The following is a 127,380-nucleotide window of genomic DNA, read 5'->3' on the forward strand; positions in this document are numbered from 1 at the left end:
TATTGATATTGCACAGAGGCTGCATAAGAAAACTTTTCAGGAAATACTTAAAGAACTGATCGGATCCAGCAATTTTAAAAAAATAAATGGATTTCTAGAACATGGGGGCGCACTTTGAAATTGGAAGGAGCAAGACTGAAAGGTAAGATAAAGAAGTTTTTTTACAGAAAAGGGGACAGATCCATGGAATAATCTCCCAGCAGCTGTGGTCTGGACTCATACTGTAAAATTGAAGAACGCATGGGACAAACTTTTTGCCATTTTTAAGATTTATATAGAAAGCAATAATTAAAAAAATGACACCCACCCTCAAAAATTTCACACCTAAAAGAGCAGACTAAATGATATCAATTTTTTTGATTCTATGTTCTTCCATTTAGGTGTCCCCAGTGACGTGAGTGTGCACATTTGAACTCTTGCTCGATATATCACTCAACCTTTATTTAAACCTGCTCAGCCTCTTAACTGGTGCCTGGGAATCAGGTTTTCTAAGTTCTACTGCTAAAACTAGTAGTTGCTTAGTGTGATTGCCTGTGTATCGAACTAGTCTGTTCTAACCTTGTTGCTTACTTCTAACCCTGACCTCGGCATGTCATCCTTGAATGCAAGCTGCTTGACCCAACTTCAGGGTGGAGCAGTGATCTGTGGATCCCCCTTAACAAAGACCATAATTTTCATGTCAGGTAAAAAAATAAATTGTTTTCCCATCAGACTCTGTGCCTCAGGTTAGCCAGCACAAACCTCTGGCAACATGGCAGGTCCACATATGGGAAATTCAGCATAGTTATCTATACATGGATAGTTAACTATTGAATCTCTTCGTTCTTGATTCATGCCCTACATCATGCCCCTTCTTTCTCTTATGTCTGTGGTTTATGATAGGTAGCAAAGATCAGGCCAATCTGCTTTCCTATCTAGATCTATGTTTTATATGACAGCTGGTTTGCAGATTGAAGAGCAAGATAAGATAACACGACATAAACTCAAAGTCAGCTCCTTACAATGATCAAATAGAGCATAGTATATAAATCATAGAGGTCCATCAAGCACAATACAGAACATTGAAGACACATAAGTACAATAAAGTCAAGAAGTTAAGCACAATACATAAGACGTAAGAGGCAAAGTATAGAACAAACATAATACATAGTGCAAAACATGCAAGAGGCACAACATAATGATTCTAGGGGAACAAGTTGGGAGGAATCAAGAAGATTACAGGAGAGAGGGCCCTGGTTATGGGGGCTTACAATCTAATGGGTGGGTTCAGGCTGAGGCCAGAGGGAATGACACAGAGTGATAAGGGAGCAGAGCCAGGCTAAGGACGGAGCCTTGTGGGATCCGAAAGGGTCAGGAAGGAAGGCAGGAGCTGGATGTAGAATTGGTGCATGGAGACATAGAAAGTGAGTAAAGACAGAACAGAACCAGACACATTTTAAGAATTTTAAGTACACCAACCATGGTTAAGTATTGTGCATTTGGGAGACTATTTGTCAAGTATCATGAAGGTGCTTGTACCTCCACAATACCTGTTTTGTTCTCATATTCAGATCACATTACAATATTACTGTAATGTTTAGCACAGACAGGAAAGCAACATCGTTTTCTTACATTTCTGCCCATGTACTTTAATACTGGTCAAAACACACAACACCCTACAGATTATCTAATCCTATACTCAACTGCGGTTTCCTGACATTATGTCCTTTGATTGTCTGGAGGACCACTAACAATCTAAACAAGGACAATATTAAAAAGATCCACCAAAGCTGGAGATATCCTTTAAAACCAGAGGCGATAGGCCCCATTCTCACTATAGATTTCAATATAAATCATGTTTCAAATACAGATATACAAAAGAGAAAAAATTTCCACAAACGCTTTAGCTGATTGTTTTACAACTGTTTGAACCTGATTCTTACCTACAGGTCAATAACACTGATTTATCAGATTGCACAATGATGTAAGAAGATAACTTTGAAGACGATGAGTCATAAAGTCTTGGGTATAAAACGAGGAACCTCCAGGCATTCTGCACTCACTACTGAGACCATTCTAAGACTCTTAAAGGTCCTGCAGCAGCAACGTCGACCATGTCCTTCACCGGAAAATATGAGGTGGAATCCCAGGAGAACTTCGATGCTTTCATGAAACTCATTGGTGAGTAATAAACTCATCTGAAATTTGATTTAACAATTTCATTATCAACTGTATGTTGGTGGAAAACGCTATACGGGTATCTGTGCAAAATAGATGCTGCAACCAGCAGAGTTTAGAAAATAACCATCTCATGTACCCTTACTATAGCTTAAATCTTCCTTTTATGCAGTTTTGTTCACCAGCTTTTAAAAATGTCCCCTAATGTAGGCACCAAAAAAATCACCATGCACCACCTTCATAAAATGTATATTTTATGTGCAATCATTATTCCACATCATAAGACTCATAATCATCACCACAGCATGGTGGCTCAGTGGTTAGCATTATTGGGGTCATAGATTCACTTTTGCTCCGGCCACTATCTGCATGGATTTTGCATGCTCTCCCCATGATTGCATGGGTGTGCTCCAGTACCTTCTTAATACCCAATAATATGCCTGTATGTTAATTGATTGGAGCGTATGTGTGCGTGTGGTAGGTACTTTAAACTGTAAGCTACAATGGGGAAGATACAGATGTGACTTATTACATATTCTCTATACAGCCTTGCGAAATATGGTGGTACACTATAAATAAATTAAGTAAAAATATAATTAAGGGATTTCATTAAAAATAATTTAGCATGTTTTCAGCCACCCAATATTACAGTTTAGGCTGAAACTATAAAGATGTCTAAGCTTGCGGTCAGGGCATTCTCACCTATTTGTCTGTTTCACCCGGTTTGTTTATTATTATGTTTGTCCCTAATTGTAAAGCGCTACGGAATTTGCTGGCGCCATATTAATAAATGTTGATGATGATTGAAACTTTCCTGGGCTAGGCATTCCTGATGACAAAATTGAGAAAGGAAGAGATTTCAAGTACACAGCAGAAGTGGTCCAAAGCGGCAATGACTTCACTTGGTCTCAGATCTATCCAGGATTCACCCTCACCAATAAGTTCACCGTTGGTCAAGAGTCCGATCTAGAGACGATGGCTGGCAAGAAGTTTAAGGTAAGTAATTATCCTAGCATCATTCTATCAGAGAGTGCAGACCCAGCTATCATTCCATCATGAAATTAATCTATCAGGTATCAGGATCAACATTAAACAGAATGAGGATTCGCAGGAAATGGACAGTTAAACAGCAAGTAGATGGAAACTGATAGTTACACAGATCTCAACATTTGACATGACTAAAATGGGAAACGGCCACTTCTCCTCCAAAATGGATGTGTGACCGTGTCATGCTAGTCGTGTCCACTTCACAATGGGCTTGGCCATAAATCTTGAGTAGTGTCTACAGATTATGAAGTGTTACGCCACCTTCAACCCCACTCCCTTACTAAACTCCCTTGAATTGCCCATATCTGCCAACTGTAGACATGCGCAATCTGGACAAAATAAGGCCCATCTCCCGATCTGTAAAAACCATGCCCCAATCTGGCCAGAAATCCCTACTTTCCGGCAAAACTTTGTCCATTTTTATTTAAGCCCTTTCAAGGTCTTAGAATTGGGACTTCCCAACCACATTGTGGGTGTTGGGAGGTTTTGTAACAGGCACCAGAGACTCTTCCGTAGCGTGGTCATACCTACTAAGTTCCCGTGAGTCAGACAATACTAACAACCTGCGGAACTGTCCTGCTGAGATGGGGAGGAGGTATGCAGTTAGGTAGACTTGTTTTGCAGAAATGCACTATGTGGATTGGATGATTCATACACAGGTGCACGGCAGTCATTGTAATTTAAATGCCCCCGGATTCAGCTTTTTGGTCAGTAATCTATCCCATTAGGACACTGTCTGCAGATGAGCGAAGTGCTTCAAATGTGTGAAATGCGTGTGGTGTTAATACCCCAGTGCAGTGGAAATTGAAGTTCACGCTGTATTTTGTATTTTACCTTAATGGTTCATATCTGAAAATTTCAGTTTTGTCCTATATTTATGATTTCGGATTCGAGACAGAGTGCCTCAGGGGATAGCCACGTCACATTGGCTGTCCCCAGGACCCTTCTTCTGCCCTAAAAACACCCCTTCAATGCCGTGCGCACCTGTTGCTTAGTGCAACATATCTCCCAAATGTCCCGAATCGGGACAAAATTCCATGTATGCGGGAGGGTGGGATTGTCGCCTAAATGGGGAAAGATGGTAGGAATGGCTTAAGTTATTAACACTTTCATAAGGCAATCAATTAAATCAGAGCAGTTTATCTCAGGAGATGAGTGCCTTGATCCTTGGTCTTGTTCCATTAACATAAAGAAAAGTTTTAAAAAATAGCTAAAAATTATTTTAAAAAAAATAAAAAAATATTTTAAAAACTTTACATTTGAAAAAATGCATTGTGTAATCTTAATACTACACATACAACATTGATACAGCTATTTTCTCTTGAGATCTGCTCTGTGAACCTAAAGCAAATTTTTAATTGCAGGCAACTGTCAAACTGGAAGGTGGAAAACTTGTAGTGGATTTCCCTAAATACCATCACACATCAGAGATCGTGGGAGGGAAGCTGGTGGAGGTAAGATGTTAGATCAAGTTTATTAGTATCATAGGCAAACCGAGGGGGGGTTTCCTAGTGCCTGGAACCCACCCCCCAAAGCCTGGGGCACTGTATAATAGAGGTGGCTGGACCCTGCCCCCGCTTCACACGGCTCTGCTTGAAAAGGGAGAGGTGCATGCACCTAACAGTAGTGCACGCAGCATTGCCCATGTATATTATGGGGATAGAAAGAGTTGGAGAGCAGCCAAGCACTCTCTAAAATTATAGCCACGCCCCCATGCATGCTGGTCACTCCCACTCGCCCCATCTACAAACCCTGCGTTTGCCCCTGAGTATGTATGCTGCCAATCCTAAAACAACACATGTAGTATATTCTGTTCCTTTCTATCAATAAGGGATGACAAAACATATACTTAAACACATTTATCAATAATATACCTGGACACAATTATTAATTTTTATCAAAGTCCAAAATATATTGATGCAGCAAAACACAGTGTTGTACAGTATTACACGTATATTATTTTTTACATTGCTCCATGTATAGAGGATAGATTGGCTTGATTTATCCATTTTGCCTTTTACAAGCCTGGTTTATTGCATTAGCCTCAATCTGATCTTTGGTTCCTAGTATAATCTTTGGTATTACTAAAGTGATTACCAGCTAGGTAATTACATGTGATTTTTTTATCCACCTTTTTATGGGTATTGTAATTATTAACCATTTAACTGCTTATAATATAGCCAATATAATCACATTACTGGCTCTGCAGCAAAAGTGTTGAAAGCAGCATAGATATATATTTTCCATGTATCTTTAATTACAGGAAACTAACCACTTTGGTCATTTTTAATAATTTACTCCCCGCTCAATGTTAGGAGTTTCATTACCTAAAATTTTTATTCCCCTACCACAGTAGCCATTGGGCAGCACGGTGGCTCAGTGGTTAGCACTTCAGTCTCACAGCGCTGAGGTCATGAATTTGATTCCCGACCATGGCCTTATCTGTGCGGAGTTTGTATGTTCTCCCTGTGTTTGCGTGGGTTTCCTCCGGGTGCTCCAGTTTCCTCCCACACTCCAAAAACATACTAGTAGGTTAATTGCCTGCTATCAAATAGACCTTATTGTGTCTCTCTCTATGTCTGGTTGTGTGTGTGTGTCTGTGTGTTAGGGAATTAGACTGTAAGCCCCAATGGGGCAGGGACTGATGTGAGTGAGTTCTCTGTACAGCGCTGCGGAATTAGTGGTGCTATATAAATAAATGATGATGATGATCTGTTTGATGCCTGACTCCATTCTTTATCTTTTTGTACTTTCAGACATCAGTAGCTGATGGAGTTACATTTAAACGGATTAGCAAGAAGGTGGCATAAAGTTGCAAACTCAGAGTAAATTCATTCTTTAGAAACAAATAAACTCTGTTTTCATAACCATTGGTGCTTGTATTTCTTTAGACACAATATATGAGATCACTAGACCCCGAAATGTGTTCTGTTTTATACACATGTTGAGCACTGTTATTAAGATAGTTTTACCAATTGGTTTTTAATCAAGAATTATGAAATTACTGAAAGAAACAACCTTTCCCCCACACTGGTTGGTTCTTCTCACAAACATGCTCTGCCTTTGTATGTCTATCAGCTTTGTTTGCAGGTCTCTTGAGATAAGTGTCGGCATCCGTTTTGTGGGCTGAACCAGTTTGTAAAATACCAATTTGCTCGGAACCTGTGACATCTTTGAAGCATTAGCTCATTAATATTCATGAGTGCTGACGTATTGGTTCCTAGTAAATTAGTAACTTCTTAATATTTTTATTAAAAAGACCAATTAGGGTGATGTTTTATTATAATTCCAAGAGAAGAGCTGGTAGGCCTACAGGGGGGTTAGATCATTTGACACAATTATATTCTGCTTTCTGGTTTATTCTTGAATAGCTACAAATGTCTATGAATTATGCATTATTCACAGTTTAGACTTTAGAATTAATTCAATGTCGCACCTTCAACCGTGATCAATGCAACACTTGAAATGCCCAAAAGTTCATAGTAACATATAGATAGTATACCAGCCACAGAGGCCCAAGACTTAATGAGACAATATAATTTTCTTTCTGATTTTATAAATGAATTGCACTATGAGGACCGCACGTCCTATTACGGACATATTACATGCAATGACACCAATAAAGATGGCTCTGCCCCAATGAGCTTACAATCTAGCAGGTGGGGAGAACACCTGATTAATGGATTAACAATTGTAGCAGCTGGATGGCGAAGTGCGTGCGGTTATTACAGGCTAGCAGCATTATCAGCTGCCGATAGTAAAAGTAAATATAGCAATAAATGCAATTTTTCATTCAAACAAGCCTGCAGACAGAGGGAATCAATAGATAGTGATGTGTTAAACACTAAAAAGTATGTTTTTTATTTGCTTTAGTGTCTGTATTTACTATTCAGTTATAAAATCCATCTGTATAAAGATCTACTCATATGGATAGAGCATAGTCCACGATGTATAACAGAGATTACTACAGATAGTAAAAGCAAAGCTTTGTGTGGCTCACGCTGGGGCGGTATTGTACTGACCACAGTCTGGCGATGGACATCACTGTATCAGTGCATAGGGGGTGCTCGTAATGAATAGGCCCAGGTCGGAGCGAAGCCATAGAGCCACATTCCTTATATTTTTAAGATGCATTTGTTACTGATCTGTGCTCTTTACTGTGTTCAGTCTTCTTCTCCTGCTCCTCTGGGGTGTCTTTCGCTTTGATGTGGGTGGAGACAGAGCAACCAGTAACCAATCAGATCTTCAGAATGGTCAGAGTACTTCACATTCAGTGTGCTTATATTGTACCAGACAGTGGTTGAGTAAAAGCAGAGCTACATGAGACAAGGGCGTTGTCATGACGTATTATAATGGACGGGGATGGGCTGGGCCAGTCGGTAGGAAGGCAATGCTCACTGTGTTACACACTGGAGAACTTTCTGAATATCTGTTATCTACAACTATTGTACCTACGACTGACGCTCCGAACGGTCAGGCGGTTCATGCATACACACTTGACACGATCTGCCTTCAGATCTGTGCACTTCATCTGGTCCTCTAGTTGTTTAGAGAATGACAGCACAATATTCATTCATACATTTCTGTCACACTGATTTACCGCCTTGTTATAGCTATCCACATGTCATAGCGAATTTCGTTAGCTTCTGTGACTCTGAAATTAAATATTCAATCTCAGAACGAACAAACGAACAAATTATTCCATCTACAGCACTCTCTACATTTATTCATGTTCATTGTCAGCATGAGCTGAAAAGACCATGGGGGTATATTTACTAAACTGCGGGTTTGAAAAAGTGGAGATGTTGCCTATAGCAACCAATCAGATTCTAGCTGTCATTTTGTAGAGTGCACTAAATAAATGATAACTAGAAACTGATTGGTTGCTATAGGCAACATCTCCACTTTTTCAAACCCGCAGTTTAGTAAATATACCCCCATGACTCTGTAAACTCTATGGAGATCGTGAATCTAAGTGCATACACACTGCATGATCGTAAGATGATTGGAAATAAATTATCAAACAGTGCGACCAACCAAATGAAACAACAATCGGGACGACTGTCATTCATCATCGTGTATACACACTAACACGATATGTGACCAAACGGTCGTATATCGGCTGACTGGCCCGATGATTGGCTGAAAAACCTCCAGTGTGTACCCAGCCTTAGTCCTGTATTCGCCTTATGTCAGGGCTGTTTGGGAGGAAATAGGCATTATGTATTACGTAACAATGCTGTTCATTTAATATAAACCACAGTCAAGGTCATAACAAAAATAATGTGATTGTGTAGAAACAAAACTGATAATTTACAAATAAAATATTTATATGTTATTTATTATATATTTATATATTAAATATAAATGAATAAAATAGTGGTTTATATATTTATATTAATCTCTCTTAGCAGTTCGGGTACATTTGTGTAGCACAGACCATCATAGTGTTATTTGCTAATTATTTAATGCTGGGGCTGGTTGGGAGGAAATAGGCCTATTTATTAACTATGAATGCTATTTAATGTCAGGAGAGATGGACCTTGTGTGTTCACTTGTTGCTCGGCTGTCCTGGAAGTAAATAACACCCTTCCCCTTTTCCAGACATGGCCCCAACATTCCAGGACCTAGACTACCAGCAGGTAGACAAAGCTACAGAAACAGGTAAGAGAGAGCAGCACTGTCTGACAGCTATGCCAATTCTGTTGGTACAGTCCAAGTATGTGCCATTACATGCAGTTCTCCTTGGGGAAGATAAGGAGTGTGCACGTAACAGTGATTATTCAATGAAACAAATGTAAAATGTGCGGACAGATTTAGAGTTGAAAGGGGTCAGGACAAATCTACACTGCAGTGTAGATAAGCTGCCAGTATTTATGCGTTGCATGCAAGAGCAGCCACTATTTTTCCTGTGTGCGGAAAAACATAGTTGCATTTGCATCCATTGCATTGTAACATGGTATATCCAGGTACATATATCTGCTCCCTTTATTTGCTTTGCTTCTAATTCTAAATGACGCTAATATCTATTGCCTCCACTCGTTAGTATTGATTGTATTTCCAATACCATGAACTGCAATAGATCTGCATTGTCCCAATCACCATCATCATCATAGAATTATTTAAGGATTTTTTCATTTTTTTTCCCCCTTGTATTAATATTAATATCCATAATGGTCTTATTATTTCACCTACAGTATATAGATACACTTACATGAACAGAGCAATTTGTTCACCACAAAGGTGAAACTACAATTGATAAAATAATAATAATAATTGCACTGGTAATCAGAGATACTATACCTCCCAACTGTCCCGATATCAGCGGAACAGTCCTGGGGGTAAATGTATCAAGCTGAGAGTTTTCCGGCGGGTTTGAAAAACCTATCAGATTCTAGCTATCATTTATTTAGTACATTCTACAAAATGATAGCTGGAATCTAATTGGTTGCTATAGGCAACATCTCCACTTTTCAAACCCGCCGGAAAACTCTCAACTTGATACTTTTACCCCCAGACCTGTTATCCCGCCCGGGGACATGTTTGTCCCGCGGGTGGGCATGTTGGGGAAAGGGAGGTATGTAATGGACAGCCTGTGCTATACACTAGGCTGGCCATTGCTATACACTAGCTACCCCGCCAAGGTGTGGTCACGCCCCCATTGTGCAGTTGCCACGCCCCCTGTCCAGCAGTCGGGGACAGACATGTTGGGAGGTATGGTGATACCATTAAATAATAAGAACACGTCAGCATACATGATAAATTGTATATAAACTAGTTTGTCTTTAATGGATGGGCAGCTACAAAAGATGGCTGCAATAATCTAGACAACAGAGGGTCACTTATAATGATAGCATTTACCAATACTTTTCTATTAATTTGACGTATATCTGAATACGCTACACAGTGAGGTTGAAAAAAAAGAGACATTTTTCAGCTTTTTCTAGCTGTGTTGATCCAGAAGAAGATGAGGTAAAATCTTCCTTCTTCCTTCTTGACCTCCTACATAACAGTCATCTGAATTGCCTGTCTCATCGCTTCAACATTATTATCAACTAATAATATCTTCAGACAAACAGCACAGTGGTCAGTATTGCACACCAGTGGGGCTCTGGGTTTGATCCTAACCAGGGAGTGGGGCTTGTATGTTCTTCATGTGTCTGTGTGAGTTGCTTTCTGCAGTCTAAAGCAAACTGGTAAGTTAACTGGCCCCTGACTAAACTGGTTTAGTGTGTGTGTGTCTGTGGTTTTTTTGTAGTTTAGATTGTAAGCTCCACTGGTGCAACGACTGATGTGGATGACTAAACATACAGTGGATGTACTATACAAATAATGCATAATAGTAAAAGCAATTTCTAGAAGGAAATGCATCTAATTTAGTTCGTGTATAGGCCACCACTCCCCAAAATAAAGACACCACGTAGTCTGACCACCCTCGCAGAGTAGATGTCATTAAAACGCTGAATGGCTGATATCTCTAACTCCCCTTAAACCTCTTAAAAACTTATTTAACATCTTTAAATAATTGACACGAGACATAATTGTGCCAATAATACAATATGGTGGAGAAAAGCGCTATCAGTACGACACACGCCAGGCAACCAGGATGTCCCAACAATTTATAATGGAATAGGCTGGCCTTAAGTAGATAAATGCTAATAAATAAATTAATATAGCGTGTGCACAATGGGACTGAAAGCTATAAAAGATAAACGTATGATAAACGATACACATGTATTTGGCACCCACATTAAGAGCAAATTAGCTGATTAAATATCTTGTAACAATTGAATAAAATAATCAAGTGTAGAAACAAAGAAAAGTGTATTTTCCCATATGTTGGCTGCTGTTACAATTATAATATACAATATTTACTGCAATATACCAACAAAAGAAAGCTGTTTGCCCCAAAAAACGAGTTTGATTGCATTATGAAAATTGTTCTGGTAACAACAGATTACTTGTGTGGAAAACCTTTGATTATGAAGGAATGGCCACCTAAAATCAAATTAAAAATGTTTTCAGAAGAAAATGGACATTCATGCTTAATTTATATAAAACTACCCTTAAAAATGGTTCTGCGTGCCAAAGATATTTTGCAGTTAACAAAGCTCTTATGATTTAAATGTCATAATAAGACTCAAGTAGATAGAATTTGTGGCAGTTGTACAGATAAAAGTTGAGGAGTTGACCCTCTGACCCTCCCATAAGAAGCCTTTACTGGAAAAGATCTCTGCTATTCCCAAACACGAGCATTAAAATCTGCCCGCAGCTTAATGAACGTTGGCACGCTGCTTTCGGTGTGACTGTCGTTATGTACTGTAGGAAGCTTTAATATTGATGACCCTATAATATAGTCATTAACGTGCCATCATTTTGTCAACTGCAATTTCGCTAACAAAAAGAGCAGTCTCAGCACACTAAGGGCTAGATTTACTAAACTGCGGGTTTGAAAAAGTGGAGGTGTTGCCTATAGCAACCAATCAGATTCTAGCTGTCATTTATTTAGTACATTCTACAAGATGACAGCTAGAATCTGATTGGTTGCTATAGGCAACATCTCCACTTTTTCAAACCCGCAGTTTAGTAAATCTAGCCCTAAGGGTGAATATAATTGGGGTAAGAACAAAGACTGCAATGCCTCAATGGGTTGTAAAAGACATGAATTATCTTCAAACAGGCCAGTTCTTTCCTTTCTAGGCATGATTTTAGATTGTAAGCTCCATGGCGTGAGGGACATATAGGGACTTATTTCAAGTAGTGCCCCAGCACTCATAGCTTGGGCTGATTGCGGCAATTGCAGGGGGGGACAAACAAAGTGGGGTCCTCCCCCGACAAAGCTGCAACCAACACTAGGCTATGGTAGGCTGGACTGGTCACATTATAACAGGGAAAACCTGCAGCATTCAATCCCCATTATAATGTGACACAGAAATGCGGGCGATCCCCTAGGAAAAACATAGTCCTGTGCTAAAAACATTAGGACTCCTCCCAGCACCCGTGATTGGACGAGCCTCCTTACCCGTCGTTGGCGTCGAGGCTCCGCAAACGGCACTCCTGATGTGTCAATGTGTTATGTTTTGTTTTTATTCCCTATAGATTAAAAAAAAATGGAAAAATGAAGAGTATTCATTTGGAATTAGGTGTAATTATAAATTGATGATGGAGGGATTGTGAGAGTATGTATTTAAATAAAATATGTTTCCACGGTGAGTGTGGTTTCTTTATTATGTGGCACTGGATGCCAGGGCATGCTGGTGCTTGTAGTTCTACCGGTGCCAGCATGTTCTGACAGTCATGGGTATGCTAGTACTTGTAGTTCTACAACCAGCAGCATACCCTAGCAGTCTGTGGCTGCCAGGGATTGCTGGGACCAGCAGTGCCACATTCTTTTTTTGCACTAACTTTAACACATTATTACCTCAGCACCCACGGCACAGGGGTGTTGGGAGGACCGTCAGTGTTATGGAATGTTTTTCTGCTAGCGCTGAACAGGCTGTGGCCCTGTCCCACTATGACATGGGGACTCCCTGTTTCAGTATGACAGCCCAGCCTCCCTACTCCCTGGTGTAGATTGCTCTCTAGCACTCATTCTTTGTGAGTTATTCTAGGGCAGTTCCGGCCAACCTGTGGCTCTCCAGGTCACGTGAAACTACAAGTCCCATCATGCCCTGCCAGCTATCAGCCGGCTATCTACTGGCAAAGCATTATGGGGCTTGTAGTTTCACAACACCTGAAGAGACACATGTTGGCCAGACTTGTTCTAGGGGAACATGCCTATGCATGCTACTGTCTGTGATTGTGACTGTGACATGAGCTGGGACTTATCGGCTCTGGCCATTCTTATCTTCATCTTCAGTTCTGTTCCATTCATACTTCTTCCATTTTTCTTACAATCTATATTTCTCTGCTATAAAGGAAATTACCCAGCGTTGTACTATGCTGAATATCAAATGTGGATGATGTTGGTGCTGCCTCTGGGGAAAGGATAGTATCCCTATCCCCAGAACGAACTAGAGTACAACGCTGCCCCTTTGGCGCTCCACTTATCATCTATATCAGGGCCGTCTCTTCCATTGGGCACGATGGGCAGGTGCCCGGGTCACATCAGCGGTGATCCGGCTCCCTCCCTGGTCCCCTCTTCCGTGCTGTGCTCGCAGTGAATGCTGGGCGTGATGTCACACCCAGCATTCACTGCAACCACAGCACGGAAGAGGGCAGAAGAGACTCAGCGGCGCGGAAAAAAGAAGAGGATCGGACTTAAGGTAAGTTAAGGGGGCCCCTATATATATATATATATATATATATATATATATATATATGTGTAAAAAAAGAAAGTGATTATTAATATAATTTTTTTTTACATACATATATATTTTTTTTACACACACACACTATTTATATATGTATATATATATATATATATATATATATTTATATATATATATATTTATTTATTTATTTTTTAGGGGCCCGGTACACTGCATTGCCCGGGGGCCCATAAAGTTGTTAAGGTGGCCCTGATCTATATAAGTTATGAAAATAAATAAGGGTTTTAGAAATTTATTTAGCAATGCTACAATAAGCAAGTGTTGTTGCGGCCGGAACGCAAGTGTCAATAATCAAAAAAATTGCATGCAATAAATATAGGTGTATACCGTATAAAATTCAATAAAGAAGTCATTTCAGATACTAGCACCATTTCAATAGCGTATCTGCAACTCGTGAACTTTATCATATCGTTATTGGACTTTATTGGTTCGTGGAAGAGGTACGTTATCCAGAACCACAGACTTCTTTATTGAATTTTATATGGCATACACCTATATTTATTGCATGCAATTTTGTCTTATTGATACTTGCATTCCGTCCGGAACAACACTTGCTTATTGTAGCATTGCTAAATAAATTTATAAAAATCTTATTTATTTTCATAACTTATATAGATGATAAGTGGAGCGCCAAAATGGTAACATTGTACTATATTTCTCTACTGTACATATTGCCCATATGTTCCCATCCCTTTTTTATATCATAAATTACGGTACTTTGATAAATCCAAAACCAATTGTTGCAGTACTTGTTGTAACCCATACATGTGTTCAAATACACATGTGATGCATTGATTGCTATTTCAACTCGTGTATTTTTTTCCAATGCACTGACCAGCATAACAAAATAGTTTTCCTCCACTTATCATTAGCGCAATTGGCTATCTAAGTATACCAATACCTTGCAACACACTGTAAAAACAAAATATTTTTCTGCATTGCCATTTGCTATTTAAGTGGACAAATAATCAGGCAGTATATTACTTGCTATCGCAACCGGTGTATTGTTTTACAACCGACTGCACTTGTCACTATCACTAGTCAGCCTGTCCATCTCCTGTAATTGAAGTCCTTAATGTGTCGGAAAGCCCCAATATCAAGTGCATTGTACTGACTGTCAGTTACTTTATAGAAAATGCCGGTTTGAGTGAAGAAAAGCCCTTTGCAAAATAATGTGGTGGGTTTATAGATTACAACTAAGTGCCAGTGACTCTTCACAGCACTTTGAAGATAAGCAGGATAAGTCAGTTGTGCTGCGATGTGATCCTCAGAGGGATGGACGTAAAACATTTATTATTGTCCAAAGTTCGAAGGTGTTTAGAGGAGGATGAAAATGTAGCACCAATCTGGCATGAGTAGGAATCGGCAAATGTGCGCAGACAACCTTCCATTGCTAAGTACATTGTGCAAGAAATGAAGCAATGCTAGTGCCAGTGGTAATGAAGAAAAGAAATGATGATGCATTCTCATCCAACTTGTCAGTTGTGCGCAATGCACAGCAATATGTGTTTGCAGAATCTGGTGCCATACCTTGACAAAATTAAATTACAGACAACCTATTTTCAGAAAGTGCTTGCGAAGATGCTACTAAGTGAAGCTGCCATTAGGCAGGCACATAAAAAGTGTAACCTAACCTCTAAAACATTACATTGTGAAGAAAAGCTTAATTTATCAAAAGAGAGAGAATGGGGGCAATAAATATTTATTGATTGAGTTGGCAAAATTAACGGGGGGAAATGTAATTTTTTATTAAGTTATAAATAAAAAAAATATTATGTGATATTATAATTATGTTGCGCCTTTATATAATGAAAATTAAATTTAGCCCCATAAGTTAATTAGAAATTAAATTAATTTTATAAATTAATCTTGCCTCCTTAATAATAATTATTGACTCCATGATTCATAAGTCAAAGGTGCCACTTATGTTCAGAATGGGAAGAGACTTAGGACTAGATTTACTAAGCTGCGGGTTTGAAAAAGTGGGGATGTTGCCTATAGCAACCAATCAGATTCTAGCTGTCATTTTGTAGAAGGTACTAAATAAATGACAGCTAGAATCTGATTGGATGCTATAGGCAACATCTCCACTTTTTCAAACCCGCACCTTAGTAAATCTAGCCCTTAAACAGCATGCAGTTTGAGCTATCAAGACTTTCAGAAGCAGGTCCCAAAAAAAAACCCCTGCCTTTATTGTGACGGTTTTTCCAGAAGTTTTGATCAAACCACCAACTGTTTTGACTAAATCTGTGTTGGTTTAAGTGTTGTCAACCCCCCAAACATGGTGGCAGTTTGACATTTGAGCCTCAAACAGCCCTATAGTAAATGTGGTGGTCTGGAGCACTAAAATAATGTAATAAGAAATAAAAAATACTGGTGATAAGAGTGATGATTATCTACATATGTTGATCACTCTGGGACTGAAGCTGTACCTGAAGACAATTGTGAAATGCAAACTGTAAGTTCTGATATATCATCACTTAATGTTTGAAATAATTCCACAGGAAAATTCCAAAATAGCCACAATAACGGCTGCAAACTATCATTGCTGGAACTAGTGAACAGAGAGGAAAAGTAGGGCACATCTATACTCCCAAACACACTCTTAGCAAAAATGACAATTTTACAAATTATGCCTTTCAAATTTGTTGAATCTGCATTATTTCAAGAACCGATGACTTTTGCAGTGTCAAGTTAAAAGTCGCTATCAAACATAGCTGTAGGTGCTTCATATGCCCACACTAAATAAATGTAACTCTAAGCACCCTCTTAAACGTTAACTTGCTCTGCTGAGTAGCCTGATGATCCCACAAAGACTGTAAAAGGCTGATTTGACCTGGGTGAGGCAAACTGAATTTTAGCTTGCAAGCAGAACAAAAATAATTTCTGGGTCTTCGCACAATCCTACTAACAATGGGTCTGATTTATTAGAGTTTAAAGTTAGTAGCAGTGGCGCATGCAGGGGGGGTTTCTGGGTCTCCAGAAACCCCTCCCCTCCGCTAACGATATGCCCCACATAGCGGCACTGTACTATACAGCAGCCGCGGCGCTGTCAAAGAAGCGTCCGCGGCGGTGCTGTATTGTATACAGCCCCACCGCAGACGCTTCTTTGACAGCGCCGCGGCTGCTGTATAGTACAGTGCCGTCTGCCGAAACCGAGTTGCTGCGCATGCGTGGGCTCTCTCGTTTTTTTTTTGTTCGTTTTTTTTCCGGAGGGGGAACCCCCCCCCCCCCCCCCTAACAATCCTGCGTGCGTCCCTGAGTAGTAAATCCAGCTATACGATTGTGCACTTTAGTAAAACCTATGGGGAGGATACAATTAAATTGTACAGATAGATTTTAAGTGGACATTCAAAAGCAAGCAGTATTTACCTGGCATGCAAAAATAAAATTGCATTTGCACCCCAACATGGCTTGTACATGTGCAAATGTTGGACCCTTTGGATTCGTTCCAGTGGCGGATCCAGAGGTGGTTGATAGTTATCCCCTCCCGCTTGGTGGACTGCTTGCAGCCGCATACTATGCACATGTACCTGGTGTCCGAGAGGCAGGCAGAGAATACATCCCAGCCGTTCCCACTGCGTTTTAAACACAATCGGAACGGCTGGGCATTCTCTGCCTGCGTACAGCCGCCAGACACATGTACATGGTGTGCGACCACAGGTGGATCTGCTAGGAGTTAAGAAGGAGGCGGGGCTCTCCAATCACAGTGACGGCACCTCCCCTAAAAAGAGTCTAGTGGGTAAATGTACTACCTGACGATTTTTTCAACTCGCCACTACTCAGCGAGTTTGCAGAGAAAATTTAAAGCGGTAATGGCTTTACAGGCATTGTTTTGCCTTTAAAGGCATTGCCGCTTTAAGCTTTCACTGCAAACTCGCCGAATAGCGGTGAGTTGAAAAAATCGCCATGTAATACATTTACCCCTATATCCATCGCCGATTTGCTCCTAACTGTAAATAAAGTCCAATGTATGCAAATATACATACTGTAGAAACAAACCTTTATACTTGACACTAATAGGAAACATCTAAACAAACATCCATATAAATCAGATCCACTTTTCACTGCATTCAGATTTGTTTTGATAATGTACGTGTAAAGAAAACATACAATCGATGATCTTTTTACGTCATTTTACTGACAATTTGTTTTTCTTTATGGATACAGTAATAGAACTTTTTTTTTACAATTTAGTAACAAGGCTTCAACTTCAATAGCCTATAAAATATTATACAAAGAACTCTTTACATTGAAGCAAACCCAGTTCCTTCATAAATCCTGAATTCTATTTCCGTAATTAAATCACATACAATAATTAGATATAAAGATGCACTTGTGCATATAAAGTAATCAATTTCTTGGCAGTTTTAAAGTTCCATATTATTGTTATTAGTATTATTGTTTTGGTTTTGTTTTGTTTTTTTTGCAATACATAATTACACCGTTATTTCCTAGGAGTTCAAATACTGCTTTGGGAGGCCGTTGATTATATAACTGCCACAAATCTACTGCATAATTAAAGAATGATAATGAAATTTCTATGAAAAAAAAACCATTTGCCCAATAAAATCCAGAGGTTAAACAAAACGGAAACGCTGTGATAGAGATTAAAAGAAAATCATCAAAAAATAGAGGATTCCTTTTCTTGGCAGTATTTTGTGTTATTTTGTTAGTGTTTGAAAATAATGATTCCTTGATGCGGTACAGTCCACGCCGACAGCTTGTACTTCCGCTTGAGTGATGGACTCATGAAAGAGAGTGTACAAAGGCACACCAAGGAGAAAGGGCGAGTCGATATTAGAAGATCGTGGTTTCGTACTTGGTGCTAATTCCCCTTTTCGTTTCCTGCCCTGGCTCGACGATCCAAGGCAGATTGGCAAGTGTCTTTTGATCGGGCTGATCTATCTGTAGGAGAGAAGAGTAGCTCTTATGTAGATGATAGTTAAGCACTATTATAATGCTAACATCGTTATCTAGGTTGGAAATCTGCCCTCCAGGTGCAACCTTTCAAAATTTACAGACTTCAAAATATGAACTGCTGTTACTGTGAAGAACCCTTACCGGTAGATGTAAAGGTTCTGTATTTTGTGTTAAGTACAAAACCAAAACAAAAAATACTGGATTAGTGTCCTTTTAGGTCAGATTTGACAATCTGTGGCTCTCCAGCTTTATTGAAACTACAAGTCCCAGCATGCCCGGTCAAGCTGGGACTCCGCTAGAGAACCATATAAACTGGGTAAGTCATAATAGGTCTCCATACATTTTTTTATTCATTTGGAACCTAAACTGAAGTGGGTATTATTAGGTTCTCCTGTCAGAATGGGGGCACTAGAGAGGGCAGTCCGAAATCGCTAGAGGGATACGAGTTGTCCCCGCCTATCTAGCATGATGACTTCAGCAAACGCATGTTAAAGTTTGTTCCTACGGCATCTACATTGAACCTTGTCAATGCGCTGCTGGCCCCTGTCTAGGGGGTAAATTTATCAAGCTGAGAGTTTTCTGGCAGGTTTGAAAAGTGGAGATGTTGCCTATAGCAACCAATCAGATTCTAGATAGCATTTTGTAGAATGTAGTAAAGAAATGATAGCTAGAATCTGATTGGCCTTTCAAACCCGCCGGAAAACTCTCAGCTTGATACATTTACCCCTAGATATTTGATGGCCATCTGTGGCCTCGGACACTCACCGTTGGCTTTCGAATGCTGACTCGTGGTTTTGGGATAGGTTTGGTGGGCTTGCTGTCAAAGCTCTCTGGAAGCGTTGAGGAATGTCCTCCTTTCCTGGCCTGTAGCGCCAGCTGATATGCAACTTCAAACGCCTGCCCTAATGTCAAGATGATCTCGTACGCTAAATTCTGTAGCGGGGGAAAAAATACAAATAACATTATCATATATACAGTGATTCCAAAATCACCATTAGTTACAGGCCTTTCTCATGGTACAGCCACATTCCAGTATAACCCTCAAAGTCAGCAGGTGGCACGTTTTGGTCCACGGCAGGGCAAGCACAAATAATTATCCCAGTATACAGCAGCATACGAAATGCTTACACAACAAATTCAAAAGTAGCAACCTAGAGTGACATGGCAGGGTACACACGGCAATGTCTACTCCCTTTCCTGGTAAGTAAGAACAAGAAGCAGACTTGGGGGAAGACTGTTTCCTGCTTCCCTTATGTCTGTGGAAGGGGTGTGTGATATGCAGGAGGGGAGGAGCTTACAGAATACCCAGCATCAACAGCCAATCCAATTAGCTATACCCCTGACAATCGTTTATTCTGAAATGTTAGCAAGAAAATGCAATATTATTATTATTATCATTTATTTATATAGCAGGAATCATATAGCACAGCACAGTACAGAGCCCAATCTATATTCACCTTGATATCATTTACGAATGAAAATGTTTAACTTGCATGTAACAGAACCAAAAATTGGTTTGATCAATTACTTATGGACTTACTATAACTGTAAGCTATAAATGATAAAATATATAACATTTAAATAACCTTTATGCCAGGAATATATGTGAATATGAACAGTGAAGTAAACTGTTGTTTATTTTAAATGATGGTGCAGAAAGTTTAATTTAGGGTCCTAACATACGGACACCTCTTGTGTGGTTGTTACTGTACTGAGTGTAACCAGCTGTAATAACACAGAACACGGTGGTAGATAACATTTTTAACCTAGCGATGTGCAAATATGGGCATTTACAACCTTGAAGCCCTGGACATAATGCCCGATAATGGTCTTATTGAATAGAATAGGATACATTTTGTTGGAAGCTGACTGTAATTGTACAACCGCAGTACCAGGCTGCGATGGAGACGTTCCGGATGCTGATTGCTGGTGTATTGACAGACTGCGTTCCCTTGAACATTGCTTTAGGATAGAAAAATGGCCGCCTCCACTGTGTAAAGATTTAAAATTATTGAACAAGGACTTACCACATCAAAAGCTGTGAAAACATGACAATAATGGAGATTAGATTTCAAGTCTTTTGTGATATATGCAAAGGTAGAGAGATCTTCAGGATCCTGTGCAGCACATGATATATTACGGATTTCGTGTTCTGCGATGATTCCCTGTGGGAAAAAAGAGACACAAAACTTAAGGTTTTCAAATTAAAGTGTAGAAGTGATTTTGAATACATATGCATAGATTTATCAAACCGTCTAAAAAGCAAAAATGGAGGTGTTGCCCATGGCAACCAATCAGATTCTAGCTATCATTTTTTAGAATGTACTAGGTAAATAATAGCTAGAATCTGATTGGTTGCTATGGGCAACATCTTCACTTTTCCTTTTTTTTGAAGGTTTGATAAATTTACCCTATAATTTTTGATTTAATGGTACATGAAAAGCTGTGAGACGAAACTTGTTTATTAAAATAATAGTAATAATAATAAAGCATTTTTTTAATAATAAGCATTTTTCCATTCCTGACCACCGGCTATCGCCATTCTGAGAGGTCAATACCAATGGGAGGGCAGCAGCAGTACTTGTACCTCCATTGTCCTTGTTAAATAGGCTTCCCTATTAGCCGCCCCGTGAAGGCTTTGATAAATAAGGAGAACCCCTAAATCTGGTGAAGACTAATGCTTGTGTTGGATACAGGGTTGATCTCCTTTTGAGAAACAAGTAGAGATCATTCTACTAATTGCATCATCGCCTTCAATAATCACAACTTTTTCTCAGAAAATAATCAACCCCCATTTATAAATCAAGTTAATCATGAGAGTGAAGGGACTTTGTCACTGTCTTTATAACTGGTCAGTATCATACATTTCAATGTTTTTGATTTATTTGTAAAATCATTTTTCTGTACCAAGTACGTCTGGTGGGTGCAGATGAGGCCCAATGGAGAGTACAGAGCAAGACCCTATCACCTCTACCACTTGGTAGATGTATAAATAAGGCTGTGAGGCACCACCTTCGTGATTGTGATTCTTCCACTCCTCGAAGCTAAGTTGAATATCTCATTGCACAAAAATAATTCACACTGAACAAGGAATATACCCTGATTTGCCCCTACCTTCACTTTCTGCACATGCAACGCCTAAGATACACATTGGGCAAGTCACACTTTGGGCAAGCCTGTATGATCCCGGGGAGAGTCTTGAGGGGTTGATGATAAAGGTGTAGCACTGTATGCCCTAGGTATGGATTTATTTTGCATTTTCCCCAGACCTCTTTAAAAATTTAAGATTTGTTTAAAAAAAACAAACTGATGTGACATTCGAGAAATAGATAAGTGCAAAATGGCACCCAATCTACTGTACCTTTTACATGGAATCCCCCGACAAGATCCTCTAGTCCAAACCAAGTAAAGGTTACCTGAACATACCTCCCAACTGTCCTGATTTCAGCGACACAGTCCCGATTCTACGCCGCTGTCTCACTGTCCTGCCCATGTTTGTTCTGCGGGTGAGAATGTTGAGGGAAGGGAGGTATGTAATGGGTAGCCTAACGCTTTACAGCGCCAGGATGCCCTCTGCCCAGTCGTGCCATGTCCATGTCCCCTGTTCCACTGTCCTGCCCATGTTTGTTCTGCGGGCGAGAATGTTGAGGGAAGGGAGGTATGTAATGGGTAGCCTAACGCTTTACAGAGCCAGGCTGTCCTCTGCCCAGTCGTGCCGTGTCCATGCCCCCTGTTCCACTGTCCTGCCCATGTTTGTTCTGCGGGTGAGAATGTTGAGGGAAGGGAGGTATGTAATGGGTAGTCTAATGCTTTACAGCGCCAGACTGCCCTCTGCCCATTCGCGTTTTGGCCACGCCCCCGCCCCACTGCCGGGGACAGACATTTTGGGAGGCATGCCTGAAGACAATGATGAATTAAAAAAAATCCATTTACAGGGACCCACTGTAGGTTACACAAACACATTATATACCATAACTACACAATGAGGTCATATTTGTTTGATGAGTGTGTGAAATCGGAGAGCAATAAAGATAATATTCCCATAGTTTCACTGTATCGCACATTCCATAGGGACCCATTTAGTCTTGGAAAACATTTGCAGATCCTTCAGAAATGTGAACAGCCTGTTCAACCTGGTGCTATGCAAGTGAGAATACACTGTTAATGTACAGTAATGACTGTGGGAGAAAAGCTTATCTTGCTAAGCCTGGATCAAGAAAAAAATCAGCATCAGCAAAGCGAGTCAGGAAACAGCTAACTATTGCTTGGTTTCTGACTCTGCATTGTGATGCTAACCCAGTTTTCCTCACATTTTGGGGATATACCTAAACTCCAGTGCACAGAAAAAAGGTGCGTTCAACCATAACAAGTAATCACATATTTTTATTTACTTTTCTGTATACCATTACTGCAAAATTGTGTTAAGAGCTGCAACAGTAGTGGAGCAATAACTAATCTATTGCTGTGCAATAATTTCTTTTGTTCTATCAGACGTCCTCTAACCTTCTTAAGTGTTAGACGACAATCTAGGTTAGGGACAATCTAGATGCTGTTATCTGCTTGTTTCCCCTTCTCTCCACACAGCATGAATTTTACATATTCACTTCTGTACGACAATAAGCATATTTTGCTTGGATCTTGACACTTCATTGTGAAGCTAACATAGTTTACCTAACATTTGGAGACATTTATGAAGCCCGATGCACAGGAAAAAGGTGCTTTAAAACATAGCTGCCAATCACATATCTTTCTTTCACTGTCTATACTATACTAGAATAATGACAATTATATACCTGCCAATTTACATTTGTTTTTGTTCGCTTTGATTTCTGAGATCACAAGAAGAATGCCATGCAAATAATGGGCTAAAGTAGCGAAACGCGCAGCCTTTAGGGCAAGAATTGTTGTGTATTGGGGATGATGGAGACCTGTCCTTTGCAAATCAAAGAGCTTTGGCAAGTGGTTAGGCTGATATATGGAAACAAGAGAGGAAACACATCAAGCCTAATAGCGAATTTGTTTTTCACTATCAAAAACAAATGTTAACAAACTCTTCTTGTGCTTATGACCTGGTCGTATGTATGCATAAGAGGGTGTATGTCGATCTGAGGTAAACCTGGTGTATAACGCTGCAGGTATTGTGACATGGAAGGTAATAATATTTATCCCTCTAATGCATTGAATAACACAGGTGAATCCAGACACTCAGCAGCTCAGCCCATATTGGACAAGTTACAGCCTTTCGGAGTTTGGCCCGATCACTTACAGGGTTACTGGGATCAGCTGAAGTAGATAACTGCATACTGCCCATCTTAAGAACTTAACAGCATGACCAGTAATAACTAGTATTGATTCTGACAGGATCATTAACAAGTATTTGGTCATTGTGGGGGCTCATCCGTTGGAATATTGAGCCAAATAGCCCAATATCACCTGCAATATTGCAGCGTTTCTCACCAGCTCAATTCACTTCTCTCCTATCATCAAAAACACGTAAACCTTACATCGCCTGAACCTATTTCGCTCTTGTGGAGGGACGATCATTATAGCAGAGGGCTAAACAGCGATCGTCCTTGTTTTATCACACAGGGAATATGAAAAATATATTTAAACATCTAAAATGTGCTTATTTTTCATACACAGAAAAAAAAACAATCGTTACATTTACTAAAGTTCTGTTTTATGTGTTATGTTCATTTAATCTTCCTGCAATGCTGTTGTAACACAAAAAAATCCCATTTGATGCAGTAATTCTGCGTCTCGAGAGAATGTTTCTGCTGCTCACGAGCTGGATTACAGCATATAAGGCAGTTTTCATACTCTCTGTTGTGCACAAGCATTTGTATGCGGCCTGCGACTGACTCCTGGTGACGCTCCCTCACCTTGAGTGGCTTAGTGAAGCATTTACGCAATGACAAATTATTTCCTATTCCCTGTGTGCAACAGGCGCCTCTGCAGTGTTTTGATGTTTAATGAAGCATATTGGAGATCTGTGGATGTTATGTTAATGCTGTTACCTCATTGTGAATTATAATATTGCTGCAGCACAAGCTTAGAAGAAGATCCTGAACTATATTCAGTCTACTCTATATAAAACGAATATAATGAAATAGTCGTCAACGTTATTACATTTGAATATATATTTAAATAGAAGTTTGGATTATAAACAATTGTGATCGTAGTGTCACAAACTTAATGACATCTAAGGGTATATTTACTAAACTGCATGTTTGAAAAAGTGTAGATGTTGCTTATAGCAACCAATCAGATTCTAGCTGTCATTTTGTAGAATGCACTAAATAAATAAAAGCTAGAATCTGATTGGTTGCTATAGGCAACATCTCCACTTTTTCAAACCCGCAGTTTTAGTAAATCTTCATCACCATTTATTTATATAGCGCCACTGATTCCGCAGAACTGTACAGAGAACTAAGTCACATCAGTCCCTGCCCAACACAGTCTTCCTTAAATGTGAGCAAAGTGAATATGACCTTGCAATTTTAAGGCAAGGCTAATGTAGATTGTGGGTGTGGCCTAGTTTGCTACAAATTTTCAGAAATGTTAAGAGCTATGGTATTTATATTTACCAGCCCCCTTCTCCTAATTAGCAGAACCGTGTGGAACCTTCTATAGCTCCGGAATGTTCACTATCAGTTCTAACGTCTTAGTCTATTAACAACATAGGTAACAGGAAGTGTTAACCTCCCAACATTCTAACAGTCGGGACAAAGGTACTGACTGTCGGGAGACAAACCCCTCAAACTGGGACTGTCCCACCTAAATCGGGACAGCTGGGAGGTATGGTTTAGTGGTCAGTAAATCTATATGGCAAATAGCAAAAAATTGTTTGCAGTGCAACAGTTTAAACAGGTAAATAAAATGTATTTTATACATTTTTTTCCTCTCTGTATTTGATGGTAAGTACACATTTGTGTTTGTAGCCGGGGTTTTTAATGCATATTAACCATATTATCGACCATTTTAAATCCTTAACTCCTAAAAAATCTGCACTTTCTGCAGGAGTAAGGCAAATTTAATTATGGGGGTAATTTATGGAAGATATCACAGATCTCCGTTGTTCACTAATTTAACAATCAATAGTGCCGTCCCAATAGATCTGATGATGGTGTTATGCAGGGCTTACCTAAGTAAACCCTGCTGGAGACAACAGTCCGACAGGCTAAATGCTCCTCCCTTCCTTCCTGACCCACTAGTGTTGGCAGGCACATTGGAGACAGAACCATTACAGGGACCTTGGTTAAATTGCCTCGTCTGTCACATATCCTAGAGCAATCTTATTACTCTGCAGCTGTAATTAAAGGACAACTCTCCAGAGGTTCCGTCAGGTCAAAGATCTGTGCGTCTGTCTTATCAGGGACTTAGGAAGATCCTATATACAATATACATTGAACAGTGCACTGGGACAAGGCTTTCCATATAATACAGCCCACGTCACTCACAGACAAATAGCTCATAGCATCACTTAAGGGAAAATAGAATAAAGATGTACGTTCTTTAATCTTCAAATCTGCCTAAAATAAATAATTTATAACTCTGCATTTTACTCTATCCTGGAACATCTACTGAAATTATGTATTATAAGTCCACATTAACACATACAAGTCACAATTACATAAATAACATAATATAAACAATTCCGCAGTCCTGTTTAGTCTGTACATTAATAAATATTGTGGGATCCCAAATATACAGCGTCAGGGGTGAACAAGGTAAGCAAGTCGTTCACTGCTGCTTAAAGCAAAAAATGTGAAACCAGTGGCGGATCCAGGGGGGGGGCGATCGCCCCCCCTAGCAGGGGCTTGCTGCCGACAGCTACACACTGTGCAGGTCCGTTCAGCAGTGACAGTGTGCTGCCCGGCTGCTCTGATTGTGTTTTAAACACAATCAGAGCAGCAGGACAGCACACTGTCACTGCTGAACGGACCTGCACATACTGTGCAGCCGCCGGCAGCCTTAGAAGTCGGAAAGGGGGGCAGGGCCTAAATCCCCCCCCCTACATCGCCAGGGGTATAGTAATTTCCTAGATCCGCCCCTGTGTGAAACATTATAAATAAACCACAAGTAAAAATGCAGATAAACCACATTGGTTCATGTACACGTTTGATATGCGATTACAAGTGCGTTCAATCTGTGTTCTTAAACATGTGACAAGAAGTAGTCATCTTCAAGATAAGCGCAAGTAATTCTACTGTCATGAATGTAAGTTTCCACTGGGTTGACACTTATGAGATACACTGAAATGGAACAAGACGCAATAAAAAAATGCTGCGCAATGCAGGATCAATGCATGGAAAAAACGCAATTATGTGTCTCATTTGGTACAATGATTTTTATTTTCACAGTCATTTACATGCGCTTAACTTACATTACAAACGCATGGTAATCACAGAACTTTAACCCCAGTTTGTACATAGTCCACAGGCCAGACATTCTTATATTTACTAAACTGCAGGACTGAAAAAGTGGAGATGTTGCCTATAGCAACCAATCAGATTCTAGCTGTCATTTTGTAGACTGTACTAAATAAATGATAACTAGAATGTGATTGGTTGCTATAGGCAACATCTCCGCTTTTTCAAACCCGCAGTTTAGTAAATCTAGCCCTTAGAGTGCTTACTTATACTTTACATACATTCACATACCTTACAAATATGAAGATCCTTGAATCAGGAACTATGGCAGAGGGAGGCGTGGACATGTCTCAGTCGGGTGTGACCATACCCCGGGGGCTTGCTTAGCATTTATGAAGGTCACCCCTTATCTCCCTCCAAACACCCATTCACGGCGGGGCACGCAACAGTGGCAGGAGCGAGCGGCACCCTTTCCCCCACTAAACTGCTACGCAGAGCAGTAATGAACTGGCTATACCTCTCAATATTCCGATCCGTGGGGCAAGGAGGTGGGAATTGGGATTGTCTCACCTAAATTGGGACAGTTGTGAGATATGCAATCACATTTGTTTTTTTTATCATCACCTTATATTTCTTGAACATTAAGAAACTCAAGTTACAACAATTAGAAAATAAGTGGGAAAAGAAGAAAAATAAAATTATACTGTGAAAACAAGGTGGCAGATATATTTGTTTCTGGAAAAAGGTGGAAATCTCACCTTATTTGCTGCATCCATAAACTTCACTCCTTTGTAAGAAACCGACAGAATAATTGTGGGAACTTTCTTCATTTGCTCTGTTGATTTCTGAGAAAATAAAAACGGAGATCGTATTTTATATAAAACACCTTTTTTTCTCTCCATATTCACAAAATGTCAGGATTTTAGCTGATTGCCGCTCACTCTGCGATGAATGGAACTTTAATGAATCTTCAAATGAATAACATTGATCACTCTGCTAAACGGAAGAACGCTTAAGATACAGGACATGGTCAGGGGAAAATCATTTATGTACTTGCGTCTCCTTGAACAGCTGCTCAGCTTGGGCCTAAACTTTTAATTAGACAAGCAGGCTCACCTCCCAAATGTCCCTATAATTTATCTTGCTTTGTTTTAAACCTCTAAAGTTTAAAATATTCCGGATAATGTAGACATCATCCACATTTCTGACATTATCTAACATGACATTTATATATACACCATTTTAGACAATAACCAACAGGCAGTTTGACCCCTGGACAGAATGTATAAAATGTGGAAGTTTTCTAAAAGTTTCCAACCAGAGATCTTAGTTTCAAAAGCCAATGTTACATCTGATATGATTATATAAGGTATTTATCATAAATTGTGTACTGTGGATGCCCCTCTTCCCCTTCACAAAACACCTTCAACAACTTAAACTAGCTTATCTAAAATAAAGACTCTGAGACATTGTAAAGTGGCTAAATAGGTCACAGTTTATTAAATAAATTTGGTGGCGTAGAAAGAGCATTGCGGGAGAGCTGACCAGACAGATGACCCAAACCAAGCGTGGAAATGGCGAGACCGCCGTGCATCCACTTACCACAGTGAACTAATCCCTAACTGCTTGGCTGGCGCTAAACCTGGTATCACAGTGACTGTGCCCCCTCTAAACTCACAATGCCAACTCTCACTGAGCCGGACAAGGGATCCTCCTCACTGTAGGACCAAGAGTTACCTTTGCCACAAAGGGGGCAGTGACCTGCGGCCAATAAGCGATAGCGCGGTATGTATCAGCCGCTGATCCGGTGGTAGTCAGTTTTCCGGCTGTGGAAAACCAGACAGTACTTACCCCAGCAGGAGGACACCGAAAAGCTGCTCGCCGACTGACTTAAATGACTGACAGCTTCCAAGGTAGACTTTTGTCAATTGCACCCCCTGAAGAAGCCGGCAGCGGTGGCTGACGTCACATTGAAGAGACTCAGTGTGATCTGACTTGTTCAGGTGATAATTTAATACTATACCATGTACCTTGTACAGGCGTTGCCTCCTTAAATTATTAGCTGAACAAGTCAGATCACATTGAGTCTCTTCAATGTGACGTCAGCCACCGCTGCAGGCTTCTTCAGGGCCCGCTATGGACAAAAGTCTACCCGTCAGTCATTTAAGTGAGTCGGTGAGCAGCTCTTCAGTTTCCTCCTGCCGAGGTAAGTACTTTCAGGTTTCCCACAGCCGGAAAATGGTACCAAACCCTGCTGATCTCAGTGCCTTCCTCGCAACTGTGCCTGCTCTGTGACGATGCAAAAACGTGGCTTAAAAACTCGAACTACAAAACCGCCACAAAGCTGCGCGTGGGGCGGGGTCTTGTAAAGAAGAATGAGACAACCAGAAAGTGAGAGGACATATATAGAAATCCAGGACACTCTCGAGACATTCATTGGTTGGCCTGGAGCTGTATGTCTCCCATGCAGGTAAGTGTGAAATTACAGAGGCACACACTTTCGTTATTTAAGTGCTTTCGTCTATAGGGACTCTCTTGTCATAGACGTATAAAGCTATGGGGGCGAAATGCGTCCCTGGAGCTTCATGAGAAACTTACTCTATCATTTCACTATTTACTGTTAAAAATAATCTAATGTTCGTAATTAAGAATTTGACGGGCTGTTAAAAAAAAAAATCTAAAAACAACTCCAAAAGCGTTTGTTTTCTAGAAATTAACAACATCCGCCATTTAAAAATATTCTCAGTCCACTTTAAATGCAACTTCAGGGCCAATAGTGGATTATTTAAAAGTAAATGAAAAAAAATCTGATGGAAAAATGATTTAAATAAAGAAAAAAAAACCCTCAGTTCTTCGCAAGGGGACGAAGACAATGTCTATTCTAAGCGTGGCTCCATCTTTAATGCACAAGGACTAATCAAGATCATTTGTCTGAATTAATCTTTTGAAAAGAAAAACAGAACTCTCTGGGGGTTTACATTATGGGATGAGATGTAGAGTCACCTGCTAAACCTCACGTTGGCTGACAACGAATCTTGTTTCTATTCAATCTCTGGCTTTAATAAACCCACCGGATGCTCTTCCTCAAAGGACAGAGAAATGAAAGTAATAGCACTGTACAGCACTGTAATGAAAATCAATGCGTTTATAGTGCTTTGAAAGACACAGGGAGAAGAGGGCCCTGTGCTTGAACTCCACTTGGGAATTGTCATGAGATACATTGATTTTTTTGTCGCTGGGGCGGCAGATTGTCTTCATTTCTCAAAGTCACCGAAGTACTAAGCATGACCTGCAGTTCAGTCTATCCATAATACTGGCAGGTGGCTGTGCATTTATTGTACAGGGGAAAGATCATCATCATCATCATCACCATTTATTTATATAGCGCCACTTATTCCGCAGCGCTGTACAGAGAACTCATTCACATCAGTCCCTGCCCCATTGGAGCTTACAGTCTAAATTCCCTAACATGTACACACACACTTTCTGGTTCGGCTTTTACATGTGCACTGTCGAGAGGACAGTAGGGGGCACTTCTGAAAACTGGTGTTCGGGAAACTGTGAGAATGTGTTGTTACCAGAAGAAATAGGGCCTGGGCCAGTGCTACCATTAGGCTCATAAAGTGTAATTCATACTTTCCAACTCTCCCGGAATGTCTGGGAGATTCCTGAATTCTGGGTAGGTCTCCCAGGAGAGTAAGGCATCCTCCCGCATCTGCCCACTCCCTAATGAATGAGACAGGATTAGATCCTCAGGGGTGTGTGGTCGGAGGGGGCGTGGCTTCATGAATCGCTGCATTATGACCCCACCCCCGAGGTAAAATGATGCAGTCGTGTATTTAAGTCACTGGGGCGGAGGAAAAAGGCAGCGATTCACCAAGCCACACCCCCTCCAACCACACACCCCACCTTCCCTCCGGGATCTCCCGGAGGGGGAACATCAGAAAGTTGGCAGGAATGGTGTAATTATTTTCCCCACAACGTCCCCCACACGGAGAGCCAGCTGCTGAGCTTGTTACCTGTGGCGCTGCCGGCTTTGCTCCTCCATGTCAGTGGTGGGCTGGGAGTGTGGTGCTGAACTATGATGTCACAACCTAGCGACACACTGTCAGTCTGAGGAGCAGAAGATCCCGCTGCCCCTACCTCCCTCCAGCCTGGTAAGGTAAGAAGCACTGAAAAGAGGGGAGGTCAGCAGAGATGCGCAGCCCTGAATAGGGATCCCATGATCCGCAAATGTAAAACACGAATACTTATGTTACCTAAAGTTTGGTTAGGCCATAGAATGCATTCCAGATTTCCTTTAGGAAATAAAGTAAAACAATTTTAGTAGCCTATTCCAACTTATCCTGTTCATTTGAGTGACTCAGTAGTGTGAATAATAAACAATGGTGAGTTAAAGATTTTGGTGGAAAAGGAGGATTGTCCCGGTAAAACCATGGACACATGGGAGTCCTTCATAGCAACCGATTCTGTCATTTTTCCACTACTTTGGAAAATGCGAGTATCTGATTGGTTCTTATGGGCTACATCCCATTTGTGTTTATTAGCACCATATTGTTAAATAAATAATTAAATATAGTCAAGAAGCCCCTATAGTCTACCATAATAATGCATGTTATTCCACCATGACAGAAACACCATATGAGGTAGGCTTTTATGACAGTAATGAGTAACCTGATATAGCCTCACCAGACATGTAACCATGTACATTCCTAAACACAACTTCTAAAGCTTGTGGAGAAGCTGAGTGGGAAATGATTTCAATCCAGTGTGCCAGAGACCGGGGGAACGGAATCTAGCTGCTTTCTTTAATTGTTGCACACATTGAAACCCTGCACGCGCCATTCCTGAGCCTTCGCTCAACGTTCGTCAGTTAGGGTTCATTTTAGATCCCTCTCCGAACTAGCTATGCATGTCCTAAGGTGGTTTTTGAGGTTGAGATGGGTAGATAAATAAGGTGATACGGTGTGTCCTAGGAGAAGAATGTTAATGGCACCCCTAAATATGTACGGGTGGGAATAGTGGTGAAACTACCTCGTTGCAAAGGCTACAGTGGCTATGGGCTCGGAGATGAATGGGAATCCTCAGTGGAGGACTGGCCAATTTACACAAGATCGTTTGACAATGATTTTATCGCATATTTGGATTCTATCCATTGGGACCATATTTTATAATACATCTGTTGTGGCATTTCTAGAATTAATCTTTAATGGCCTATCGTATTAAGGTAATACAGTTATGAAAGATGGAAAAGGCACTTGGCATCCATGTTCCGGCAATATTGACTTCGGCTAGAGTAAACATATTGATGACATATTGGTTTGTATTTTAATTTAACAGAAGGTCTAACGTTAATCCGAATATACATATTTTAGGAAATAATAGAGGGCTATTGATACCCGTATCTTGTATACCTCATACTATAGTAATTTAAAAGCTCTGAACTCCAGGACATTCCCACAGGAGATGCAAAAAGGAAGTAGAACTGGAGCCATACTTAGGACATCTGGAGTTATTCTGCTACTTATTAAAGAAAGTTTTTTTGCGCAAGATATAAGCCAAGCATGTTTAGCAATCTTTCCGGAGAAAAGGGAACATATAAACACAGGTAAGTTGGGAAACGAAAAAGGGCATAAAAAAAGGATAAAAGGAGGTACAAAATTATTTGGGTTAAGGTCAACGGCATCAATTTAACTGTCAATTTTCTAACTGAATGGAGATAATGAAGTCAATGAGTAGTTGCAATGGGCAACACCAACATTTTCCTATTGTATCAGTTTTACTACAGTAAATGTCCCCAAGCGATTAGAGGTGGTAAAAACATAAGTGAAATTACAATCCAAGCTTTGTTCCTATTGGATACAAATTAGAAAGCAATTAAACAATGAATTTCCTGGTACCTTAAGGAGTTAATCTGCGGATTTCAATCCGACGGCAACTTGTACCGCCTGACTGCTCTGACACACAACACGGGCAGCACTTAGTTGGCAATTTATCTGAAACTGGCATGAGATGTGAGGATGTAATCGCTGCCGTGATCTTCACTGGTTCTTCATTAATTATGTATTCTGTTTAGAAAATAATTTATGTCCCTGGGTACTTTGCTGTGCTGGCACTTCTGAAAACCTCTTTATCTCTTTTTTCAGCAATGTATTGATATCAGTCACGGTGAATGGTGTCGCTGTTAAAGCATATTGGCTGCAGAAATGGCAGCGGGGGAGATAATGGTATTACAGTATTTATGGTAAATCACAATGACAATATTTATTTCCCAATTTAACTCTTTCACTGTGGTCATTTTTTGCATTATATATATTTCTTTTCTTACAAGTACATTACTATTATCATGGCCGCGAGATAGACAGATAGATTAAATTGATAGATAGACAGATAGGGGAATATTCAATTGGCTGCGTTATCTGTCAAAAGTAACACGGCTTGCGCACTATTACCGTTATTACGGTACATTTAACGCCGGCTTCCTGCTCGCAGCTCAGGGAGCTGAAATCCAGGTTAGAATTACCGCAATAACGGTAATACATTTAACGCTGCGTTACTTTTGTGAGTAACGTGGCTAACTGAATATATATATAGATAGATAGATAGATAGATAGATAGATAGATAGATAGAATAGGTAGATTAGATAATCATATATATAGATTAGATAGATAGATAGATATGTGATAGATAGATAGATAGATAGATAGATAGATAGATAGATAGATAGATAGATAGATAGATATGAGATAGATAGATAGATAGATAGATAGATAGATAGATAGATAGATAGATAGATAGATATGAGATAGATAAATAGAATCCCCCACATTCCTTCATAGTCCTCAAAGACAAGAAACATAAAACTACATCTAGGATATACTAGTCACAATCTAGTTATGGCTGCACCATGTATGTTTATATTTTGAGTTTATAATGTTTTCTTCCTGGTAATCACTTTTACTCTTGGCCATGAGCAAAGTCAGTTATTTAATTACAATGATAATTTTAGGAAATAAGATGTTTGTACTGAATGCTAATTAGTACATTAATTGGGAGCACACAATATAATTGTAAAATGGATAAGAAAGTCATGAGGACATACCTAAATTAGCAACGGGACTGAAGTTTTGAAGCCATAGAACTCCTGGTCTAGGGCAGAGTGGCCAACTATTCCCAGTAAGGTATCTTGAAGAAGTGAAATCTTCTGCTGGTTCCAATTGTCTCATGGGTACAGGCCATACTGTACCTTTCAACACTATCACAATTAATGCAACATAAGGCCCAACCACAAACTGTACAAACCCCGCCCCCGATAATCCAACCACGCCCACTTTATGCCAAAGGCATGTCCTTCTTCAATAGGCCAAGTCCCTTTTAGGGTCCAATAATCTGGAGTATTGGGTTCTATGGGCCAGAAATATAAGGTTTTACACTTGAAAGTGGTCAGAATGACCTATTATATGACTTGCTTAATAAGTACAGTAAGTAGAAGCCTTCTGCCCAGACCTAATACTATTATTTCTCAAGCACTGAAAGTTTGGAATAGAACAAAAATAACCCTACTTCCTGACGAATGGGATTCTTAAACACCCCTGCGACAAATAATTGTGTGTGTGACAATAACCAATACAGATGCAAAATACAGCAATCCAAATCTTCGGTAGAAAATATATCCAAAAGTAATCACCTTGTGGAAAATTAAGTGGATGTATTGTAATGTTGTGATTATAGTCCAGTGATCCTACAACTATGCTACACTGTGCATGTACTGCCTGCACAGTCACGTTTTTTTAGCAAATTATCTGATTAAAAATGCTTGATGTGCTAACAAAAGTCATACATGTGTCCAGCTTTGGAACTACAGTGATGGTGGCTCAGTGGTTAGTACTTCTGCCTCACAGCATTGAGGTCATGAGTTTGATTCCTCACTATGGCCTTATCTGTGTGGAGTTTATATGTTCTCCCCGTGTTTGCGTGGATTTCCTCTGGATGCTCCGGTTTCCTCCCACACTCCAAAAACATACTAGAACGTTAATGTCTGCTATCAAATTGACCTTAGTCTCTCTCTGTCTGTGTGTGTTAGGGAATTTAAATTAAGCTCCAATGGGACAGGGACTGATGTGAGTGAGCTCTCTGTACAGTGCTGCGGAATTAGTGGCGCTATATAAATAGCTGCTGCTGATACAATTACATTATAATTAACTTAAAAGTGTAATTGTTGCTTACACACAGAGGAGGCAGCCATCAAGTGCCTCGCGCCTCAAAGGTGTCACTAGCTGCCACACAACTGATAGGTCACATTCTTATGAATTTTGGCTTCTATGTGTAGTAAATGATTTTTTTTCAACTATTATACGTATTTGGGCACGTCATTTTAAACGTATCTCTGGCGGAATTTGGCCTTACTGGTTCCCCCTATCATTTTTTTTCCGACTGAGATTCCAATACTACCACACAGCAAAATTAATTGGCTGTGGGAAGCCAAAGATTGTATAGCCAAAATTCACACCTCTGAGAAACTGTGTTCAGACACGAAATTGGTTTTGTGCAAAAATTCACTACAATTTCACTCATCTCTACCCAAAGCCCCGCCTACTATTAGGTGATGGTAACTGTGTAGAAAATGTGGTGTTGCCCATATCAACCAATCAGATCCTAACTGTAATATTTTTCAGTACAGTACAACTTCAGGGGTCTTTCCCACTGAGCCATAGATCAGGGCTCTTGTTCCGATGACAACTGGGAGGCTTGCCCGCTGATGGAAGCCTCTTCAATACCATCTGTATCAATGGCGGGTCCGTGCTGAATTGAAGGGGTGTTTTTGGGGAGGGGTTTTGTGAGGGGCCCAGTGCTTCCAAATCGCTGGGCACACCCCAGGGGGACACTGCACACTCCCAACTTGACCACACCCCTGTGTGACAAGACTTCCTTCTTTATGTAAAAAAGTTGTTTTTTAGATTCATATCTGGTCATATAGGTATCAGGTGGAGATGGAGGGTTAATTGGCATACACAGATATATGGTGAGGGAGATTAAAGGTGAGAGGCTGGGGTCTCTGGGAGGGACGAAGATGAGTTCTGTTTTGGACATATTGAGCTTTAGGTAGTACTGGGACATCCATGTGGAGATGGTAGTGAGACAACAGAACACACAGGAGAGACCTCAACTGCGGATAGGTATATTTACTTGTCATTGGCATATAGTAGATAATGGAGGTCAAAGGAGCTGAACTAGACCGCCAATACAATTTTTAATCGCAAAATATAATTTTTAATATAAACTCACAATTGGCAGGTCCTCTTTAAATGCAGTAGAGTATACTCCCCAACTCTTGTGCCCACCTGGACACCGTTTAAAAGTCATTGTCAAAACCTACCCTCATCTTTGAACAGGCATCTTGTGTTGACTCCGTCCCTCTCAATTCCTTTATCAGCATCGATCCTAAATACTAAAATAGAAACATGTTTAGTTTTATGATCAAAACACACAAAAGCACACACAACGGACTTGTGCGAGTAAGACAAATCGTTAGTACATTTACATATTTTTAAATATATACAACATCAAATGGAATGATGAAATCACTGGAGAAAAGTCACTGATCAATTGACAACAAGAACACTTAAAAGAACAACATTCTACAACACACTGTAGTTACAAAATATAATTTGACCCTGCCATATAGCAAGTCAACTACAGTGCATACCAAAACTAAGAATAGTTTCTTTGCTCCACAGAAAATATTGTGCAGGGAAACACATGTATAGTGTAGTCTACTGAACTCTGTGGATAAATAATTTCAGTGAAGAGGAAAGACCAGTCACTAAACTAGTATGTCAACAAACGCTAATGATTGTGGCTAAAATACCCACATACAGAAATATTATAAGAGGCAATTTTCATTAGTGTATAAATTGCCACAAATAGTTGTCCCCTGTGTTTAACAAATAATAATAAAGTAGCTGCATAATTCAAGTGGTCTATTTTGAAATCATATGGTACAGCGATGGGGTCTAAGTTCGCCCCTATTTTTATTTTGTTATGGTGATCTTGACGAAGAGGTCTATGTATGTGTAACAGATAATAATATATAAACAGGGCAATTATTTTTGACAAAGGTGCTGTATCTGAGGTCAAATTTTAACAAGACATCTTCAGATTTTTCTGTTTTACCTAACACGTAACAAAGTGAAGTAAATATAAGTGCACTATATACCTTTATCATCTCAGACCAGGAACACTGGGGGTGAGGAACGGGTTTTAATATGGGTCCATACTTTCCCCCAAATGGCATGCTCTAAACAAAGAAAAACATACTAGACATTTTCTGAAACTAGACACACAAAGGAATCCTTTTTTTTTTTTTTTGATGGATCAAACAAAATTTGTGTAGAAAATTAACAGTTTCCCTAGAGAAAAGGCCTTAAAGCACCATGCCCCTGTCCATGACTGGCATGCATTTCCAATGTATGCAATCTCTATTTCATGCCGTGTAACATGACAATCCCATTGGTTGCCAAATTAGGGATTACAAAATGGCTGCACTTTGGTTCATTTGGGATTCATTGTGCATTGTTAGCAAACAGTGAAATGATTATATCTGTGTGTGGCGTCTGGGATAATGGGAACTATGGAAGGGGCAGTGCTTTAAAGAATACCATTTTTTTTAAAGTTAAGTGCAAAACAATGACAAAGGAAACTTTATTTTATTTCTCTGGACTTTTTCGGTAGTTTATAATTATTTTTGCCCCAATGGAATTAACGGTTATTGTTGATATAAATTTGACGACACAATTTCATCTATTTTTGAATATTCCAGAGAAATAAGTTTAGTAGTTAGGTTGACCTTTCGCTGCTGAGAAGCCGAGCAGATAAAGGTGTCGAAGGCAAGAACTTCACCCTGTTTTTGTTTTATCAAAAAGACTTTTGTCTTTTCTACACCCAAATGGGCGTTGTATGGTGAAAATGGTGATCTTCAGTGCGTAATATAAATGTGACGAGGGTTTAGATGCTTCCAAAGATTGAAGTCACATTGCTTCCTCTCATTGCCAGATAAAGTTTGCATTCAAATAAAATTGATATTAGGAGATGGTCAAAGGGGGAACCTTAGTGAGTCAAAAGGCTGTAGTGTTATGGGCCAGTGAATGACTATAATTCACACTAAATGCGTTAGCTATAACACACAAAATAAACTCAGTTTACTTAAATTGACTGTGTTATTTGATTGCACAGATTATTAAATATAATCGCCCTCTCGCTTTCACCAAACCAAAAGGACAAAGGCAATGATTTAAAACAATGTGGTCATCAATTCTTATGATGAAGCTCCTTAAGGGAAATTAATGAAAACTAGTACCTGAAAATAATGAGCTATAACGCATTGCAACCAATCAGATTCTAGCTGTCATTTTTCTAATATAGTTCAGAAACTGATAGCAAACATCTGATTGGTTGTTGAGAGTTACAGCACATTTTCCCAAAGTGCCACTTTTCATAAAATCCCCCCCCCCCCGATGTGTTTATGAATACCCAGCAGCCTGTGTTTCATTTCACGTGTGTAAATAATGCTTAGGCTCTAAGTTCAAGCAGGGATGCATTGGCACAACTGGTGCCTTCCCAGAATGAACGCAATGAGTATGACCCCTGAGGGTGAAGATCCGAAGGAGGAGATACGGAATAAACAAGGGATGGGAATGAGGGATCTGCGAGAGCAAAGGGTACAAAAGGAGAGGAGAGTAAGGTTGGGTATAGGGCACACCAGAGTCCTGGGCAGGAGAAGTCTAAAGATAAAGTGCCTGACATCATATGTAATATACAGCATAAGAGGAGATACATTCGGGCAGTCTAAAAAGAAATAAAGTCAATAAATTAATATACAGCATTAATACACAGGGAACCTATAGATGTATACTGTAGATCCATATTATGAAAGCGTTTAAACAACTTCTTGCTAGCATACATAAGACAGCTGAACCCTCATAATGGAAAAGGCTGTTTAAAGTGTACGTGTCACCAATACACAATGGAGGCATCCATTTTGTAGGATGGGTCAATCATTATGGGAATGCAGGTATCAACACATGGCCAGTACCTCATAATTATTTGTTCTCTAAGTCTGAGGTGTATGCCTTGTGATATTATGAAGACTGACCTCTTAAAATTGGATAAACAGTTGTCAAAAGCTTGTATTTGGACCAATGTTTGGATCTTGGTGAAAATGAATCATTCAAGAAGCAACATGAAACCAAGTTTCCCTGTATAATTTCAGCACCTTGGAGTACTATGACAGACAGTGGTATATTTGTTAATTAACCGCCTAGCAATGAATAGATTTACATTGTCTAAAGCTAGGTACACACTACACGGTTTTCGTCCAATAATCGGCTCAATCAGCCGACATACGACCGCTCGTTCAAAAGTCAGGTCAGTGTGTACAGTGACACGAAGGTCGAAAGTCGGCCCAAATGGACAATTGTCGCCTCATTTGGTTGGTCGTACCGTTTAATATTTTCGTTCCAATCTCGTTCCGTTGTGTAGTGTGTATAAACTTCCGACCGATGTGTACGAAATTGCAATTATTGCTCACGACAACATGGCTGTAAAAAGCCGCTAAAGGGAAGTCCGCTCTTCCCTTTATCTTCTAAAACAAGGCTAGTGTGTATGCAGTCCATGGACCGAGCGATCGGACCATCGATCGCATGTAAAATCGATCGGCATAAAAAGTTGGTGGAAAGTTCTGTAGTGTGTACCCAGCTTTACTCTGAATAATCCTAGAATCTAGAAATTTTACTCTGAACACATCTAGATGTAGCACCACACCTGAGTAGTTGTCTGAAATCCTGAACCTCATATACATTAATAGCTTTCCCAAACCGTAGTGCTTCTGCAGCCATTTTGTCTACTGGCAAGGCTAAAATATAAGCTGAATAATGTAAAAGGAATAAATTGTAACAGTTCTTGTTGTCATTCATTTATATATTACTGGTAAACAGGTAAAACAATCACTAACTAATTAGTAAAAACATGCTAGCAAAACTCGAGGGAGTTTATGTATCCCACCACTGGCAATTATAATTAGGCAAAATACAGTGTTTATAGAAAATATAATGCATACCCCTTTAACACAATTACAGGCCCAAACAAATAAAGATCACTCAAACAACATCAATCACGCCACCAGTCCCCTCTTCTCAATTTTTGCCAAGTTGCCTTTTCACGTTATAATAGTACACAAGATACCTAATATATTTCAAAGGTGGCTATAGATAGGTACTTTTATTACCAAAAATAATGTATATATTTATTAGAAAAGAGCAGGATGCAAAGGCTTTCGTCAGGTTGTATATTTTGACTGAAATTATTGTTGGTACTGGATTTTGCAACATTCGTTCTTTTATGGAAGAAACCCTATTTTGGAATACTTGTGAGACTGGTCCTGGTCACTTCACTGCTAAATGGAATTTTGGTGTTTTATATAGGGTAATTTTCCACACCTCTCCTGCATAGGGACAGGTAAGGTCCGGGGGTGTCTGCGCGTGCAGGTTGCAGACAGGGTTATGTTCTTACAGACTAAGACTCCTAGGTTGAATGTGCACAAGTGGAGGACATAGTCTAATGAAGTAATTAGACTCAAGGGAAGGGTTTATTGTATTTAAACCTGTATTGTTCATTTGTGAAGTGTGACCGATGCTAGCTCGTTGGCTGGCGACTAGGCAGGAGGATTGTGTCTAGCCAGAGTTAGGGTCGCCTGCTGTCATCCTGACAAAAGAATGCTGTGATATTTGTGATATGAACAATAAAAACACAGTTATCCAAGTAGGAAGTTGTTGTGTTTGTCATTGCTGGGTGTCAACTTCACACTATCTATCTATGTATCTATCTATCTATCTGTTACAAAGAAGCACACACACATACATAATGTGGAAAATGTATACAGGTGGTGGATTAGCATTAAATATAAAATTATTAAAAAAACACACCATATAGAGTGCACTGTTCCAATTGCCAAGATGGGTTGGGTCAGAAACTGATTTTCACACGGAAGCACTAACGCAAAGAGATTGAATTCCCGATTGCAAATGAACATTCATGTCCCCCTTTTCTTTTTTTTTAAGTGCATCATTTACATTTAAGAAAGCGCGGCATTCATTGGGTCTGAAAGGCCATTTATGTGTAGGGAAGGCATCTGCAGCTGCACAAGGAATAGTCTTTAAGTAACTAGGTCAGTTCTTTATGAAAACATGCTGTTTCATGCAAAGACACCGAGTTCAAGGGATTCTCACTTCCACTGACAATATGTGAGATGTACAATGCAGAATCAAGTAAGACTCTCATTTAGAAAACGAGACATTCACAACTTCCCAGCAAGCTTTCATAAAGCGCAAACGAAGAGTAAGAAGAATGGTGCATTTCTTGTCTTGATTTATTAAAGCAGGCTTAGGCAACCTGTCTTTCTCTGCCGGTTGTGGAACTAAAATTCCCAGCATACCTGGGTGGGGAGTCTCTGGATTATAGGACCCACTGGGAGACTAGAACAGCCTGAGAGTGAAAAGTCCTCACCTCTGCATTAAAGAGCATGATGTCTATATGGGCTGTATAACACAGGTAATAAATGTAAATAATATGGTGCTTTACAAGTCCAAATCCTCCTTTTATTTTATGCCTAAATTGTTGAAAGCGGTAGGCAGAACCCAGTATAATGATGCGCCATTAAGTCCTGCCTGAACCAGACTTGATGGGGCTACCCTCCACCTCTCCTCAGGGGCAGTAGGAAAAGTGGCAAATATGGCTTACTAGAAAAAGGTTCTTACTGCAGTTCATTTGTTTTATGAAGCTTTTCACATTGAACCCTATTTAGGGTATTTTTTGTACTGCACTTATGGGAGGAAATCCCCTTCTCTACAATACTGCTGTATTAAGGAGAGTTGGAGTAACTAGTATTTTTGCAACCTGCAAATGTCACTTTTGCTACACTTGTCCAGCTCTGCAAAGTATGAAAAATTCCAAAGAGTAGGAAAATCAGAGCAAAGCATTAAAGGCGACTTTACACGTATGTGATTGTGGGTGATTTAGAGTTGCACATATTTTGCAAACCTGAATGCGTGGAATTCTGGATTCTGTGTTCATATTTTAAATATGTTTAGGTGCATCTCAATTCCACATACTGATGTAATCAATGCCCAAGTTAGTACTTGCATGGCAAGCGTAAACTTACAGCTATTTTGTATAGATGCAAAGAAGACTACAAGACACACGTCAGAAGTAACTCTAAATGCTAAATTTGTGCTCAGCTCAAGGAGGCCTCATTGACTTGCCTCTCCATGATGCTACTGTACTGCAGGAAGTAGTAACCTTTCCCTATACCTCCAGTACTTTCACTGTCACTCACTGCAATCTTCACATAGCGTTTCAGGAATGCAGGAGTAAGCACAAGGTGACACATATCACGTCTTCTGCAGATGCTATGTGTGCAGTGTGGGTACTGACAGCGGGACAAAAGGAGGTACAGGAGAAGAAGAGGAAGTAACCTTCCCTATACCTCTTGTACTTCCACTGTCAGTCAATGCAGTCTTCACACAGCGACACAGGAGTGCAGGAGTAAGCATAAGGTGACACACCTCACTATGTCTTCTGCAAATGCTATGTGTACAGTGTGGGGACTGACAGCGGGACAAAAGGAGGTACAGGAGAGGAAGAAGTAATGACCTTCCCCCCACCTCCTGTACTTCCCTTGTTAGTCTATGCAGTCTTCACATAGCGACTCAGGAGTGCAGGAGTAAGCATAAGGTGACACATATCACTATGTCTTCTGTAGATGCTATGTGTATAGTGTGGGGACTGACAGGGGGACAAAAGGAGGTACAGGAGAAGAAGAGGAAGTAACCTTCCCTATACCTCCTGTACTTCCACTGTCAGTCGCTGAAGTGTTCACATAGCGACTCAGGAGTGCAGGAGTAAGCATAAGGTGACACATATCACTATGTCTTCTGTAGATGCTATGTGTACAGTGTGGGGACTGACAGCGAGACAAAAGGAGGTACAGGAGAGGAAGAAGTAATGACCTTCCCCCCACCTCCTGTACTTCCCTTGTTAGTCTATGCAGTCTTCACATAGCGACTCAGGAGTGCAGGAGTAAGCACAAGGTGACACATATCACTACGCCTTCTGCAGATGCTATGTGTACAGTGTAGGTACTGACAGCGGGACAAAAGGAGGTACAGGAGAAGAAGAGGAAGTAACCTTCCCTATACCTCCCGTACTTCCACTGTCAGTCAATGCAGTCTTCACACAGCAACTCAGGAGTGCAGGAGTAAGCATAAGATGACACACCTCACTATGTCTTCTGCAGAAGCTATGTGTACAGTGTGGGGACTGACAGCGGGACAAAAGGAGGTACAGGAGAGGAAGAAGTAATAACCTTCCCCCCACCTCCTGTACTTCCACTGTCAGTCAACGCAGTCTTCACATAGCGACTCAGGAGTGCAGGAGTAAGCACAAGGAGGAAGCATACTTCTGCACTCACTATTAGAAGGAAAGTGGTGTGTCACTCACTGGACTGTGAGTGCTACTTCTCGTGTGTTTAGGAACCGTGGTCGTCCACCATCCTGAGGGTCTGCGCATGTGCAGCCCTTTCAAACCTTCAGTTCATGTTCCTTTTAGTTAATTGGCTGATCAGGCAACACTCCCTATTTAAAGCACCTGAGGTCAATACCTCGTGGCCTGATCTTGGAGTCTCATTCCCCATGAGCCTCTGAAGGTGTTCCTGTGTTTCCTCATGTATTCAGCTCCTGCTGATTCCTGTTGTTCGTTTGTGGTTTCCAGACCACTTCATCTCCCCTGTGTTTCATCGTGACTGCACCAGCTGATTCCTATCCGCTGCCTCTGTGCTACTTCAGTTTGCAGTCCACTTCAACTCTCCCGTGTCTCATCGTGACTGCACCAGCTGATTCCTATCCGCTGCCTCCGTGTATCTACAGTATCCTGCTCACTTCAACTCTCCCGTGTTTCATTGTGACTGCACCAGCTGATTCCTATCCGCTGCCTCCGTGTATCTACAGTATCCTGCTCACCTCAACTCTCCCGTGTTTCATCGTGACTGCTCCAGCTAATTCCTATCCGCTGCCTCCGGGTATCTGCAGTTCCCTGCTCATCGCAACCCTCCAGTACTCCTCGTGTCTGCAGCCAGCTGATCCGCTCTCCGTGCTTCTACAGTGTCTCCGCTTGTGTCAACTCGCCTGTCTGCATTGGATCAACGCTCCGCTGCTTTCATCTCGTCTAGACCATCTCTACTCTTCAGTGTTCTCCAGGTGTCCAGTTCTATATACTACTGCTTCCTGAGTATTTGTTTCCATCCCTGCTGGTCTACCTACCTGTGCGCTGCACCTACTTGACTACCGCTTCCACCCTTCTGGGACTTCGTATCCTGCCGGCCTCCAGCCGTTCAGGTATCTCTGCACTTCTGTCTGACAGCCTGCTCTCCTGAACTACGGTATGCATACTTCTCATTGACTGTGCTGGTGTATTGCATATCTTGCTGGACTGAGTTGTTCTCCTCTGGAGTTTACTATCCGCTGAGACTATTGCCATCTTTTGACTGTTACCTTTTAGCTTGGATAGTTCTTGTGACTTTGTATTATTTGTGCAGTGCTGCTTAGTTATTATACTCTGTGCATATCATCGTGGGATCAAGTTCAGTGTGCCCGTGTATATTCTGCATTACATTTATCTCCCCGTGCTCCTCCTCACATATATATTTCAGTGGTACAACTTGCTAGAGGCAGACCACTGATTCCTGTTCCCTGTGTCACCTGTTTCCAGTATCCTTCCACATAGCAGTGGTACAACTTGCTAACGCAGACCACTGACTTCCCGGATACCTCCACCTGGATTCCGTTCCCTCACCTAGACAGCGGTACAACTTGCTAACGCAGACCGCTGACTCTCATCACCTCCTCGTTGCTTCTGGACATTCCTCCTCACTATAGCAGTGGTACAACTTGCTATCCGCAGACCACTGACTATCCTCACGTTTCCTTTGTCCATTCAGTTCCTCGTGTACTATTACCTATATATTACCAGTGCTGCTAGTCATAGACTTTCCTCGAGCATCTCTATCATCTGCTGTCTCCTGTTCCGTGATCACCCCGCTACCAGAGTACCATATTACCACCTATATTGCTCTGGTAAGTCCATCACCTGGTGATCCCTGGGTAAAGACTCCTAGTGCCCGTGACATGGTGATTGATGGCAATGGAGGACAACAGAGATCCTCAGAAAGTATTATAAGGTACAATGACAGTTGCTTTATAAATAAATGATAGTAACTTATAGGGAGCAGCAAGGTAGCTACTTGTGGTGCTCTAATTGATATTAAAGTAACCAGCCAGCATGAAGCACAACAGGATTGGTCAAAACCTGATCACATAAACATGAGAAAATTCCCAGTAGGGCTAATCTGTTTTATTTTATATTCCACATAAGACACTCGCTGCTTTGTCTAATAGCATGTCAGGGTGAGCAACAACTAGTCCGCAAAGAGTTGTCATTATATATTCCCTCCAGTGCCCTAGTTATAACCAATACGCTTCTACACAGATAAATGCTCCTGCTTTACATATGAATGGACTTGGCTGATTGCCTTAAAAGCATAAGCTGGCTCATCGTATTAAGAGTAGCTTCAGAGCAACTAAGTTAAAGAAAATCACAAATGCATAGGTAACACTGTAAAGTCACAGAAAGCAGTAAGCTATACCTGATACCCGATAGGCAACCCACCAAATGTTCCCATATGTTTTATCAAATAGAGGTTTTCTGTAAGTCTGTGCCAGTGACAACAGTTATACAACCTCCATTATTCTGTCTAGATAACCCTTTCTCCTCCTCTATGTGCCATTATCTGCCCCACCGCTTTTCTCTACTGCAGGAAGAGCGACTTTATTTTCTTATCTGTCATCTGCTTAGAGAAGCGGAGGATGGGAGTGGGGAAGGAAACAAAAGGGAACCACCGCGGACCGTTCACAGCTACCAGCTGTGTGTAATAACATCCTAAAGGTCAAAGTGCAAAAATGAGGAGGCAAAATGCCTTTTATCATGTGTACATACGCCACCGACATAGGCGCACACCAAGATTCCGTTGTTGAGAACTGTCCCAGTAAGCCCAGCCTTTGGCTATTTCTGTGGGATTACTGGTGGTCCTGCAAATGCACATGGTAGAAAAAGTTAAAATGTCACTTCAAAGTCTTCAAGGGGTTTAATTTACTAAACTGCGGGTTTGAAACATTGGAGATGTTGTCTATAGCAACCAATCAGATTCTAGCTGTCATTTTGTAGAATGCATTAAATAAATGACAGCTAAAATCTGATTGGTTGCTATAGGCACAGTTTAGTAAAACTAGCCCTTGGTGACTATCACTTTAGGACCACCTCAATGAATTTAAACTTTTAGATTTTTTTCCCCTATAATACTGCTCATTTCAGAAGTGTCATAAAGAGTCATTTTGTGATGTATACTTTTATCCTATGGATATTTCTGCCATTATAAATGCATACAAAGGGCCAGGTTCAGTGGTAGAAGTGGGGCTGTATACGGCGGTATGCCACACCGCTACTTCTCCTACTGCTTTGACTGTAAAACTATCAAATTTCATTTGCTTACATTCCCATTACATTTTTCATACCTCCACTTCTAAAAGTCCATACTGCCACTTCTAAATATCCACTACGACCACTGATCAGGATGATAAAATAAATCATCCTGTTGAAAGTATAGGATGTCTCCTAGGGGTATGTTTACTAAACTGCGGGTTTGAAAAAGAGAAGATGTTGCCTATAGCAACCAATCAGATTCTAGCTGTCATTCTGTAGAATGTACTAAATAAATGATAACTAGAATCTGATTGGTTGCTATAGGCAACATCTCCACTTTTTCAAACCCGCAGTTAAGTAAATATACCCCCTGGCATCTTCTAAACACCCATCAAAAAGACATATTTTTGAAAGGAGGATGAGGTTCACTAAACAGGGAAAACTAAGTAAGAGCCCCAAACCTCCCAGCTTCAACAATCAAAAAAACAGTTTTGCAGCCACAGGGATGCATTAATCTCACCGATCCTTGCAGAATACAATTGAATATAACAAGGTGCTCAGACACTAGTGAAACACACCTTATAAATTGACAGTATTCTCACATTTCCTTTCCTTACAATACAAAAAATGGCCTTTAATCAGAGCATTGGGGCAGTATTGAGATGAGTGAATGTAAGGATAACACGTGTTATTAGTCGATTTTAAAAACAGATTGTGACTAATTTTTAATTGTCTTTATGAAAACAGTGGCCAAGTACCATCCCAGCTATTCATCATGACAGCGGAATCATAAATAAATCCTTTTTTAGCACTTTATTTTAATGAGTTGCTACAGGCCTACATATTTATGTCAACAAAACACTGTACATATTTTCTTTCTCAGTTCCTCTGCGGAGATTTAAAAATATTTTGAAACACAGTAAGCATAAAGTACTGCATATAATATATGTGTCCGCATACAAACAAAACACTGGTGTAAATATCACCAGTGGGGGATCTATGGATCCTGGCGCTGTCCTGCATACGCATTTCACACATACAGTAATGGAACAATCTACATGGAAGTAACCACAAGAAAATAATGCAGACGTTATTTTCATTGTCATTTCTGTGTTGCGTATTTCATTGCTGTCCATGTGGCACCGATACGGAACGTGACGCGAGTATTCCGTGTGTGTGGACAAGGCCCACACACTGCTGTATATCAGCATATGATCGGCAAACCTTCTAGAAAATGATCCTATTGAAATTAATTGGGCAGCACGGTGGCTCAGTGGTTAGCACTTCTGCCTCACAGCACTTAGGTCATGAGTTCGATTCCCGACCATGGCCTTTTCTGTGTGGAGTTTGTATGTTCTCCCCGTGTTTGTGTGGGTTTCCTTCCACACTCCAAAAACATACTGGTAGGTAATTGGCTGCTATTAGATCAATCTTGGTCTGCGTATGTTAGGGAACTTAGACTGTAAGCTCCAATGGGGCAGGGACTGATGTGAGTGAGCTCTCTGTACAGCGCTGCTGAATTAGTGGCGCTATATAAATAGACGATGATCATTATCAGATATGTCCGTAAATGCATCCAGAAAATGAGCCCCCCTATCGCTCATCTCTGGACCACATTAACAGGTCCCAATGAAGTTCAAAGTGATTGAACTACCTATGTGGTGAAATTGGATATCAATCCCGCCAGTCAGAGACCTTTTAAGCACCCGAGGTCTGTGCATCATATCTTGCCCAAGCTTGATTTATTTCACCCACTAGAACACATCAGAAACATAAACATCTCTTCTATAATAAACACAGCAAACATTATCTTTATACACCTAGGCGTATATTTAATAAACTGCGGGTTTGAAATGTGGAGATATTGCCTATAGCAACCAATCAGATTCTAGCTATGATAACTAGAATCTGATTGGTTGCTATAGGCAACATCTGCACTTTTTCAGTTACAGTTTAGTAAATATACCACTAAACCTTTCTCAACAACTAGTGAGAAGCAGGAAGCCCTTATTACATAAGTATTTGTTCAGATTTCTTTTCATGGTTTTGGAGCTTTCTACACCCTGTTTTACAATAATGGAACCTTCCTGCTTTTAGAGCAGTCACATGGATCAGTCTGCTTTCAGGCCTTGCACCCTTGGATCTGAATAATAACATGGTCAGCTGACTTTAAAAATGGGAGCAATGGGCAAAGCATTAGGGTAGACAGCAGCAAAATTTCATAATGGGGTAAGATCAAAAGCAGCGCACAATGTTGTGATCCGCATTAAGCAAATAGCTAGGTTAGAGATGGCATATTAGCCATACATGCCAACTCTCCCGGAATGTCTGGGAGACTCCCGAATCCCGGGAGAGCTGGCATTTCTCCCGCATCAGAGCCGGCTTGGAGTTGCGTATGGGCAGAGGGGGCGGGGCTTCGTGTATCTCACCATTTTAGCCCTGCCCCCAGCGACGTAATGACTGCTTTCGGTCTTTTTACCAGTGTAAAAAGACCCAAAACATGCATTATGTCACTGGGGGCGGGGCCAAAATGAAGCGATTCACGAAGCCCCACCCCCTTCTGGCCTCCCCCTACACCCCTCTTCAGTGATCTCCTGGAGGGAGCCACCCAAAAGTAGGCAAGTATGATATTAGCATATAATTAGTAGGATGGGTTAGATAGAGTTAGTTGGGGTGGGGTCACTTAATAAAGTAATGCAACTAATTACACATCCATTTACAAGTATTAAATCCAAATATCATTGTATTTATCATATATTACACATCCATATACACAATCACACGCTCACGTCATAAAACTGTCACTAACACAGACTTTGAATATAATTCCTTTGGCCCAGTAAGTGACTTACATCAAGGTTACACCTGGCAGTGGTAAGACCTGTGCAGAAAATATTCACTATAATTATATTGAAATACAGGTATGAGTTTTGCACATGAGCAATGGATAAGGTCAACTTGGTAGTTATAAATATGTAGATTTTGCTGTGCTTATAATCGGCGAGCTCTGATGTCATCACTTGTGTTCATTAGGAAAACTTGGTTATTATAATAAATAATGCACACCTACTGTAAATTATAAACATATATCAGGAGTCACCTTGGATTATTAGTGTGATTTGTCTAAAAACACTTTAGTCTTTGGTCACAAATCTCCTTGGGGACTGCTAATATCCAGTAAACTATAATTTGCGTTCTGTATGCCCTAATATATGTGTGTGTATATATATATATATATATATATATATATATATATGTGTGTGTATATATATATATATATATATATATATAAATATATATATACAAAATGACGAATAAAAAATAATAATAAACAGTAATATATATGACATAATGACTTAATACTCAGAGGAATGTTGACAGATTAAATGAATCTTTGTAGACAGTGTCACAAAAAATAATATACCACCATAATAACACCACATTCTATTCTATTATCTGTAGATAAGGGTATAAGGGTACCAATGAAATTAAAGCAAAGACCATCTATCTACACCTAACCTTACCTAGATTACCTGGGGCTTCAAAATAAATCAATGTTATTGACTACTAAATAAAAAGACCGATGTGAAAGCTTTAGGAAGTGAGTGAATCTGGTAACATTTCTCGCTGCCACAAGAGGCTGCGTCGTTTATTTCACTATCAAACACAAGCGCATCTAATACCGAGCACTGAATAGAAGGAACAGAAGATACCGCTGAAATACTTACATATGCTTTGTAATCACACGCCTGAAAGATGAGCTTTTCTGGATGGTGCTGCCAGTACTGAAAGGGTATAGAGCCAGTAGTTTCGTTGGGCGCTCGCAGGCTTATAGACGGTTCTCCCCAATCTCCTGTCTGAAAATCATATTTACTCTAAAAGTAACAAGAGTCAGTTTAGTAGATTTTAAGACAAATGCTCATTATAAAAGGAACACTATATATTATATACAATACAGAACACAGGTGGGCTGCCTGTGTATCTCCAGCTATTGTGGGACTAAAAGGCTACAGCTGTTATGGCATCATGAGACTTGTAGTTACACAGAACTGGAGAGCTAGGGGTCACTGAAGCCAACTTTGGGATTTTACACGAACTTGGTTGGAATGTAATGGAAACAGAACACCAATTATATAGACCCCTGTCCACTTTGGTCCTAATTACATTGACTATGACTTTATACATTTGTGACTAATATACCTAATTTCACATTTTCTTACAATAATATAAAATATTTGATAGATATTAAACAAACATATTGAGCATGACTAATAAACCATCAAAAATACTTAAAGTAGTGATATTTCAGAGATTTTTCCTTATCGAAATTTTAAGGCTCAAATTCTAGTTTGTTTAAATGTCATTCATTTGCCCTTGTCACTGACTTTTGCTACAATGAATCAATCAAAAAATGGAATAACCAATGCTTTGTGGTCCCCAAAGTCTGGCTGCAAATTATTTTACTATGGCAGCAATCTGACCTGTGTCCCATTGCTTGAGATTGAATTATTAAGGATCAATGATCACTAAAACAGCAGTATTTTCTCCAGTTTACAGGTTTGTCTGTGGTGAGAACATTTCAGAACAGCATGAACTAGAGAGGGGTAGGCAGCTGGCAGCCCCAAAAGTGTCAAATATGGCTCCTGTCCAAGTTCTCTTTGATCCTCTATCTAACAATTCAGATATAATAGAATGAGCACAGTGCAGTCACACAGTCTATGTAGCAGGTTAGTGTGTGATTGGATGGTAATGTCACAGACTAGGCGCAGTGCAGTTACACAGTCTATGTAGCAGGTTAGTGTGTGATTGGATGGTGATGTGACAGACTGAGCGCAGTGCAGTCACACAGTCTATGTAGCAGGTTAGTGTGTGATTGGATGGTGATGTCACACAGTGAGCACAGTGCAGTCACACAGTCTATGTTGCAGGTTAGTGTGTGATTGGATGGTGATGTCACACAGTGAGCACAGTGCAGTCACACAGTCTATGTAGCAGGTTAGTGTGTGATTGGATGGTGATGTCACAGACTGAGCGCAGTGCAGTCACACAGTCTATGTAGCAGGTTAGTGTGTGATTAGATGGTGATGTCACACAGTGAGCACAGTGCAGTCACACAGTCTATGTAGCAGGTTAGTGTGTGATTGGATGGTGATGTCACACAGTGAGCACAGTGCAGTCACACAGTCTATGTAGCAGGTTAGTGTGTGATTGGATAATGATGTCACAGACTGAGCACAGAGCAGTCACACAGTCTATGTAGTAGGTTAGTGTGTGATTGGATGGTGATGTCACAGAGTGAGCGCAGTGCAGTCACACAGTCTATGTAGCAGGTTAGTGTGTGATTGGATGGTGATGTCACAGAGTGAGCGCAGTGCAGTCACACAGTCTATGTAGCAGGTTAGTGTGTGATTGGATGGTGATGTCACAGAGTGAGCGCAGTGCAGTCACACAGTCTATGTAGCAGGTTAGTGTGTGATTGGATGGTGATGTCAGAGTGAACACAGTGCAGTCACACAGTCTATGTAGCAGGTTAGTGTGTGATTGGATGGTGATGTCACAGACTGAGCGCAGTGCAGTCACACAGTCTATGTAGCAGGTTAGTGTGTGATTGAATGGTGATGTCACACAGTAAGCACAGTGCAGTCACACAGTCTATGTAGCAGGTTAGTGTGTGATTGGATGGTGATGTCACAGAGTGAGCGCAGTGCAGTCACACAGTCTATGTAGCAGGTTAGTGTGTGATTGGATGGTGATGATGTCACAGAGAGAGCACAGTGCTGTCACACAGTCTATGTAGCAGGTTAGTGTGTGATTGGATGGTGATGTCACAGACTGAGCACAGTGCAGTCACACAGTCTATGTAGCAGGTTAGTGTGTGATTGGATGGTGATGTCACAGACTGAGCACAGAGCAGTCACACAGTCTATGTAGCAGGTTAGTGTGTGATTGGATGGTGATGTCACACAGTGAGCACAGTGCAGTCACACAGTCTATGTAGCAGGTTAGTGTGTGATTGGATGGTGATGTCACAGTAAGCACAGAGCAGTCACACAGTCTATGTAGTAGGTTAGTGTGTGATTGGATGGTGATGTCACAGTGAGCACAGTGCAGTCACACAGTCTATGTAGCAGGTTAGTGTGTGATTGGATGGTGATGTCACAGAGTGAGCGCAGTGCAGTCACACAGTTTATGTAGTAGGTTAGTGTGTGATTGGATGGTGATGTCACAGACTGAGCACAGTGCAGTCACACAGTCTATGTAGCAGGTTAGTGTGTGATTGGATGGTGATGTCACAGTGAGCACAGTACAGTCACACAGTCTATGTAGCAGGTTAGTGTGTGATTGGATGGTGATGTCACAGTGAGCACAGTACAGTCACACAGTCTATGTAGCAGGTTAGTGTGTGATTGGATGGTGATGTCACAGAGTGAGCGCAGTGCAGTCACACAGTTTATGTAGTAGGTTAGTGTGTGATTGGATGGTGATGTCACAGACTGAGCACAGTGCAGTCACACAGTCTATGTAGCAGGTTAGTGTGTGATTGGATGGTGATGTCACAGACTGAGCACAGTGCAGTCACACAGTCTATGTAGCAGGTTAGTGTGTGATTGGATGGTGATGTCACACAGTGAGCACAGTGCAGTCACACAGTCTATGTAGCAGGTTAGTGTGTGATTGGATGGTGATGTCACAGAGTGAGCGCAGTGCAGTCACACAGTCTATGTAGCAGGTTAGTGTGTGATTGGATGGTGATGTCACACAGTGAGCACAGTGCAGTCACACAGTCTATGTTGCAGGTTAGTGTGTGATTGGATGGTGATGTCACACAGTGAGCACAGTGCAGTCACACAGTCTATGTAGCAGGTTAGTGTGTGATTGGATGGTGATGTCACACAGTGAGCACAGTGCAGTCACACAGTCTATGTAGCAGGTTAGTGTGTGATTGGATAATGATGTCACAGACTGAGCACAGAGCAGTCACACAGTCTATGTAGTAGGTTAGTGTGTGATTGGATGGTGATGTCACAGAGTGAGCGCAGTGCAGTCACACAGTCTATGTAGCAGGTTAGTGTGTGATTGGATGGTGATGTCACAGAGTGAGCGCAGTGCAGTCAGACATTCTATGTAGCAGGTTAGTGTGTGATTGGATGGTGATGTCACAGAGTGAGCGCAGTGCAGTCACACAGTCTATGTAGCAGGTTAGTGTGTGATTGGATGGTGATGTCAGAGTGAACACAGTGCAGTCACACAGTCTATGTAGCAGGTTAGTGTGTGATTGGATGGTGATGTCACAGACTGAGCGCAGTGCAGTCACACAGTCTATGTAGCAGGTTAGTGTGTGATTGGATGGTGATGTCACACAGTAAGCACAGTGCAGTCACACAGTCTATGTAGCAGGTTAGTGTGTGATTGGATGGTGATGTCACAGAGTGAGCGCAGTGCAGTCACACAGTCTATGTAGCAGGTTAGTGTGTGATTGGATGGTGATGATGTCACAGAGAGAGCACAGTGCTGTCACACAGTCTATGTAGCAGGTTAGTGTGTGATTGGATGGTGATGTCACAGACTGAGCACAGTGCAGTCACACAGTCTATGTAGCAGGTTAGTGTGTGATTGGATGGTGATGTCACAGACTGAGCACAGAGCAGTCACACAGTCTATGTAGCAGGTTAGTGTGTGATTGGATGGTGATGTCACACAGTGAGCACAGTGCAGTCACACAGTCTATGTAGCAGGTTAGTGTGTGATTGGATGGTGATGTCACACAGTGAGCACAGTGCAGTCACACAGTCTATGTAGCAGGTTAGTGTGTGATTGGATGGTGATGATGTCACAGAGAGAGCACAGTGCTGTCACACAGTCTATGTAGCAGGTTAGTGTGTGATTGGATGGTGATGTCACAGACTGAGCACAGTGCAGTCACACAGTCTATGTAGCAGGTTAGTGTGTGATTGGATGGTGATGTCACAGAGTGAGCGCAGTGCAGTCACACAGTCTATGTAGCAGGTTAGTGTGTGATTGGATGATGATGTCACAGACTAGGCGCAGTGCAGTCACACAGTCTATGTAGCAGGTTAGTGTGTGATTGGATGGTGATGTCACAGACTGAGCGCAGTGCAGTCACACAGTCTATGTAGCAGGTTAGTGTGTGATTGGATGGTGATGTCACACAGTGAGCGCAGTGCAGTCACACAGTCTATGTAGCAGGTTAGTGTGTGATTGGATGGTGATGTCACAGTAAGCACAGAGCAGTCACACAGTCTATGTAGTAGGTTAGTGTGTTATTGGATGGTGATGTCACAGTGAGCGCAGTACAGTCACACAGTCTATGTAGCAGGTTAGTGTGTGATTGGATGGTGATGTCACAGAGTGAGCGCAGTGCAGTCACACAGTTTATGTAGTAGGTTAGTGTGTGATTGGATGGTGATGTCACAGAGTGAGCGCAGTGCAGTCACACAGTCTATGTAGCAGGTTAGTGTGTGATTGGATGGTGATGTCACACAGTGAGCACAGTGCAGTCACACAGTCTATGTTGCAGGTTAGTGTGTGATTGGATGGTGATGTCACACAGTGAGCACAGTGCAGTCACACAGTCTATGTAGCAGGTTAGTGTGTGATTGGATGGTGATGTCACACAGTGAGCACAGTGCAGTCACACAGTCTATGTAGCAGGTTAGTGTGTGATTGGATAATGATGTCACAGACTGAGCACAGAGCAGTCACACAGTCTATGTAGTAGGTTAGTGTGTGATTGGATGGTGATGTCACAGAGTGAGCGCAGTGCAGTCACACAGTCTATGTAGCAGGTTAGTGTGTGATTGGATGGTGATGTCACAGAGTGAGCGCAGTGCAGTCACACAGTCTATGTAGCAGGTTAGTGTGTGATTGGATGGTGATGTCACAGAGTGAGCGCAGTGCAGTCACACAGTCTATGTAGCAGGTTAGTGTGTGATTGGATGGTGATGTCAGAGTGAACACAGTGCAGTCACACAGTCTATGTAGCAGGTTAGTGTGTGATTGGATGGTGATGTCACAGACTGAGCGCAGTGCAGTCACACAGTCTATGTAGCAGGTTAGTGTGTGATTGGATGGTGATGTCACACAGTAAGCACAGTGCAGTCACACAGTCTATGTAGCAGGTTAGTGTGTGATTGGATGGTGATGTCACAGAGTGAGCGCAGTGCAGTCACACAGTCTATGTAGCAGGTTAGTGTGTGATTGGATGGTGATGATGTCACAGAGAGAGCACAGTGCTGTCACACAGTCTATGTAGCAGGTTAGTGTGTGATTGGATGGTGATGTCACAGACTGAGCACACTGCAGTCACACAGTCTATGTAGCAGGTTATTGTGTGATTGGATGGTGATGTCACAGACTGAGCACAGAGCAATCACACAGTCTATGTAGCAGGTTAGTGTGTGATTGGATGGTGATGTCACACAGTGAGCACAGTGCAGTCACACAGTCTATGTAGCAGGCTAGTGTGTGATTGGATGGTGATGTCACACAGTGAGCACAGTGCAGTCACACAGTCTATGTAGCAGGTTAGTGTGTGATTGGATGGTGATGATGTCACAGAGAGAGCACAGTGCTGTCACACAGTCTATGTAGCAGGTTAGTGTGTGATTGGATGGTGATGTCACAGACTGAGCACAGTGCAGTCACACAGTCTATGTAGCAGGTTAGTGTGTGATTGGATGGTGATGTCACAGAGTGAGCGCAGTGCAGTCACACAGTCTATGTAGCAGGTTAGTGTGTGATTGGATGGTGATGTCACAGACTGAGCACAGAGCAGTCACACAGTCTATGTAGCAGGTTAGTGTGTGATTGGATGGTGATGTCACACAGTGAGCACAGTGCAGTCACACAGTCTATGTAGCAGGTTAGTGTGTGATTGGATGGTGATGTCACACAGTGAGCACAGTGCAGTCACACAGTCTATGTAGCAGGTTAGTGTGTGATTGGATGGTGATGTCACACAGTGAGCACAGTGCAGTCACACAGTCTATGTAGCAGGTTAGTGTGTGATTGGATGGTGATGTCAGAGTGAACACAGAGCAGTCACACAGTCTATGTAGCAGGTTAGTGTGTGATTGGATGGTGATGTCACAGACTGAGCGCAGTGCAGTCACACAGTCTATGTAGCAGGTTAGTGTGTGATTGGATGGTGATGTCACAGACTGAGCGCAGTGCAGTCACACAGTCTATGTAGCAGGTTAGTGTGTGATTGGATGGTGATGTCACAGTGAGCGCAGTGCAGTCACACAGTCTATGTAGCAGGTTAGTGTGTGATTGGATGGTGATGTCACAGACTGAGCACAGTGCAGTCACACAGTCTATGTAGCAGGTTAGTGTGTGATTGGATGGTGATGTCACAGACTGAGCACAGTGCAGTCACACAGTCTATGTAGCAGGTTAGTGTGTGATTGGATGGTGATGTCACAGACTGAGCGCAGTGCAGTCACACAGTCTATGTAGCAGGTTAGTGTGTGATTGGATGGTGATGTCACAGTGAGCGCAGTGCAGTCACACAGTCTATGTAGCAGGTTAGTGTGTGATTGGATGGTGATGTCACAGACTGAGCACAGTGCAGTCACACAGTCTATGTAGCAGGTTAGTGTGTGATTGGATGGTGATGTCACACAGTGAGCGCAGTCACACAGTCTATGTAGCAGGTTAGTGTGTGATTGGATGGTGATGTCACAGCGAGCGGAGTACAGTCACACAGTCTATGTAGCAGGTTAGTGTGTGATTGGATGGTGATGTCACAGACTGAGCACAGTGCAGTCACACAGACTATGTAGCAGGTTAGTGTGTGGTTGGATGGTGATGTCACAGACTGAGCACAGTGCAGTCACACAGTCTATGCGGCAGGTTAGTGTGTGATTGGATGGTGATGTCACAGTGAGCGCAGTGCAGTCACACAGTCTATGTAGCAGATTAGTGTGTGATTGGATGGTGATGTCACAGTGAGCGCAGTGCAGTCACACAGTCTATGTAGCAGGTTAGTGTGTGATTGGATGGTGATGTCACAGTGAGCGCAGTACAGTCACACAGTCTATGTAGCAGGTTAGTGTGTGATTGGATGGTGATGTCACAGTGAGCGCAGTGCAGTCACACAGTCTATGTAGCAGATTAGTGTGTGATTGGATGGTGATGTCACAGTGAGCGCAGTACAGTCACACAGTCTATGTAGCAGGTTAGTGTGTGATTGGATGGTGATGTCACAGGGTGAGCACAGTGCAGTCACACAGTCTATGTAGCAGATTAGTGTGTGATTGGATGGTGATATCACAGTGAGCACAGTGCAGTCACACAGTCTATGTAGCAGATTAGTGTGTGATTGGATGGTGATGTCACAGTGAGCGCAGTGCAGTCACACAGTCTATGTAGCAGGTTAGTGTGTGATTGGATGGTGATGTCACAGTGAGCGCAGTACAGTCACACAGTCTATGTAGCAGGTTAGTGTGTGATTGGATGGTGATGTCACAGGGTGAGCACAGTGCAGTCACACAGTCTATGTAGCAGGTTAGTGTGTGATTGGATGGTGATGTCACAGACTGAGCGCAGTGCAGTCACACAGTCTATGTAGCAGATTAGTGTGTGATTGGATGGTGATGTCACAGTGAGCACAGTGCAGTCACACAGTCTATGTAGCAGGTTAGTGTGTGATTGGATGGTGATGTCACAGACTGAGCGCAGTGCAGTCACACAGTCTATGTAGCAGATTAGTGTGTGATTGGATGGTGATGTCACATAGTGAGCACAGTGCAGTCACACAGTCTATGTAGCAGGTTAGTGTGTGATTGGATGATGATGTCACAGTGAGCGCAGTACAGACACACAGTCTATGTAGCAGGCTAGTGTGTGATTGGATGGTGATGTCACAGAAAGAGCACAGTGCAGTCACACAGTCTATGTAGCAGGTTAGTGTGTGATTGGATGATGATGTCACAGACTGAGCGCAGTGCAGTCACACAGTCTATGTAGCAGGTTAGTGTGTGAATGGATGGTGATGTCACATAGTGAGCACAGTGCAGTCACACAGTCTATGTAGCAGGTTAGTGTGTGATTGGATGGTGATGTCACAGACTGAGCACAGAGCAGTCACACAGTCTATGTAGCAGGTTAGTGTGTGATTGGATGATGATGTCACAGAGTGAGCGCAGTACAGTCACACAGTCTATGTAGCAGGTTAGTGTGTGATTGGATGGTGATGTCACAGAGTGAGCGCAGTGCAGTCACACAGTTTATGTAGTAGGTTAGTGTGTGATTGGATGGTGATGTCACAGAGTGAGCGCAGTGCAGTCACACAGTCTATGTTGCAGGTTAGTGTGTGATTGGATGGTGATGTCACACAGTGAGCACAGTGCAGTCACACAGTCTATGTAGCAGGTTAGTGTGTGATTGGATGGTGATGTCACACAGTGAGCACAGTGCAGTCACACAGTCTATGTAGCAGGTTAGTGTGTGATTGGATGGTGATGTCACACAGTGAGCACAGTGCAGTCACACAGTCTATGTAGCAGGTTAGTGTGTGATTGGATGGTGATGTCAGAGTGAACACAGAGCAGTCACACAGTCTATGTAGCAGGTTAGTGTGTGATTGGATGGTGATGTCACAGACTGAGCGCAGTGCAGTCACACAGTCTATGTAGCAGGTTAGTGTGTGATTGGATGGTGATGTCACAGACTGAGCGCAGTGCAGTCACACAGTCTATGTAGCAGGTTAGTGTGTGATTGGATGGTGATGTCACAGTGAGCGCAGTGCAGTCACACAGTCTATGTAGCAGGTTAGTGTGTGATTGGATGGTGATGTCACAGACTGAGCACAGTGCAGTCACACAGTCTATGTAGCAGGTTAGTGTGTGATTGGATGGTGATGTCACAGACTGAGCACAGTGCAGTCACACAGTCTATGTAGCAGGTTAGTGTGTGATTGGATGGTGATGTCACAGACTGAGCGCAGTGCAGTCACACAGTCTAGGTAGCAGGCTAGTGTGTGATTGGATGGTGATGTCACAGTGAGCGCAGTGCAGTCACACAGTCTATGTAGCAGGTTAGTGTGTGATTGGATGGTGATGTCACAGACTGAGCACAGTGCAGTCACACAGTCTATGTAGCAGGTTAGTGTGTGATTGGATGGTGATGTCACACAGTGAGCGCAGTCACACAGTCTATGTAGCAGGTTAGTGTGTGATTGGATGGTGATGTCACAGCGAGCGGAGTACAGTCACACAGTCTATGTAGCAGGTTAGTGTGTGATTGGATGGTGATGTCACAGACTGAGCACAGTGCAGTCACACAGACTATGTAGCAGGTTAGTGTGTGGTTGGATGGTGATGTCACAGACTGAGCACAGTGCAGTCACACAGTCTATGTAGCAGGTTAGTGTGTGATTGGATGGTGATGTCACAGTGAGCGCAGTGCAGTCACACAGTCTATGTAGCAGATTAGTGTGTGATTGGATGGTGATGTCACAGTGAGCGCAGTGCAGTCACACAGTCTATGTAGCAGGTTAGTGTGTGATTGGATGGTGATGTCACAGTGAGCGCAGTACAGTCACACAGTCTATGTAGCAGGTTAGTGTGTGATTGGATGGTGATGTCACAGTGAGCGCAGTGCAGTCACACAGTCTATGTAGCAGATTAGTGTGTGATTGGATGGTGATGTCACAGTGAGCGCAGTACAGTCACACAGTCTATGTAGCAGGTTAGTGTGTGATTGGATGGTGATGTCACAGGGTGAGCACAGTGCAGTCACACAGTCTATGTAGCAGATTAGTGTGTGATTGGATGGTGATATCACAGTGAGCACAGTGCAGTCACACAGTCTATGTAGCAGATTAGTGTGTGATTGGATGGTGATGTCACAGTGAGCGCAGTGCAGTCACACAGTCTATGTAGCAGGTTAGTGTGTGATTGGATGGTGATGTCACAGTGAGCGCAGTACAGTCACACAGTCTATGTAGCAGGTTAGTGTGTGATTGGATGGTGATGTCACAGGGTGAGCACAGTGCAGTCACACAGTCTATGTAGCAGGTTAGTGTGTGATTGGATGGTGATGTCACAGACTGAGCGCAGTGCAGTCACACAGTCTATGTAGCAGATTAGTGTGTGATTGGATGGTGATGTCACAGTGAGCACAGTGCAGTCACACAGTCTATGTAGCAGGTTAGTGTGTGATTGGATGGTGATGTCACAGACTGAGCGCAGTGCAGTCACACAGTCTATGTAGCAGATTAGTGTGTGATTGGATGGTGATGTCACATAGTGAGCACAGTGCAGTCACACAGTCTATGTAGCAGGTTAGTGTGTGATTGGATGGTGATGTCACACAGTGAGCACAGTGCAGTCACACAGACTATGTAGCAGGTTAGTATGTGATTGGATGGTGATGTCACAGGGTGAGCACAGTGCAGTCACACAGTCTATGTAGCAGGTTAGTGTGTGATTGGATGGTGATGTCACAGTAAGCACAGTGCAGTCAAACAGACTATGTAGCAGGTTAGTGTGTGATTGGATGGTGATGTCACAGAGTGAGCGCAGTGCAGTCACACAGTCTATGTAGCAGGTTAGTGTGTGATTGGATGGTGATGTCACAGTGAGCGCAGTACAGTCACACAGTCTATGTAGCAGGTTAGTGTGTGATTGGATGATGATGTCACAGTGAGCGCAGTACAGACACACAGTCTATGTAGCAGGCTAGTGTGTGATTGGATGGTGATGTCACAGAAAGAGCACAGTGCAGTCACACAGTCTATGTAGCAGGTTAGTGTGTGATTGGATGATGATGTCACAGACTGAGCGCAGTGCAGTCACACAGTCTATGTAGCAGGTTAGTGTGTGAATGGATGGTGATGTCACATAGTGAGCACAGTGCAGTCACACAGTCTATGTAGCAGGTTAGTGTGTGATTGGATGGTGATGTCACAGACTGAGCACAGAGCAGTCACACAGTCTATGTAGCAGGTTAGTGTGTGATTGGATGATGATGTCACAGAGTGAGCGCAGTACAGTCACACAGTCTATGTAGCAGGTTAGTGTGTGATTGGATGGTGATGTCACAGAGTGAGCGCAGTGCAGTCACACAGTTTATGTAGTAGGTTAGTGTGTGATTGGATGGTGATGTCACAGAGTGAGCGCAGTGCAGTCACACAGTCTATGTTGCAGGTTAGTGTGTGATTGGATGGTGATGTCACACAGTGAGCACAGTGCAGTCACACAGTCTATGTAGCAGGTTAGTGTGTGATTGGATGGTGATGTCACACAGTGAGCACAGTGCAGTCACACAGTCTATGTAGCAGGTTAGTGTGTGATTGGATGGTGATGTCACAGACTGAGTGCAGTGCAGTCACACAGTCTATGTAGCAGGTTAGTGTGTGATTGGATGGTGATGTCATCTGACCAACTTCACTAACCAGCCATAGTTTACCTTATTACTTGTGAAGCATGAATACTTTATACTGGTGATCTGATGCTTTTCTACAAAGCTAATTTACAGCTCCCCTGTGGGTTGGAGGGGCCTATTGAGGCCCCTGAAGAATATCATGCTGCCCACTATTGCCCTATACACCTTTCAGACATGCACATTACACATACTTACAGGCATGTCAGCACATCTTTATTGTTGGAATTCATAAAACGTTTGCAATGAAGCAGAAAATAGGGGCTTGCTTAGTAAGCATTCTCTATAGGCATACACTTATACCTTCCTAGACATTAGCATTCAACAGGAAATGATCAGGCACCAAAAGTAAAGAGCATTTCACTGTGTGGAATATAATTACACGGTAGTATGATCAGGGCTGGAGAAGTTTATCTCATTTACACATAAACAAAATGACAACTGAACCAGCTAATTATACATCTGCAGTCTCTGCAACGCATGAAAAAATATTTTAAATATATTAAATAATTAGGGGAGAAATATCTTAGAAAGCTATAGATACAAAGGCATATTCAGTTATCATCGTCTATTCTTGCAAAAAAAGATAGAAAAATATTATAAGGCTACACTTAATTTAATATTTCTAGATGCAGTATAATTTAAAGAACTCTACTCAACGTTGTCCTGTAGCCCCCCTGCTGCCTCCCTCCTCACCCATCTAGTAGGACCGCGGAGGTCTCTGGTATGCCCAAGCTGTCCAATCAGCTGAAAATTGAAACACCAGTGTCAGCAAGCCTGAAGTTCAAAATTATCCTGACAGCAACCACTAGAGAATAGACTGTTAGAACAGACAGGGGCTTTAACATGGAAAGTTAGGGTTGTTGGACAATATAAACGTCAATGTAATATTGAATTAATTATAGTGTGAAAAACTGAGTTTTTAGGAAAAATGCACTGTAGAAGGTTGTACTGAACAGGAGATTAACCACGCAGGTCTTCAAAGTGTAATTATCTTTATATTCCTTTTTTAACTCTCTCATTAACAGGTCATTCAGTAAAGAGGGGGAATTGGTATTATTTATTAAATAACGAGAAGATGAAATTGACAGAAAATTGATGAGAGGAAAATGAAACCCTATATTTGCAAAATGAAAGGGATTTTCCAGAGAGTGAGACCAGTCAGTTATTCAGAATAAGGCTAAAGCAATAAACTCTTCAGCCCTAGACGTAAATTATTTTATTCCAAACTGCCCTTGAATGATGAATCAAACTGATGACTCTACCAATCTATCAATCATTTTATATTACTTTGCCTGAACTATTTTTACAGGAGCCCGGAGGCTACATATATGTGTCTAATACTGTATAGATATACATTAACTTCTCATTTCATTATCATTTACAAGAGACCATTAAAAATATCCTTGGGAAAGAAATGTTTAACTTAAGATGTGAGGCTATTAGTGGCTTGTAATCACTAATGTAATGGCCATCAGAGTATATTATACAATATTTCCCCAGATCATTATAAGTTCATACATTGTAAAAAATATAGTCTTATATTAAAGGTCGGATTGTAATAATGTGTTTCTACCTCCATAATAATACTGCAGTCGCAACCATTTTATTATTATTTTTACAGTGTTTTTAAGTAATCAATGACTATTTTCTATTTATGGGGTACATAAAGTTTAACGCTGCAAGAACACATTTAATAAACAATAAGGTAGAGTTATGAATGTGCAAAAATGTGCCAAACAGTGCCCATGCTGTTCTGTGACGTTAAATGCCTAGTTTTATACAAATGTACCTATTGTTACCAGGAGAGCATGGATCGTCTGATCAGGATGATGGTGTCAGTGGTGGGATGCATATTCTGATGGGGGTAGCTAGACCAATCAGGATCATTCCTGGCTTAATTATGATTGGCTTAATTCAGACTGGTCGTACTCATCGAATTGAAAAGATTTACGGAATCAGAAAGTGAAATTAGATTCTGAAGGTGTGGAGAGGGGGCGAATTAAAAATATGTATGGGTGCTCAGGAGATGCCAATAATCAAGAGGCATTGTATACTTTCAATGGGCACCTTTTATTTTTACCATCCAGGCGCATTTGACGTGGGTAAACTCATTTATATGTGTACAAATACCCAGACAATAAATATATTCAAAGGATTAAAAGTGACATATAACAAAGACAACAAAAATGTCAAAAATAAGGATGGACTAATTTACAAAAATTCACACCTGCAATCTTGCAAAACTATGGAATGTAGAATGATTTTACAAGGCCAGTTCCCAAAAGCAACACATGTGCATTTATCAGTGATGAGGAATAACAACCATACATTGCGTGTCTGCATTTCTGGAATTTTACCCCATACATAAATTAGCATTATGTATGGGGTTTTATTCTACACACAGAGTGCTAACTAGAAACATATCCTGGATAAAACACAGTCGATAAACGACAAACGTTATTTCAGCTCCCCATAAATATTGACATGTTTTATTCTTTTCCACTGCCTTTTGAATGAAATACGGTATGTGTGAAGGCTGTTTTTAAAACCTCTGAAGCAGAATGCAACTGACCTCTATCAAATGAATAAGCTAAAAAAACTAGTCGAGGTTTTCACAGCCTCCATCCCAGCATATATTATAACAAACAGCGGCTGGCAACCCTAATTCCTGAGCGCTAACCCAAGTACTTTACACTCTAGAGCACAGTTGACTCTAAATCGTGCAGAAAATTGGATACATGTAAATGCTGTATTTCAACCTTATGTCTGCAGGAAATAATAGGAACAATTTGAGGGATTTAAATTTAAAAAGGAAAATATTAGTGACAATGTCTTGTAAACCTTGTTTTGGCATCAAGAGACTTTTAAGTAAGAACTTGCTGTTTTGCTTATTAAAGCAAAGAACAAGGTTATGTGACTAACCAATGTTTTCTATTAATCACTTTAAATTTAGCTTGGCTGTGAGATATTTTGAGAACCTAACAACGGACCTGAGTGACAGAATTGGGTGACTGCGAAGGTGCTTCTTGTGTTTGCAAAAAAGCACACTGGAAAAAAATAATCTAATACTATTCAGTAAATGGCTTCAGTAACATGCTCTCATGTAGAATTAGGTGTCTGGAACTATTGTTACCTGAGCCATTTGTCTTTCAAGCTTCGATCTCGGTATATCATCAAAATAATTCTCGTTTCTTCTCCGCCGTCCATCCCCTTGCATCATAATGTGGGAAAAATCCAGCGATCCACCAGTCGGATACAGCTTTGCGGATTCAGTGACTGAAAATCAGAAAAATCTATATTAATAACATGAAACTAGCGAAAGACTGGTATAAGATTTTCCTAGGTGCTGCCAATGAGAGAAGATTTCTGCGCTGGCATTTATTTTAGCCTAATAAACACTTGTTTGCAGTCCTGTACATAGCAGGCAGCGTAAGCATTCCTGTCAAACAAACGCAGCACTGATGCACGCTACAGACGCTGCAGGCGATGTTTGTAGCACATAGCTGTGACACTGCCATGTGCAGGAATTATAGCATAGAAGTGCCAAGTTCATTACACTAAAACACACGGGCAGTGCTCCCAGCTTCTACTTGAAGATCTTTAATTGGAGTAATGGAAGTTAAATAGTCAGAGGAAATATTTTACAACAGACAGGCACAGGCGTGGCGCAGTGCGCTTGCTAGAAGTTATGTCACCTAAGCTGATGTATATACATGTGGAGTTTCCATTTTTGTGGAGAAATACCGTTTTATGCTGTGCAGTAGTATACTGTAGGCGAACTAGCATTGTGCTTGTACTGTGCATTCACCACTTCAAAGGTACAACAAAGAAATGGTGGATGTGTGACTGACATTTAAAGGAGTGTTACGGCTCACGACCTCCAAGATGAGCTTTTAGAACGGAGAGCGTTGAGGTCTTGACCTTCAGCAGCCGCCTTTCTCTTAGAGCTCTATGTGCTCACAGGTACTTGAATGCCCCAAGGTTTTAGGCTCAGTGTAGTAAAAGCTCATTTATGATAGCTGTAGTGCAGATGGAACCGGAGGCGCTAGCTCAGACTGGAGCGGGTGGTCAGCGGCAGGCCGAGGTCAGGGGTCTGTACCAAAAAGGCAAAATTGGTATGCAATAATAAATCCGTAAATATACGGATATACTAGGAGAGAGACACAGACAATGGCTCTCTAGGCAAGCTAAATACTGCAAGAGACTTAGTAAGACCTTTATAGAAGCTAGAAAAATCCCTGCAACATGAATTCTATTATTAATTAATTGTCTAATATTTACATTACACACAACAAAGGCAAAATTAACAAAAACACGATTAGTGTGCCTTAAATAAATTCTGCTTTAAAATATTTCTTGAATACACTTCTGCTACAGCATTAATAAAAAACAGAATCAAAACTAGTTTTCTGTTTATAGACTGTATACCAATGCATATAATATGTATAGCAGCAATGTGCTCTAGTTATCATTTTAAGAGAAGCCCTATCTTCACCCTATCTATCAAAGGCTATGTCTGAGATCCAACATCTGCTCCAGCGAAAGCTTCCCCATTCAAAGCATGGGGAAGCCTATTTAACAAGGACTGAGACATACATATACTGCACAATCATCCTTTTGCTATCTCCATCTCAGGATGACATGACGATAGTAGGAAATAACATTTTTTATATATATATATATATATATATATATATAAATAATATATATACATATATAGGGTTTGGGCTAGGCCCGAACCATTATCCCTCTTCCACCAAACTTCCCAGTTGGCATAATGCAGTCAGGCAGGTGAAGTTCTCCTGGCAACTGCTAAACCCTCCACAGTCCAGTGTCGGTGTGCTTTACACCACTCCATCCAATGCTTGCCATAGGCCTTGGTGATGTGAGGTTTGAATGCAGCTGCTCAGCCATGGAAACCCATTTCATTAAGCTCCCGCTGCACAGTTTTTGTGCTTACATGAATGCCAGTGGAAGTTCGGAACTTAACTCTTCAGCTATGGAATCAGCAGTGTTGGTGACTTTTGCGCACCATGCTCCTTAGCAGTCGTTGACCCCGCTCTGTGATTTAACGTGGTCTTCTACTTCGTGTCTGATTTGCAGTTGTTCCTAAACGCTTCTACTTTCTAATAATATCACTTACAGTTGACTGTGGAATATCCAGCAGGGCTGAAATTCCACAAACTGTCTTATTGCAAAAGTGGCATCCTATCACAGTACAACACCTGAAGTCACTGAGCTCTTCAGAATGACCCATTTTGTATCACAAATGTTTACAAATGGAGACTGCATGACTAGGTGCTTGATTTTATACACCTATAGCAACGGGTCTGATTGAAACACCTCAATTCAATAATTAACAGGTGTGGCCAAAAACCCTTGTCCATATAGTGTGTGTGTGTGTGTGTATAACTGGTAAGCAGCGGCGGACTGGCCCACCGGGATACCGGAAAACCCACTGGTGGGCCCCGCTGTCTTACGGCCACACCCCCTTTTAAAAGTGGGCGGAGCTGCTCCCGGGGACCCATTGTCCGCACCAGGGAGCCCGTTGTCCTCCCCGGCATCCCCGCTGATTCAAATGCGATCCCAGCAGCGATCGCATTTGAAAGATGACTGGCTGTCACTGATAAATGCGATCGCAGCTGCGATCATGTGACCCGCCCCCTCCCCCTGTCAACTAAAGAAACCAGCAGCCACAGGTGGTGAAAGTGACCACAACAGGTAGTACAGTCTGTCAAATGTTCTGAGTCTAGTGCAGGCTTGGCTAACCTGTGGCACTTCAGGTGTTGTGAAACTACAAGTCCCAGCATACCCTTCCAGCAATAAGCTGCTATATATTGGCAAAGCATGCTGGGACTTGTACTTTCACAACACCTGGAGAGCCACAGGTTAGTCAAGCCTGGTCTAGTGGGACAATCCCGATTTTTGGTGACTGTTCTGCCCAATCTAAGGGGCAGGTCAACACTGTGTACTCTTTGAATACACACTACATTCTTTATATACTACACTATGGTGCTAGATGTCCTTCGTGGACTGATCACCCCCCCTCTAGTGTCTGGTCTCGCCTCTATGATGGCTGGCCACACCCCCTCTGGTGGGCCCCTAGGGTTGCAGTCCCCCGGTGGGCCCTTCATGCCCCTGTCCGACACTGCTGGTAAGACTACACTCACTGCTGCCGACCAGTATCACCGGGCAGATAATTTTAGTAATTAATTGCAGCAGATTTTCTATTGCTGCAATAAGATATAATTCTTCTTAATCAAAGCACATTAATAACTAGGTGCCGATATGTTATTTTTTTCTTTAAATGTTGTAGAATTCTCTATGGATGGATAGGAGAGCATAACCAAACTGATGTTACTTTTCTTTTTTTTACATTTGTTTTTTTCCTCCTACAATAGTCAGTGGATAATTAAACAAGCATGCAGTAATTATGCAAACAGCGTAACATAGAGATCTAATTTAGCAGAGTGCGGATGATCTTGTATCATTCTTATTAGATTTAATGTGACCACTTCATAAATCATGACATTCACCTAGGAGGCAGAAGACTAACAGAATGCATCTGTGTTGTGATCAGATCAGACAGATACAATGAAGAACAATTTAACAATGGCTGAGTAACTGCATTTTTGTAAAATACCCCTCTGGAAAATACATCTACATCTGGAAAATATCAATCTACAAACAGCAGATGAATGTTGAACCACTGTTGACAAAATTTAAAGAGCAAGTAAACTGCTCGGAAATCATGGGAAAGTTGTGTATTCCTGAGCACAAGGACAGCACAGTTACCAGGGATAGTTTGCACTCCGTAGGTGCATCTTAGCCGTCACTTGCTGTCTTAGGGATCTATGTATCACTAAGATGCGGTGCACCTAAATATGCATCGTTGCACATCGCAGTGATTTACTTGAATGCATTATGTCGGGGCTACTCTGGGAGCCTCATTAAAGTGACCCCTCTCCTGCGATCTAATTTTCCTAAAAAAAGGCTTATGTCTGATATCTTAACCTGTTACCACTTCTTCCTTTTATTCAACTATTACCTTAAAGTAATGACACGAGACTTGAGGGTGGCAAAAATTAAATGATTTATTTACTATGGTGGAGGAGAATAAGGCAGTCAGTCCGACGCGTGCCAGGCAAAACCCAACTGTCCTAGCATATCCATAGGACTTTCCATCCAGGGCGCCAACAACCCCTGGGTTCAAATGGGGAACAAACCAAAACAACCCCGGGCGCACATATCTACCTGGGCGGGGCATCATGTCCTGATTTGAACTAACCCGCCCAACCTCTGGGCTATACGGAAAGCAACCACAGGGCAACCCACAGGGGCGGTACCTAAAACCGAGACTAATAGCCGTTTCACTCGAAGAAAGGCGGGTTCACCATGCCCAATAACGTAAATGTGCGCCCACACAACCACTGGCCGCCGACTGACTGCGTTTTCCGGCCAAAACTCCCTCCATCTTCGCGGACAGCCATATCTGCCGCCATAGACTGATACCCATCCTGAACAATATCCAGTCGACTCCAAATGTTCTCAGGAACCAAACGAATCAGGGAGGGTGGGTGGGCAACGTCCAGATCTGCAAGGCTGAATAATACTCCGCCCATCTAACTTATAACCTCTGAAACCACCCCCCTATGACACCGGATGAGCGTACCACCAATAGTTAACCCTTGCCTCCAGAGAATAACTCAGTTAAGAATACAGCACAGCTTTTATTAGCCTTCGCTCCTATGCAGATCTCAGTTCTTATTACCGGCAGCGCTAGGATGAAGTGCTGTGAAGAGACTTCAGCAGAATCCCGCAGGAAATGACAGGTAACGCCATCCTGAGATGGTGCTATCTATCTGCACAATGCAAAGCTTGAGGCACTGCAGAACATGGTAGTCCCCATAATAATATATGGGGACTGTGATGCTGCACGATATTTGCCTAAACGGATGAGATTTCTGTAAAATCTTCTCCGCTAGGTAGTTAATGCATAGCAAACATACTTAAGAGTGTCAAATAAGCTTGATGCATATATCCCTAGGAGAAGTCTGCATCACAATATGTTTGCTGAACTTAATCTAATGTTACATTTGGCGTATTACATCCTCAATAAACATCAACTTACAAAATACCACGAATAAGAACAGATAGTGAGAACGCATCTAATATACAGAATAAGGAATTGCAATGTACCGTTGGCCAATAATGAACACTAATGACATTTCCAGGTACAGAACATGGGGTTCTTAGGGACAGTTGTAAGACTTCCAGAATTTTGAAAGAAAAAAAACCCAGGACATTTACATACCATGATGTTTGCTCAGGTCATAAAATCCACCCTAATCCACCCTATACTTCCATTTACGTAATAAAAATAATGTAACAGCGTTATATAGCGAACCAAACAGTGACAGAACACAATTATAGGAAAGTATTGCAAATTATCTATTTAATTTCTGCTCTTCAGCAGTTTAAATAATGGGGAAATATTGTGGAAGTAATAATGTGAGTTAAATATTTTGGAGGAAGTTGCACTGTCCTAAGATAACCAGGACCCATGGAAGCCTCTGGGCAGATGGCAACTCTGCATTAGATCTGAAAAAAACTAAAGTATTTTGAACTAAATTACTCTAACCAGCATGTCATTTCCTCGGTTTATGTAGGTTATGATGATCAGGCCTGGGTTTACATTTGTAAACTTTTTGCACCCTCCCCCCCTCTAGGCCCATTGTGTTGTGCCACCTCAGCCAGGGCCATCTTTTCCATTGGGCACGATGGGCAGCTGCCCGGGGGGCCCCACGGGCAAGGGGGCCCCATAGGCACGGCTCTTAATGAGAATAAATAATCCTGCAAAAGAAAAAAACCTGCAAAAAAAACCTACAAGGGTCACTGAGCAAGTACATCTATCTATCTCTATATATCTATATCTGTATCTGTATACATCTATATATCTATATCAATGGGCCCCGGTGCACTGCTTTGCCCGGGGGCCCATAATGTTGTTAAGATGGCCCTGACCTCAGCCCCACTACCCTATGACTCCATCATTACCAGACTACAGCTATGCCTTATCAGCACCCATGATACACAGCTATTTTGGTAACAGAGGATTGAACCCCAATGAGTAGGTATGTGGGGAGTGGGCTGTATCTAAATAGGAGACGTGGCAAAGGTGAGCCCAAGGTGACCTGTCTGGCTGTCTGTGTATTCTCTTTTTGGGTAGACAGCTGGGCCCCAGCTGGCATTGCTCCTGCGCCAGCCTTCTCTGCTTCTTCCCTCCCCCTCTCCCAGACACATAACAGACCAGAATTTTTTAGCAGGAAATTGAAAAAAACCCCAGATATACCACTCAGTTTTACTGTCCTAGGATTATGGCAACGCACACTAGACAGTTTCAGAAACACATTGAGCATGCTCCAAGGGTCTCAGGACCCACTTCACTTAGCACAGACACCAGATCGACACAACACAGATTAGACTATGACTCAAGAACTCGCATAGTAGTGTGATAGCTGGGTTAGATCAGATCAGCAGAATGCTCCACAGTATCCACTGAATGATTGACAGCTGCATGTTTCTAAACCATAGTAAAAACATTCATATTCTAGTTTCCATATTCAGAGGATTTCGGCATTGTCGTCTGTAGCTTCAATACCATAGCACTGGTATTTACGAAATAGACACTAATTCGGATGAAACCCAAAGGCAACTCATTATTTAATTTATCCCTTTTTTAACAAAACCCAATAATAAGAAATTAGGTGTAGTCAAGTAAATGGGAAACAAAACCAACTGTACAAATATAAATAAATAAGCATTGATTGAAAATAAATGTATTGGTAATTAGTGGACCATTAGTGTTGCATGGAGAATCTACAAACTTAGATAGCAATTTGGTTGAATAATAGGGCAATAGGTCTTTCAGGATCAACGGTTTATTTCCTGCTAATTTCCTTTCCTTTCCCAGACTCTCTTGAGCCTGAGTTTCATCAACATTCAAGCTTAGCATTAACTCTCCAAACCCTGTACCTGTATGTTGTATGTATTTAAGTGACATCCAATTCAGTCTGTAGTATGTAATGATAACTAGTATCGTCAGTAATGTCAGTATATTCTGCGTCATAACATGGAGACAGCACAATAGGCTATGAAGGCCATTGAAGCTCATAATTTGATATGTGGGAGTAAGTCACACTCTGATCACTCATAACAACGTGTCTTATACAGACTTATGCAAACATACAGGACTTGTTCATCTTTGTGCTTGTAAAAGTGTACACCTACCTGTTTATGTAATTATATACAGCAAAAGTAAACCAGTATTTACCCAGAGCATAACAGTTGGGTGGTGGAGGGTGGATTTACATGGGTACACAAGGGTGGGAGTGAGGTAACCTAACTGAAATGCCATGACTTACACGGCATAGTGCATCCGGTGAGAGAGGGTCTTAGAATACTGGCAGTGACAAACCATTGGCAAGCCAGCTCACCCATGAACAGATAGTCCATAGATTGGCCTGGTGAAGCGGTAGAGTCCTCCTATCGTTGCCAACTAGTGTCACCGGGTAGCATCGCTCAATTAGCTGCAATAGAACATATATGGTTTTGGTGCTGGATCATAAACAGACCTCTTGTACTTATTCCATTACCAGCCACAAGAAAAGGGCTTAGAGTGGCATTGGGTTTTACCACTACACCCGTAATGGAAGGGGTGCTTGGTGCTGCATCCATTAAGTGGGGAGCATAGCGGGTTAGATTTTTGTTTTGAATACTGTAGGGTACTAGTAGGGAAGAGTAAGCATGTGTGCAGGGTGTAGAACAGTGATGGCTAACCTGTGACACTCCAGGTGTTGTGAAACTACAAGCCCCAGCATGCTTTGCCAGCTATCAGCTAGTTATCTACTGGCAAAGCATGCTGGGGCTTGTAGTTTCACAACACCTGGAGTGTCACAGGTTAGCCATCACTGGTGTAGAGTATACATGCACATGGATGATGTAGATGTGCGTGCGGGTAATGCTGAATAGCAGAGGACAAGACTTTAACCCATACGTATATATTAATGAACCACAGATACTGGAATCTGCCTGAACAGCACCAAAGTGATTTATTTCACCCACAGACTCAGTGACAGCAGCAGCTGCACACATATATTTCAGAGACAGTCTTTGCCTATAGAGGTAACAGTGGGTAACCAGCCTGCCAATCTGTCTTAACTCTGGCTCACCTGTGAGAACGCCGCACCAGTTTCTTGGCACGCCTGCCCAACCCATTTTAATTTCACATCCAATTTGTATAACTGCTCTTTCCCAGTGTGTGGAACAAGTTAATAGACGGCACACAGACATATGTGATGTTTGGCCTGGGTCCCGGGGAGGGCCAGGATGCATCTGTCGCTGTGCAGAGAAATAAGCTGTGGTTTATGCCCTTGAACACAGCTTCTGCTGCCTGGCCTGACATATAGAGTACTAGACGATCTTGACATCAGGTGGATATGACCCAAAGAGAGCAGCGTTGGCGAATGGCCATAAGTCAACGGGACCGTCTGACGCTTCTTTGAACTTGAGAAACGATAACACTCCACAAAAGCATCAACCTAAAGCTCACAGGGGGAGACCTCAGGCAGACTCGGTATGGGCAATGAAGTTTGAAAACGTCAGAAAATTCCCCTCTGATATAACAAAATTAATAAACAAACAGTTCAATAGTCTACATTAATGTGCATCAAAAGTTAACAAAATAGAGGTGATAAGTGAAGAGCAAAAAATTAAATTAAAGCAGAATTATTATATTTTTAACAAATGTGTCAAATATATTTATTTTTATTTAAAAAAATGATAGCAGTTTAAGAGTAAATGCTACTTTTGTACTACAAACTCCCTCAAACTCTGCATTTGAGATAGGTACTGGGCTACATAGGGAAAGAAAGGGTAAGTTCTGTTAACTGGGTCAAATCTCACAATCTCTCTCACTGGACTCCAAGGATGGGGGAAGGGAAGACAATGTACAAAACACGCTTTACCAGTAAACTGCTGGGATGTTTTTATTAAGACCATTTTGGAGAAGGGGTCAATTTAGCACTGACTACAAAATATTTAAAGGATAACCCAAATTTGAAAATTTAGTTTTGGATGTAGTTAAATAATATCATACTTGCCAACTTTTCCTCGTTGACTTCAGAGAGATCTTGGGGGAGGTGGGCGTGAGGGGGCGGGGCTTGACGAATCGCATCATTTTGGTCCGCCTTAACGATTGTCACAATTTGGCCAATTACAGCAGGGGGCAGGGCTAAGATGACGCAATATTTGTGTCATTAAGCCCCGCCCCCACCACTTATCTATTGCGGGGGCGGGAACTGGGAGGCTGCTCTGCTCTCCCGTGAGGCCTCCCAGAAATGCGGGAGTCTCCCGTACATTCCGGGAGAGTAGGCAACTATGCGTTAAAGAAAAGCAGCTAATGAATCTCTAGAGACTGAACTGTTTTTTACATTTCTGTCTCCATTACTGAAGTCATGTTGTCTTACCTGTCAGTCTTTGATTAAATCTTGGTCTCCATGAAAATGGCCACCTCCATAGGCCTCAATACATGGACATAGGGCACAATTTCTGAACTGTGTCATCATGCCATAGATGGCAAAGCCAACCACGTCTTGTACTGGCTCAGCATCAGGGAGAATGCCAGACTCTTCAGGGAGTGAGGGAGATCACCCCTACTCCCTGACATTCAGGGAGAGTTGGCAAGTATGAATAAGATATGCTATAATCCATAACTTTACTTACCTGTGGTCAGGCATTCTCCCTGAGCTGCAGGGAGCCCTGAGAGTTCAAAGATTGCCCTCCTTTCTCTTATTAGAGTGGCTTCCTTACAAACATACAGAAGTGTTGTTTAGACCCCTCCCAGGGGAGAGGCATTGACCACACTGTTTGTTTTAAACAGGCAAGCGGTATAAGAATAGAGGTGTCAGGTTAGAGCCCTCAGTAGTCCTGCCAGACCGGAAGCCCTGGAAAAAGTAGAATTCTGTATTATAAGTTGACTCATTTATCAGTTTTAGGTTAGCTCTACCACCTACTGAAAGATTTTTAAAGCTTCCCTCCCAGTTTGGCAAATCACTTTAGTTCATCTGGGGATGTAAAAGTGGCTGCCGAGCGGAGATTAAAAATATATACAGAAACCGGCACCGGCTGGGACTATATATCCCTAAGTCCCCAACGGTTGGAACTGAAATGTGAATGTGTCAGTTGCAGTACGGAGAGGATTAATAATGTTTTTACTGGACACCAGGGTGAGGGAGAGAGGAGGCAGACCTATGTGAGGAGGAGAAAACTAATTGAGACAGATCTGTGAGAATACAGTTATATATTAATGATAATGATCTATTAAGAGATGTATATGTAAAAGGCTGTATTTGTGGAGATCAGTATCTATGAGAAAAAGCATCTGATGATAGAAATATATGAAAAGAGATTTATCTATGAAGCCAAAACGTCTGTGAGAAGAATCATAGTTTTGAAAAAAAACAACCCTCTCGAAAAAGAAACAGTAAGAAAATAGGTATTGGTGTATCAACCTGGTTCTTGTGAGTAAACCTGAAAAACTATCATACCTTATATTACATAAACCTGAAGTGAAAGGGAGATAGAGATTTAACACCTGCATCAGTATAAATATTTATTTCAGAATCTGTGATCTAGATTCACTCAATATATTAATTGCATCAGTATAGATATTTATTTTAGAGACTGTGATATAAGTCCATTCAATATATTATCTAATTATTAGAAATACCAGATTTCAGAGACTGAATTATATATCAATTTATTATATAATCTGCATCATTAGTGATATGGAATTCAAATGCATATCTGGAGAAAATAAAATGTACATGTAACCAAGCAAGAAGTAGCTACCAACGGCATTATAAGAGCACCAATGACAGCTTCGCCTGGAAATGAGGAATATTGGAAGAATCAATAGTGTGAACTGTGAAGTTTTTAGTGTGTTATAATATTAATTATTTAATATTTTTTCTAAGTAATGAGTGCAATTTAGTATTACTTTCAGGCTATTATAAAGTAATTTAGTTATGATCTATATATAGGTGTTAGACATAGTAATATTTTATAGTGCGTTAGGATAAGTTTTTAAAGGGAATTTTATAGTCTATTAGAAATAGTTAGCATAACATCAAAATTACATAGATACTGTCAAATGTATTTTTGGATAAAGACAATATATAATAGCATGAAATATATATACATTGTTTTATCTTATTTTATTTTATCATTTTATTTGATGTGGCATTTCTACTGCAATTATATTTGTTCGCGTTCTGAAGAGATATGTGAGCAGCAGTGGAAGAGTTAATTCTAGATGTTCCAAATAAGTATTGTTGGACAAAGAAGTTCCTCGCTTCTTAAAGGCCCCATCGCAGACTTGGGAACTCAATGGACTATGAAAAGCCTATATACTATCTCAACCAATTGTAATATGGCATTTAATTTGCAACACAGCCTATGGTTCACTGTATATAAAAGTAACGGTTTTGTCTCTAAAAAGTATAATTTCAGACTTGAAATTTGATGATAATATTATCACAGCACCAGCATTTATTTTGTAAATATTTTTTTTTATACTTTTTCTTACAGTTCCTTTGCTGCAGAAATTCAGTCATTGCTTTTTCAATACTATTAATACATTTGGATGTATTAATACATCCAAATGTATTAATATATCTAGAGTGCATCTAAAACTCAACCACAGTTGTGATTTTAATAAATATTTATTCCCTAATTGTACATCTATTTAAAATATATATTTTTAAAGTAAGTGATACAAACACAACGATTTTACATGTACTCCCCTTAGCAGGAATAAGGGAGTGTTACAGTTATTTGACCGATTTTGAAATCTCACTCACACTTACAGTTGCCACTGACTTCTGTGAGTTTAGGTCAGCATTACGAACTTGCATCCTCTGTTGGTACAAAAAAAATATAAAAAAACTGCTTGGTAAATCAGGCCGACATAGATATAGGGGCTATTTATTAAAAGGTCGAAAAGCCCAAATTGATAAGGGCAGAGTAGCGTGAGATCCTCAACTTCTAGAACCGCTTTGCAAGATGTTCACCTTTAGCAGCCCCCTTTCTGAGGAACTTGTTACATTTCACAGTACTTGGTTGCTCCCAGGACTTAGGCTCGTGTACTAGCAGTTGTTGATCTAGCACCTGCCCGGTGGTGAGGACAGAACGCAGTTGGAGGGATTAAGCAACTAGGATATATTAGCAGAACTCTGAGCCAGACAGGAAAGGGTTACTGTGGAGTGGACAGCACAGAGCAGCAGGTAGTGAGCAACCAGACTGCAAGTAGCAGAACTCTGAGCCAGATAGGCAAGGGTTAATGTGAAGTCATCTGGTACATGTCTGTTGAATTGGACAGAACACGGAAGCAGGTAGCGAACAACCAGACTGTAAATAGTAGAGCTCTGAGCCAGGCAGGCTAAGGTTAATGCAGAGTAGTCTGGCAATTGCCTGATCAAGTGGACAGCTCACAGTAACAGGTAGTGAGCAACCAGAATGTATTTGGCAGAACTCAGAGTCAGGCAAGCGAGGATCAGGAGAACAGAAGACCTTTAAACAAGCCAGGGGTCAGGGCAGGTAGAAAGATGAAAGCAAATCTGTTTAACAAAGCCAAGAGTCTGGAGTGGAGAAGACAGCAATTCCTATAAACTGTCCAGGTGAAACACTGATAGCAGAACAGGTCAGGATACCCGGCACACTAGGTCAAGTAAGAAATATCACCAGCATTGGTATGCTGGTGGGAAGAGGTTTACAAAGGCAACAGCACCAATCAGAACTGCAGGATGATTAGCTGCATGAGTGTAGTAGGTGATTGCACACCTGAAGATGCCAGACTAAGAACTGAATGAAGCTTGTAACTATTTCCTAGCAACCAGCTGAATCAGTGACCTGCAGGAATGATCCTACACATAGTATCAGCAGTAATTACACAGATGATAGATCAACCAAACAGGAGAGCTTCTATTCTTAACACTACTGCTAGCAAAAATGTGTGATAGGGCTTTTTTTTTTCGTTTCACCCAATACACCACCAGTAATAACACTGCTATGGTGTCAGGCGCTGTTCCTGCACTTCTCCTAGGTGCAGGGGATAGTCGCTTTTCCGGCCCTGGGTCGGCTCGCTGCGCACGCCTTCACAGAAACTATCGCACCCCATTGCTAGGCAGTGGGACGCTCTTCTGTGGCTTCCTGTCAAAGGTCAGCTGTGTTCTGACCGCTGAATCAGATCTCTCTTCTACCTATAGAAGGAACACGCTGGCACTATTAGGGTGCTAGAGTAATGGTTCACCCCAGCTCCAGCACTTCCTGTATACTCCAGTCTCCTGTGTTTGCTGACTTCTGGCTTGTTCCTTGGCTTATACTCCTGGATGTTTATATGGTTCTGCACAGCTTGTTTGGTATTGACCTTCTGCTTGCCTGCAAATCACAGGTATATTACTGTATACAAACACTCAGAAAACTACAGTTCCCCAGAGTGCCTCTGGGAAGTGAAATGCAAATTGTATCTGCTATTTTGGGATGGGCAAACGGCAGTTAATGAACTAGAAGGTTCCAGGAGATTCTTGGGCAAAAGGAGAGGAGCCAAAAACGGACTGGCTAGTGAGATAAGTGATGTGTGTGACTGCTGGCTGAACTAATGTAGGATCTTCCCACAAAGAGTCACTGAATGCTATGGCTGCATTGTTGTCCTGAGGGATGTTTGCAGCCAGCCCAGAAAGAAGCACCTTTGCAGTATAGGAAAAGATATATCTTGCCACTGCCCAGGAGATGTCAGCAAGACTTGTATGAAGACAGATATGTTGCTTTTGCTTTGCTTAAGTTAAAGTTATTTAATTGACACATCAAATTGTGCTATTAAAATCTCTGACCAAGCACTGGCTAAAGAAAGAGATTGTTCCAGCCAAATCTGCTGCATTTAAAGTTATCTGCAAGCTGACTGAAACTGCCTAAAATGGATGCCGATGAGAGAATTGTTGTTTAACCCTACAGTTGCTGGGAGAGAGTTGTTTAGTCCATTAGACGGATTGCTAAGTGCACACTGCCCATTACACTGGAAATCGTTTATTGTGCAGAACTGCTGTTGTTTACGAAGCTCAGGAGTCACGCATGCATCAAGGTGACTACTGATTTCAACTTGTACAAGTAAATAAACTTCATGTGTCAGCTGACACTTCGCTTAAACCTGTGGATTAAAATGTACCCCCTTGGGTTCTGCACATCATAAAATGAACTAGAAAGCATCTAACCTAAACAAGCTGGATTAATCCTTGTTGAATCTCTATTGATTTTTGTCTTAATTTTGATTAATTGCACTAAAAGTATTGTGATTGATTAGTCTAAATTATCTGCTGCCACAGCATTTAGTATAATGGTCTAATTAACTTGTAGCAACTGGTTGTCTCCTAAAGTATCTATCCAGTGAAATCCATTTCATTGAAGCACAGTGGCTAAATTTAAAGTGGGATATATTTATTCAGTGACCTATGTCGATTTATGTTTGCATATTGTTGAACCAAGATTCCTAAAATGTTATTTATTTTGTGACATGTTGAATAAGATTGCATGTTGACTGTATCATGCTATTATTTCTCTACATTACCGCTACGTATCTGCTGCTGTGGTAAAACCTTATGCAACAAGCAAAGAGAATAAACCCACGAGTTTATGCAGTTTAGCCCTGTGTTCCTTGTTTTATTCCTACACAACTGGGGGGACCTTCGCCTCTCTACCATACTGCCGGGCCTGTAGAATCCTGCCTTATATTACTTTTGGGGTGTCAACCATCCGCCCCATTACTACTGTTCCTGATGCCTCTTCTGATTATCCCACTATGCTGCGCTAATTGGCTTTGACCCGGATCGTTCGACCATTCCTGTTCTACTCCCCACATCGCTGGTGACTAACTTGAAGAACCTGCGCATCCCATGCAGCGAAGTCCATACCTCCTTGCGAGGGTCCCTGGCGAAGACCGGGGGTGCTCTAGACTCCACGCCTCCCTGTTTAGTTGCGAAAATACCAGCCAGTGGCTCGTATGGTATTATTAACCGTGACATATGGCCAGTAGTGAATCGCATGATTAAACCCTGCTTCCGCCCTGGATCCAGGAGGGTCCCTGCTCTCCTGGACTTCCTAAAAATGGTGATCCTCTCTGACATTCCGGCAGTGTAGGCAAGTATGCCAACAGAGTGCCCACTTCTCCATTTCCATGTTTGGCGTGGCGTGGCAGACTTGGTAGAAGCCTCTAGGTGTGTTGTGCCATAATTTGTATTGATATAGAGAGGCTGTAGACCAAGAGCACAGAAAGTAATAAAACTGATTTGCAGTACGTCCATGTAGTTCCTCAGCTCACATGTCTTATCTGTCTTGACATGACACCTTGTCAGTAGTTTTGTGGTATGCCATGTCTGGAAACGCCTCTGTGTGTTCATTGGCTTTTTTCTTTCCTCTCAATCTCTGTCAGCCTTTTCTTTTCCACACATTGGGAACAGATCTAAAATATCATCGGACAAGTGTATTTTCAAGGAATGATTTTATAACACTCCATTTGAGCGACGTATTGGTAGGTCTGAAAGCTGTCACACAGCCTGTGACTCATCATTGCAGGCAGACACTTCTTCCTATTCTCCTCTCCCACACACACTCCTCCTCTCAGGGCTCGTTCACACATATGCTCTGGGAAATAAGTAAAAATGCATGAAAACGAACGCGCTTTAGAGTTGTCTTTTAAAGTAATATCCATGTGCTTTTCATGTGTTGTGCTCTTACCAATATAACTGATTATACTGATAGCACGCTTGGGAAATAAGGCGAGCTACGTTCTAAAATTTTAAATGTGGGGTTAACATTTCAGAAGGCGATTGTGTTAATGAACCAAAAAGAAAGCGCTAATAATATTTTTGATAGGCTTTTACTTAGCGACTGAAAACAAATTAACACTCAATCACACCTATGACCCCCCTTCACAAATAAACACATTAAAGCAGCATTAACAATAGGACAGATTAGAGTCAATGTTGCCTTTCTCACCATTGTGTTTTAAAATTTGAATCCTTCAATTAAAATGTTAATTCCACAACACAACCTACCTAAATTTTACCAGTACATTATTGGTACAATTACAATGCTTGAAAGGGGCATGGAAAACGCATTCAACGTGGGGCACTAAAGTGCGCATTTCATGCATTTTACCTATTTTTCTTGCCCATATATGTGAACGAGCCCTCAGTGTCCACCTCATCTTTCTTTACTCACTATGTAATTGTCTTCTTGCAATCCCACCGCCTGCCCTTTACCACTTTCAGACACGGGATCAATTAACCCATTTTAATAATGACCCTTATCGGTTATCACAGGCCCAATGGCGCAACTACTGCCGGAGTAGCCCATGTGGCTACTATGAGACGCGGCGATGAGGGGGACCTGGCGATGTTGGTCTATCTGCTAGGGAAGCTTCCGCTCTGATATTTTCACCATGCACAAGACCTAGCTCATCACCGTTTGGGAGGGGATCTCCATGTCCCCTTTAAATTTTCCTATAGTGCCTGGTGATTGAGTGTTAATCCCTTGCACGCACCCATATCTAGTTCTTAAAATAATAAAATAAATAATAATTCTACAGTTGTGCTCAATGGAAAAAAAAATATCATTATAATTGTAGCATATTTACTTTCACTTGCTGACTATGGTTTCTGATTCATTAAAGAAAGTACTCAGTTTCTTGCTTAACTGTCCTTAATGAATCAGGCCCTATGTCAGATTTGCTTTATCTAGTTTCCAATAGGAAGAAGAGGATCAGGTGAATGTGAGAGATCAGAGACAAAGGAACTTGACGTTTGGCTGTCTCCATAATGTGGATACGACCGTTTCAACACACACAGCACGATGAACAGAAAACAAACAGGGTTTTCAATGACAAACCTGTTCAAAATACTTTTATGTTTTCAAATGTATTGTTTTTGTACTTATTTTTCTTATGATAGAGTTTAGAGCGCAAATAATGTCTTATACCCACACATTTCTGTTTCACTGCACCACTGGTACATCTCTCTATAATTACTCAAAGGTTGTTTCAACAGCAAGGACCCAGTCTTGAAGGTGATCTAGATCTCAGTGTCAACTCTCACTTATTGTCCTGGAGCTTAGTACAGTGCCAGTAGACATATAGAAAGTAATGCCTGGTAGCACAAATGTCAAACCTCCATAACGTTATACAGATCTCTTATAAATATAGAATAATCAATAATCGGCTCTTAAAAGGTCCCTAAGTGCAACATAATCATATTTAAGTTTTGTATCATGTTAGAAATAGTGGTCTAAGTGGTAACGCCATCTATGTGAGCAGCACAATGGCTTAGTGGCTAGCACTTCTGCTTGACAGCACTGGGGTCATGAGTTTGATTCCCGACCACGGCCTTATCTGTGTGGAGTTTGTATGTTCTCCCTGTGTTTGCGTGGGTTTCCTCCGGGTGCTCCGCTTTCCTGCCACACTCTAAAAACATACCAGTAGGTTAATTGGCTGCTATTAAAAAATTGTCCTTAGTCTCACTTGGTCTCTGTGTGTCTATGTTAGGGGATTTAGATTGTAAGCTCCAATGGGACTGGGACGGATGTGAGTTCTCTGTACAGCGCTGCGGAATTAGTGGCGCTATATAAATAAATAGATGATGATGATCAATGTTACACGATATATAACAGGCAGTCTTTGCAAACTCTATACTGTGTCCATACAGCAATTACAAAAGAAAAAGAAAGTTAAAAAAAGCAGGTCTTTAAAGGTTACCTTTTAAGAAAACAATATACTCTGTTCGACCTAATCACAATAAAATCTATTTAGAGCATCAATGCGGTGTAATTTTATTTAATTAAATTCAATTCAATTATTTCAATCCTTTAAATGCAATTGAAACAAAAGCACTTCTGCACTTACAACAAAAATAACCCTTTAATTGTATATAAATGGAAAAACAGAAAAAAGTAGCTCTGTATATTATGTTATTTTCTTTCTTTATATATTTTTTTCAAACACATTTTTCATCATGTATGTGTGGTAAATGCATAAAAATATGAATTACCCCCTTGCCTCCCAGTGACCCTTTAGTATCTTTTCTGCTCTGTATTTTTATAATTGGACAGCAGGTGGCAGCAGCATACTGAGCCAGGAGTCCTCCAAGCTGCCACCACTTCAGTAGGTACCCACACCCTGGGGCAACAGTACTGTGCTCTGACATATCCCCACCGGGTCACTGGGTGGCTTCTTATCTCAGATCTGGTTCTGGTTTATTATGTTTACCTATTTTTCATTCAGCGGCTTATACAGTATATACTGTACTGCTCTTTGGTTTGAAATTGTTCTGCTCCTGATAATGCTTTGGGAGGCCTTGTTGCTTTCCTAGGGGTAAATTTACTATACTCTGGGTTTGAAAAAGTGGAGATGTTGCCTATAGCAACCAATCAAATTCCAGCTGTCATTTTGTAGAATGTACTAAATAAATGATAACTAGAATCTGATTGGTTGCTATTGGCAACATCTCCACTTTTTTAAACCCGCAGTTTAGTAAATATACCCCATAGTCTTATTTGAGGTTGCGTACACAAACCTGTGGATCTTCTTTCTCTAACTGTGTTGGGACTCTTACTTGACAGTTCCTACTCTACTCCAGCCAAGTAGAACAGATCTCTTTCTGTTCTGCCTTAGCCCAATTTCTGGAGCCTCCCATCTAAACAAAGGATAATAAATAAATACTGAGGCATTCTACTTTGTCTTAGGAGTCACAGAGTTACAGAAGTTGAACTCCAAAGAATTATTTATGGTCATTACAGATGGCGCCTTTCACAATCACAATGGCTTCGAAGCAGCCATCAAAATGTATTAATCAAGTGGAAGGTCATATTTTACTAATTGAGTTATTGATTGCATAGATCTTATATTAAAATGTGAAAATGATCAGAAATATAGTCAGAATATGCCCTTTTCTTACCCAACATGCTACCAACACTCATCCATCTGCCATCTTGACTACAGTAAACTTCCTGGTATTCTCTTCACCAACCTATCCCCACTTCAATCCATTTTAAAGGCCACTGTAAGAAGCATCTTCCTCTCTCAACCAGTTTATTAGCTACCTAACCTGCACTATTTCAGTAGGGATCCCTACCCTGGGACCCCACCATTAGTTTATTCTGGACACTAAAAATCACTATTAGACGCAGAGAAGAAGATACCTTTCACCACTGTGGCCTCCAGAAAGTGAAAGAGTCAAACAACTATTAACTGGACAGTAGCCACTGCCATCCAGGTCCATAGGGGATGGGTGGCGGTACTGCATGGATGAACAGACTGGGTTGGGAGCAGGAACCGGACAAAGATGATATCCTGGTGGGACTTCCATGAAACTGATTCACTTCGAAAAAGAAACTAATGAAGCTGGCCACATATGGTGTTATATTATAGCCGATAATGGGTAACTGTCCAAATATTGCAAAGTGTGGCCCCAACATTACCTTGATGTTGGATAATAATTCTACTGAAATTGATAGGATCATTATCGGGCATAACTGCAGAAAGGTTTGTGGTTATCTTCTGACCACACAAACAGGCCACGCTTAAGCTAGAAGCAATATAGCCAATCAACTTAAGAGACGTATAGCTGGACTCGTCTTATTGGGCCATCCGTTGGTCTGGCCAAATTGTACAATGATCTTGCATCTCGAGTTCAGCAGCAGAAGTGGCTTGTGTGTGGCCAAGTTTAGACTTCAAAGCATAACATCCATTATTAAGAGGGAGGTAATATAGAGTTCTTGTTCCCTGAATTCTTAGCATGCTCATAAATGACTGATACATCTTGGAATTTGTAGTTTAGTAATACAGATCATGGTGACGATTACCTCTCCCAGAACTGTCGCCCATTCCTACTTGTCCATAGGAAAGTGAGCTTTTTTACTATCTAAGCCATGGGTTGTGGAAATCGTCCCGGATCAGATGGATAAGAGTACTTTACAGCAATTACTAGGCAATAATAGTCCCTCTGACCAGCTAGTATTTATTTCCTGTTTTACAACCTAACACTGTGTGTGATAGACCACTCAAAGCCATATTAAACATTACACAATCATTTTTATGCTTTGTAAGCTAAAGCACTCATTAGTGCTAAAGGTAGAAATGTACCATTGTAGATGGAAATGTGTGTCAGTGCATATTGTGCATTCATTACTTTATCACCCACATAAATTAAATGGCAGATGTTACGGAAGAACAATCCTTCAGGACTTGCTCCTCCCAACACATAAGAGGTCTGTTAAAAGCCCAGTAACATAATAACTAATAGCAATAACACATATATATGTGACAACATGCACAAGTTTTCACAACTGAAGATATATGATATCTGGTTAAGCCAATGGGGGAAAGATTTTCAGGCTTTTCGGACTTTAATGTTGGCCTCTTGTTCATACCTCTTAAACACACTTGACTAACAATTGGGACAAGTTAAGCTATGCTCAAGAACCCACAGGACCTGATCAACCAATAGGCTGATCAGACTGCAGCCCAGGGCAATCGGTCCCGGGGGGAAGGGGCGACGTGTTGTCGCCTGCATCTACAATTTTTTTAACCATCCTACATGTATTCATAGGTGGTGGCCATTCCCGAGGCTGGATTCATCGGACCGTTTCTGGTCTAAAGAGTGGCGGCCCAACAGTTACTATAGCAGACCGGCAGCCTGACAGCAGATCTGATTGCTGAGATGTGGACTATTCAGACTCCAACTCAGACTTAGCGCCAGAGTATACTTACTAGTAGCTTTTTCTAATATCCCAGAGGTAACAGGGCGACATGTGAAACTTTATAAGTTTCGTATGAATTGTATTGTTATGTTCCTGCCCCTCTTTCCAAGGGTCCTGTGGATGTGACTTTAGACAACATTGAGCATTGTGTACACAAAAGCCACCAATCGATGTCTCATAAGTCCCTTGCCACACCAAGTAGCCAATTCCATGCCTTTCCCACGTAACATATCATACCCAGTTCATCATAGGTCGACATCTGATAGGCCCATTTGTTACACAGTTGTCTTATAGCTATATCTAAGTGGGAGCTGAAAACAATACACCAAGCACTACAACAGAATGGTAACAGCAGGATATCATGGTAAGAAATTTGATAGGGGGGTAATGCCAAAGGAGATGTCTTGTAGGCGGGAGATAGATGTGGGCAGCATGGTGGCTCAGTGGTTAGCACTTCTGCCTCACAGCACTAGGGTCATGAGTTCAATTCCCGACCAAGGCCTGCGTGCAGTTTGTATGTTCTTGCCGTGTTTGCGTGGGTTTCCACCGGGCGCTCCAGTTTCCTCCCACAATCCAAAAACATACTAGTAGGTTAATTGGCTGTGATCAAATTGACCCTAGTCTGTGTGTGTGTGTGTGTGTGTGTGTGTATATGTTTGGAAATTTAGACTGTAAGTTCTATTTGGGCAGGGACTGATGTTAGTGCGTTCTCTGAACAGCAATGTGGAATTAGTGGCGCTATATGAATAAATGATGATGATGATGATCAGAGAGGAGGTGAGGTGCCGGTCTCACTCACATCTAAGAGGGTGTGAGGAAGAATATTTTGAGATGAGGATTTAGATCATAATCATCAACATTTATTTATATAACGCCGGCTGATTCCGTAGCACTTAACAATTGGGAACAAACAGTAATAAAACAATACTGGGTAATACATACATACAGAGAGGTAAGAGGGACGTGCTCGCAAGCTTACAATCTATGGGACAATGGTTTGATACACAAGGGTAAGTTCATCATATTGAATATTTGTGCAGCTAGAATGCAAAGGTTACAAAGTATTAAGTGGCTGTATGCTCAGTCACACAACTATGTTGGCCAGAGGGTTGTTGTCTTGTGCTAGCTGTGTAGAGGGTGGTAATAGGGTAACCTAGGGAGATTAAGAGGGTGGTAGAGGAATATAATAAGCTTGTGAGGAGGTGGGTTTTCAGAGAATGCTTGAAGGTTTAGATGAATTGCTATTCATGTTGTTGAGGACTTTGTAGGTAGAGTGTGAACATTTGCAATTGTATTGGATTTTGGAGGATATGGGGAGCCGGTGTTAGGATTTGCAAAGTGGTGTAGCAAATGTGGAGCTGTGGAAGAAGAATGGGGGAGGTGGTATAGGTGGACAGAGAAGTGAGTTTAAGGGTTGAAAGAAGCATTGGTGGTTAAAGACTGGAGGGATATTAGGGAAGTGAAGTAGGTCTGCTGTGTTGCAAGATGAGAAGATGAATGTTGCGGTTGGAGCGAAATCTTCATCAATATCAATCAGCAGTCTGGGTCAGCGCTTTTGAAGGTAGAAGGTCTGTGTGCTGCACCATGGTTAAGGTTTGGATCGCTGTAGACAGTGTGGGGTGGCTGGAGCTGCCTTGTCTAGGGCTGAAGTGAGTGTGCTGTTGTAGAAAGCCAGATCAGTGCAGGACAGGGTATTTGTAGGTGAGAGGAGTAGTTAACATGAAGATGAGTAGTAGATCGGGTCGAAAGCATTTAAGTGTTACTGTGAACATGTGGAAATGAGTGCAGGGATGCCATGAGGTAAGGTGTGGCTTAAGGAAAGGAGGTCAAGGTCGGAGAACAAGCAGGTCAAGTTGGAGAAGCTAGAGATGGAGCAAAATAAAGATAAGACAAGTTCAAGGGAGTGTCCATCACAGTGGGTCATATATGAAGTCTATTGTTCAAGATCAAATGAAATATGCAAAAGAAGTTTTGAGAAGCAGTTGATCTTGTAGTGCAGGACAATGGAGGAGGTGGAGATTCTCTGCCGCCAGCCCGTGGAATAATCACATAGGTGACCACGTGACCCAGGACACTCACACTTGGGCTCAGCGAGTCAATCAGCTAAAGAGAGATGACAACAGTGATATCAGTTGATCTCAGTGAGTCCAGCAGCTCATCTTAGATGGTTGGCTCTTTCAGTAGATCAAAACAGCCTTGTTTTTGGTGTGATGACACTCCTCAGAAATACCGTGTCATTGTTTTCCACAAATAATAGCCACTTTATATTTGTGATAAGAAAATTATGTGGGAAGTAGAGCGTAGAGCTGTACATCTACCTCTTAACTGCTGCAGAAAATGACGCCATCACCACCCGCGACTTGGCTTAAAGTGGCGATGGACGGACCCGCCTGTCATTTATGTCATGTAAGTACTATTTTAGGGGTTAGGGGTATTAGGGTTAGGAGTTAGGGTTAACTGTAATCATAACACTATCCTTAACCCCTAAAATAATACATGACATAAATGACAGGCGGGTCCGTCCATCGCCGCTTTAAGCCAAGTCGCGGTTATTTTCTACAGTCGGCAAGAGAGCGAGTCGTGATATGAAGTAATCTGCATTCTGGTAAGTAGTTTATTTTGCAGGTCGGTGTACTATTGAATCGGACTCCTCACGTCGTTGTCTTCGGTCGGGATAGTCAGTACCGTGAAACTGACTACCACCGAAAAATATAGATATAGGGAAATGAGAAGGCAGAGGAGAACAGGTCATTATAATTACCAATAATGTACATTAAGTCAGAACATCATCTCTAAGAACTCGCACAATATTATTCTGCTGTTCATGCTACAAATGTGTTAAGTATGATTATTTATGTTTCTTCCCCCTCCAGTCATTCTGTGGACATGACGTCTGTTGGTAATAGCTCTAAGCAGCACCTCAGACTTGAATTAATAAATACAATACTCTAGAGAAGTGGGATACAAGATGTGATAGACTCCTAAAACAGCCCTTAGTTTATAAAGAACATGAAAGTGTAAATCTCCACCTTATGAGGATTCTAAAGACTTACTAAGGTTTATTGCATTTTAACAGGCCATAATGGCTACATTTAACAGGTAATATGGGGTACAATCTAAATAGCATTGGTGGGATTTGTTGTGAGAGATAGCCTGAATCAAAAAAATAAAGTTTGCAAATCCTGTGTCAAGAATTATTATTACGGGGGGGATGGGGGGGTCATTATAAGAGTTGCAAGTCACTATTGTTATTTAAATGCAGTTCAATGAACGTCCAACAAGTGTGTTGAGTGCTTACCTTTATATAACATTTGGAGATTATGTAGTACTTGCTTTTTTTTATTTCTGCTAAACGTTTCATTATAAAAAGAAAAGACTGTTGTTTGTTTTTTTTGTCATGCGTGCCACTAATCTGCCAATAAGAAGCTGAGGGTTACTTTCTAGGAAAGGACCAGCCATGGCCAGGTCCTGAAAGAGCAGACATTTGAATAACCGTCTCTACAGGAAGAATAGACATTTGAAGCCAGGGTCAATAGTCATAGGACGTTCATAGTCAAGGTACAAAGCAAAAGTTTTGTATCCAAAAAAAGACATGACTTGGACTGGACTGAAACAGGTCAGCAGAGCTGCTGTCTCCTCAGAGATGAAAGCAGGCACAAAAGCATCTGAAAATTGTACCCAACTTCTGTGTAAGTGCATGTCCAATTCTGCGATCATAATGTAGGGTCTGGTTTTAAAAGTTATCTCAATGTACAATCAAGAGTTTTTTTGCTACACTGCACTACTATATATCTGATTATCTGACTACCTGTTACTGCTCAGGGATGTTCGAGACCATCCTTGTGCCTATTATTATTGTTATTATTATCGTAGATTTGTAAGGCGCCACAGTGCTCCAGAGCACCGTATAGTAGGGAGAACAGGACATACATAAAGCAGGGACATACAAGGTAGACAAAATAAATGCAGACATTAAAACAAAAGGTAAGGAGGACCCTGCTCATTAGAGAGCTTACACTCTAAGTGGAAGAGGGTGCAGCTGAAAGAAGAGGAGCAAATGTGGCTGAGTGGAGATTGGGACAGTTGTGAGTGTGAATTACAGTGAATAGTGCTATCATATTAGAGATTTTAAATATGTTTGTTTGGCAATTATAAATGGCAGTGCTGAAAGGTGAAACGGTGAATTTATAGTGGAGGAAATCAAGATAGGACTGAGATTTCCTCCAGTGGTGCGGGAGCACTACTGCAGGTAGCAGGTCAGTTTGGAGTACCATGGTTGGGGTTTGGATCATCGGAGAATGTAGGTGGTAGCTGGAGCCGCATTGTCTAGGGCTGGAGTGTTTTTCTGTAGAAAGAGACAGCCTGATGAAGGCAGGACAATGCAGCCATTGGAGAAAATAGTTGTTTTAGTGAAATGAGAAGAGGATTGGGTGAAGAACACTTAGTTGTATACGTTTTGAGTGCAGGCGGAGGGCATGAGGTAAGGTGAGGCTGAAGGAATGGAGGTTGTGGTCGGAGAGTGGGAAGGCTAAGTTGAATTAACTAGAGATGGAGCAGTAGCGGGAGAAGACAAGGTCAAGGGAGTGCCCATCACAGTGGGTGGAGATGAGGTCCACTGGGAGAGACCAAAGGAGGAAGCAAGTGAAAGAAGTTTAGTGACAGAAGATACAGTGGTATTATCAATGAGAATTTTTAAATCGCCTAGTATAGGAGTAGGCAGGTCAAAGGATAGGAAATAGGTTAGCTAGGCTGCAAAGTCGGTGAGGGATTGGGAAACTGGACCAGGATGATAAATGACAGCAACACGAAGGTGGAGAGGATAAAATAGACAGATAGTGTGGACTTCAAAGGAAGAGAATGAGAGGGAGGGCTCACAGGGTATGACTTGGAAGGTGCAAATTGGAGAGAGTAGAATGCCTACTCCACCACCTTGTCTGTTTCCAGGTCTGGGAGTATGGCGAGGGAGAGTCCCCCCGTAGGAGACAGCTGCAGGGGATGTAGTGTCAAAAGAGCTGAGCCAAATTTCTGTAATGGTACAAACAGATCTGGCGCTTCATAGCGCACACAGGAGAAGGGAAGAGAGGGTAGTGGAGACTTGTGGATAAGGTTGGTGGGATTGAAAGTACGAGGTGGATGGAAAAGTATGGAGTGGTGCCAGGAGTGTGAGCAGATGGTCCAGGGTTAGGCGAGATGTCACCCGGAGCCATGAGAAGGAGCAGGGTGAGTAAGAGGACATGTGAGGAAGATTTGGTGTAGAAGACTAAACAGTTCTTGTGCGCAGACAAGCGAGGAGGAAAGCAGTGAATGGAAAATAATAATAGGGGAGGGAGAAATAGGACGATGGAGAGGGGAGTTTGGAGAGAAGCGAGGTGAAAGTGAATAGAACAAAGAGAGTGTAAATTGAGTAGGTGCATGATAGAGAGAGGTCCGAGCTGTGGATGAATGTGTATTAGTTAGGTAGGTAATGAGAACGTTTGAAAGAAAAGTTGAACCAAATTGTGCAAAGCAACAGAGGGGTGAGGTATACTTTACAGCGACATATATTCATTTGAAGATTTGGTTAGCTCAAGTGTTGGCAACATGTGACTCTTTAATGCAGCAATAAGCAACCTGATACATCTCTTGGCCTCCTGGGCGGCCCATTGACCTTCCTAAGGGGTCGCACTCTACCCTGAATCTCAGTAATTAGGTAAACCAATACATTTAATCAAGGAAAGTGACACCTATCTGTAATAACACGTTAGAAGGCATTTTAAACAAGCGTTACAAGCTATAACAAACAAATCTGAAAATACAGCAGGAAGGAACCGGGACCCGCTCGGCTTGGAGGGCCGCAAGGGGCCCATCACTGCTTTCAGCGCCATTGATCTGCAACTATCAATCTTGCCCTGCATACTGGCAGATGTGGATCAATAACTGAAGATCCTCATTTTGCCTGTTGTCGCTTCAGTTATATGAAATCACAGCATTTAATTCTGAGAAAAAACTGTTTCATATTAAACCATCATGACTCAGGCATCCTACGAAAACAATTTCGGAGATCTTTCTCAAGTCAGTAGCTAGGCGAGGAGAGTCTGTCTGCACATTTTTTAAATTCAGTAGAACTCATTTTCATTACAAATGCTTTGCATATGTTAAATCTTCCCATTAGGCATTGCAAATGAGATAAAAAAAAATACATCCACTTGATATAACAAATGCGCTACTAATGGATACAAAGCAGACATTACTTGGAATAAAAAAATAACTGCTTGTTTTTGCCACTGAGTGTACTCCAAACCGTTTATAGTTTCACAGAATTTCTCTACTAGAGTTATGAAGAAATATGAAATATTTATGCAATAATTCATCTATCCTCTCCTGATCTCTCACCAAGGGGTAAATGTATCATAGTGCGGGTTGTACAAGTCGCCGGAAATCGGCGAGATGACAGCTTAAATTTAAAGCGGCGCTGCCTTGTAAAGGGAAGTTTCCCTTTACAAGGCAGCGCCGCTTTAAAGTGTGTTGTCTCTCGCTACTGACTGTCTTTTTGTCATTTCATCTTGGATGTCCTCTCTCCAACTCAAACTCAATTTTTTAAAAACAGTATTAATAAAAAAAATAACACTTTCTTCCTGACATGTCTATTTCTCTTAATAACATGACCATAAATCATAGTTGCCTACTCTTTCTGAATGTCTGGGAGACTCCTGAATTTTTGTCATTTCTCCTGGACTCCCGAGAGAGCAGGCAAAAATCCCGGATCCAGCTGTCTCCGTTGTTGGAGATGGGTGGTGGCGGGGCTAAACGCGGCATCGTGGCCCTGCCCCCTGCTGCGATTGGTCGAAATTGCATAGGGTTGACAGGGGCAGAGCCTAACGGCACACCACGCGTGGCCACACCCCTTCGACGGACCCCCTCCTGGACAGCTGCCTTCAAAAGTAGGTAAGTATGCCATAAATCCCACCTCGCAATCCTTGACTCACAATTATCCTTTGTTCCTCACATCGACTCTAAATCATGTTACATACATCTAAAAAACATTTTCAGAATACGCACATATCTTATACAAGACACTGCAAAAACTTTAATTCATGCACTTATCTCCCGCACTGACTATTGCAATTCCCTCCTTACTGGTCTTCCCCTAAACAAACTCTTACCCCGACGATCTATTTTGCATGCAACAGCCAGACTGATTTTCCTTGTAAATTGTTCTTCCTCTGCTGAGCCACTCTGTCAGTCTCTAGATTGGTTGCCTGCTTGTTACAGAATCCAATATAAAATTCTTCTACTAACATACAAGGCCATCAACAAAACTGCACCAACATACACTATATGGACCAAAGCATTTATTCACACCTGTTAATTATTGAATTGAGGTGTTCCAATAAGACCCGTTGCTAGAGGTATATAAAATCAAGCACCTAGCCATGCAGTCTCCATTTGCAAACATTTGTGATACAAAATGGGTCGTTCTGAAGAGCTCAGTGACTTCAGACATGGCACTGTGAAAGGATGCCACCTTTGCAATAAGATGGTTTAGGAAATATCATCCCTGCTGAATATTTCATGGTCAACTGTAAGTGATAGTATTAGAAAGTGGAAGCATTTAAGAACAACTGCAACTCAGCCACGAAGTGGAAGACCGCGTAAAATCACAGAGTGGAGTCAACGACTGCTAAGTCGCATGGTGCATAAAAGTCCCCAATACTTTGCTGATTCCATAGCTGAAGAATTCAGAACTTCCACTGGCATAAATATAAGCACAAAAAATGTGCAGCGGAAGTATAATGAAATGGGTTTCCATAGCCGAGCAGCTGCATGCAAGCCTCACATCACCAAGACCAATGTCAAGATTCGGATGGAGTGGTGGAAAGCACACTGACACTTGACTGTGGAGCAGTAGAAACGTGTTCAGTGTAGTGATGAGTCCCGCTTCTTGGTTTGGCAGTCATATAGGCGAGTCTGGGTTTGGCAGATGCCGGGAGAACTGTACCTGCCTGACTGCATTATGCCAACTGTGAAGTTTGGTGGAGGAGGGATAATGGTATGGGGCTGTTCTTTAGTGTTTGAGCTAGGCCCCTTATCTCCGGTGAAGAGCAATCTTAATGCTTCAGCATACCAAGTCATTTTGGACAACTCTATGCTTCCAACTTTGTGGGAAGGCCTTTTTCTATTTCAACATGACTGTGCCCCAGTGCACAAAGCAAGGACTACAAAGACATGGTTTGATGACTTCGGTGTGAAAGAACTTGACTGGCTCGTACAGATCCCTGACCTCAACCCCAACGAACACCTTTGAGATGAACTGGAACGTAGACTGCGAGACAGACCTTCTTGTCCAACATCAGTGCCTGACCTCATAAATGCTCTACAGAATGAATGGGCACAATTCCCACAGAAACACTCCAACACCTTGTGGAAAGCCTTCCAAGAAGAGTGGACGCTGTTATCTCTGCAAAAGGGGGACCAACTCCATATTAAACTATATGTATTTGAATACAATGTCATTACAGTCCCTGTTGGTGTAATCGTCAAGCATCTAAATACTTTTGTCCATATAGTGTATATCTCCTTACTTGTCTCAAATTATCTCCCAACTCAACAACTCCATTCTGCACAAGATCTGCATCTCTCATCCACTCTAAAATGTAAAGCGCTATGGAATTTGTTGGCGCTATATAAATAAAAGTTGCTGATGATGACAATATTCCTAATGCAAGCTTTGCCATACCATTTGTAATAGTGACAGCCACAGGAGCAATTAGAACTTGTATTACTCCGTTAGAGGTTGATACAGAGTTGGTAGTAAATCACTCTAAAAAAAAGAACATGGAAAATAGTATATTTTCGACCATAAGCAGAGCAGTACACATCTCAGGATGCGTCCGGATCAGCAGCATATGCGCCTGGTTTATGATAAGTCATTATCAATGAGTATCTGGACCTACCCTACAGGTACAGCTCCTAACAGGCGTATATGTGTGTTTCTGCAGGTCTGTATGACTGCATTTGCGTAAACACGGCTTTACTGTACAATGGAAACGTTCTTTCTCTTCCCAACCCACCTCTCCAGTTGCAGGCAGATATAAGTGCCAGAATTGCAATAACCTGATTCTCTTCCTGTATCTAATCAAAACTCTCTTTATCAGTCTCCCTGCCTCTCTTGTCCTTACAAAATTCCGCAGCTAGAACATCATTGTATTTTCATATCAGATGCAGCAATTCCTTTAGAACTTGATTTAGGTGTCAAAACTACGTTAGCAAGAAGCTGTGCTGAAAATGTGGGAAGGAAGAAGTAGGACATACTTGCCCGCTCTCCTGTAATGTCCAGGAGACTCACAAATTCTGAATAGGTCTCCCGGACTCCAGGGAGAGTAGTCCACTCCACTGCCCACTTCTTGGGTGAAGTAGGCGGAACAGGGGCCTCAATTACGTGATTCGAAGCGAATTGAGTCATACCAACCCTGTTCCATTTGTGTCATATCACCATGGGGGTGGGGCCAAAATGACACAAACCACGGTACACGGAGAAATATAAAGTTGACAAGTATGAAGTAGGGTAAATGAACCACTTAATGTACATCGCCAGTTGACCACTTTATGTGGCGCACTATCAACGTTCGGTCACTCACTCTGCGCCATTTATCACCCACCTTCCAAACTCCTACTACCCCTTTTATTTTATTAATTTCCTTAATTTTATTTGTCTAAGGGGATTGTTCCATTTTGAGACTTTCCCAATTACCTATCCCAACAAAAATCCATGCACAACAGGGCCTTGTGTTTTGCTGAATACTCCGCAAGACCGGTGCTCTGTGTGATACAAGGCACTTTTTCTGTTCCTCTTCACTTTTATATTTTATATGATTATGGTTAAAATTAAACGAATAAAAAAAAGTAAGGCCGCTGGTGTACTTCAGAGACAAAGGTTATCTCTCCACGCTCGACAGCTAAACAAAGAGCAAAATATTTGCACACATACTAACCAAAAAAATGAAATAAGAGTAGAGAGCCTTTAAAGCCGGAGGTAAATACATGGGTTCTTTGAATAATACATTATTATTTAAAATCTTGAACTTATGACCCCCAGGACTGTGGGAAAACGATGCTAACCACTGTGCCTCCGTGCTGTCTTTATCCCAAAGACAGAAAAAACAGTATTTTCACATTTATGTTCCTGCACACAACACAAATAAAGAAAGCAAAATGTTCAGGTTAGGGCACCTTAGAGTCCCTTTAACATTTCATAAATCACCCCATATCTCTGCTGGCAATCACAAGCTACAGGTGACGGAATGACATTTTAGGCAAAGGCATAATGAAGAAACAGCAGGTATTCTAGTACCGTAGAATGATCAGTTCTGCTTTTTAACAAACAATTAACCAACCAAATCCTTTATCTGATGCTTTACATACAGCTAGATCATTTTATATGGAGGTGCCAGGTTAGCCCTGGTGTTCTTGTAAAAAAAAAAAATTCATGTACCCTCTAGGTAGACTTAAGACACTACTGACGTGCTCAATAGACAAACATTATACCGTTATATAAATAAGACAATACAGAAAACAAAAAACAAAATAGAAAGATCAGTTGCACAGTTTAAAACTTTTTAACAATTAGAAAGATTTGAGAGAAAAAAAAGTGTGAAGATACCAGGTTTATCTGACCCAATGCTACCCACTTCACGCTGGTTGGCCAACCACAGGTGCCTTACTATGCCAGGAAAGTCTACCCAGTACCTTCTAGGGTTCTCAGTCACTCAGGCAAAATGCAGTTAGAAAGTAAAGCAATACATTTATTTTAATAAAAACAATCACTAGATTATTATGTACATACAGTAAATAAATGGCAGGCAGGTTTACCACATCATATGTCCCTTACCCCACTAGCTTAAGGAGCTACAGTCACCTGGATGTCCTGACTTAAAGGCCCATGGATCTCTTTCAGCTGCATATGTAGACTCTGGTAGAGAATGACAACTCACAACCAGACCTTGCACCTTCCATGAATGAAATCCCAGAATGAACACCACCTCCTCCCCTGGAGTGGCTCCTTATATCTAGGGTCAAATTTCCAGTGATTTCCCCTCCCTCTGCAAACCCCTGGGTCTCTCTCTCTCTTTCAACAATTCTAGGTCCTGGATCAGGGTGTTGGAGGGGGGAGTGGAAATGAGCTGTGCTTCCACAGAAGCCCCTGCTGGGACGGAGACAAAACGTCTGGACTAGTCCTATGGAGACCAATGGATACTAATTGACTTTCCCCACCTTCAAAGACAGGTTAGCAGTCAGTCCCTCCTAAAATTAAGCCCTTATACTACTTTGTGATATCACAGGGTCCCCAGCTGTTCCATGCTTCCTATAGAGGAAGGGAGGGGAGAATGACTGCAGCTCCAGCCCCCTCACCTGTATTCTGGACACCATCTGATCTTTACCCATAAAACACCTGGCTTCACTTCAAGGACAATGAATAAAATCCCCCCTGACCCAATATTGCAGTCCTAATTCTCCATGGATCCACTACTTTCCTTCATTTTAATTAATGATCATACCCCTGGATACCCTTTTCCGCAAAAAAATTGTCTAAGCCTTTCTTAAACATATTAGTTGAATCTGCCATCACAAACTTCCATGGCAGTGAATTCCATATCTTGACTGCCCTTACTGTAAATAACCCTTTCCTTTGAAGGTTGTGAAACTTCCTCTTCTCTAACCTTAGGGGATGACCGCAAGTCCCCTGTACAGTCCTTGGGGTAAAAAGTTCCCATGAAAGTTTTCTTTATTGACCCTTAATGTATTTGAACATAGGAAACCCCTCTTAGATGCCTCTTTTCTAATGTAAATATGCCTAAACTGGCTAACCTTTCCTCATAACTTAATGACTCCATACCCTTTATTAATTCTATCAACCCTTCTCTGAACCATTTTTAGCTCAAAAATGTCTTTTTTATAGAGTGGTGCCCAGAACTGTACTGCATATTCAAGATGAGGTCTTACCAACGATTTATACAGTAGCAAAATTACACTGTCTTCCCTTGCAACTATGCCCCTTTTTATGTATGCCAATACTTTATTGGCCCTTGCAGCTGCTGCTTGACATTGAGCACTATTGCTAAGTCTACTGTCTACGAGCACTCCCGAATCCTTTTCCATTTTAGATTCCCCTAAATATATCCCATTTAATTTGGATTTTTTTATTTAATTTTCCCACGGAACCTTCAGGTACTCCACTTAAAACTTTTGACCAAATAGAAAATGTTCCAATTATCACAACTCTCTGTTCTCCAACCAGTTTTCGACCCCAAGTACAAATGTTGTTTCCTAGACCGAGTTCCATTATTTTGTAAACCAACCTCTTGTGGGCCGCTGTATTAAAGGCCTTTGCAAGATCCAAGTAGACCTATCTTTTCTATGGTCATTATCGCAAAGTGTCCACGGAGGGGAGTGCAGTAAGAGATACCTCTACTACAATGCTCTCCCCATAGAGAAGAGCTGAAAATTTACATATACGGTAATGTATGTCACCCTTGACAGAAGTTTTTGGGGAATGAAAATGAGGAATAAATAGGCCCCATATTGAGGTCAGGGAATTGGTGAAATGCACAAAGGGGGACAGGCAAACCACCAATCACTTTAGCTGGACAGCATCACTATTTATAACCATTTAACTGTTGCACAGCATCACAGAGTCCATGGAAAATGTATAGATAGAGTGAAAATGTCCCTTAAGCATACCTCCTCCTAACTGGCCAGATTTTGGTTGGACGGTCCTGATTTGAAGGTGTCTCTGGGGCACACAGCATTTCACGGGTATTTAGCCAGATTTGGGTGGTGGCCTAGTGCTTGACACCCCCCACATTGTACTGTGGTCGTGGTCACACCGCTAATGTGACATGGTCACGTCCCCTCTTCAGTGGAGGCATGGGCGTGTCCCGATTTGGGATTTTAAATTGTTGGGTGGTATGCCTTAGGGTAAAATGTGGAGTGTAATAAAATTTGTTGTAAACATGTTGTGACAGTGTACAGCGTCTGACAAGAGGCACTAGAGCCGAACGCACTTAAACTCATTCCATTATGTTCACATACACTGAACACTTGCCTGAAAGGGTTAAGTTTTTCCTGTAGTACTCGGACAGCCAATGGGATCTATCGGGGGAGTGTCCTGGTTTCACATATATAAACCCTCTCTGGCTGTTGTTCTGCCAAATTTCGTCTTTATACAAACATGTAGTTCCAGAACAGTTTTTTAGATGCAAGTTGCCCACTAGAAGTTCAATGTATATATATATATATGTTGATAACAAATTCTATTTGAAGGGTCTTTGGTACAGCTCAACAGCTATAATATAAGTGAAAGGACAGTTCTGTATATGGTTATATCTACTTTCGTTCCATCGTTATTTCCATTTCTGGAGATAAACCCTCCTGCGATTCCACTAAGTAAATTGTTTTATGTTTTGGGCTTCAAAGCAAAATCATATGAATAATAAGCAAAGCAAACGTGGAACACCTGGTACCTGAATGATAATTAGAGCCTGCTAGAAAGCACAGAAGCCAGGAAGATAGAGTAATGTATTTAGTAAAAGTTGCAAAAAAATAAAGTCATTTGAATTTGGACAGCCAATTCGATCTATAGTCATATACCTGAAATGTAGTAAGTGAGATGGTGCTGAAGGCAAACAGCAGGGAGCTAGAACCACTCAGGGGAAAGAGCTGTGCAGGGAATAATACAACAGTATTAATAGCACAGGGTGGCAAATGACTTCTCATTTTACCCTAATATACAGCAGCAGGTCTGCAAAGGAGTAATTTCCTGTTGGCAAATAGCTGCTCCCTGCCTGTGATACACACAGTCATTAATACACATATACACACATAGGGGACATAGATATATGCACACTCATACATGACCCATCTCCAGTTTATACCCTCTTAAGTGGAAAAACATATCTGATTTCCCTCTCACCTACTCTCCACCCCCCAGACCACAAAGCAAGAAACAAATCAATTAAGCTCTGTACTTATTACCACAAATTATATCAGCCTTGAGCATAATTGCCAACTCTCCCGGGAATGTCCGGGAGATTCCCAGATTCTGTGTGGGTCTCCCGGACTCCCGTGAGAGTATGGCAGCCTCCCGCGTCTTCCTAGTGAAGTGGGCAGAATTAAATTCAAAATGCATTTCGCCCTGCCACCTGCTGTAAAATGACGCGTTTGCGGCATTACGTCATGGGGGCGTGGCCAAAATGACGCGATTTTCTGAGCCCCGCACGCCGACCTCCCCCCAGCAGCTCCAGGACACGACTGCCATAAGTTAGCAAGTATGGCCTTGAGACTCCACGCATAATGCATCAGCCATGTGTATAGACACAAGTCATGTGCCACAACAGTACCCTTACTTGTCCACTTATCAGGGAATTTCAATTAATCTTCCAAAGTCCGGTTAGGTCTCCCAGACTCCAGGGGAGAGCAGCCCATTCTCCCACATCCTGCCCACTTACTAGTGAAGAACTCCCACCACCACCATTAAGGACATGGGACATTTAGAACTGGTTCCAGGTAACAATAACTCCAATAACTCAGCAAATGTATCATCATAAATTACACAAAAATTTCAATCTCTGTGATACACAAAAAATATAAATATTTGAATGAAGGGCAATGATTGACTCCTCCCTGATAAAAATCCTACGCTTACCACTGAATTATGTATGTATAATGCTCTACCGTTTACCTAACTTGTTGTTCTACAACTGTTAATCATCCATTTGTTAACTTATGTACATTGTAGGACCTCCACTAATCCCCTTGAAGACCCACACCGTACCCCCTGCTTTCTTTCCCTGCAGACATTTTATTGAATTTATCATTTTGTAGTTATTTGCTTATGAATATTATTAAATACAAAGAGGTCACTTTATAAGTTGCGTTAACAAAAAAAATGAAGCTGTGGGGGGAATTCAATTGACCGCGAGATATTTTTTATCACGCGTTAATTCATTTTAATGGTGTTTTTTATAATTTTCGAGCGGGTTAAATTGAACCCGCTATTCAATTCCATTTTTAACGCTCAGGTTTTATTCATGAAACGGTCCTCTCGCGCCCCAGTGGAAGTTCTATTGAAAGTATAGAGTGGGTGAGAGCCCGCTGCGTTAAAAGGGATTCAATTGTTTTTTAATGCGGCGCGTTAATCAGGCCAATATGCTGCTTTATCTTGCACCTCTTTGGGGTGTGCTAAAAATAAAAAACCTAAGAAAACTATTTGAAATCATGTAATAATGAAAAAAAAACAAAAAACTATGTTTGTCAGTAATGCATAACATGAACAAGTTGATTTTATTGTAAAAAAATAATGGAAAAAAAAAAAACATGAAAAAAAATCAAATATATATATTAAATATATTTATGTATGTTTTTCGTACAAATATGTATTGACTAATGTGTTTTGACATGGTATAGATGATTCTATAGTAAAAAATAGTGAAATAAAAAAATATGCTAAAGAAAGTACTGTAATGTAGACATTATTAAATAGAATGGTTGTGTAATGAAATCTAATGTATGAAAATGTAGGCCAATCCTTTTTTTTGGTTATACATTGCCGCGCTAAACACTCCCCTTCACTCCCCTAAAAACTCGCAAACACCAATGATTAACGTTACCTCTTTTTCAATTGAATTGCACGAGTTTTAACGATACGTTAACTAAAAACGGTCGCTATAGCAGTTAAAAACCTGGGTGGGATTTTTTTTTTTAGCGTTGCAGGACAAAAAACAATTTGCGGTCAATTGAATTCCCCCATGTGTGTTTGAAATATATATATATATATATATATATATATATATATATATATATACGACAACATTATATAACATTTTGTAGGTGGCATTCAAATTAGATTTTATCAGTATGACAAAAACGCCAGTGATTTGTGATGGCAGTTTAGCTGCAGAGAAATGGGTACAGTTAAAACCCACTTTCAACCAACATACGTCTTATTTATTGCACTAAATAAAATAGAGCTGGGGATAATTCAAATGGAAATTGTCGGCACTACTGGAGTGCAATTGATGTGCGAACGTGGAAATTGCGTTATGGTGCTTAAACAAAGGAGGTCATGTAGAAGTGGCTTGAAAATTGGTGTAGAGGTGCAGAATGCAGCAGTCAGCTGTCTACCAAAACCCAACTCCCATCTCATAACACATTCTGTCATAGCGGACAGACAGACACATACAGATATACACATAGATGGACAGGCATAAACAGGCAGGTAGAAAGCATATACAGTAGTATAAATACACAATATAAAAACACTGAATTAGTTCTGTACACAAAATAAACCGGTTTCTAACAATTTTCTGTTAACAAAAAAAAACAAATGGCCAAATAAGAGCAATGGTGATTAGTGTTGCTCATTTAGTAATGCAGGGAAACAAACTAATTACTTCATGCTCGTTAGTTGGTGACAAAGAGTGATGGGCTACCATTGTACAGAACAGAAAGATTAACGTCAACTGTGACATAATCCCCCTGAAATAACAATAAGCGTCAGCAACTTGCAGCTATTGTTTACGCTGCTCGTGTGGGTTTGTAACAATACATAAAGGCCTCGGTTCAAGGTCATTTTCAGCCAGTGTTGGGATGGGGTCAGACATAATCTTTGTGTTGCTATTGTATTGTATCTATCCCCTATACACTCTGGAAGCTGCCATTATATTTACTGAACCACTATTCATGAGAATGCAGCCCGTGAAGTTACTAAGAATTAGTGACATAACGAGAAAAGAGCCACTTTGTGCCTCATGCCTCAGAAATATCACTTGACGACAGAAACTTTCAGCAGTAAAGGCGTTATATTGAGGCTGTTTTGTAAACACTGTGTACTACAGGCTTGCAGCTAGAATATGGAATTTAATCTAACTGTACAGATTGTCAGTGTCACAAACAGCCCTTAAGTGTGGTCATTGCTAGCTATGGGGGCACCCTAAGTGGTGCCTCCCCCCGTTGGGAGTGCCCCTGCCCCTCGGGAATGCCCCCCTCTGGCGTAGCACTGACACTCTTCCTGCTTCTTACATTAGCAGGCGGAAGTTGGGGGGGGGGTGACATGCTCATAGTGGCGTGTGGCAGTGACATCATAGCCAGGCGCCACACTCCCAGCCTATCACCAGTGGCGGATCCAGGGGGGGGGGAATCAGGGCAATCGCCCCCCTAGCAACACAAGTCCTTTAAATATGGATCCAAGATGCAAATCAGAACGGGTGTAGGGGGCGAGCCAATTGTGGGTGGTGGGCGGGGTTTTCCGGGGCCAGACAATCAAAATGAAGGAGGGGCGTGATTATGCAAAATCGCCCCCCCAAAAAATTACATCTAGGTCTGCCCCTGCCTATCACAGACATGTGGGAGGTGCAGCCGGCTGCCCCCTGTGTGTGGGCATCACGGGGGCATTAACAACTGGATGAGCGGCATTATGTCACTCTTTAGGTGCCCCCTAACCATTGCCGCCCATGGCAACTGTCTATATTGCCTAATGCTAGCGCCAGCCCTGAGTGTGATGCTATACTTAACTCCTCTTCTGTATTTATTTGGGGATTCTGACAGTACTCTTTAAAGCAAGTATTTTTACTGCAAATTTATTGTCAATAATTTTAATGCTTAAGGCCAAAGTGATTGGCTATCCTTCACTAATATAGCACCAATATATTACGCTACGCTGTACAATCAGACGTTATTAAATCACATCAGCCCTCTAGTCAGAAGCCGATTAACCAACCTGCATGTTTTTGGCTGTGGATGAAAGGTGGAGTACCCAGAGGAAACCCACTACAAGAGAAGGGTGTACAAACTATGGAACTGTACGCACATACTTTCTTAGAAGTTCTGCATAAAGTTTGACATAGCCTGCAGAGCTCACAAGTGGTAACACAGCAATTATAAAGCACATAGTACTATAGGCTGCAGGGAGGCTTTGAGAAAAGCTTCAATTGCTTTGTTAAAAGCAAAGATAAAGTACAAGATTGTGTCTATACCAGCGATAGACAATCTGATGAACTTCATGGGTGTCCCTCTGACCGTCAAAGGGCTGCACATTATACTTACTATCAGGAAAGAGTTAAAAAAAATACATTCAATCAAATAACGAGACACCTATCTGTAATAAGATACCAGAATGCATTTAAATAAGTGTTACAAGCTATAAAAATCAATTCTGACAATACAACAGGAATGAGCTGGGGGCCACAGCTGCAGGCTCGGAGGGCCACCTGTTGCCCGTCGCTGGTCAATACTGTAAACAGGGCTTGTTTTTCAACTTGAGTGCACGCACCCTTAAATAATCACTTTCACGTTGCTCGACATTGCAGTAATTCTGGTAATGGGTAAGTTGTTTTAAAAGTCACAACACTGCTGCTACCTACACACGGTGTACTGACCATGTTAGGCATGTTTTGGTCAATAGGAATAAAGAATATTCCCTTAGCAGCTAAAAAATGATGTAAAACACATCTGTTATTATTAGTATGCACATAACATAGGGCAAAAAAAAAACAGTTAAGAGTGCATAAAGCACACTAAAATAAACAGTGAGACCACAAGCCTAAGACTTAGTTAAATAACACAAAGTGGATAATGTATATATATATATATATATATATATATATATATATACATATATATAGTAGGAAATATCAGTTTTTAATTACTGCAGGCTGTGTTGTTATTGTGTTGTTAACCCTTTATGGACCTATCTAGGTTGGTAACCTGAGACTAAGTATTTGGCGCACTGGATAACACTGCAAGCTGCGGCCGTTACAACTTTTCGCACTATAAACTAAAATAGAAGAGAGGACGTCAAACTGCACCTCACACACTCATTGTGCAGACAGCAGCAAGAAGCAATAACTATTTATTATCCTTTATAACCAAACCATTTGTGCTGATGGCTTGTTTGCCTAATGCTTGCGACATCCTCTGATGAGAGGAAAGCGAGGTGAAAGTTAATGGGATATAATGTATGCCTCCAAATAATTCAATATTCCTCCTGTGATTTTTTTTTTCCTTCCATCTACACATTATCTTGTTGCTCTCGGAGGCCTCCGTCCTAATGCATTTGTGATATTCCCATCATCAACCTTTTAAATCTGTAAAAACGATGCACTGCCAGAAATGCATGAAATATATTAGTTAGACAGAGTGCGGTATGTTAGTAGAGCCTCAGTATTTATTAATAGCACAGGGGGAGCGAGGGGGTCAGTTACATCCCTTATGCACATGTGAATATTAAATACAGTACTGAGGCCTTCGCAGCCTACTTCACAGTGAACAGCTCCCCATTGGTATTCACTCCACTCCACCCCCCCTCACTTAGATACACACGCAAGAAGTGTGTATGATAGTACAATATATCTGTCTAGATGTATCATCTCTCTCTGTATATATATATATATATATATATATATATATATATATATATATATATATATCCACACATGTATATGACACACACATATATTTATCTTTCCATATTAGTAACTATGAAAGGCTTTATTGCTATATTATTCCTTATAATGATCAACAGCATAAGAATATATCATGCATTACATTATTCAGCATCCAACACCTGCCTGGTAATCAGATACAGAGATTTGGGTACCACTGATGTTCCTGCATCCTTCCTCACTCACACCAGGCATTGTCCGTCCTATGTAACATAACAATCTGTCAATCTTATCCAGTCTTCTGGAGTACAGTATGCCCCAAAAGTTACACAAGTCAGTAGCATGCAAATCCTCCCAACCATCCCCTTCAGCATTCATGTTCAGATATGCAATGTATTCCTCAGCCTATCCATTGCCCGTTGCAGATTTCACAGCCTACTTACCACCCCCAGGAGAATGAAGAAAATCCAACAGATCTGAGTGGATCTGAAATCACGGGCTTCCACTCTGGTTCCAAATATTGACACACACAAAAAAAAAATAACAAAATGAAAAAATAAATAAATAAATAAAAAATAAAAATAGATATCTATATTTATAGGTATAAGAAGACGCCAAGTAAATCAGGGTCCCTCTTTAGATCCTGGTTGCAGTATAAATAGATGGATGCAAATAAGAAATGCTCAGCGTACACTGCAACACGTGAGCTGGGGGTAATAGTCTCTCCTTCCAAATCCTCATTACCCTTCTGATAGAATAAGGTTAGTGAATGATCTCACATGCACAAGAAAGAGAAAAAAAAAAGAAGAAGAAGGTCTATTGCATTTATTCCCAGCGCCGTATATGGCAGAGAGTCGTCACACAGCTCTGGCTTCTTGCAAATGTAGTGTCTTTGCCTGTTCTGTTTCTATGGATATCAGCTGTCAATCAAAGCTGTTGCGCTTGTGCTACACGGACTACGGTAATGGCTGACTGGTAAAGCAGATACAAGCTGCACACAGATGAGGTATAAGCTTCAGCTTGTAGTTTGCTTGTGCTGTGCTGGTGGTCTGTGCCACAGAACTGAGGTGTGGCTAAAGAAGTGTGAAGGTGAGTGGGAGGTTTTACTGTGAGTGGGCTTTGTGCAGAGGTGGATGGATGGAGTATGGGCATCTGGGATGCTGAATTGGGTGTTTGCAGGTGAGTGGGATGTGTGCAGAGGTGTGTGGCATATGCAGTTGTGTGCACAAGTTTATAATGTGTCGGCATCAGCAGGTGTGCAATGCACAGTTGTGTATTTGCAGGTGAGTCAGATGTGTGCAGTGAGGTAGATGCAGCTGGCATACAAATGGACAGGAGTACAGAGGGCATGTAGCACAGTTAGATAAGGTGGTTATTGTATGCACATGTTGTATAGTAACTTAATATAATATAATAACTTAGAGACATTACAATAATCACAGGGCTGGCTGTGTACAGGCAGTGTATAGAGCTAGTGATGAAGAGCTTAGCACATCTACATATTATGTAAGAGGTGCAGGTCCAGCAGTCAGACAATGCAGAGTGGGTAGTGGGCTCAGGGAGAAAGCACAGCAAATCCTTCGTGCCGCCCACAGTGATTCACAAGATGGCACCAAGTTCCTCCCCCACACTCCTTGATTGGCATCTTGAAAGACAGAGAACAGATTTTATTCTCACTTCAGTTCTTTTACTGCATCTCTCTCATCATCTTTTACAGCCTGATGGTCCAGCAGTTATGACCTCTATTGTAGAACAAGGGTTAATATCCCTTGAAGGTCATGATGAAAATGCAAATAAAAGTTATATTGTATATGTTTTAGCATTGATGCAGACTTTGGCATTGTGGCTGACTATTACACTTATAGTAATTGTGCATCCCACAGGTTAATGCCTCTGTTCATTACCACCTACCTCATGTTTTTTTTTACTAAGAAAAGTAAGTCATTAGTGAGGAATTAGTAGCAAACATTAAAAGGAAAAATGATGTCAAATTAAAGGGGCTGCCAAGTCTGTCGTAATGTTCTCTGGCATGTATTGTGAAGGGCTTACCTGATTGGTCAGGAGCAGCAGTTTATCAAATCAGATGCCCCATTCACTTACACTTTTCCATGTATAGAAGGCTGATTACCATGAATGAGTCCTGCACCAATTAAATCTGTCCCTGCTCTGAAACAACTTAGGGCTAGATTTACTAAACTGCGGGTTTGAAAATGTGGAGATGTTGCCTATAGCAACCAATCAGATTCTAGCTGTCATTTATTTAGTACCTTCTACAAAATGAAAGCTAGAATCTGATTGGTTGCTATAGGCAACATCTCCACTTTTTCAAACCCGCAGCTTAGTAAATCTAGCCCCTAGTCTGACTGGTGCATATTGGTCCCAGGACAAGTGCTATACTACAGAAACAAACTCTTTAATGCACTACTATTTCTATGCTGTTCTTTAATGAGTGCTACCTTATTTAAAGGCAGATTTACTTCAATGCAATGTGTAAAAAGCTTCTTATTAAAAGTAAGAAGTCAATTTTTATTCTACACTCCTAGATACTAAATAACCTACCTATGTTAACATTATTTAATGGAAAACTTCTTCTGTCTGAAAATTAATTGTCTAGAAGAATTCACAATACAAAAAAGCCTGACTTCTAGAAAGCTGTATCAACACACTCTCTCAGCTAAACAGCAAATAAATAATTGTCTGTAATATACAAAATGGTACAAATCAAGAATATTGCTGGAAAATCCACAAACCCAAATATAAAAGATGCAGAAAACAAAGACACTAAGGGCCACGCTGGATGCTGCTCTCACACACAACTTCTCACTGTTCAAAACACCTATCCCCCTCTTCCCTGTAGATGTAGGGAAAAATACTAATAAATATGCGGGATGTGAAAATATCTACACACGGTGGTGGAAGTGTGCCGATACACAACGGTACATTACCGTCTAACTCGTCACTATGAATCAATTGTCACTTTGTCAAATTTGTCTCCAATGCAGAAGCCACAGTGGTTGGGGTATTTACATAAGTTTCAGTGCATTTTGGGCTCCAGAAAAATGGCCGCCGCTTGCTTAACTCTGTCGGTAATGGAAACACACTGTAAAATGAAAGTTAATTAACCTGAAGTTCTGGCAAAACTTTATTGAGGAACTTCCCCTCAGCAGAAAGAACAAACCAGGGGGTAATTGTATCAAGCTGAGAGTTTTCTGGCGGGTTTGAAAAACCAATCAGATTCTAGCTATCATTTATTTAGTGCATTCTACAAAATGAAAGCTAGAATCTGAGTGGTTGCTATAGGCAACATCTCCACTTTTCAAACCTGCCGGAAAACTCTCAGCTTGATACATTTACCCCCAGGAGTTCATTAATCAGCACAATTCTCAGCAAGTCTCAGGACACAGGCAGGTGCTGTACTGATAGAGACAGATTTCTGCGTACTGCATACTATTTTTCTCAGTCTCTTTCTATGTGTTTATCTATGTGTCATAGTTGCCTACTCCAGGAATGTCCGGGAGACTCACAAATTTTTGAGAGCTCTCCCGCATGCTGCCCGCTTCGTTTGTGAAGTGGATAGGTGGGGGCAGGGCTAATTGTGTCATCCTGGCCCAAGTTCTAATGACGCGATTAGCGCGGCCACGCCCCCAAGACACGGCCAACTTTGTAGATCTTCCGGAGGGGTGATATCCAGAGTTGGCAAGTATGCTATCTGTAAATAAAAGAAAAATGTTGTCCGGCGCTCAGAAACAAACAAAATATAAAAAAATCACTGTGTCAGCATATACATAAAGGAGAATTTTGTGCACAATATAGCTATATTGGGGTTAAGCTCACCTGCCAACGTCAAGGCATCTCCTGTAGGCGAGTCCCTAAGCTAGTGATGCAAATTTACATTCAGGGTGTTCTATTTAAAACCTTCCCCTGAACCTCCATCTTATTCCAACATTGCCCGCACCCGACCCTTCCTCTCTCAGGATGCCACCAAAACTATCATCCACGCACTCATTATCTCCCGCCTCAACTACTGCAACCTCCTCCTTACTGGCCTCCCTCTCTCCCACCTTGCCCCCCTCCGCTCTATTCTCAATGCTGCGGCTAGACTAATCTTCCTCTCTCGCCGCTCCTTCTCCGCTTCCCCTCTTTGCCTTGCCCTCCACTGGCTCCCCATCCCCCTCAGAATCCTGTTCAAACTCCTGACCACCATGTACAAGGCCCTCTCCCAGTCTACTGCCCCCTATATCTCTAACTTCCTCTCCATTCACACTCCTGCCCGCTCCCTGCGCTGGGCAAATGACCGTCGCCTCTCCTCCACCCTGGTCACCTCATCCCACTCCAGAATCCAGGACTTCTCCCGTGCAGCCCCCCTTCACTGGAACGACCTCCCTCGCTCCATCCGTCTCTCTCCCAATCTAAGCTCCTTCAAACAGGCACTCAAAACCCACCTGTTCCTTAAAGCCTACCAATCTTCCACCTAACCCGTCCTACCTGCCCCTATTCTCTCCCTTACACGTCAACTGGCTCCCTTTGTGCTTGAGTTTTGTTCACCCTCCCTTAGGATGTAAGCTCATTTGAGCAGGGCCCTCTTCCCTCCTGTCTCCATACCTGTTCTTCTGCTCCGTCTGTACTGCATCAGCCTGCCTGGAGCCTCTGAAGTTTGGTATTTATTGTTTACTGTTCAGTTATGTCTCACCCTGTATAGTCTACTGTTTGTACTGTGTACGGCGCTGCGGAACTCTTGTGGCGCCTAACAAATAAAGGATAATAATAATAAAGCCTGCAGCACCTGTAGGGAGTGGTCAACTCTCAAACAACAAACTAGGAAATAGTGGAAGAGAAAAAGGCGCGCTTCTTTAAATTAATGAAATGTGTACAAGTGTAGAAAATCATTTGACGGCAGCCAAGGACAAACAAGACCATTCTGCAAGTGCAAATAAAAGAAAAATGTTGTCTGGCGCTCAGACACAAACAAAATATAAAAAAATCACTGTGTCAGCATATACATAAAAGAGAATTTTGTGCACAATATAGCTATATTGGAGTTAAGCTCACCTGCCTTGACACTGGCAGGTGAGCTTAACCCCAATATAGCTATATTGTGCCTTGACGCTGGCAGGTGAACTTAACCCCAATATAGCTATATTGGTAACTAGCTTAGGGACTCACCTACAGGAGATGCCTTGACACTGGCAGGTGAGCTTAACCCCAATATAGCTATATTGTGCTCAAAATTCTCCTTTACAAGTATGCTATGTGTGTCTGCCTGTGTGCCCCATGTGTATGAGAAACATGGGAGAGCTGGGGTACACAGGGCCCTAATTGTAGATGCTTTTCAACACTATTTAGTAAAATAAAAAGACATATTAAGTACTATCACTTAATACGTCTTTGTATTTTATTAGTGGTAAAAGCATCTAATGTTAGGGCTCTGTGTCTCCCACCTCTCCCATTTCTCTCATTAAAATTAAATTAAACCTATGAAATTCCCTACAGTATTGGGGACTATGCAGTACCCGGCCAGTTACCATGCCACCACTTCTAAATTTCCACTTCCACCACTGATCTACATTGATAAACAGGTATTGAAGGCAGCACAGTGGCTTAGTGGTCAACACTGGGTTCATGAGCTCGATTCCCGACCATGGCCTTATCTGTGTGGAGTTTGTATGTTCTCTCCATGTTTACATGGGTTTCCTCTGTGAATGAGATCTCTGTACAGCGCTGCGGAATTAGTAGCGCTATATAAATAGCTGATGATGATGATGATTACATTAATGCTAATTTGATATATGTCTATATTAAAGGGCTGCTAAAAACTTGATAAACTCTACCATGAATGTTGACTTGTACTTGTTCTCACACCTACCTCTTCTTTTTTCCTTCTGTAACCCTCATTTAAGTTCATTTTAAAACAATAAAAAAAACATAATCTATTTTGTTTCTCTCCAGTACATCAGCTTTGTAGCAGAAATGACATAATGCAGTCCATCTCCTGTCCCCAGTGCAAGATTATAGAGCAGTTCAGTTTCATTAAAGATGAGCAGTTTAAGACACTCTCAGCTTCCTGGGCTCTGTAGTTCCACAGACTCTCTGCAGGCAGAATCTCTCAGGCTGTCTCTCTCCTGACACATCTCTAAGCCGAATCTCTAACATCAGCACCTCTGTATCTCAGGTTCTGGAACTGTAATCCTGTGTACAGGAATTCCCAGTACTTATAAGGACAGTGGTTCAATGTCTAGATCCTACTACTTTGTAATACATTACGGAATGATGTAAATAATGTGTACCACCCTCTGTGAACGACACACCCCATTGTGACATGTGGGCGAGAGTCACCAGGAAGGCGAGGGGTGGAAAGAAGCACACGGCTCATTGCTCAGCCATGCCCCCACAAGCGCTGTATTCCATTTATCGTGGGTGGGTGACCCCCACCCAGGCTACACCAGGGAGCATGGACTCACACTCCAAAGGGGCACTACATATTATTTATATAGTTCTATAATGTATACATATGTGTAAAGCAGTGAAACTCGACTGCCTGCTGCCAACTGTCCGGATGCCGCACCGAGTGGCAGATTATAAAACACTCCGATGGGGGCGACCGCCCGGAGCCCAGAACAACAGGCGGTCCGTGGCTTTCACCTCATACACTGGCTGCTTGTCTTACCGTGGTACCATACACGGCATCCAAGCACCGTGTCTCACATCCAGTGTTTCCACTTTCACATTTCCTGATCACCACCTACTTTTACCTGGTCAACATTTGTATTTAAAACGCTGTGGTACACACATTAATGATACATTTAACATGAAAGCTAATGCTGGGTACACAAATTTCTCCCAATGCGATATCCTGTACGTTTTTAACAACGATTAAAAAAAAAAAGTCTCGATCAGCAGCCGATTCCTGTGTACACACTGTACACGTTTTACACGATTTACCGTCAGATCTGTGCTCTTCATCTGTTATAACCATCAGCTGAAAAGATGGTGACTCTGCACACTGCATAGAGATCTATGGACACTGCCGGTCCTGAGTGCGTACCCACTGCAGGATTGGAATGACATCGTTCCATCGTTGAATGACATTTTTAAAAAATCAAATAAAACGGTACAATGAGCTTTGGAACCATAATCGTTGCAGCGTACACAGTAATGTGATATCTGTTAATATTAAGAACAAATCTTAAAAATCTGGGACGATCTCTAGAAATTAGGGACAACTAGTAAGAACGCGAATATCCATGATTTCCATGCAGGTTACAATTTTTCATACAGTTCTTGGTGTTGGAATAATGTATTACCGCCATTGTTTTATTAATTTATTTTTTTACACAAAAAAAAAGTGAAAAGTTCTTATTTCCCGATTTCTAGGGACATAACCTGGTTGTCTTGATTGGGGTCAAATTTCCCTATAGACGGGAAACAAACCTGTAAGTTTAAACACTGCTCCCATCCTCCGTTAGACTCCTCAACAGCGCTTTCACCGCTGCAGTGCACAGTGGAGGAGGGGCCAGGGGGCTGCAGTGCGCAGTGGAGGAGGGACCAGGGGCTGCAGTGCACAGAGGAGGAGGGGGCTGCAGTGGAGGAGGGGCCAGGGGGCTGCAGTGCGCAGTGGAGGAGGGGCCAGGGGCTGCAGTGCACAGAGGAGATGGGGCTGAAGTGTGCAGTGGAGGAGGGGGCTGCAGTGCGCAGAGGAGGAGGGGGCTGCAGTGCGCAGTGGAGGAGGGGCCAGGGGCTGCACTGCACTCACTGCCGATCCATGGTGCAGGCTGTGTGCGCAGAGCGCTGGTGATGTCATCAGTAAGAGTTCTCGAAGACCATGAGGTGTCCAGCCTCTAAATGTAAACAAATCGTAAACAAAATCCCATGTGCTACAATTACATCATAAGGTATAATTGGAGTTTATCGTGAACTTGCGGCCTCTTGCGGATTTTGCACACGCGCCATTAGGGGGGTTTCAGTTGTCTGGAATTCCCCCCCGACCACCCCATTTCGTGGCTGCAGCAATCGATTGTGTTTCTTATAATAGTGTTGTCCTAAATGGATCTTCTTACTCGTTTGCTTAGATTCCTACCATAAATAATCCAGTCACTGTTATTCATACAATGTCCAGGTGTTACATGTTATGAACTTGAATCCATGCACCAATATGCTTGTATGGCAAACAGATTTTAATTGTTTTGTTATTGAATTTATGATTGATTTTGTTTCACATACGATTGATATCTACTAGTAAACATGTTGGGCCTGATTTGTTAAGAAACGTAAATGCCAGACATGCCGAAACCTTCCATATTTTGCTTAAAATTGCTCTGCGCTTGCCCAGTAACGGACTATACGCCAGTGAACGCAAGTGCATCCAATTCATCTACGAGCGCAAAGGACACTTCCAACAGCCTACGATTTCATGGACAGAGCGGGGAGGGGAATGGTCGTAGTCAATGTACAGTGAGCACGCAGCAGTGCACGATTTAAGCATCTCTTAGGTACGTGTTTTTCTGCCGTATCAGTTGCCCCAGCTACGGAGCAGGTGTAGGTGCCGAGTGATAGTGATGACATCACGTATGTATGCTGGAACATGTGTTTGCAATCAAGAGCAACTGTAAAACTGCATTTTATGTACAGTAGACATTAATAACATCCTGATACTTGTATTTCATGTAAAAAATTAGAAACAAAAAATCAAAATACTGCTCTTCATATATTTTAAAGAATAAGGGGGAAATTCAATTCCCCCCCGAATTAGTGCGGCGTTAAAACTATTACTTTTATTACCAGGGGCGCACGGAGGATTGTCGAGGGGGGTGTGGGGGGCTCCCCCCGAACCCCCCCCAAAAAAAACAAAAAACCCGAGAGAGAGCTGCGCATGCGCAGCAGCTCAGTTTAGTCAGCTCTGTCCTATACAGCAGCCGCGGCGCTGTCTAAGAAGCGTCCGCGGCGGTGCTGTATACACTACAGCACCGCCGCGGACGCTTCTTTGACAGCGCCGCGACTGCTGTATAGGACAGTGGCCACTTAGTTAGTGCAGGGGGGTTTCTAGAGACTCAGAAACCCCCCTGCGTGCGCCACTGATTACGGTAGTTTTAACCCGGCTTTCTGAGCTGCGAGCAAAAAGCCGGCGTTGAAACTACCGTAATAACGGTAATTAAGCGCATTATTACTGTTATTACGGTAATAATGCGCTTACTTTAACCCGTAACGCGGTCAAGTGAATTCCCCCCTAATACTTTTAAATGTAAGGGTATTATCAGCCACCTGAGTTCTCTGCACTTTATAAAAGCACTTCACCTTGCACTGTATATAGTTACCATACTCTTTAGTGGCTATTAAAATATCCTCATATCCTTATATTTTTCATTTGGGTTGGTTGTACTGTGCATTAGAGATTGGGACCATCTTATCTTTCAGATAGTGTCCCCTACAATGTTGCTGCCAACCGCTGCGACTTTCTTATATTGTCCATAAGTAGAAGTTGGCCAAAAATTAGATGTTTTCTAATTTAATTAGGGTTTGTACAATAATACAGGGATTTGTACTTTTAATTCATTACATTAGCACACAGTATGGGACCAAGGTGAACCTCTCTTCATCTGCTACCGTCAATTCCACGCTGTGCCGAGACATGAATGAAGATTTAAACAATGGTCTTCCGTCGTTATCTCGTAAGCTCCAAACCTCACCTAGAGCCTTGACGAGAATTAGAAAAGACTGCTACAGCGAGATTCTTCCTGCTCTGTCAATAGAACGTTATTAAGTGTCTGTAGGTTATTTTTTGTGTGCAAAGTTTTATATTATGAATTAGTCCAAGAAGAAATCTCTGCAGCTCAAAAAACTCCATTTATATCTACAGTACAGAACTGTGGCTTAAACGCCTGCTGACACTTGTAGTGCAACAAGTGCGCACTATAAATGGTATCATGAAATAATAAGTGTTGCCCCAGCCATAAATACATTATCGTCCCCATAATATAATTATAAAGTAATATTGTATTAGCATGTGCAGAGCTATTTCACTTAACTTACGGCATGCAAACATCCAAACATGAATCAGACTCATAGGGGGGTATTCAATTGTTAGCGTTAACGCTAACAAACGAGCGCTCAAAAAATCTTACCGTTAATACGTTAATTACTCGCGGAATTTCAGCTCGCCGCTGGAGCGAGTAAACTACCGTATTAACGGTTTTCGCGTGCAATATTACCGTATAAACGGTAATATTTTTTGAGCGCTCGTTTTTCAGCGTTAGCGCTGACAATTGAATACGCCCCATAGTGCTAGATTTACTAAACTGCCGGTTTGAAAAAGTGGAGATGTTGCCTATAGCAACCAATCAGATTCTAGCTGTCATTAATTTAGTGCACTCAATAAAATGACAGCTAGAATCTGATTGGTTGCTATAGGCAACATCTCCCCTTTTTCAAACCCGTAGTTTAGTAAATCTAGCCCATAGTGTCTTGGTAGCATTCGCCATTGTACATCTATAGACAAAATTCTCTATAAACGATGGAACGATGTCGGTCTTATTCTGCAGTGTATATGTGCTCACGACCAGCAGTGTAGGCAGATCTCCATAGAGGTTACAGAGTCACAATCTTTTCAGCCGATGGTTATGACAGATGAAGAGCACAGATCTGAAGGTAAAACTTGTACATGTGTATACATGAATCTGTACGCTGATCAGTCAGCACACTAAGGGCTAGATTTACTAAACTGCGGGTTTGGAAAAGTGGAGATGTTGCCTATAACAACCAATCACATTCTAGCTTTCATTTATTTAGTGCACTCTACAAAATGACAGCTAGAATCTGATTGGTTGCTATAGGCAACATCTCCACTTTTTCAAACCCGCAGTTTAGTAAATATTGTTAAGTCTTGGTACACACTACAGTCTTTTTCACCCAATTACAGTGCCAATCAGACGATAAACGGCCGTTAGGTCTGATGTTGCATTAGTGTGTACGCTCTGATAATGTTTTCTCGTTCCAAAGCACATCGTATTATTTGATTCGATTTTATAAACGGACTAAAACTCTCTATAAACGAGGGAACAATGTCGGGCAAATCCTGCAGTGTAGGCAGATCCCCATAGAGGTTACAGAGTCTCAATCTTTTCAGCAGATGGTTATGACAGATGAAGAGCACAGATCTGACGGTAAATCTTGTAAAACGTTTATAGCGTGTTTGTAAAATCGTTAACGATATCTCACAGAGAGAAATTTTCTGTAGTGTGTACCCAAACACTAGATAATATGTCACCCATCCTTTTTCCACCATTGAAGTTTTTACTGCCTGCCTACCCCATAAACTATGCATATTAACAGACTGCACAGAAATTCGTTCAGCAGACAGGTCTTTTATGTATATCTGTGTTTTATTTTGATAAGACTAAAACTCAGAGTATTTTTTATCTTTTCCCCTAGAATAGTGTCTGCATGCCTCTATGTTATTTCTTGTGAGATCAGAAAAGTCACTGATGTTGGCAGTTCAGAATGCAAAAAAATAAAACATTCCAGACTGTGGATAAAACGCAGCTTAATGTACCTTGCCCAGAACGGCACAGTGTATATTGTACAGTGACCTTCACGGTTTGTGAGAATCTGCTGTGGCAGAGAAATCCGGTATCTTGTTAAAATGTAGATTTAAAAATAAATCCCAGACAACAGCAGCCGAGAAAGAAAAACAGACGGTTCCTGCGGACAGCTAATGCCAGGCTCCCAGTTTCACATCTACATTATAACACTGCATTAGGGAGGATAGTCAATGAAACTGTTGTAAGAGCCGATTTAGCAGCAGAAAGGACAAAGAAAGCGAATTTACAAGGAAGATTGATTGTCCGCACTAATACAGTTTCAGATGGAGGCTGGGAAAAAACAGGGATGTCAATACTGGGCAATAAAACATTTGCACAGGGTTCCATACACTCTATAATAATATTTCTACTGCAACAGTTTAAGAGGCTGTATTTACTGACTGATGAAGCATTTTACAATAGATGATCTGACAGACGCTCCCATGGTTTTCAGATGAGAAACTGGGACATTTACACGTTTACGGATAATCCATCCTATAATACATTTCTGGTTGCCAAATAAGATGAAACGGCTATGGGAAATTATCCCTACTTTTTATTGTTAAAGTGCTTGTATACATTGGGACATATCCACACACATAGCTTGCTTTTCCCTATATATTAAATAGAGGGATCAGCCCCAGCAAGCAAGAATTGGCACCATGGCCCGCTCAGCTGGAAGACCTTATCAGATCTCTTCTGTAGGACTCTAACTAAAAGCCAAATCGTTGTCTCAAAACTTCTGGGATATTCTGGAACAATGTCTGAGACGGGGTACGTTGGCCAAAAATGATGGCCCAACGCCTTTTAAGTGACTTTAGATAGGTCAGGGGCAAACACAGGATTTGTAGAGTGGGATTTCCACACCACGCCACCAGTGGGCGTGACCAGTATGCATGGGGGCGTGGCTATAATATTAGACAGTGCTTGGCTGCTCTCCAACTTTACCTATCCCCATAATATACATGTGCAATGCTGCATGCACTACTGTTAGATGCAGCTCTCCCTTTTCAAACAGAGCTGTGTAAAGCGGGGGCAGGGTCCAGCCACCTCAATTATACAGTGTCCCAGGCTTGGAGGGGGGTTTCCAGGCACTAGGAATCTGTTTGCCTATGTAGGTATTTCCATATTGTCCACTAACTGTTTTATGGCTCTGAAAATTGAATAAGGCAATTACTTTCCTTGTTCCCAGAAAGTGAAATAATCAATGGTTTCTGATGTAGGGGGTCATCATGTTTCCAGGAAACGTGGGCAGTCTTCTCTTTACAGTACAGACTAAACTTCCTCCTTCTGTTAATTCAGTGGGCGCAACTAAACAATCATAATAAATATCGGATGTGAATAATCTACCAGGAGTCAATCTGGGAGTACTTGTGGGTTACCAATTAGTAGAGATGCTCAGGCTCGATTCCCCGAGAACCAAACATACCGGAACTTAGCAGATCCAACTCGGCTTGGTACTTTCGCACTTTTTCGGATTTGAAAACAAAGCAAAACGTCATTGTTACGTCGTCGGATCTCGAGACTTTTGGATTCCTTTTTAAGACCCAACATAACGGTGGGTGGGAGGGAGGACGGACCCCAATTTATCTTTTCTGCCACTGCTGTGTGCCAATGTGTCCTAGATGTGCTAGGAACTGCCGTGTGTTTGTGTCATTGCTCTGTCGCTTACCATCCAGCCAGGTCGCTGCAGTCTTTGTCCGAAAGTGTATGAAATAATATTGTGATCTGTGAGGTGGTCAAAATTGACTGCAAATGACTTGAAAATAGTGTTATTGAGGTTAATAATAATGTAGGAACAAAAAAAAGAGCAAAATTATGTGATTTTTGCATATTTAAGGATTTTTTCTAAAAAATCTAAAACCAAAACACAAAGCTAAGCCAGATCCAAAACCAAAAACAGTTCACGGGGGTCACTGAACATCTCTACCAATTAGGCAGTTTGATTCCAAAATAAGGAGTTCATGCAGAAATCTAACTTCTTTTAGTATAAGAACAGAGACTTGTGTCACATCAAGACCGCATAGTTGTATAAAGACAAATTGACAATTTAAATCCATTAGCATTGTCTTATACATACAAATTGTTCAGTATATAAAACATGGAAAACAGGCTTTTATGAAGATTCCTGTACAATGGCACTAGCTGGCACAGGCAGGGAACCAGCACAATCGGTAGGATCATGGTAAGCCATGCTATTTTACTTTCTTATTAATCGGACATTGATCAGAATTGGGCAGTCCTATGGTTAAAAGGCAAAATCTGGACACATATGCTGCCTTCTAATACACCCAATTTAGTATTCAGGACCATTGTATTGACATGAATGGCAGTATTATGAGTGATCAGAAGAAGGAGCCAGGACTCTGAAAGAGAATCAATAGGGTGACTCCCATATCAGAAACTTGTACTATTATCACCAACTAGGAACAAGGTAAGTAATATCATTATTACATTGTGACTCGGGACTGTCCCGCTGAAATCAGGACAGTTGGGAGGTTATGCCCTAGAACGTGCAGTATTGGGGATACTTGGTCTAGAACCGGTTTAAAAATCAGGAGATTACAATTGTTCCTTCTGCTTTCTCAGTTGGATTCTTTTTAGAACAGACCCTGCAGCTATCACAGAACCAATCTGGCATGTGATTAGTACAGGGCATGTACCCATTTGCCAGAGGAAGATCTAAGTGACTACACCTAAAATAATAGTTTAATCACTATGGCAGGGGATAGAGGAAAAACAGACAGTGACATAAGGTAAGTAGGTCTGAGGTAGGTATGATTATAGTGTATTTTGATTTTTTTGTGTTTAGTTCCTTTATAATTTAAATTTAGGGGGTAAATGTATCAAGCAGAGAGTTTGCCGGTGCGTTTGAAAAGTGGAGATGTTGCCTATAGCAACCAATCAGATTCTAGCTGTCATTTTGTAGAATGTACTAAATAAAAGAGAGCTAGAATCTGATTGGTTTTTCAAAGCGGCCGGAAAACTCTCAGCTTGATACATTTACCCCCAGGAGTCTGAATTATGTGACATGAGCATGTTCTACTTCCTCCTTCCCAGCTCAGAATCCCGTCTTGCTAAGACAGCCATGTGCCGTCTCTCTATAAAGATAAATGATCTGGGTGAGCTTCTCTCCTTTGTTCACCTATTAGAAATGGGAATCGCTAATGTGTGTGCACAGGCCCCTAGCAAAACTGCATGAGTAATAACACTGCCTAAAGCCACCAACATGCTGTAGGGGAGGACTATCATACACATAGAGCTACCTACAGCATTTAGTTTAAGCCCTTATGGGTCATTTAGAGTTTGACGCATTTTGCACCCCGAACGTACAGGTAAAGATTCTGTTGCACACACACAAAAATAAAAAATCAGCACTGATGTGTGTATGTTGAGTTTGCATATACATCAGGATTCAAACCCGGAGCCTCTTCTTCCGTAGACTGCTGCTCTGTCAACGGAGCTCTTCTGCAGTTGGACAGGTCACTGCCATTATGTTCTAGCTCAGCTTAACTATTGTCCTGATGTTCCAGCCTGTTCTAGCTTCACCCAACGACTTCCAATAAAAGCCTTGCTTGTTCCTGTCTCCTTGCCAGAAATCTAGTTCCTGTTGTTGTTGCCACATTTCTTCCTCCAGTTATCCACTATTCGTGTACAGACCTCGGATAGTCCTTAGCTACGCCTCTGTCTGAACCCTTTTGACTTATTGCTTGACTGTGTATAGAACCTAGCTGCTGTTGACCATTCTTTATTACATTTTCCCCATGTGGCCTATCTTCCTTCCTACCACTGGACTCCTATTCCGTTTCTGGACCACTACAGACTAATCTGGACTAAATATGAAGACCACAGGAGGAACTCTGCTAAATACTCTGAAAAACCAAATTATTAGAGTTGCAAGAATTTGCTTGCATTTCTCAGAACGAGATCAAGGAAATAGAAACCATTGTTAATATTCAGCAAGAACAAATGGGTAAATGGCAGGACAAATTTTGCACCCACTGTTGACGTCTAAATTCAATAGTCACTTATACAGAGGTTTCCTAAATCAGTGCCGCATTTATTTTCAGATGCAACTTTCACAGTTCAATAATGATAAGAAGACGATCTTCTTCATATATAATCTTTTGAGTGGAGAAGCTCTTCCCTCGGTCTCTCCTTACGTTGAGTATGACAGCGTTATCCTGCAAAATATGGACTCTTTTTTTACCTCTGCTATGGGTCAAGTTTTTGATGACCCTAATTGATGTGTCACTGCTGAAGCTAAACACAGAACAGAGGCAGGCCAGCGATCTGCAGAGTGGATGGAGCACTGGAGGAGATGTCAGGTACCAGCATGGTCAGGGTCCCAGGCAACGGTTCAGAATCCAGGGACAGGCAATGGGTCAGGATCACAGGCAATGGGTCAGTGTCCAGGTACAGGCAATGGGTCAAGGTCACGGGCAATGATTCAGAATCCGGGGACAGGCTATAGGCCATACACAGGTTCAACATCAGAGGTTCAAATGTGGTGCCCCAAAATCTGAGTACCCTGGGGTGTATCTATATGTTTTTAATTTGTCAATTGTTAAAAGTGTCTATAAAGATTTAAAAAAAAAAAAAAAAAATTTCTTTAGGGAGAAGTGACAGTTGGTGGTTGCCGGGAGTAACAGGAAGGAGGAGTGTGTGTCATAGCAACAAGTCCACTGAGTTTGGTAATAACTGTGAACTCCCAGAAGGCAGTGGGAAGAGGAAAGTTCTAGACTTCTGAGGGAGAGAGATCCCTGTGTCTGCATAGACTGAGAGAGAAAAATAGGAACAGAATGAAAATCGGACAAAGTGATCTATAAGCAGATTAAAAGTGACGTAAGTGGAAGAAGAGAAGAAGTGAGCCAAAGAGAGGTGTGAGTAAAAAGGAAAGTACTGAAAACAAATAAGCAGTATAGAGATCTGTGACATCACACTAAGCAGACTGAGCTATGTACTGAGAACAGTGTGAGAGGAGAGAAAATAGAGAGGTCTGTGAATACACACAAAAGAGACTGTGTAATACAAAACATCATCAGCTTATTTGGCGTGAAAAAGTAATTTATGGGCCCCAACCACGTGCAGCACTTCTACTAAATTCCTGTGCACAGTTCAACCCAGGACTGAGTGTAAAATATGGTAACGTTACCAAGATAATATTGGTGCACCAAATGTTTTAGTTGAATATTAATGTTAAGTGATTTACCTGAAAATTGATTTATTGTTATATGTTAAATGCTATTGTGCTCTATGTTGATCAAATTAATATTTTGACATTACCATTGAGTTGAAGGAGTCAGTGGCGCGGTTGCTTACCAAAATTATCTTTACCGCATTATTAATAAACCCAAGTTGTTTGACCAATCCTTGTCCCTTTCATTGAAGTATTTATCTCCTGACCACCGGATGTCCGACCAAAAAAGAACCTGACTCGTGTCTGGAGGACAAGGTAAGGGAAGGAAATCCCATCATACTCGGCCACCACATAACTTTGGCGTCAAACCGAACAGGATCCGAGTGCATCAGCAGAGTAAATGGTGAAAAATGGATCAGCAACCGGCAGGGCCCATAACCCTACCATACTATTTCGGGGCCCCATGGCTCCCGAAGTACAGCGGGGATGACGACAAGCTACAGAAGACTTCATTCACAGAATTCGAGAACAAACTGGAATCCATGTTACGACTATACCCGTTGAATGAACAGCAGAAAGTGGAGATCTTAATAGGGCAACTCACAGGGTCGGCGCTCAGAGAAGTAATCTTATGGCCGATGGACGACAAGAAAGAAGCGGCACAAGTTTTAAAAAAAAAATTCCACAACGTTTGAGACAAGAACTCTTCCGGAGTTGAAGATGAAACTATATGCTCGCAAGCAACAACCGAACGAGACACTGCGGGACTATGCCCTGAGCCTACAAGAGATGTTAAGAGCCATTCAGGCAGTGGACAAAGAGGAAGTACGAAACGCGGACGAAGCCCTAACCGTACAGTTCGTAGAAGGAGTCGCCCAAGAAAGCGTTAAGACTCAGCTACGACTGATGAAAGCACAGATGCCAGGCAAAACCTTCTGAGAGTTTAAAGAGACCGCCATTGCCAGTAACCAACAGGGAAAGGAGGAAGAATACCCAGAATTGGTGGGCTTCAGAGAAAGCGCAAGCTCGACGGGAGCCATAGCAAGCAGCACAGAAAAAGCAACACAGGCCCAAGAATCGGTAATACAGAGTGGTCAGTATCCCACCGGAGACCCAATGCAAACTCTCAAAGAGCAAATGGAGGAGCTGGCCGTCGGAATGGCAGAAATCCAGCGAGAGATGCGCCAAATGGCGAGGCCACCGGCACCCAGCTACGGGGAACCAGAGTGGAGGCCCGAAAGACAAAGACCAGCCCGAGGCAGGCGGGAACCACCTCACGAGTATATACGGCGATCGCCCAACCAATTTGATAGTCAAGGGCGCCCGATATGTCGCCGGTGCCATGGGATAGGACACATAGAACGAAACTGCGACCAAAACGAACATTTAAACTCCGACACCACGAGATTGAGGGCCGAATCTCGGAGCGAGCCCCGGGAATAGATCCGGATACAGAAAACTGGAGGCCCCAGTTCATCGGACAATGTCCCACGTTACCCGTTACAATTAATGGAGTGGAGACCCTGGCTATGCTTGACACGGCATCGCAGATTACGACCATCCGGCTCCCTACATTCCACAAGTATTGGGGTAAAGAGCAGCTGTTATCACCACCCCCAACCTGGCTGCAGCTGACCGCCAGTAACGGCCTTGAGATTGCGTGTGAAGGGTATTGGGAAGCGGACATCCAGATCGGAGCGACCTTGTTGCCAAGACAAGGCTGTCTTGTCACCGCCCCCTGTAAAGGGAACATAGCCCCCATCATCCTGGGGATGAATGTGCTGCAAAGATGCCCGAATGAGCTAGTGGCGACTTTGAAGGGTAAATTAACCCAAGCGGCTTCCCCCGGTCATCAGGCCTTTCAACATACTGTTCGGCTCCTACAAGGTTACCAAAAGTCCGCTGATTCCCATGTAAAGGTTTCGGGCACTGTCAAGTGGTTTAATGTGCGGAATGGATATGGCTTCATCAAAAGAAATGACACCAAAGAAGATGTCTTTGTCCACCAGACAGTAATAAAGCAAAATAACCCACGGAAGTTTCTGCGCAGTGTTGGAGACGGGGAGACTGTGGAATTTGATGTTGTGGACGGAGAGAAGGGTGCCGAGGCAGCAAACGTGACTGGCCCTGGTGGTGTACCAGTAAAAGGAAGCAGATTTGCACCCTACCGACGAAGGTTCCGCAGACCTCTCTACCGGCCAAGAGGAGAGAATGCTGCAGAATCTGGTGGGGAAGTAAGTACAGAGCAAGTGAGCGAGGGAGAGAGAGCAGAAGAAGTGTCCTCTCAGCAGAGACCTGTCCAGCGCAGACGCCCTCCTCCGTTCCTCTACAAACAGCAGCAGAAAGACTACAACTGGGATGCGCAGGCCTGTCGGCTGTCAGAAGGGAGCATCGTCCTCAAGAAGAAACATCAAGGGATGACTGGGACGAAGAACCAGATGATAGAAAAGGGACTTTGCCTCAGCTGCCCACCGACCCTTTCGAGCTACTATTGGCAGTATCAGGATTAGAGATCTTTCTCACTGAAACTGTTGTATATAATGTATATTAAAACTGTTGTCATTGAAAATGTTTGCTATTATAAATGTTGTAGATGTGTGATTTGAGTTGATAAAGAACAACCACCTTTATGTCTTAATGCGTGAGGACACGCACCTGAAAAAGTGGGTGTGAATGTGGTGCCCCAAAATCTGAGTACCCTGGGGTGTATCTATATGTTTTTAATTTGTTAATTGGTAAAAGTGTTTATAAAGATTTAAAAAAAATATATATATATTTTCTTTAGGGAGAAGTGACAGTTGGGAGTGGTTGGCGGTTGCCGGGAGTAACAGGAAGGAGGAGTGTATGTCATAGCAACAAGTCCACTGACTTTGGTAATAACTGTGAACTCCCAGAAGGCAGTGGGAAGAGGAAAGTTCTAGACTTCTGAGGGAGAGAGATCCCTGTGTCTGCATAGACTGAGAGAGAAAAATAGGGACAGAATGAAAATCGGACAAAGTGATCTATAAGCAGATTAAAAGTGAAGTAAGTGTAAGAAGAGAAGATAAGAAGTGAGCCAAAGAGAGGTGTGAGTAAAAAGGAAAGTACTGAAAACAAATAAGCAGTATAGAGATCTGTGACATCACACCAAACAGACTGAGCTATGTACTGAGAACAGTGTGAGAGGAGAGAAAATAGAGAGGTCTGTGAGTACACACAAAAGAGACTGTGCAATACAAAAGATCATCAGCTTATTTGGCGTGAAAAAGTAATTTATGGGCCCCAACCACGTGCAGCACTTCTACTAAATTCCTGTGCACAGTTCAACCCAGGACTGAGTGTAAAATATGGTAACGTTACCAAGATAATATGGGTGCACCAAATGTTTGTTAAATGTTAAGTGATTTACCTGAAAATTGATTTATTGTTATTATATGTTAAATGCTATTGTGCTCTATGTTGATCAAATGAATATTTTGACATTACCATTGAGTTGAAGGGGTCAGTGGCGCGGTGGCTTACCAAAATTATCTTTACCGCATTATTAATAAACCCAAGTTATTTGACCAATCCTTGTCCCTCTCATTGAAGAATTTATCTCCTGACCACCGGATGTCCGACCAAAAAAGAACCTGACTCGTGTCTGGAGGACAAGGTAAGGGAAGGAAATCCCATCATTCTCGGCCACCACACAAACACCAAACAATAGCTCAGGAGAAGGTAGCAGTACTGGAAACAGGACCGGTAGGGAGGCTAAGCCCTCCCTGCCTTAAATACTAGTAATGGCCAATCAGGGCTTCGCCTTGTAATAGTTCTCAGGAGCAAACTAATAAATAATGCAGCCTCTAATTAATTATCCCGCAGGTTGTGTGTCCTCAGCGCCCGCGCCCGGCTGCCGAGTTACTGGGGCATGCTGAGAGAATGCTCGGCGTCCGGCCGTTGCCCTGGCAACGGTCAGGCCCGAGAAGCAGGAAGTGACATCCCAGTCGTCATGGAGACGCCGGGACGCCGACACTATGGGGAAGTGAGTCACGGCGGTGCCCTCGGCCGACGCGGCTTCTGACACTAAGAACAGTAGGTCACTGAACTTTCTTCTAAGGCTTTGAAAGACTTGCCACTACAATACAGAAAATTTTGGGATGTCTGTGATAAAAAAAAATGCAGATATATTACCTCCCCACCGCCCTTATGACTGTTCCAGTGAGGTATTGTCCAGGATCGTCAATACCTTTTTTATTCTCTGTTCAAATCAGAGTTAAAAGTCCTGCGGAAATTTCTGGATAAAAATGTTAAAAAAATGCTTAATTTGCCATTCTACTCCTGGTGCAGCTATATTTCGTTGTTGAAAAGAAAGACTCTACCCTACACCCCTGTATTGACTTAGAGAGCTGAATATGATTAAGATCAAGAACAGTTACCCACTCCCCTTAATTTCTGAATTGCTTGAAAGGTTACAGAAGGCAAAAATCTTTATGAAGTTTGAGTTACATGGCCATACAATCTTCTTCGTATTCCACCTGGAGATGAGTGGAAAACCACCTTAAGGACAAGATATGGACATTGTGAGTCTCTGGTAATGCCTTTCGGTGTATGCAATTCCCCTGCAACTTTCCAGCATTTCATCAGTGACGTCTTAAGAGATATACTAGATCAATTTGTTGTCGTCTATCTGGATGACATTCTTAAATTCTTTGATAATTTGGAGGAATATTGCAATATTACAATCTTATGTACCAAGTAACTCGAATGTTCCCTGACCAACTGATGAGATTTGCAAGGCTATGAAGTCTCTTAAGAATGCCACAGCCACAGATGGGTTTTCCTTGATCTATTACAAAAATTACAGATATCTATTGGTACCTTATCACTTAGCACTTGTAAAACCAGGGGAAAACATCTCCAAATTTGCTCAAATTATAGACTGATCTTGTGTCTCAGTGTAGACCTTAAAATGAATGCTGAAGACCTGGCAGTGAGATTGGATCAGGTTGTACCTTTCGCTCGTCCATCCGAATCGGCTGGGGGTCAATTACAAGGCCGCACTCCTGCATCATCATCAGAAGCAGCTATTTATATAGCGCCACTAATTCTGCGGCAGAACCCCAGTACTTTCATCAGCTCAGTTGTAGTATAGGACTGTGACTAACTGCAGCAGGGCATAACACGGATATTTAAATGTCAGGAACATGTTCTAATGATTTTTCCCCAAAAGCATGGCATTGGGGAAAGATGCCTGGACAATGATACTGGCATAACATTTTTTTTGATAAAGTGACCGGCGTGTTGGTTATTTAGGCTGTATACTGGTTAAAATCTTCAGCAGCTATATTCTGGCTATGAAGGTATGATACTGTATTACCAGCCTATGTGCATTGCTGTACTTTTAAAATTATTTTGCAATGCTTGCAAATGGATAACTACAAAATTGCTGGCTCCTAATTTTCAGCCCCTGGTCTTAACTTTAGGAGTGGTTTGCTTTATATCACGGTGAAAGATCCGCTTTAAACTTTTAGATAGGTATATTGGAAATATTAATAGTGCTTTTATATAAGACAATGCACATTATATTTGTTAAGATTCTTTTAATC

At 41.6% G+C, this 127,380-nt stretch overlaps 2 protein-coding genes across 3 annotated transcripts; one reads left to right on the forward strand and one right to left on the reverse strand.

Moving 5' to 3' along the window:
* Window positions 1-2,061: 2,061 nt before the first annotated feature.
* LOC142150192 (gastrotropin-like) lies at window positions 2,062-6,014 on the forward strand. The gene is made up of 4 exons (XM_075205396.1): window positions 2,062-2,160; window positions 2,981-3,153; window positions 4,569-4,658; window positions 5,961-6,014. Exons 1-4 carry the CDS (start codon window positions 2,094-2,096, stop codon window positions 6,012-6,014), a joined length of 384 nt encoding a protein of 127 aa, XP_075061497.1. The 5' UTR covers window positions 2,062-2,093.
* An 11,642-nt stretch (window positions 6,015-17,656) lies between these two features.
* Window positions 17,657-106,158, reverse strand: ANKS1B (ankyrin repeat and sterile alpha motif domain containing 1B). Of its 2 annotated transcripts, XM_075210173.1 has the most exons (9): window positions 105,547-106,158; window positions 64,960-65,102; window positions 50,144-50,290; window positions 37,048-37,128; window positions 36,208-36,279; window positions 27,589-27,675; window positions 20,486-20,623; window positions 19,224-19,391; window positions 17,657-18,443 (listed from the first exon to the last, which is right to left on the reverse strand). In XM_075210173.1, exons 2-9 carry the CDS (start codon window positions 65,044-65,046, stop codon window positions 18,336-18,338), a joined length of 888 nt encoding a protein of 295 aa, XP_075066274.1. In that variant the 5' UTR covers window positions 65,047-65,102; window positions 105,547-106,158; the 3' UTR covers window positions 17,657-18,335. The 2 variants fall into 2 exon arrangements, with proteins under 2 accessions (XP_075066274.1, XP_075066276.1); XM_075210175.1 differs by lacking the exon at window positions 37,048-37,128 and having other exon boundaries at window positions 105,547-106,154.
* Window positions 106,159-127,380: the final 21,222 nt, after the last annotated feature.

This window comes from Mixophyes fleayi, chromosome 4, assembly GCF_038048845.1.
Source record: "Mixophyes fleayi isolate aMixFle1 chromosome 4, aMixFle1.hap1, whole genome shotgun sequence".
Lineage (NCBI taxonomy): Eukaryota > Metazoa > Chordata > Amphibia > Anura > Limnodynastidae > Mixophyes > Mixophyes fleayi.

Excerpts from the sequence above, each read along its gene's own strand:
- LOC142150192 (XM_075205396.1), top strand. The coding sequence starts at position 2,094 with ATGTCCTTCACCGGAAAATATGAGGTGGAATCCCAGGAGAACTTCGAT. Across the intron at positions 2,161-2,980 it reads TGCTTTCATGAAACTCATTG|GCATTCCTGATGACAAAATT; the intron begins GTGAGTAATAAA and ends TTCCTGGGCTAG. Across the intron at positions 4,659-5,960 it reads TGGGAGGGAAGCTGGTGGAG|ACATCAGTAGCTGATGGAGT; the intron begins GTAAGATGTTAG and ends TTGTACTTTCAG.
- ANKS1B (XM_075210173.1), bottom strand. The coding sequence starts at position 65,046 with ATGATGCAAGGGGATGGACGGCGGAGAAGAAACGAGAATTATTTTGAT. Across the intron at positions 20,624-27,588 it reads TTATGGATGCAGCAAATAAG|GGAATCATCGCAGAACACGA; the intron begins GTGAGATTTCCA and ends TTTTTCCCACAG. Across the intron at positions 19,392-20,485 it reads TTTTCACAGCTTTTGATGTG|AATTTAGCGTACGAGATCAT; the intron begins GTAAGTCCTTGT and ends CCCCCGCTACAG.